The 125,001-nt window shown below is 39.2% G+C and overlaps 1 protein-coding gene across 3 annotated transcripts; it reads right to left on the bottom strand.

Moving 5' to 3' along the window:
• Window positions 1–3,463: 3,463 nt before the first annotated feature.
• LOC119777156 (diacylglycerol kinase beta-like) lies at window positions 3,464–103,849 on the bottom strand. Of its 3 annotated transcripts, XM_038275953.1 has the most exons (8): window positions 103,540–103,849; window positions 64,188–64,651; window positions 54,902–54,978; window positions 31,598–31,618; window positions 31,019–31,169; window positions 11,939–12,001; window positions 6,786–7,049; window positions 3,464–3,632 (listed from the first exon to the last, which is right to left on the bottom strand). In XM_038275953.1, the coding sequence occupies exons 2-8, from the start codon at window positions 64,252–64,254 to the stop codon at window positions 3,487–3,489; spliced, it is 789 nt and encodes a 262-aa protein (XP_038131881.1). In that variant the 5' UTR covers window positions 64,255–64,651; window positions 103,540–103,849; the 3' UTR covers window positions 3,464–3,486. The 3 variants fall into 3 exon arrangements, with proteins under 3 accessions (XP_038131881.1, XP_038131882.1, XP_038131883.1); XM_038275954.1 differs by lacking the exon at window positions 31,598–31,618; XM_038275955.1 differs by lacking the exon at window positions 11,939–12,001 and having other exon boundaries at window positions 3,470–3,632.
• Window positions 103,850–125,001: the final 21,152 nt, after the last annotated feature.

Genomic DNA, 125,001 nt, shown 5'->3' with positions numbered 1-125,001 from the left:
TCCCCCCCACCCATCTTTCCATCCATCCATCCCCCAATCCTCCACCCATCCATCCCATCCACCAATCCTCATCCATCCATCATCCATCCATCATCCATCCATCCATCCGTCCATCCATCCATGCATGCATCCATCCATCCATCATCCATCCATCCATCCATCCATCCATCCATCATCATCCATCCATCCATCCATCATCCATCCATCCATCATCCATCCATCCATCCATCCATCCATCCATCCATCCATCCATCATCCATCCATGCATGCATCCATCCATCCATCCATCATCCATCCATCATGATCCATCCATCCATCCATCCATCCATCCATCCATCCATCCATCCATCCATCCATCCATCCAATCATGATCCATCCATCCATCCATCATGATCCATCCATCATGATCCATCCATCCATCCATCCATCCATCCATCCATCCATCCATCCATCCATCATGATCCATCCATCCATCCATCCATCCATCCATCCATCCATCATGATCCATCCATCCATCCATCCATCCATTATGATCCATCCATCCATCCATCCATCCATCCATCAATCCATCATGATCCATCCATCCATCCATCATCATCATCCATCCATCCATCCATCCATCCATCCATCCATCCATCCATCCATCCGTCCATCCATCCATCCATCCATCCATCCATCATCCATCCATCCATCCATCCATCCATCCATCATGATCCATCCATCCATCCATCCATCCATCATGATCCATCCATCCATCATGATCCATCCATCCATCCATCCATCCATCCATCCATCCATCCATCCATCCATCCATCCATCCATCCATCCATCCATCCACAAAATAATCACATTTTATAAAAATAACAGAATAAAAGAGAAGAATATGATATGAATAAAGGATAATATTATTTCACAAAATACAATCAAAGAAAGCAGGATTTACTCTCAAAACCTTTTTTCACTGAAATATTTTTCTAAGTTTCTTTTCTAAATTGCAATTTTATTTTAAATTCCCATTACCGAATTTACAAAATGAGTTCTTGACTTGTTCATTTCAAAATGTTATATTTTATTTATCTTTCTGTCTCATTTTAAATACGATAAAAACAGAAAAAACTGAAGAAATTGAGCACAGAATTGTACTTAATAGAATCGGTTTGTTATGCAGGCTGCCACTGATCCACCTGCATCAGAGACATGCCAGAGCTTTACTTTTCCCCAACACCTGTTAGAATAAGACCCAGGTTACAATTTTAGGAATAAGAAAAGTCTAAATTTTGCAGGAGCCCAATCAGCTGTAACACAGTATGTCAGTAAGTCAGTATAGCTAAACTTTCCAAAAACTCAGCTCTCAATGCAAAGGAAGAAAGGCCAAAACTATTACTGGAAGACGCACCTGACAAAGTGGACGGTGAAAATAGTTTCCTCATTTTTAAATATTGTGCGGCACATTTCATCAAGCTGTGATCTGCAGAATCCTTCATTGAAAAACATTATTAAGAAGCAAAGACAGTAGAAGAATCCTGACATTTTTCCTGTGGATTTTCAACTGATCTGAGGCATTTTAAGAAGAAATGCAGACCTTTTAAAATCTTATTTAATTGGAAAAAGGATTATTTTTGTTTTGTTCCTTAAACTTGACGCTCAACAGCAGAGTTACCACCCATTTATTTCACATGGATGAAGACATAACATTCTGTCCTTCTTGCTAAGAAAACATGAAAAAACACAGATGTCTTTATTTAATTACACAATCAAACCTTCACAATTCCATCTTCTAATTATTTTTTAGTTATTTTTTTGTGTGACATCTCTAGTTTCAGCCTGACAACTTTGGGCAAACCTCCACTTGACTGTGAAAAATCTTAACTCATTGCTGTTTGTGACCTGAGGCTGTTATTTTATTTTAGTTTTTTTCAGGAAGTCAAAAATAATAATAATATATAATATATATAATATATAATGATGACCTAGTTATTAGGATTTTAAGACCTTATTGTTGGGATCCTCAGGCTTGCCCACCAGAGGGCGCCGAGGATCCTCTTCTGTCTCTTGTTATTTTCTATTAGGGCTGGAGTTACTGTTGGGATCTGGAGATTACCCTCTGTCTCCAGCAGAGTGCGCCGTGGGTCTTCTGGAGCTGGAATCTTCCAGCACACCTGTTATTCATCCACTCATCAGGAGACCTCCCCTTTATAAGCTCCTGCCAGACCTTGCTTCAACGCCGCAGTGTTGATCTTAGTTGGTTAGCAACCTGAGCCTCTGTTACTGATTGAATCTTAGTTGTCTCTAGTGTGAGATCAGATTCTAATCTCTCCTTTGTCTGTGCCTCACAGGAAACCTGTTGCTAGTCTGAAGCTCTGGATGAGCTGCCTCACTGGAAACCTGTCTCTAGCCTGAAGCTATAGGTGAGCCTAACCTGCTAATCTGCCCTGGTGAGCCAACCTGAAAATTCCTATGTGGATTTAACCTGAAGACTTCTATGTGGAGTTTACCTGAAGATTCCTATGTGGAATCAGCCTGAAGAATCCTATGTGGATATTCCCTGTTCTCTGCAGTGAGCTGGAAGCTCAGATCAAGGTCTGCCATGCTAAGCCTGAAGCTAGACGCTTAGCTTCTCATGAACTCTGCTAACCAACAGTCTCCGGTCCCAGTCAAGACTTCAGTGAACCAGTCTCAGAACTTCTTTATGATCTTGTGTTCAGAACTTTGAATAAACATTTGAACTTTTCCCCTGCCTTCTCCGTGTGTGTTCTGCATATGGGCTTGCTCCTTTGATCCATCATGACACTTATTTTGAGATTTTAAGTGCTGGCTAGCTCAAGAGGTAAGTCATATGAGTTGCAGACAGGAGGCCCTGGGTACGAATCCCTGCTGGGAGGAAATTAGCTGCTACTTTGGGTCCTTAGGCAAGACCTTCACCCTAATGCCTGCTTTATGAGTTGCTTTGCAAAAAAGCATCTGCTAAATACATAAACATAAGACCTATGGAGCTATATAGTAAACGTCTTAGCTATTTTTTCCTGCTTGAGTTGGAAAAGAATTTGCAAAGCCGCTGTATTTCCTGCATACCAACAGATTATCATATTTCAAAATAAGGAAATGTAAAACAAATGCCTTTAAATAATGCAACTTTGAACATTATGATGTGCTTGCAAAAGGACATAATATATATACATATATATATATGTGTGTGTTTTTTACTGTTTTTTTTTTTTTTTTTGAGATGTTGTTTTCCAAGTTTTAGGTTTGCAAATGCTTTCTTTTATATTCTGGGTGGTTTCTCAGACCAATAAAAATGCTACTGCTAATGTTAATAACTTCTGCATACACAGAAATTACTCTAAAACTCTACTTTTTGACTGAGGGTGTTTTTAATGTGTTCTATCCATCCCTTATTGGAACAAATTTCACTCCATAGATTTTCTACTTCAGAGGAATTTTAAGCTGAACCCCCCACACTGCATCACACTTCACTCCCCCGTTTCACTTACACTCCAGCTTGTCCTCAGGCGTCCCCCTTTCTAACAGCGATAGGTAGCAGACGATGTCCTTGAGAAAGACCACCTGAGGTGACGTCTGTGGGGAGCCTTTCTGAGGCGACGGGCTTCTCCGCAGGGATCGATGTTTCTCTGTAAGTTGCACAACACAAACCTTCAATGTTACACACAGTACCGATCACTGTCTGCGCTGAGGTACGAGCCCTCTGCCTACTTTAATGAGGCTAAATGAGCAACAGCACCTGCAAAGTACACACTTTTGCATTAGTTTAACAGGTTTGGAGAGCTGTGATCACAGTATAGCATGAGGAGACAACAGAGAGTTGAGGAAAACAAGCTGAGAAAGCACTATTTATAGTATTAGATGGGGGCGGCAATGCCACACAATACGATAAGAGGTCTAAAAGGAAGGAACAAGACTAGCAGCTAATAGATTATACCAACTCAACCAGTCATCAGCCTCTCATTCTACTGACAAAGTTTGCAAAGATTTTTATTTTTGCCTTATGCTTTAAAGCATTATAAACAGTGAAACTAAATCCTGGAAGGTCTTTAAAGCGCCTGTTGATTAAAACCTCTTCGAAAGCAAAGCAAAGCCGAGTTCAATTCAATTCAGTTTATTTCTATAGCGCAAATTCACAACACGTCATCTCAAGTCACTTTACAATTAAACCAGATCATACAGTCAAATTGATTTAAAGTTTTCTAAGGAAAACCAGTTGATTGCATCGACTCATTACTCATTTTTGGCAACAGTGGAAAGGAAAAACTCCCTTTTAACAGTTATAAACCTCCAGCAGAACCAGGCTCAGTGTGAGCGGCCATCTGCTGAGGCCCACTGGGGTTCAAGGGGACAGAAGCAGACATAGAAAAAGAAGCATAGATACAAAAGGCAACTGTCAACCAGCTCCACAGGCGTAGCCTCGTGAGACCATCCTGATCTCGCGAGCTTTCAAGGTTTCTCTCGCTAATCAGTCTGGAGACTCTCCGTTGAAGAAAATTTGGAGCCGTTCACCAAACGAACGTCCAATCAGCGTTGGCTTTGAGGCGGGTTGAGGTGTGACGCAACGAGAAGCGCGACAGTTCAGTCTAAAGAACATGGCGGCTTCAGCCGATGAAACTAGCGTTAGCGTTGCTATCGAGCAAGTTTTATCGGAATTACAGAGTATTTCTTCACTGAAAGAAGAGCAAAACACTGCTCTGGAGGCTTTTCTCAGAAGAAAAGATGTTTTTGCTCTTCTCCCGACTGGTTTCGACAAGAGTTTGATCTATCAATTGGTCTTCGTTGTCGCTCTGTTAGTACGCCATATGCTTGGTTGATCTGATTGGTTTATTTGGCCCGTCTATCACCAACATAGGCCAATCAGCTAACCAGTATTTTCACCCCTTCCCAAAATTACTTCAACGGAAGGTTCCCAGATGGATATGCGGAGCAAATCCATCTGGCGGAGTCAGGTTACCACAGGCGGCCCCGTCCAGGAAACACACAGCCAGGCAGACGAGCTCCGAGCCAGCTCCAATACCAGAGGATGAAGAGAGCACATCCAGCCAGTCACAGTCAGAGAAACAGGACCACACTGAAAAACAGGCCAAGCTCCACTATCTATAACCAACGGTGTGGGTACACTATAATCCCAGGTGTTCAACATCATCCCATCCCAAACATCATTTCAAGCTATTCCAGTCGCTGCAGCCGCAGCAACCACATGTGTAATGAGGAGCTCAGTGAATTCCAGCGTGGGGCTTTGATAACTAGCGCAGTCATTACATTTCTTCTCTGCTTCTCTGTGCTTTCACTGCATATAATTATAGAAGCTGCTGGGAATGACGGCAGCTCAGGTCAGTGTGGTAGTTCCTGACAGAATGGGTTCAAAAGAGGCTGAGCTGCACAGAGAATAGTAGTTTTAGGCTTTCTGTATTCTACTGAGCTGAAAGAAAAAACTTTGGCTTCTGATCGTGAGCTGTTAGTAGCATCATGAATTTAGCCTTTTTGGCTGCTTTTCGTTCTGTTCTGCTCTACTGTTAATTAGAGTGAGCAGTTGCACCTGCGTCCCTCCTTATTAACATCGTTCCTAACATATGTTATCATGTCTATTAATAATGCACCCGTGTCTCTCTGTCAGTCTTTGCCAGATTGTCTCGTGCTTTCCTGTATGAGATGCACTCCAGTGTCATTGTGCACCACCTGCCTTTCTGTGTTCTTCTACTCGAACTCTCATTGGATTCTTTCTGGCTTCAGACTCCGGTCATGTCCTTGATTGTTTTTGCCTGTCTCCAGTTTGCTCAAATCCAGTCGATAAAGTGCCAGCGCTTTATCGATAAAAAGAATGTCACCCGCTCAAAGCCTGTCAGCCGCTGATTACGTTCTTATCTGCCTCCTTAAAGGAATAGTACACCCAAAACATGATTAGCCTTCATTTTCTACTCACCCCCATGCTGAACATCAATCTGGAGTTGATATCTCAAATGCATCTGGAGATCTGGGAGGCTTCTTGCTGTCTGCTGACATTCAAATAATGGAGGTCTATGGTGCCCGAGGCAGAAAGGTCCATAAAAGTCCACAAAAAACGTGTCAATATTCCTCCATACTGCTCGTCCAATGTATTCCAAGTGTCCTGAGTGGGTAGCATCCAGAATTTACTAGAAATTAAGTCATTTAGAATGTTTTTAGAGCATAAACAGTAGTGTATAGGACTTCCTAAAAAGCGCGTTCACGAGTCTACGGAAACCGCGGCAGACCAAACCAGATGGATCATGTTTTGGGTGTACTATTCCTTTAACTCTGCAACTTATATGTTGAGCTTGTCACCCGCCTTCATTCCTGCATTCTTGGTTGTCATTTATAATGCATTCAGTCTTAATATTTAGTCATGGGATCTGGTTCTAACAAGTAGAGAGCTCCATGGAGTGGGTTTCCATGGTCAGCTGATGGGCCAGCTAAGTCGGATGCAGATCCCAATACTTCATCCTGCAATGCTGTACACCATCTTCCAGTTTCTATATACTTGTGCACAAAGTAAGGTCCATTAAAATAAGTAACTATGACAGGGAGAAATTACCTCAACATCTATGGTATGATTCAGAACAGCGACTGCAGTCACGGCTCTTTTATCTCTTCTATTTTTAGACTCTTAATTTCAGCTGAAGTGAGTTGTTTCTGTTTGCTTGTTTTATTTTAATGTAATGTATCAAACATCTGAATTGAGAATGAGTTCTCCCTTTAAGTCCTGTGTGTGAAGATGGTCATTTTACTCAAAGGGGGAAAGATCTTGTAGCCATACTCACCTGAGGAGAGCTTTGGGGACACTGGGGATTTGGTAGAACCAGCATTGGGGTTCAAGGCATTGCTACAAGCCTCTGAAGGTTTGGCCTGCATGCACGGCGATCGATGCCCCCCCCCGGGCGTGTGGGCCGCTGTTCCCGACCGCTGTGAGGAAGAGCGGGATGAGCAAGGGGACGTGGTAGCTCCTGAGCCCGCTGCACTCATCACACCGGAGTGCTCTGGGGTATGTCGGCCCATGGCAGACAGGATGCTCTTTCCGTTCATCCCTGATGGTGTCAGACAGAAGGGAAAACATCACAGAGGTTAGAGAGGAATTTACTTTAAAGGAATAAAAAAAAGAAAAAATAATTTTTCAACTTAACAACAACGGTTATAAAAATGATATTAAGGAAGCATGGGGGAGAAGGAAGCAGAGAAACACTGCGTTAGAACTAGACCAATTACAAAGCATCACTGCCACAGTGCCACTGACTGATTCACAGACCTGATAAAGTGCCTTACAAAAGTATTCATACCCCATTCTCACATCTCATCACATAACTATTAAACACTTCACTCTGTTTCTGAGCCGTTCATAGAGGAAGCACTGATTACTTTTCTATAACTCCTCTCCAATTATTCATCCTCTGCAGTTGCTGTCATTAACTTTACCTCCCAGTTTATTTTTTCACTCTGTTTACTCTTTATAAAGGTATTTCTATTCTAAAAATACCAATGCAATCGGTTTGGTAACTTCATTTAAATGATTTCATATCTTTTTGTGACATTTTATATCGTAGATTTTATCTATAAAAACTGGATTTGCTTTGGCCAAATTCCTTGAAATAATTTATGATGTGGCTTTGCAAAATGTCTCAGACCATAATGTAGAGAATATTATAAAGGGGAAAATTTTGCTGTGACTCCATCCTGAGCTGCTGCCATCAACACCTTTGTTTCTAGATGTTGGAGCTTGGCCTGTTTTTCAGTGTAGTCCTGTTTCTCTGACTGTGACTAACTGGATGTGCTCTCTTCATCCTCTGATATGGGAGCTGGCTCAGAGCTCGTCTGCCTGGCTGTGTGTTTCCTGGACGGGGCCGCCTGTGGAGCTGGTTGACAGTTGCCTTTTGTATCTATGCTTCTTTTTCTATCTCTGCTTCTGTCTCCTTGAACCCCAGTGGGCCTCAGCAGAAGCCGCTCACTCTGAGCCTGGTTCTGCTGGAGGTTTCTTCCTGTTCAAAGGGAGTTTTTCCTCTCCACTGTCGCTACAAGCATGTTTAGTGTGAGGGAACTGGTTTTCCTTAGATAGAAAATTTTTAATAAATTAAACTGAATTGAAAATGAAAAATTATTAGATGTAAAAGTAAAAAAAAAAAATACATTGCATAAATATGCTTTACACCGTGTAATCTGATGATGTAAAACATTTAGCTTTCAGAAGTCAGAATTTAATCTTAGCTGTTCTGTTTTTGGTATAAAACCCTGGAGAGGAGATGGTTTTAAAGTAAAGTGAGGTTCTAAAACATTATCTCAGGTGTTAAATAAATCCCAGAGCTCTCTATCCAGTTCATCTTCTGAGAGTAAAAAGATGATGAACAATTTGGAAACACAAAGAAATGTTTCTCCATTAATACTGACGAGAAGGAGAAGCCAACTGTAGAATAGAATTTAAAATCGTCCTTCTCACATATAAAGCCTTAAATGGCCAAGCTCCATCTGATATCAGAGATCTGATTGTTCCTTATGTTCCTAACAGAGCACTTCGCTCTCAATCTGCAGGTTTACTAGTGGTTCCTAGAATTTCTAAAAGTAGAATGGGAGGCAGATCTTTTAGTTATCAGGCTCCTCTCCTGTGGAACCAACTACCAGTTTTAGTCTGTGTGGCAGACACCCTGTCTACTTTTAAGGCTAGGCTTAAAACTTTCATTTTTGATAAAGCTTATAGTTAGGGTGGCTCAGGTTATCCTGAGCTATCTCTATAGTTATGCTGCTATAGGCTTAGACTTTTGGAGGACATAGGGACCCCCATTTCATCATTCTGCTTCTTTCTCTCTCTGTTCTCCTATTCTGCAGAATCTGTTAGTTCAATCTCTAACCTTCTGCTCTCTCTGCTTTTCCTCAGAGTAGCTTTGCCTCGTCTGTTCCTGTTTGGCTGTGACGTCATCCTGGAAAAAAACATCAGCTGTGCTGCTTCTATCAACACCCTTGTTAATAGATGTTGGAGATCGGCCTGTTTTCCAGTGTGGTCCTGTTTCTCTGACCGTGACTGAGTGGATGTGCTCTCTTCGTCCTCTGGCATGGGAGCTGCCTTGGAGCTCGTCTGCCTGGCTGTGTGTTTCCTGGACGGGGCCGCCTTTTACAGCTGCTTTTTGTATGTCTGCTTCTGTCTCCTTGAACCCCAGTCGGCCTCGGCAGATGGCCGCTCACACTGAGCCTGGTTCTGCTGGAGGTTTCTTCCTGTTAAAAGGGAGTTTTTCCTCTCCACTGTCGCTACAAGCATGCTTAGTGTGGGGGATTGTATTTGAGTCAATGAGTCAATGCAATCAACTGGTTTTCCTTAGATAGAAAACTTTGTATCAATTTGACTGTATGATCTGGTTGAACTGTAAAGTGCCTTGAGATGACATGTGTTGTGAATTTGGCGCTATATAAATAAACTGAATTGAATTGAATTGAACTGTCCTATCGGAACTTTAGAGGAGCTGCAGAACTTCCAGCTCGGGTGGTTAAATCTGTCAACAGTTAGCCAGCAAATCTAGAAAAGTAGGAAAGGTTAAAGAATTCCTATTTGAATGTGAGACAAACAAACAGAGGGAATTGTGTTCAGTTGTTGTTTAAATCAAACAACACCTTTTCTTAATAAAAAATTAAATGAAAAATGAACAGAAATTAATAAGTACATTTTCTGTTTTCTAAGATTTTATTCATTTATTTAATAGTTTTTAAAAATGTTTCATTATTTCAAGATTTTATTTTGTAGCGTTATTTAAAAAAAATGTTTAACCAGAATTTATATTTTAAAGTTTCATACATTTTTCTTCATAAGGTTGGATTTAATGAAAAGCATTCTTTTCATCTTAAGTTTTACAGACTGCATTCGTTTCACTTTAGCCCGATAATAATGTTGTTGCTATCGTCCATCCAGGGCAATATCTTTAATTAACAACACTCCCGGGGAAAAACCTGCCCCCAGAAGTAAAGAATGTCAAAAGAATGCAATTTGTAAAACTCAAACGGAATAAGAGAAATTTTAAATAAAAAAAAGGAAGCAAAATCTGACAATTCAAGAGAGATTATTTAAATAAAATATGAGACAACAGCAAAGTTGCAAAGTTTTCAAAGTTTCGTTTTTGGATGGGATTGTTTATTTACATTTCCATTCATAAAATGTATTCTTTGCTCTTGACAATGCAACAAATTTTGCTCCATACAAACATATAGTTAAAATGCGACAATCTAAATTTTTTGTCCTTATGTTTCTGTGGTGAAGTGAAAGGGAACATGATGCATGGTTTCTGTTCAAAGACACTCACTGACAAATCGGACTTAGATTCACCTATTTAGCATGGAAGAAAATTAAGTCAGTCTCTAATTAAAATCTAAATAAGTCATTTTTTTCTTAAAATCAGTGCGTTTTGTCTTGAATGAAGGAGGTAAGTGAGATACTTTGTAAATAGAACAAGACAATTTACATTTAAAATAAGAAAAAGCAACTGCATTGTCTAATTACCAGTGTTGTATAAAGTACTGAAATCTCAGAGTCCAGTAAAAGTATAAGTACACTGCAAAAACAATCTGAAATTAAGTAAAAGTTTCTTAAATCAAGTGTATTTACCCTTAATTTGAGCAGGTAAATAAGATAGTTTGTCAGTGGAATGAGTATTTTTACACTTAAAATAAGTTAATTAGATAATATGCACTTGAAATAAGACAATGCAATTGGTTTTTCTTATTTCAAATGTAAATTGTCTCGTTCCATTGGCAAAGTCTCTCATTTATCTCCTCAAATCAGGATAAAATGCACTTATTTTAAGAAAAAAATGACTTATTTAGATTTACATTTTTTGCAGTGTACCTCTCCAAAATATGACTTTGGTAAAAGTCCAAGTCACTGACTGAAATGTTACTTGAGTAAAAGTCTTCAAGTATCTGAAATGGCTTGTACTTAAGTTTAAGAATTACTGTAAAAATAGATGTACTCAAGTAATGTAGTGAAAAGTATAAGTAAAAAGTAAGTGCAGTTTTAATTACATTTTGGTAAACTTTGAAGGTTAAATTCACTTAAAATAATATAAACAACCAAATGTAGGATAAATTTAGACTGGCTTTGTGAAACAGGCGAATCCTATTGGTGTTGATGAACGAACCCAGGCAAGACCCAACTTTGTAGTCAGTAGGCGGGGTCAAAACACCTGCGTTTCTCTCACTCGTTTTTTTTTTTTTTTTACTTAGTAACTAAACCAAACATTGAAAATGTATCGGAGTAAAAGTATGCAATTAAGTTTGTAAATGTAGTGAAGTAAAAGTGAAAGTTCTCAAAAAAATTTTTACTCTTGGAAAGTATAAAGTACTCCAAAATATACTTAAGTACAGTAGTGAAGTATTTTTACTTCGTTACTATACAACACTGCTAATTACAAGCACATATTATCTAATTATCTTGTTTTAAGAGTAAAAATACTCATTCAATTGGCAAATCATCTCATTTACCGACTAGAATTAAGAGTAAATACACTTGATTTAGGAAATTTGTACTTATTTCTGAATCGTTTTTTTTTTTTTTTTTTAGTGTAGAAGAAGCTGTGAATGACATACCCTAAAAATCTCTATCCAGTATTGATTCAGTCAAAAACATGGCCTATTTATTTTTCTGTAAAACCTTTCGAAAATTCATCATTTTTATAATTATACACCAATTCGTGGTGCATAAAACTCACATAATTATATCGCATAATTTCCACCTAAACACACTGGAATGTGTGCTGGTAGCGTTAATCGTTTTTTGGGGTATAAACACATTTGCATGGCACTGTACCAAGAGCCCTCTATCACGCACACACATACGCACAACAGGAGCACACAACCACCAAGGAGCATGAGGTCACAGCCAGCAGGACTCTTGTCCCGTTAAGCCAGTGTCACCGTGGCGACACCAGCCAGTGGCCTGCTGTGGTACCTGTAATGGGAGCACAGGCCACTTCAGTCTGAATAGAGATGCCTGCATCAATGGAACGGGCGTCTGTGGTCAGTGATTCATTCAAGGAGACAGAAAAACAGCGACAGAAGTGAAGAACAGCGAAGAAAGAGTTCAGGGGTAACTCATACATATAAAACCTGCTCCTCTGTCTAATAGCGGAGGTTAAAAAAGACCTTTATCATTTGCTTCATAGGAGATACGTATGTCCTTAAGGTGGACAAGAGGGATTAATCACAAACAGCAACATACAAACTATAGGCAGGGGAAAAAACATTTAAACCCTGTTTCAACATTATGAGCTGTAGATAAAAGAATAAACTACTTTAAAATTCATTGTATTTGATCCAGAACAAATTAAGTAGATGAATGTAATGAAGATGGCCACTAGGTGTCAGTATGCACCATGATCGGTGTCTTCGTTTGTATCACTGGACCCCAGCAGACTATGCATAGGAACATAGAGTTGATTTTATTCCTGAAGCGACTGACAGATCAGCCACCATATTCAGACCATTTCCTGGAAAGGGACGATCGCTCTCAAGCTCAAATAGCAGTGCTGAAGGGGGGGTAGGGGGGTTCTGGAACTGAATTATATCCATCGAGATCCTGGACCAGAGACAATTAATTTATGGTGTTTCTCTAAGACCTAAAAAAATACTTAAATCAACAAAACCTTTCTTCAGTTCTCTGTAAACTAGAAGACATGTTTTGTTCCAGCTCTTCTAAAAGAAACATGGAGATGCAGCCATTAAAGAAGCAGGTGTTGCTGCAGACTGAGAGGAAATGTAGATGATAAAAAGTTGGTGAAGATTCTCAGTCATCCAGGTCAGTCATTCCAAAAAAAGTTAAAAAACAATCCACTGGACTTTGTTTCCAACTTTGAAGACGTTTTGGTTCTCATCCAGGAAGCTTTTTCAATTCAGTGTCAGAAATAGCGTTGAGTTCGAGGCGCTTATCGAGTGGTCCAAAGCAAAGCTTTGTTTTGGCTTAGAAAACATGCAAATTGACCCGGACGAGCCGGTCCGCCCCTTAGGAATGGGGGTCGTTTTGTTTCTTTGTTAGCCTGCAATGCCCGATAAATGTTTATGACTCTGAAAGTTGAAATTGTTGGCCTGGCTGAAACAGGCGAGGTGTTTTAGTCTCCTCTATGGGGTCAGGGTTGCAATGATAGCGGGAAGGAATCAACTCAAAAGCTGCATTGGAAAAAAATCGAAATCTAGATAAGTAATGTTTTTTCTAAAATAAATGCTTTTTTTCTTGAATTGAGGAGGTAAATGAGACACTTTGCCAATGAAATAAGACAATTTACATTTGAAATAACAAAAAATGATGTCATTGTCTTATTTCAAGTGCATATTATCTAATTACCTTATTTTAACCCTGTAATTCCAAATGTATCGTATTTGATACATACGGTTTCTGAAATGTTTTGCATCTGACACTTTTTGCATAATTTAATGGTAAAAACTTTGCTCAAAATCCTATTGTAACAATCAGATATACCTGATAACAGAGGGCAGGAGGCTACACAAAAAATAATATTGACTTATCGCATAGCAATAAATTATTAATATCAAAAATGTATTTCTGTTTTTTCTTTTTACATATTTTGTTAAAAGGCCAAATAAGGACTTCAAATAAAAAAAAGTAATTTTCTGTTTTGTTTGATCGGGCTTTAAAGGGTTAAGAGTAAAAATCCTTATTTTATTGGCAAAATAATGTTATTTACCTACTCAAAAAACAGCTAAATACACATAATTTCATACATTTTGAGTTATTTCTAGATAATGTGCAGTGTGCTGATTTTGAAAGCTGAAATCTGAGACCACCCAGTTCCAAAGGGGCGGACCCGCTTATCCAGTTCAATTTGCATGTTTTCTAAGACAAAATAAAAGTGTTTTTGGTTCACTCTATAAAGCTTCGAACTCAACTCTATTCTGACACTTTGAATTGGAAAAGCTTACTGGAAGGGAAGAGAAATGTCTTCAAATTTGTAAACAAAGTAGAGTGGATTGTTTTTTGGATGATAAAAAGTCTTTCCTGCCTTTTGAGGCTGCAGGAACAAAATTATTCAGATTCAGATTTCTTAATGGAAACTCCTCAAATAAAACAGAAAAGATAAGTAACACCTCTCTATTTAAAAAAACATTTTTCTGACTGAGAGTTTCTGATTCAGCTGCCCGTCTGTGAGCTCAGCTGCTCTGCAGGGAGAACCAAACTGGAGGAAACTGGAAACTGTGGAAACAGCGAGCCAGACGGTTTACACGCAGCGCAGAGATGTCTGCTCTGTACGGAAGAGGATTAGGGCCACTGAAAAAAAAAAAAAGTTAACTGATTTTTAAATTTTATTTCAGTTTAACATGGGAAAGTCAGAATTCTGACTTTTTCTCAGAATTCTGACCGAATTCTGACAATAAAAACAATCAGTATTCTGAGAAAAAAGTCAGAATTCTGAGAAAAAAGTCAGAATTCTGAGAAAAAAGTCAGAATTCTCAGATTAAAGTCAGAATTCTAAGATTAAAGTCAGAATTCTGACTTTAATCTCAGAATTCTGACTTTAATCTCAGAATTGATTGAATTCTGACAATAAAAACAGTCAGTATTCTGAGAAAAAAGTCAGAATTCTGAGAAAAAAGTCAGAATTCTCAGATTAAAGTCAGAATTCTAAGATTAAAGTCAGAATTCTGACTTTAATCTCAGAATTCTGACTTTAATCTCAGAATTGATTGAATTCTGACAATAAAAACAGTCAGTATTCTGAGAAAAAAGTCATCATTCTCAGATTAAAGTCAGAATTCTAAGATTAAAGTCAGAATTCTGACTTTAATCTCAGAATTCTGACTTTAATCTCAGAATTGATTGAATTCTGACAATAAAAACAGTCAGTATTCTGAGAAAAAAAGTCAGAATTCTGAGATTAAAGTCAGAATTCTGACTTTTTTCACAGAATTCTGACTTTAATCTCAGAATTGATTGAATTCTGACAATAAAAACAGTCAGAATTCTGAGAAAAAGGTCAGAATTCTCAGATTAAAGTCAGAATTCTAAGATTAAAGTCAGAATTCTGACTTTAATCTCAGAATTGATTGAATTCTGACAATAAAAACAGTCAGTATTCTGAGAAAAAAAGTCAGAATTCTCAGATTAAAGTCAGAATTCTAAGATTAAAGTCAGAATTCTGACTTTAATCTCAGAATTCTGACTTTTTTCTCAGAATTCTGAGATTAAAGTCAGAATTCAGAGAAAGAAGTCAAAAAAAAAAAAAATCAGTTAACTTTTTTTTTTTTTTCAGTGGCCCTAATCCTCTTCCGTAGCTCTGGTTGCTGCAAAGGATCACATTTTGTCGCGTTAAAATAAGCTCTTCCTTTAGTGTACGGCTGTAAAGTGAATGCCAGATAAAGACACTGATCCGTAAGCAAAGGCATAAAAACTACTGACATATAGTTACATCTCAGTATTAAATGCAGCTGTTATCTTAAGGTTTCAGAGAAAACCTGATTATATTAGGTAAAGTTTTATAAAAAAAACTTTAGTGAACAAGCAGCACTGAAGATGAAGGAACATCAGACATGTCAGGGAGAAAGCAAATGACACTATTTAATCATTTAAAATGAACGTATCCAAGAGATCAGTCCAATCCATCATGTAGAGAAGATGGGCCAACTGGAAACATCAAGATATGGGTATTAACGATGGGCAAGGAGAGCGTCAATCAGAGAATCAGCCAAGAAACCAATAGTGACTATGGAGGAGTTTCAGAAATCCACAGCTCAGGTGGGAGAATCTGGCATCAGGACAGCTTCTCCTTCAGTTGCTCCACAGATCTGTAGTTTATGGAGGTGCATCGAACATTTAAACAGCTCAGAACAATAAAAAAAAAAGTATAAGAGTTCCTGTTGAATTTCTGACAGAGACCATAGAAGACACAGCAAACGTGTGGAGGAAGAAGATCTGGTTACAAACATGTTTTTCTATAGCAGGGACAGAGAAGTGGGTCAGAGCTGATGGGAAAGCGGACGGAACTAGATCCGGGTCGATACCACAAATGAACATGTCAGCGGCTTCAGAAGACATTCCTTCTCCCTCCGCTTCAAGACGCACCTTTCTGCTCGTAAACGTTTTTTCGTCATTTCAAATCATGACAAAAAAAATGGAGGTCAGAGCTCGTGTAAGAGCTTGCATGTCTGCATATTAAAGGAATAGTACACCCAAAACATGATTAGCCTTCATTTTCTACTCACCCCCATGCTGAACAACACTCTGGAGGACTTTTTTGATATCTCAAATGCATCTGGATATCTGGGAGGCTTCTTGCTGTCTGCTGACATTCAAATAATGGAGGTCTATGGCGCCCGAGGCAGAAAGGTCCATAAAAGTCCACAAAAAACGTGTCAATATTCCTCCATACTGCTCGTCCAATGTATTCCAAGTGTCCTGAGTGGGTAGCGTCCATAATTTACTCGAAACGAAGTCATTTAGAACGTTTTAGAGCATAAACAGTAGTGTATAGGATTTCCTGAAAGCGAGTTCACGAGTCTACGGAAACCGCGGCAGACCAAACCAGATGAAAGTGCGCATTCAGCTCGGCAAAGAACTCATGCTCTTCCTCAACACTGAAGTCCTCAGACATTTTTCTTTCGTTGTTTCTTTCTTTGCACAGGTAAACAGCACATTTCTTCTTCTACGCTTGCATTATTGTCAGAGCAGATGCTGAATGCGCACTTTCATCTGGTTTGGTCTGCCGCGGTTTCCGTAGACTCGTGAACGCGCTTTTAGGAAATCCTATACACTACTGTTTATGCTCTAAAAACATTCTAAATGACTTCGTTTCGAGTAAATTATGGACGCTACCCACTCAGGACACTTGGAATACATTGGACGAGCAGTATGGAGGAATATTGACACGTTTTTTGTGGACTTTTATGGACCTTTCTGCCTCGGGCGCCATAGACCTCCATTATTTGAATGTCAGCAGACAGCAAGAAGCCTCCCAGATCTCCAGATGCATTTGAGATATCAAAAAAGTACTCCAGAGTGTTGTTCAGCATGGGGGTGAGTAGAAAATGAAGGCTAATCATGTTTTGGGTGTACTATTCCTTTAAGCAAAGCTTGACGGCAATTGCACATCGACAGTTAAACTCCAACTATTCAGCCAAGGTTAGTGGATACTTGTTGAGGACCCAAATGCAGAGCTGAAGAGTTAGAGGAGTTTTCTTGCTAAATTTAATGAAGAAGAAAAAAAATCTAGAAGCAATAATCTACAACCAACGACAAGAAACTCCGGAACCAAAAACTATGAGACACCAGGGAGGAATAAACCTAAGGAACAAAGAATGAGTCCAGTAAACAGTAACAGCAGAGGAGGAGGATATATGCCAAAAAGAACAATGGTGATAATCAACTGATTGGGGGCAGGTGTGGACAGAAGGAACTAGAAGGGAGCAGAGAGTAACAGAGGGTAAACAAGAAATACAACAGTGCTTAAATATAACAAGAAAATAGCTATAATAAGACTAAATTGAAATTAATCTAATGACTTAGAAAACACAGAATGATTTAAATCAAAGTGTAACTGGAAACCCAAAGTGAAAACTTAAACAGAACACAACATTCCATAAAAGGGAAGAATCATGACATCTTCAGTGATTTTAAAACAACAAAGTGCCCCGAAGACGTCTGGAATCAAACTGATATGGAGATTTAGTCTAAAGATAAAGTTTCTTCAGTCGTGTTTTAGATGTTCTGGTTCAGCCCTCCTTAGCGCGACTGGATTATCCAGCAATAGCAAGAGGGTTGAAACTAGGGCTGCAACAACGAATCGATAAAATCGATAAAAATCGACTTTTAAAAGCGTTGGCAACGAATTTCATCATCGATTAGTTGTGTCGCGCGATAATGCGTCATCCGCCGCCGCCGTCATCACTGCCACTTGACTGAAAGAGGAAGAAAAAAAAATTACGGCAGAGCGAGTCAGCGCCGCAGGTGCAGTGTTGCCAACTCTGCGACTTTGTCGCTATATTTAGCTACTTTTCAGACCCCTCCAGCGACTATTTTTTTAAAAAAGCGACTAGCGACAAATCTGGCGACTTTTTACGGCGTCACTGGCGGCTTTTGGAGACTCTTACATGAAAGCATGTATCGTTCCTACTCTTGTCCTGCAGCAGCAGCTGCTGCCGTGGGGCGCCTCCCCCATCCCAACCCTGTTCTCCCGCAGGAGTCCCTCTCAGCGCTGCAGTCAGAGCCGCAGGAAGTTTGCTGGGATTGACGGCGCAAATTGATCACAATAATTAAAATAACCTTTATAAATAAATTAACTTGCAAATTATGAGGGCAAGGCTTTTAAAGTTTAAATCTTCTGGCAAAGATAAAGTAAAGAAGATCCTGCAATTTATGGAAGTAAAGCAGAATAAAATCCAGCAAGATCAGTAATATGTCAATTAATTATCTGCCACATTCCCATGTAAATATCTGTCTTTGGAGGATGTGTTTTTTAGCACCCCTAGTTCTCTCATTTTTATTCCAAATACAATTTATAATTTGAATCACAGGGCTATTTTTATCTCTATGGTTCAGTATTTTCTCAAGTAGCAACTTTAACTGCTATACTTTCCTGTCTTAAAAGGCAGAACTCTTCTAGTCTAAAAAAACTCATTTGTTGAAATGGGGGGCCTATTGTTTGAACCCCTTAGGTGCTTTAAAAAACAAAAATGTCTTTTTTTGCGCTTTATGAAACAAAGTAGCCTATATCTTGTGGATGTACAGCTACATTTCTCATGTAAGTTTGCGTAGTTTTAAAAAAAACATTTATTTTTCATATTGCAACAGTACAGTTAATGAGCAACCTGTACTTGTGTGCTTGTTTGTTCTGTCTAAAATGTTTATTTTGGAATAAAGAGGTTAATATAAAAAATATTTTTTGTCCGATTCATCGATTAATCAAAAAAATTATCGGCCGATTCATCGATTTTTAAAATAATCGTTAGCTGCAGCCCTAGTTGAAACTACAAAACTCTACAGTTTGGAGGAAGTGGTCTAGGTTCAGCTCCTAACAAACTATGGAGCGCTTTGTTTATGGACCGGCCACCTTGATCCACACTCCTGTCTGCGCTCGGGTTTGCATTGAGTTGTAGGCTGTGGTGGAGTTAACAAACCCTTAAAGCTCCATGCCACTTTTAATACATCTTCCAAAAATGTACTCTGCGTGCTTTTTAGAAAAAAATACCTGAAATATAATCCAAAACACAAAGATAAACATGGATATCATATTCTTTTTTTTCTCCATCCATTTATTCCCACAGAAGAAGCTTCCTCTGTGGGAAAAGAATCTAAAACACCTTAATGTAGACCTTTATAAGCCATTTCAATCTAAAAACTCACACGAAGAGAAAAGACAATTAGGAGAAATGAATTGATACAATTACTTTGTTTTTGGTGCTCAGATCTCAGCAGGAAACATAGCGCTGTATTTTGATAGATAAGCATGAACAGGAGTAAAGAAAAGGGCTGTTTCCCCCCCAGGCCTGAAACTGGTGATGAAGTGGAGATAGATGAAGTTGGTCAGTCTGTAGACTGCTGGTTAGTGAGACGGTCTGCTGAGCTTTATGGGGAGATCCATTGGACTGCATGAGCTGATACTAGAGCTGCACTCAGGGACCTGGAAGATGGAAGTCCAGCTTGGATAACACAGGTTGAGAGAACCTGTCCATGATGAGCAAGCATGAAGCGACAGTGGAGAGGAAAAACTCCACATTGGGAAGAACCTCTGGCAGAACCAGGCTCAACATGGCGGTCTACTGCTGGACCGGTTGGAATGAGACAGGGAACGCAGTAAGAGTCCGGGAGGAATGAAACTCTGATGAAGCTTAAGCTACGATGGTGGAGGAGGGGCTGGAGGGGGATTCAAACGGTGTCATCTGAATGAAGTCACAGCGCATCCGCCGCCTGAGCACAGGAGCAGACAAGTGCGGATCGGAAGCCTTTTAAGATGAACATTGGATGCTGATTGGCTTGCATGGAGGCGTGGTTCAAAGCTGATTGGCTGTGTTGCTGGTGGATGTAGGAGAGCAATGAGTTTCTTCAGTTGAACGTTCGCCTATGCTCCATTTTAACAATCGGGAGAAAGAAAAAGTGAAATTGCCAATATTTAAACTGATGCACCCAACGGAAGTAGATTTTACCTATTTTCCCCCCCCCCACGCTGTATTTTCAAGAATAGATTTTTTCTTGATTTTTAAAAATGACCGACACAGACTAAAAAGCTGTGATATCGGTACTAGGAACTTGTCAGACCACTCGCCAGTATACTTAACCTGGATATAAGACCCAAAAAAAACACATGGAGGTTAAACACAAGCTTGCTAAATAATAAAAATGTTATAAAAGAAATAAAAACAGAAATAAAATATTTTCTAGAATTCAATGACAATGGAGAGGTCAACCCTAATATTTTATGGGACACATTGAAGGCACTTATAAGAGGCAAGTTTATATCATTAAGTTCCGCTATGAAGAAAGAGAAGGAAAAAGAACTAAATAAATTGGAAACCAAGTTAAAAGACTTGGAGAACTTGCAAATCAAAAATAAACTTGATTATATTAATGCACAAATCCAAGAGACAAGGAGTAAAATTTTGGATATACATAAAAGAGAGGAAGAAAAAAACTACAAATTCCTAAAACAATCATTTTATGAAGCTGGGCCAAAGGCAACAAAACTACTAGCAAGAAAAGTTGACAAAAAGCAAATGATGCACTCAATTTGCTCCATAACTGACCCACAGACAGGAATAGCAGAAAACAGTTTGGATGGTATTGATAAAGCTTTTCAAACATATTATACAAGATCAAAGTAAAATAGAGGATGTCAAGGCATTCCTCAACTCATTGGACTTGCCAAGAATTGGAAAATGTCAGAAAAAAAGTTTAACTGAACACATCACTGAAAAGGAACTGAAAATGGCAATAAAAAAATAATAAATCACCCGGTACTGACGGTCTTCCAGGCGAATGGTATAAGACATTTGAAGAAGAACTATCCCCTGTATTACTAAAATCATTAAATTGGACATTAGGAAAAACGACAACACCGCCATCATGGTCTGAAGCAATTATAACAGTAATACCAAAAGAAGGAAAAAACTAAAATTTATGCAGTTCATTTAGACCAATCTCGATCCTTAACCAAGATTACAAACTATATGCATCTATCTTATCCAATAGGCTGAACGCGTTTGTCCCTGATCTGGTTGACGGTGACCAAACCGGGTTTGTCTCTGGCCGACAAACTAAGGATAATATCAGACGCTCACTTCACATAATTCATAATATTCAAACAAATAATCATTCAGCAGTAATAGCAAGCTTAGACGCGGAAAAGGCTTTTGATCGTGTGAATTGGGAGTACTTATTTCTAGTTTTGGAACGATTCGGTTTTTCAGATGTCGCAATCAACATTATTAAAACTTTATACTCGTCACCCACAGCTAGAATCAAGATAAACGGCCGCTTGACAGACACAATAAAGCTGGAGAGATCCACTCGACAAGGCTGCCCGCTCTCTCCAACTCTTTTTGCACTTTATATAGAACCTCTCGCCCAGGCAATTAGGGAGAACAATGATATTCATGGCATAGTAATAAATTCAAGAGAACATAAAATAGCACTGTATGCTGATGACATCCTCCTATATCTCGCGAACCCAGAGCAGTCCATTCTGGCCGTCCTAAAGGTACTAGACATATTTGGCAGCTACTCGGGATACAGACTTAATATGGATAAAACACAGATTATGTGTTTTAACTACTACCCATCGGGTGAGCTTAAAGGAAAATTCCGGTTTTTAACACTTTCAGCCCCTTTTCTGTAGTGTCCAGGATGAAATCGAATGATCGACACCAAAATTTTGACGATTGGTCCTGTCTCTGGTATTTGGCTCATGCAGAATCCCCCCCTGGCTGCTTCAGAATGACTTCCATAGTGCATGTCAGATAATGTCCTTAAAACAACCTTAAACGTTCTTTTTTTAAAATATGCTACTCACCGGGTCGTCAGCGCTGTTCAATGACGTTCCAAAAAAAGTTTCGTAAAGAAAAAACGTTCCTGTAGTGTTTTATTTAGCATTTTGTAAATCCCATTGAGTTCTGTTGGAATAGTCAATATCCCTCCGCCACCGGAAACGGAAATGGGGCCTGTTTACGCTTAGTTGTAGTCTTTTCGCAAGGCCCAAGTGTTTCTGCTTCACCCTGTGTACTCCGACGTCGAGGTGCTAACGTCTCTGTTAAACACTTTCAAAAACTCTGAAAATGGAATACGAAAGGTGGATTCTTGAGGAGGACATATTGGACTTTGAGTTTGACGGTAGAGGATACCGTCGCCAACTAGTGGTCTGGAGTGTGCAACGCTTCAGATTCGAACGGGAAGCGGAAGTTTATAAGCTGTTGTGATGTATCGGAAAAAATAGTTCTGGGATTTACAAAATGCTAAATAAAACAAGACAGGAACGGTTTTTCTTCACGAAACTTTTTTTGGAACATCACTGAACAGCGCTGACGACCCGGTGAGTAGCATATTTTAAAAAAAGAACATTTAAGGTTGTTTTAAGGACATTATTGGACATGCACTATGGAAGCCATTCTGAAGCAGCCAGGGGGGGATTCTGCATGAGCCAAATAGCAGAGACAGGACCAATTGTCAAAATTTTGGTGTCGATCATTCGATTTCATCCTGGACACTACAGAAAATGGGCTAAAAGTGTTAAAAACCGGAATTTTCCTTTAAAGATAAAATCCCTACTGACTGGTCTAAGAAAACAATCAAATACTTGGCTATATGGTTGAGATACCTTTTAAACGACCTGTACAAAAAAAACTTTGAAACTGTAAATAGGAGAATTAAACAAGACCTCACGCAGTGGTCGGGATCTATATTTGATTTTAATTCAAGAATTGAGGTAGTTAAGATGTCAGTATTACCTAGGTTATTATACTTATATATTTATTTGCCTATTAGAATCCCTCACTCTCAGTTTTGTGAGTGGGACAAATTGATATCTCGCTTTATTTGGAAGGGAAAAAAACCCAGGATTAGATACAGTACTCTTACAATCAGGAAAGAAAAAGGGGGGTTATCACTCCCAAATCTTTATGATTACTACCTTGCAGCCCAACTCAAAACAGTAGCACAGTGGTGTGACCATACTTACGAGGCTGGATGGAAAGATTTAGAAACCAAGTGTGGAAACATTCCAATACAAGCTCTGATTGGGGATCAGAAACTTGCAGTTGCATGCCGGAAAAAATTAGACCCCCTAGTGTCATTCACCCTTTTGACCTGGTTTGAAGTGGTGAAGAAACTAAACTTGGATAACCAGATACCAATTCTTAAATGAGCTGCCTATGACTCAGATTTCACCCCTAACCAATTAGATTCCAGTTTTAAAAGCTGGTCACAGAAAGGAATAACAGCTTATTGCAGGATACTGGACAAAAATACACTACCAAGCTTCCACACACTTCAACAAAAATATGGTTTAGGAAAAGGGGACTTCTTTAGATACTTGAAACTTAGACAATATTTTTTTTCAAACATATTAAAAGACTCCATCTCAGAAACTAACGAGATAATTCAATTGATTTCACAAGCTTACTCAAAGCCTGACAAGATTACCATCTCCAAACTTTATCAGGGATTGTTGAGATCCAGAGGAGTGTCAACAGATTACATTAGAAAAAGATGGGAGGATGAGTTGAAAACTGAAATATCACAAGAACAATGGGACAATATGTGTGAATCTGCTGCTTCAACCTCTTCCTCAAACTATTGGCGTGAGTTCAGTTTGAAAAATTTGCTGCCTTTCTTTAGGACACCGAAGCAGCAGTTTCATGGAAACCCGAATAATTCTAAATGCTGGAGAGGATGCGGGGATGAAGAGGCAAATCACTGTCATATTTTCTGGTCCTGCATAAAGATCAAGTCTTATTGGAAAGACGTTTTGGAGAAGGTTGAGACAATTTTGGATCTTAAACTTAAACAACCTACCATGTTCTCATTGCTCGGAGCTGTTCCTGAGAGTTTGAATATGAGTGACAAATATCTACTAAAAATCTACTAAAAATCAAGAAACTGATCACTCGAAAATGGCTACAACCTGACCCACCAACAATAAAGAACTGGCTGGAACTGGTGGAGGAAACCCACAAAATGGAAAAGTTAACATTTATGCTGAGACTGCAGTCGGATCTTTATAAAAAGAGACGGAGCAAATGGACTAGATTTCTAGAAAACAATAACTGATCAGGTCACTTGTACTGTCACTTCAAAAGCTGCTCAAAAATCCAAAGATTGAAATGTAAATTTGTTTGCTGTTTTCATCCTGTATCTTTTCATATTTATCAGAATGTAAGTAACTCTTCTTGTCGACAGTGGTTTTCGTTCTGTGTTCTGTATGTGATTGTTAAATGAAACGCATTCAATAAACATAAAGTATATAAAAAAATTAAAAAAAATCAAACATTTAAGTAAAAACTGTACATATGTATGTTAGGACTGAAAAATTTATTTTGTTTACTGGATAATAACGTATTATTAACGTAACATTTAGCAGATGAAAACTGTGATCCAATCTCAATTCGACTGCAGCATGGAGGGCATCACCTTCATTTTTAAGTCATGATTAAAACAGAAATGTAAAGACATAAATACGTTGAAGGTACAAATCTATGTCGGTTGCATTATGAGAAATGTATTCAGTGCAGGGGCCACAGCAGGGGCCAGGATCAGTTCTACGGGCCCTTGTTAAGAGCCGCCCATGATATAAGGTCAGGTATGATGCTCTACCAACAACACTGCAGCCGCTATGGTGACAAAATCTATTCTAAAAGATAGATTTTATGGTCTTGTATCTGAGGTGGATGAAGATGTTTAGAAGATGAATTGGACCAATCGGTTATAGATGCATCTGTTCCTCTCTTACAGCGGCCCCCACTCAGATTCAATGTTCTCAGTTAGAAACTCATTGGGAATTCAGCTGACTCTGTTCCCAAACAGCAGGCATCACTACTGAGAAAACAATACTGCTTATTCAGCTCCAGGAGTACTCTGCCTGGAAACAAAAGTCCCCTAAGCACACAGTGGTACACATCATTATAACTGCTTGTTTTCTAGATGCTTTTTAGATTTGATGCAGATCTGAAATATTTTTTAGATTATTTGACTTATTCCAGCCATACAGATGCTGCTGATCTTCTAGCTGTACCCCAAAATATAGCTCTACCATTTTGATCACTGCTGCACTTTATAAATGGAAATGCATCGAAAATTTGTCTATGTATACAAAATAACAAAGTTTTGTCTAAGTCTACCTTTGGCACACTGTTGCTCTATCTTTCTGCTGCTATAGGGTTAGACTGCTGGAGGACATAGGGACCAATTTTCATCATTCTATCTCTATTCTCCCACTCTGCAGAATCTGTTAGTTCAATCTCTAACGTTCTGCTCTCTCTGCTTTTTCTCATAGTAGCTTCATCTGGTCTGTTCCTGTTTGGCTGTGACTCCATCCTGGAGAGAAATATCAGCTGTGCTGCTGCCATCAACACCTTTGTTTATAGATGTTGGAGCTTGGCCTGTTTTCCAGTGTAGTCCTGTTTCTCTGACTGTGACTAACTGGATGTGCTCTCTTCATCCTCTGACATGGGAGCTGGCTCGGAGCTCGTCTGGCTGTGTGTTTCCTGGACTGGGCCGCCTTTTACATCTGCCTTTCACATCTATGCTTCTTTTTCTACCTCTGCTTCTGTCTCCTTGAACCCCAGTGGGTCTCAGCAGATGGCCGCTCACACTGAGCCTGGTTCTGCTGGAGGTTTATACCTGTTTTTCCTCTCCACTGTCGCTACAAGCATGCTTAGTGTGAGGGATTGCTGAAGAGTCAATGAGTCGATGCTATCGGCTGGTTTTCCACAGAAAACTTTAAACCAATCTAACTGTATGATCTGGTTGAATTCGCTCTGTAAAGTGCATTGAGATTACATGTGTTGTGAATTTCTAAATAAACTGTATTAAAAAGTACCAGAAATTTCCAAAAAAAGGGAGAGGATAGTGCACACCAAAACACTGCAGCCCTCTTCTGTGCAATCACTGATGTGGGAACTTAAATGATGTACAGGAATAAATAATTGAAGAATTACTGAGATTTCTTGTGCGTTCCCCTTTCTGTCACATTAACTTGTAATCAAACAAATACTTATGAGGAAAACCCCCTGATGTGCTTAAATACAAAATACAGCTTTAAACGATTTTATCTTTAGAGAAATTTTACCAAAACAATTTGACCTCATGTGAAAATATAAATAATATCCCATGATTTAAAGTAACATGGTGCATTTTTAGCCGTACCCTCCACGTTTAGCTCACCTGAAGGCTGGTGGCAGCCAGATCTGTTCCCGACCCATTCAGTAAACAGTCTGACTCTCTCAAGTTTCTCAGGTTTTTTTTTTTTTTTTGGAAGAGCATCCCTCATGGTGCATTTATATGCACTACACGATTTATACATTTTTTTCCAATATGTCTTAAATTAAACTAATGGTTGGATCAAACATTACACAGTTTTCAACCCGCTTGGCGCATTATTTACATCCCTTTGGCTCAGTTTCACTAGACTCACCTTGGCCTGATTATTGCCACACCTGCAGAATCACAGAATCCCTCGAAAATAGATGATAGAAGATGCAGTTTATAAAACATCAAAAAGCCACAACTCATGTTAGGATTTGAAGAAATGCAAAAAACAGATGATAAACAAGGTTATAAACATATATCAGTTTGGTTAGGGTTAGAAAGACATTTTTAGGCTTTGGAATACCAGTGAATCTCACTTAGACCCATTATCTAAAAGTAATAAAGTTATTATTAAAGTTTGTCAGATTCTGATATCTGTAAACTGACATTAAATGATCTGATTCTTCTCAGTAGCATTAAAGGGACAGTGTGTAACAAATCTGGCTTCTTTATTAGCAAGCTTTAATAAATATATATTCTTTGAAAGTCTAATCCCATGATATAAGAAACGAGAGCATTCACATAGACTAGAAGTATTAGTTCATAAGTACATAAGTGGTGGTGCACCCAATGAGAGGTTCTGTGTTGTGTCTGCATTTTTGATTAGAAAGCTGGAAAGAGGAGAAACTTGTTAGTTTGATTCGTGTTATTTGTATCTGGAAATGTGTTATCGGAGTCCGAAGAGTTAAATTCAAGCAAAAACAACTGTAGATCGTTCTATCTTCCACTGTGTGTCGCTATGGAGGAACATCAGTGCTTAATGTTGAGTGAAAGGCAAAAGAAAGAATAAAAAAAAACAAAAAAAAAAACACATATAGCTAGGGGGAAAAAAGAATTTTTTACCAGTTAGAGACCATTTATAAGGGAGTGGATTTCAAAACGGACATTGAGGTTGCAGACATTCTGCAGTCTGCGTTCTACAGTAATTCAATATAACAGGGACAGCTAATTTGTCAGCCCACCCAGAATAAGCTCAGATGCAACAGTTATTAGCTGCTGTTAATAGATGTCACTTAGTAGGTCTCACACGCTTAAAGAGAAGACGCAAGTCTCTCATGTGTAATTCATTTTGTGCACCACTAGATGGCGATACATCCTTAACTCTGTCCCTTTAATGACAGTGAAAGCAGTCTGGAAATTTAAAGGAAAAGTCCAAATACAGACTTCTGAAAGAACTTTAAGTAAGAAATTATTACATACTTTTATAATTTCATTTGGTTGACCATGTTGTTAAAGAACACTACTGCCACCTACTGGTTTGTGACGTCACGGTGCGGTATCGGCTGTTGATCAAGTCCCAGTGCTGTATCTGGTGTTTGTCACAACGCGCTATTATCCAAGTCATCTGGAAAACCTTCTTCTTCCAAATGTTGGCTACATATTACGGGTTTTTTCTCTGGCCAGAAGTTCGATGGCAAATCCTCCCTCTTCAAGTTGGCGATCCAACGACCAACCCGTCCGTGGAGGATCAGGAATCAGAAAGGTGGAATAACTCTTTTTTTTCACTTTTACCCGATGTATTCCAGCATCCAGCTGCCATGCACGTGGGCATTGTCAGTTTCACTATAGCTCTGGTGAATTTCAATGGTGAAGTCCTCTGGAAATCTTCAATAATTGTTGTTGATTGCAGATGTGTCTCAGCCTAGTAAAATAGCCCCTCCCGCCAGCGGTCAAAATTATTTTTGCCTGCGAGTTGGTCCAGCTTCCATCAATACCCCAGGCCCTAAATCTGACGGGCCAATCACAACGCAGGGATGCGTTTTGAACTTCTGGATGCAAAGTGGGCGGGGTTTTGAGAGTGTGACGAAAAAGCTGCAGGACGTTGGAGAAAGCACAACAGTAACATGCACTGCAGCAGCAGCAGCAATCAGTGGACCGCTCCACTGAAGGTTAAAAGTTCTCTTTCTGTTGCTGTTGTTCAATATAAGTATGTTTTAATATATTACTACTTTAAAGCGTCACTATATGGTCCATTTACAGATTTAATACGTAATTAAAAATAAATATTTCTCAAGTTGAGAGGACTGCGGCAACCAGTGGAGTTCCAAGGCTAACTGCAGTCAGGGCTAACCGCAGCCCGTCTGCAGCGGCCCTCTCTCGGCATAGTCTGGTGTGAAGGACTGATGGCGATTTTTGACTCAGCTTTGAAGGGATTAGACTTTGTGTTTTCGTTGAAACGTGAGCAGGAAGAGGCTCTACCCTTATCTATTTTTTAGAAGGACGTATTCTCCATTTTACCGACAGGCTGTTTGTTCACACTCCCCCACCAGCTTTCTGTTGCGCTTCCTACGTCACAGTCAGTTGCTCTCATTGGGTACGTTCTGTGAAAATGACATTGAAACTACGCACCATGTTTTCTTCTCATGTTCAGTGGTGCAAACATTTTGGAGTGATTTGCATAGGTGGATTAAACAACAACAATTTTCATTCCCAACCGTTATCTCCAGGGACTTTTCACTTTTGGTCTAATATTACAAAGTAAAACTGATGAGCTCTGTATTAATACGATTGTATGTCTAGCTAAATTTTTCATTCATAAAGGTAGAATTGTTTTTTTTAAAAGAGTTTAAGCTATATATAAAATCATTAAAGATTCTGAAAGGTCCTAAAGCACAAAAAATATATGCTACCCTAAAACGCTTCCCTACAGAAGTAAACAGCTAAAACAGAGACTGAATTCTCCCCTCATGTTATACTTTCTTATTTTCTTTTATTTATATTATTGTTTTTATTTTAAAATTATCTTTATAAATTTCTATTTTGTTTATTTATTGGGTTTTATGTCTTTGATGCTTATGTTAACAGTCCTCTATAGCAAGTCTATGTTATAGATATATTTCAATCTGTGTGAAGAGATGCTCCCCTGGCTAGATTTTCTATGTAACCTGATTTGAAGAAACGAACTCTATGCAGCCAAGTTTGTCTGTAAATTTTGAAGTTTTCGATTAAAAAAAAAAATTTAAAAAAAAAGTTGCTCTCATTGGTCAGAGCGTTGGCCAATAGGCACACACATGGTTTGGAAAATAACGGGTTGTTCTCATCAACAATCTCCCATTTAGTCTGGTTTACCAGGCTAGATGTGTTAGTAGTTCCCACTTTTCTGCACTTGTAAAGCGGGCAGAATGGCGCTAGGCTTACCGCACCGTGACGTCACTGCCGGAAGATGTCAGGAGGGAGGTGTTACTAAATTTGGGCAAAAATGGCCGCTCCCAGACTCTGTATTAGTGGCGAAAATTATTGTTTTTATTTTTCTACTGATTAATGCTAAATTCATTAAATCAAGGCGAATGTATTAGTTTTAGGTATAAATAATTTTATTTATTTATTTATTTTATTTATGTGTTTATTTGAACAGGGACAGTGCACATTAATAAACATTTCTGTAAATGAGCCAGTGTTAGCTAACTAGCTAATTTTCAACTGTAGTCCCTGGGCAAGGTTTAAAATGCCAACATAATAAAAACAACAACATTAAAAATTAGTGCAAACAATAAAATACATAGGTAGTAATCTACATAAAAGTTGGACATTGATCTGTAAAAAACAAAGACGTTATTATAAATATAACATTTAAAAAGCATTGATAAAAGTGCATCAGAGAGGCAGACAGAAGTTATTGATTACAGGTTTGATTCTCCTGTAACCATGCTTTTAACATGTTTTTGAAAGTTCTGTATGTGTCTGCATTGCGTATATGAGTTGGAATGGTGTTCCAGGACTGAGCTGCTCGCACTGAGAAGGCTGACTGACCAAATGAGCTTTTTCTCAGTGGGACTGTAAGGTTATTAGAAGAGACAGATCTGGTGAGTCTGCTACCTTGTGTGAAAAAAGCAGTAAGTGGTGGTGGAGCAAAGCCATGTAAAATTTTAAAGACCAGATTTGCATCATGAAATGTAACAAAATTTTCCCAGTTTAACAGGACATGTTTGTCCAGTATACTACAATGATGAAAACGAAAGGGTTTCCTGTCCAAAACCTTTAGAGCCTGCTTGTAGACAGACTGGATTGGTTTTAATGTTGTTTTACAGCCCTGTGACCAGCTGCTAAGACAGTATGTTAAATGAGGCATAATCATTGCGTTAAAAAACAATTTTGCTGCATCTGTGTTCAGATTATTTCTTATGTATCTGAAGTTTACAAGGTTGAGTTTGACTGTTTGAGTGACTTTCTTTACATGTTTTTTAAATGTGAAACTTGAATCCAGAATGAGTCCAAGATATTTATACTCTGACACTACTGTGATGGACTGGCCTGCAACAAACACATCTGGGTCTGAGCAGTTTGATACTCTTTTTGTATATAATGACTCATTGTTTATTCCGTGCTGACCGGACTTTTCCTTTAACAACTGGAATATGCAGAAACTCTTTGTCTGCAACTTGCCTCAGTCTTATCTTACTGGGGGAAAAACAATAAGCTCTTTGGGAAACAGATAAATTTTCTCTGAAAAACACAACATGCATATCAAGTTTTGGTTTGAAGATATCTCAAAAGGACAAAGCATCGGCGTACCCAGTAAGCTTGTTCCGGCCCGAGGCTGGTCTGGAGAACAGCGTCCCGTCTTGCTCTTAAAGGAGGTGAATAGATGCTGACACAGCTCCTCTGGAATATCATTTTCCAGGTAGGTGGCCATAAAGAGCTGGAAGCCCTCATAGTCAATCGGCTGATGGAGAAAAACAGAAAGGAGGAGATGTTAACAGAATCCTTGAGGTGATTTCATGAAAGAAGCTCACAGCGACACACAGGAGCATGTGGTGTAGGTAACTCTTCAAGTTGGTCGTCCAGTTACTACTTTCAACTCCTTAATGAACTTAAAAGTATAATTTAGGATTATTAGTGTGGCAAAGAAAATGACAGAAAACAGAGATGGCGAAATATGTAATTACAGTTAAAGTGAACAACCCCCCCCCTCGGAACAGATGGACGGTAGCACTGAACAAAAAAAAAAATGTCTTCATGTACAGTGGCCTACTCCCCTGTGACAGAGGCTGCACCATCTGTGACGGAGAAGACAGGGCGATGTCATGTTAGTGGACAGAATGTGCATGCAGTCACCACAGATCATGCAGAGAGTGCTGGGCTGAGGCTTACTTGGTTCAGAACATCTTGCATCTTTATAACAGTGAAGACAGGCAGAAGAAAGGGAAGGGGAGGAGAAGAGGGGTGCAGAACAAGAGAAGGGCGTTAGCTACTTCGTGTGTGGTGACATTTGGAGTGGAGATAAGTGTGGTGCTGACCGTGCCGAAAAGGGCATCACACATTACACTTAGAGACAGCGCACTTATGTGTCACTTCATTTTCTTTGGAATGAGGGGTTACTCAAACGAACAACAAGAAAAAGCTTCTGTATTTCAATTAAAGGTGTAAAGTTATGGAACAACTTAAATGAAGATTTAAAACAAAGCAATAGTTTAATACAATTCAAAAGAAAATATAAGGAGGTCATTTTCAATAGAGATAGACATATGAGTGAGAGAAAGCAAAAATGTGTGTATTAAAGATAACTTGGTGTAAGGGTTTAGAAAGACAAACCAGCATAAAAAGGGAAATGTTTAGGTAAATACTTTCACTTGACTTTGATTTTTTTAATAACAGTAGGACTGGAAGTTTTTCAAGTGTTTAGGGGGTAGGAGTTAATAAGTTTTCACTTCTTCCTACCCCATTTTGAGCATGATATGTTAACTGAAACAAATATCTGTATTTTTCTCTTCTTTTTTATGCGCTTCTTGTTACTGTGCACTATTTTATTTTTATATTTGTATCATGTTCGAATAAATTTCAATCAATAAAAATTTCAATCAATAATGACAACTTTTTAGGGAAACAAACATGGCTAATTCTTTCCTCTGTTTAGTTTTTGGAGACTGTGACAACTGAAAACGTATAGAAACATTTAGAGATATTGCAGGAAAAACAAGTGTAGGAAAATAGGGAGCGATGATAATCAAGCAAAGGAGGATATGGCAGCTTATATAATGAAGCTTATGCCTGGTGAGGATGTAGCTGAGGGAGAAGGAGAGCAATCAGGCTGACCAGCTAACATGATCAGAGCTGAAAAGAGAAATCAAACTAAAGGAACCGTTTGAAAACAGGTGTAATTTCAAATGTACCAAGAAAAGAACACAAAAAAGGACCATGGAGGAGCATACAAATGGTCAGATAAGGCAATGGAGATATGATGGCACATTTTCTTTTACATTACATCAATAACCATGTAATAACATAGCAAGTTACACTACATTACCAAGTAACAAGAAAAACTTTCTGGAGAATTTTTGGTAAGTGATGTGCTTCAAATTTCAGGAAGACGAGCTAAAGTGTGACCTCTTAAATTTCAAACAGCTATTACCAGGGAACTGATTCATTTCACCGATAGCAATTAATTAATGTTATCTAGAAAAATGCAGTTTTTTACTTGGCATATAACAGAAAACCTACACTAGAAAAAATCAAAATCTAGCCGAGTCATTTTTTTCTTAAAATAAGTGCATTTGCTCTTGGATTAAGGTAGTAAAAGAGACATCTTGCCAATCGAACAAGGCAATTTACAGTTAGAATAAGAAAACAGAATAGCATTGTTTAATTTCAAGTGCACATTATCTAATTATCTTATTTATCAGAGTAAAAATATTAATTTCATTGGCAAACTATCTCATTTACCTACTCAAATTAAGGGGAAATACACGTAATTCAAGACATTTTTACTTATTTCTAGATCTTTTTTCCAGTGTAGAAGACGGCAGGCCAATCTTCTTTACTAAACTCTTATTTATATGTAACTTGAGTTCAGTTTTATAATGCTTTAGTTACTTGATCACAAGTTACAATTTACTTTGTAATACAAATTGTTATATAGTAACCTAATGGCAGGGGTGTCAAAAGTTCACACATTTGTTACTTAAGAAGTATAGATACTGCAGTTTAAAAACACTCTGATAAAGTATCAAAGTATGAACTCTTTACTCAAGTAAAAGTGAAAAAGTATGTTCTCCAAAAACTACTTAAAGTATAAAAGTATAAAGTAACCTTTAAAAAAAAAAAACACCCAGATGCCACTATATGAATTGAAAGCTCAATTTTTCGACAATTTTTAAAAATTCTCTGAGATAGGGCCAAGGATGAGAGAGGTCTTGTTGGTCTCCGTCTCCCGATACGCTCTCGCCTGTGTCCGACCTTTCAGACATTTCAGCATCTTTTTCTGAATCCCACATTGTAGCATGGCATAGACAATTCACGTTAGCAGTTTGAAGAACACCTGCTTGCTTCTGATGATTTCCTTTAGCTAACCAATGAGTGTTTGCGTTCTATGACTCATCCAATCACACTAGTTTTCACTAGATGTGGGTGGAGCCAATGATCTGCATTGGATGGAGCACATGACGGGAAATAAAGATTTAGAAACATTAAACCGAAGCCAAGAGTAACGACTAACGTTTGTTTTAGAAATGTAAGGAAAAGAAAGTACAGATACTGGTGTGAAAATGCAACGAGTAGAAGTCAGAAGAAGGAGGAAAAATAAGTAATGAAGTATAGATACCTAAAAAGTGTACTTAAGTACAGTAACAAAGTATTTGTACTTAGTTACTTGACACCTCTGCCTAATGGTAATTACCCACCAAAACTCTCCACTGTTACATAGTAACATACAATTGTAATAATTACATACAGTTAATTACTTTGAAATTATATATACGGTGGCCCTGAAGTGCAAACTGCAGCTATCTAAAAGCGCAACTACATTAAGTAAAACAAAACTACATAAAACAAAGCGCTTTGCTTTATGTAGTTGCGATTTCCTTAATGTAGTTGCGCTTTTAGATTTGTAGCTGCAGTTTGCACTTCAGGGCCACCGTATATATACCTTAATTTTGGGGTAATTACCAAATAAATGTTTTCTTGTTACCAAGAAATATAGTGTGACTTGTTATGTTATAAACATGTTATTACATAGTTATGTGTAGAAAGCGTTGCCAATATAATGATAACGGGCACAGAAAAACAACAAAAATGAAAAATAGGAAACAAATCAGAATTTTATGGTCTGAAACCATTAGAACTCTAATCAGAATCAGAATCAAATTATTGCCAAGTAGGTTTGCACTTACAAGGAATTTGACTTAGTGTTGTTGGTGCAGACAAAAAATAAAATAAATAAAAAAAAAAAAAAAAAAAAAATAAAATAAAAAAAAATAAAATAATTAGTGTGTTAAAGAAGGCTGTGCACCATAAGACTTGAGGTTGGATCAAACTGAGGCATACCATATTACTCAGTGGAGCTATGCAATGTGCCTTCACTGGTAAAGACGGTCATTATGACGGTCTAATGACGGTCATAAAGACGACTTTCATATGCTGCTACCATGACGATGATCTAATTCTAGTTCCCGCAGTCTTCTTGTTAATAAAATTCCTAAAACTAAAGATTCCCCCTAAGCAACACACCTTATTAAAGTAGAGGTTACAAATGTTAGGTCTACAACTCCTGAATATAGCCCCGCCCCCCCCCCCCCCCCCCCCCCCCCCCCCAAAACACCAGACGTCATATAAATGTTTATTTTTTGGCTAAATCTGGTCCGTCCATCATAGTCTAGATATAGTCCAAAAAATAAATGTTTAAAATTGGGCTGTGTTTGGTCGGTCTTATTTTTGTCCATCTTTAGTCCAATAATAGACCATTTGAAAATAAGTTGCAAGCCCAGTTTTTAGCGTCCTTTCAGGCTGAAACAAAGTTTCTTCCCCACTGCCATTAGACTGCTGAATGTTGTGTAAAATGGGTTATTTTATTTATAAAAAACAAAAAACACAAAATTAATGTTAGAACTGTAAATATAGTCAGTTGTTTATATTGCTATTTTTTTATGCATTTGTTAATGTTTTCAAGGCTGCACTTTAAAAAATGAAATTGTCTAGAGCTGTTTTAAACAAAATGTCTTTTTCTTTACACTCATGTATACAAAATGACAAAAAAATCTGTCTAAGTCTAAAGGCTGATTTATACTTCGAAACTAGGTCGTCTGCGTAGGTGTCACAGTGAACAAAAAGACGTCCCCTCCCCCACCACCGCAGACAGGAGGCTGGCTTGTTTTGTTTTTACGACCGAAATTGCGGAAAACGACTCGTGAAGTTGGACCCGCTAGAAGAGCGAGGTGTGCGAGAACGCTGGGACCCTTTTTCTACCTGGATCCTCGCTCTTTTTCGCCCTCATGTCCTTCTGTTGTCGGACAAAACTCGCCCCCACTCCCTCACCTCCTCGGCCATATCTAGACCCACAGCGTGTAGCACAGACCACGCTTCAATACTTAGCAGAAATCAAAAATGTCTGCATCAAGCTCACTGCGACACACTGCTGCAAGACGATAACCAGCCCTTAGGTCTAAGTCTAGTAATGGTGTGTAGTTAGTTTCTATTAGGGGTGGAACGGTTCACAAAATCCATGGTTCGGTTCGGTTCACGGTTTCGTGGTCATGGTTTTCGGTTCGGTATATGTTTATTGTTACACCGAAAAATAAAAAAAATTATAAAAATTAATGAAAAACTTTTTTAAATGAAATTAATTTAAAAAATCCAAAAAAAATTAATGAATTGTAATTATTTTCAATGATTCGCGGAAACTCTGGATCATTTCCGCATTTTTTGCTGCTTTGAATTTAATCATCTGGCGCATGCCCTCTACGATCTCCAAGGGACTCAGAGCAGAGCGGACGAGAGCCACAGCGGAGGCTGTAGGCTTTGCTTTGAGCAGCCGGTCTGGAGCGCAGCGGAGCGGAGCGCTGACGGAGTATGTGGGATTTCAGGGTTAGCATGACATGTTGGTCATGTTGCTGTTAGCATAAACAAAACGTGTTGCACAATGCTTGCACACTGTTGCACTTTTATCCACAGCTTTCTTTCCGCCGTCATCGTAGGTCACTCTAAATGCAAAGCGGTCCCATACAGCAGACCTATAAAGTGCTGCTGGCGCGTCTTCCAACTCCTGTTCTTTCCCACTCGCCATACCCACACAATTCTCCACAACAACTGATTTTTTTCTGCTACACCCGGCTACGCTGCTTCGCTTCTTCTTCTTCTTGTTTACTACTGGTGGTTGGCTTTGGTCGCAGTACCGCCACCATCTGCTCTGGAGTGTAAACGCTTCGCCTATGAGAAAAAGGAGCAGCGCATGAACCGAACGCAACACACGCGAACCGAACCGAGACAGTCGAACCGAACGGTTCAGACGGTTTTCATAAACCGTTCCATCCCTAATTTCTATCCCTCGCCGATCCTTGTTTTCCCCTGATCTTTAGTTATTTAGTATTTTGGACGTTGTTAGGGTAATTAGCATTGATGATGTGTGAGTTTATTAAACCCCAATATTACTTGCCTGTTGCATGTCAGAACTGATGTTTTCCCCAATAGTTTATCTAATTAGGACAGTTCCTCTGTCCGGATATACAGTTATAATCTTCATTCTGTTTGTGGCAAAGATTTAGGAATGGAATGAAAGCGGTTTCCTTCAGCTCAGAACAAAGTGTAATATTGTGATAAGGCTGGAGCCATGGATGCAGTGTTGTGGTCAAGAGCACCTAACCCGAGACCAAGACAAGGCCAAGACCAAGACCAGAGTGTGTGGAGACCGAGACAAGACCAAGACTTTTAGGGTCCGAGACCAAGTCAAGACCAAGACCAGCGCCAGTATGTGACAATAAAATGTGAAACATGATCAAAATCACAAACATTGATCTAAAAGACCCACATTCACATAAAAACACCTAGATATTTAACACACAGAACTGGACTAAACATTAACATCTTTATTTAGTACTTCTGTGTAGTAATCACAGAATTTCAAACAATTAATCAAAGTCGATCAAAATTGTATTTTCTCTGCCGTTCATGAACAGTACATACATTTATGTTGTTTTTAAATGTGCTATTTAAAGAAAATGTGCAAAATTCTGTAAAATGTGTAAAACTGAAAAAAAGCCAATAATTTCTCTTGTTTCTCTCTCATATACAGATTAAAGCTATATTATATAACTTTTCTTAAATAAATCTATATCTGTCACCAAGTTGTGAAATATGTTATGAGACAGATAATTTGTTGAAAAAAATAGATTGATCTCCTTCACTGCATTTACCAATCAGACAGGTTATTGCTTGGATTTGAATCCAAGCATCCAATAAAAAGAAGGATCTTAAACAAACTAATAATATTCTGATGAATAGCGTTATTTCCACAGTTGTGGTCTTCACCGGTCTTGAAATAAAATGCCGAGTCCTCACACTGCAAAAACGTTCTGAAAATTAGTAAAAATGTCTTTAAACAAGTGTATTTACCTTAAATCTGAGTAGGAAAATAAGATGATCTGCCAATGGAATGAGCATTTTTACCCTTAAAATAAGACAAATTTGATATTATGCGCTTGAAGTAAGAGACTATAGTCTTTTTTTCTTATTTTAAATGTAAATTGTCTTATTCCACTGGCAAAGAGTCTTAGTTACCTGCTCAATTCAAGAAGAAATGCACTTGTTTTAAGAAAAATGTACTTACTTAGATTTACATTTTTTGCAGTGCAGCGCCCGAGACCGAGACAAGACCGAGACCAGATGCGGTCAAGTCTCCATCAAAAAATGGTCTTGAGACCAAGACCGATCTCCAGTACTACAACACTGCATGGATGTCTCCTCATCTGCAAACATGTATGATATAATAATGTGATGATGTGGCAGACTGGAGTTGTATAAAATGCTTCTTTAACTGTTAATCGGGGCCACTTCCCGAGAAGTGAGCCCGGTTGGTAAGAACCTGTTGTCATGTTTCATAGTTATTTAATATATCTCTTTTCAGGAAAATTAACTGGAGAGAGGAAAGAGCTTTCCTTTAACAGTGTGGAACAGTGGCAGATCTAGGGGGCGGCTACTTGGGCTGCAGCCCCGGATGTTTCCCCTAGAGCCCCGGATCTCGCTTCTGAGCTGATCTGAGTAAAATATGCAGTACTGGATTTCACCAGATGGTGGCAGCAAAGACAGGAAAGCAGCCCGTAGCATTCCAGTGCAGAAGAAGAAGTTCTCACCAATGGCTGTTGCTAAACAGACTGATGTTCCAGGGATGTGAAACTCTGACTGACTTCCAGACGTTGTTTGTCCCGGTGGTGTATGAAATTCTGTTCCCCTTATTTCGGGAATCGCATTGAAGCCAGAGAGGCGGACATGGCGGATGGGACCATTTTCACAACGCGTCTGATCGATTTCTCGCTAAAATCAGCTATAATCATGTCACGGTTACAACATCCAGTTTATTATTAAACACCAAGTTATTTTAAACACCAAGAAAATCGTCTTTTTCCAACTTCTGTCACTTAAACCTGACAGTAATAAAAGTCAGTCACCAAACACAGTTTTCCAACAAGTAGTGAGTATTTATCATTTTTCATTGCTGATATCAGAGGATGGAAACTGGCTGATAGCAAAAAAAAAAATATTCCTGAAAAGATGAGAGTGTAGACTTTCTGATTTATCCCGTTCTAATGTAAAATATGACAGATTACTGGATTAAGGACATTCCCAGTATACTACATGATATCACACAAACAATTTTTGAGAATCTGGAAACAGATGCTTTTTACTTCCCAAAGATATGGGAGGAGGAGAGACTTGATGTTTCAGCTGCCTGAAATAATCTGTTCCTCCTCCATAACATGGGAAGAAATTAATTTACCTGCACATTTTTAACTGTGTTTATTCCTCTTCATCAACAACAAATCCTCTGGATTTAGTGACATTTGATCATTATTTGCCAAAGTTATGAGGGGTGAATCTTATATTTTAGCCCCCTGATAGAATTCGTTCCCCCATTGATTATCTTTATGAAATATATTTTCTGTTTAAATGTTTATCTAACAATTCATAAATATTCCACAAAAAAAAAAGTTCAAACCAAAACCACTGGACATTGTTTTCCAAGTTTGAAGATGTTTCTCAATTCCAAATGTCTGGAGCAATGCTATTGCAGACATTTGGAATTGATAATTAAAATACATGAAATAAAGATAATCCAACAACTATTTTGGATTTAAAAATATAAAATAATAAATGTTTTAAACATAATATATGAACAATAATGACAGTTTCACTGGATTTGTTTATTTTTTTCCCATGTTATGGGGAAACGGATTCTATCAGGCGGCTAAAATATATGATTTCCCTCTGATAACTTTGGCAAATAATGATCAAATGTGACCAAATCCACAGAGTTTGCTGTTGATGAAGAGAGGGATAAACACAGTTAAAGACTTGCAGGTGAATTCATTTCTTCCCATGTAATGGAGGGGGAATTGTTATGTGTGATAGCATGTAGTATAGTAGAAATTTCTTCAATCCAGTAATCTGTCATATTTTACATTAGAACGGGATTTAGAAGAAAGTCTACTCTCTCATCTTCACCCTCGGGGCTAAGCCCCTGATCTCCTAGGATCCTAGATCCTCCCCTGGTGTGGAATCTGTTAAATTATCTGGTAAATAAAGTAATTTCAACTTTTTTTTTTCATTCTTTGATTTTGCAACAAAAAAATGTATGTCTACAGAAGACTCAGTTATGTAATGCAGGTAGTTTTTCCTTGTAGATCAGCTGTAACTGACACTCGTCATAGAAAAGGACAGAGTGGAGATGATCCTCCTCCCTCGGCCCAAAACTGCTAACCTGACCCCATGAGCTGCAGAGATCTGCCATCCATTATTCATATCACTTCTTTCTCCTTATTTGGTCAAGCAAACCAGGAGGCAGTAATATGCCATGCATCATGTAGAAGCACTGTGGGTTTAAGCTCAGAGACACACGGCACAGTGAGCACACACACTTTTACATAAAACTGCTTCAGGTTTCTCAGAGCGTGTGTATGTACCCTGATATGACTGTAAAAAATGAAAGTCCCTCTGGAAACTGTGTTTATATCCCAGTCTAACTAACGCATATTATCCGTATGAGTGGACTTTCGCACATGGTTGCCAGTCTGTAAATATTTCCCAAGGGTAGTTGTGACACATTTACACGGTTCATCTAATCTGTCTCATTTTGGCGCAGATGCAGAAACCTTTTTGCTGTAGGAACTTAAACTGTGGCATTTAGAAAGCTTTAGCCACAACAAGGTATTTTCATTTAGTTTTATCACACCTAGATTTTTAAGCTAAAACAAAATACCTGTCAGCAGTTTCCAAATGAAGGTGTCATTTATGACAGGGGTTAAATACATAACCTCAGGTGAAAAAGTAATCGTCTCCTAAACTTAGTAAGCATTAGAAACTACTGTCACTGTGTCACTTTTTGCAGTGTAGTTTATTTTGAAATGATTCTTAGCATAAATAGATTATTTGGATCAAAACAAAAATTCTAAAAATAAATGAAATCATTATTTGCAAATAAAATTAGCTTTTTGATGTGGAAAAAAATTTTGGTGTGTTTTTCTTTTTTTTTTTTACAGCACTCTATAGATCTGTGTGTGTGTGTGTGTGTGTGTGTACCTGTCTAGCCCTAAGAGTGAGGACTATTTTTCCAAATCTACATTCAAATTGAGGACCAACTGTTGCAAAGTGAGGACATTTTGCAGGGGCTCACATGTTATTTTGATAATGGTAAAGTTTAGGGTTAATTTTAGGGTTAGGGAAAAGAAAGGGTTGAAAATGACTGAAAATCAATGAAAGTCAATGGGAGTCAACACATGGTCCTCACTACAATCACAGAACGACTATGTGTGTGTGTGTGTGTGTGTGTGTGTATTATATGGCAGTAGTAGGATGGGCATCGTCATGGCGCCAGGTGGTGGTTGGGTCTTGGAGAGTCGGCCCCTATGGCGCCAAATCTGCAGTCAGGCTGTTAGTCATGACTGGAAATACTGAGAAAGCTCTTTAGTTCAGGTGATAAAGAGATCAGAAAGAAAAAAAGCAGCGGCACTATGTGAGACCTACTTACTACTGGACACTAAACAGTTTTTTAGATATGCATTACATACTGTAGATATTAAGCCTAATTTGAAAGAGGTGAATGTTCAGGTGTCATTCTATCCAGTTTAGTCCAAAACAGCTTTCAGTCTTATCCAGCTCAACATCAAAGCTCTTTAAAAGCTAAGCTGGGAGGGATTTCCAGCTTTTATTTCTTTCTGAAAAAATTTATTAAACTACTATTTTATTATTTTGCTCAGCTGTTGGAAAAAGTGAGAATCTCTAACAGTTAAAATTGGGCGTGAAAACCAAACAAACCTATATATATTTGATATTTATATTTTCATATTTATATTTCAAACTAGGCTAAATCTGTGATAAAATCAATTTACCAATAAATGTGAGAGTATAAGAAATATGTCTACTAGCATTTTAGTTTGAAACAGGACATGTGACCTTTGATGAATACATCTGAGACCCATTGACATAATGTTTGGCTCTTTAAGGTATTATTTTTTTCCTTTTTCTATGTATGTTGATGGAGATTCTCAGTCATTCCAAGTTTAAAAACAATCCACTGGAGTTTTTCCAAGTTTGAAGACGTTTCTCTTCCCATCCAAGAAGCTTTTTCAATTCAAAATGTCAGAATTAGCATTGAGTTCCAGACTTTATAGAGTGGACCAACAACAAAGTCTTGTTTTGGTTTAGGAAACATGCATATTGAACCTCGGGACAAGACATCTACAGTACACCTTATGGACAAACGACATTCTTTTGAGGGCAAGAATGTTCACATTTTGGACATAGAAGACAGATGGTTTGAGAGGGGCGTGAAGGAAGCCATCTATGTGAAAAAAGAAAAACCAACCTTAAAGGTGAGGGGGGCAGATTTTAGCTTTCAAAAACCTACAATGCAGTGATTGAGTTGATCCCTTCTCACTATCATTGCAACCCACACCCCTTTATAGGGGACCATAAGACCTCACCTATTCAGCCAGGCCAACAATTTCCTTTAACGACCCCCCTTTCAGAGACATAGACAGGTTTTGGGTATTACAGGCTAACAAAGAAACCAGACGAGCCCAATTTTAAGGTGCGGACCTGTTTGTCAATTTCAATTTGCATGTTTTCTAAGCCAAAACCAGGATTTGTTTTGGTCCACTCTATAAAGCCTCAAACTCAACACTATTTCTGACATTCTGAATTGAAAAGCTTCCTGGATGGGAAGCAAAACGTCTTCAAAGTTGGAAACCAAGTTCAGTGGATTGTTTTTCAACTTTTTTAGAACTTCTTTCATGTAAACCGCAGCAGAGGTTTCAAAATTAATAATATTTATTACTCCAGTAGAAATATAAATCCTGCTGTTTAAAAACACTTTTGTAGAAGTTAAAGTATCAACCTAAGCTTTTTACTTCTGTCCTAAATGGTATGGAGGTTGGTTGAGGACTCAAATGCAGAGACCAGGAGGCAGAGGTGAATCTTGTAGATTTATTGAATAACTGAGGCAAAATCCAAAAATACAAAGAAACAAAAAATACAGAAAGCATCAGGGAAAACTCACGTGGGAAGCCAGAGACAAGGGAACAACTAAACAACAACAAGGAAGCAGCCCTGATGACTGCAGAGGTGGAGTATATAAGGGGAAAAGAACAAAGAATGGACTAATGAGCTGAATATGGAGCAGGTGTGGGTGGAACTAACTAGAAGGAAGCAAAGGGGAAAGGAAACAAGCACAAGGGGGCAGCAGAGAGTAACTAAAGTCTGCTTGAATATAAACCAAAGATCAACAAAACTGAATAACTGAAAACTAAAAACTCAGAGTCCCATGACTCCATGACAGAGTCCCATGACAACTCCAGTAAAAGTGTAAAAGTACCATTTTTAAAACTACTTAAAGTAGAAAGTTAAAAGTAATGTCGGAAAAAATTTGAACGACAGAAACTTTAAACCTCATATTGGTTACTACGCTACCCTATTCAAGGAAAGTTTTTCGTATTTTCTTATTCTTTTATAATTACTTTAATGGCAACAGTGACAAATAAAAAAATACATCATTATGAAAAACTAACAATCTAATTAATTTTGGTAAGTGGTGAAAAACAAGCTGGTGACCCCAGACACAAAGAAATGAATTGTCTGGAGGAACATTATTTTGGTGGTTTTTATAATTTTTTAAAAATACCAACAGGCTAAACTAACTAAACTAACGAGTCTATTTTCAAAATGTAAGGAGTGGAAAGTGGACATAATTGTAAAAAAAATATAAGGAATAGAAGTAAAAAGTTGTCTAAAAAATAATTACTCCAGTAAAGTATAGATAGCCAGAATTTCTACTTAAAGGAGAAGTTCACTTTTTAACACTTTAAGCCCATTTTCTGTAGTGTCCAGGATGAAATCGAATGATCGACACCAAAATTTTGACAATTGGTCCTGTCTCTGCTTTTTGGCTCATGCAGAATCCCCCCCTGGCTGCTTCAGAATGGCTTCCATAGTGCATGTCCGATAATGTCCTTAAAACAACCTTAAACGTTCTTTTTTTAAAATATGCTACTCACCGTGTCGTCAGCGCTGTTCAATGACGTTCCAAAAAAAGTTTCGTAAAGAAAAAACGTTCCTGTAGTGTTTTATTCAGCATTTTGTAAATCCCATTGAGTTCTGTTGGAATAGTCAATATCCCTCCGCCACCGGAAACAGGGCCTGTTTACACAGTTGTAGTCTTTTCGCTTCACTCTGTGTACTCCGACGTCGAGGTGCTAACGTCTCTGTTAAACACTTTAAAAAACTCTGAAAATGGAATACGAAAGGTGGATTCTTGATTCTCGACGTCGGAGTACACAGAGTGAAGCGAAAAGACTACAACTGTGTAAACAGGCCCCATTTCCGTTTCCGGTGGCAGGGGAATATTGACTATTCCAACAGAACTCAATGGGATTTACAAAATGCTAAATAAAACACTACATGAACGTTTTTTCTTTACGAAACTTTTTTTGGAACGTCATTGAACAGCGCTGACGACCCGGTGAGTAGCATATTTAAAAAAAAGAACGTTTAAGGTTGTTTTAAGGACATTATCGGACATGCACTATGGAAGCCATTCTGAAGCAGCCAGGGGTGGATTCTAAATGAGCCAAAAAGCAGAGACAGGACCAATTGTCAAAATTTTGGTGTCGATCATTCGATTTCATCCTGGACACTACAGAAAATGGGCTTAAAGTGTTGCTGATGAAGGTTCTCAGTCATCCAGGTCATAGTCATTCCGTAAAAATTCAAAAAATATCCACTGGACTTGGTTTTCAAGATTTGAAGATGTTTCGCCACCTCTCCAGGAAGCTTTCTCAATTCAAATGTCTGGATCCGCAGTGAGTTTGAGTCTTATATAGACAACGCCTTGTATCGCTTGCAAACATGCAATAGAAACCGATGAATGGGTCGTTAGTTCCATCGTTAGCCTGTAATATCTGAAACTGTCTATGATTCTAGGGGTCGGTCGTTAAAGGGGGGATTGTCATTAAGGGGGGGATTGTCTCCTGTAATACCTGAAACCTGTCTATGATTGTTAAGGGTTGGTCGTTAAGGAGGTATTGTTCACCGGCTGGAGCGGGTAAGTCCCTCGTTCCTCTGTGATGGGGCGGGGGGTTTGGTGATATCTGGAAGGGATCATGTCTATGATTGAATTGTATGTTTTTGGAAGCTGGAATCTCAGTCCACCACCTCTGTTTAAAGTTGTTTTTTCTCTCTTAACATAGATGGCTTCCTTCACGCCCCTCTCAAACCACCTATTTTCTTTATCCAGAATATGGACATTCTGGTCCTCAAAAGAATGTCCTTTGTCCACAAGGTGTAGGTGTACTGCGGAGTCTTGTCCAGAGGTGGCCGCTCTTCTGTGTTGGGCCATGCGTCTGTGGAGAGGTTGTTTGGTTTTTCCAATATGAAGATCAGAGCATTCCTCACTGCACTGAACAGCATATACCACTCCGCTCATATTTGGTCTGGGGGTTTTATCTTTCGGATGCACTAGCCTCTGTTTAAGGGTTTGGTTTGGCTTGAAATGTACTGGGATCTTGTGTTTGGAGAAAATCCTCTTGAGCTTTTCAGACACTCCAGCAACATAAGGGATTGTGATGTTTTTGCGTTTAATTTTAACATCGCTGTCTTCTGTTGCGTGTCTTTTGGATTTCCTTGCTGATTTGATAAAAGCCCAGTTTGGATATCCACAGTTTCGGAGAGCATCTTTGATGTGTTTCTGTTCTTTTTGCTTCCCATCTGTTTTAGTAGGGACATGTTCTGCCCGGTGTTGTAAGGTTCTGATGACTGAGAGTTTGTGTTCCAGTGGGTGGTGTGAGTCAAAAAGAAGATACTGGTCTGTGTGAGTAGGTTTCCTATAAACTTCAATGTTTAGGCTTCCATCTCCTTCCATGCTCACCAGGCAGTCCAGAAAGGGTAGTTTGTTGTCCTTGGCATCCTCTCTGGTGAATTTGATGCTGCGGTCAACAGCGTTGATGTGTTTGGTGAAAGCTTCCACTTCCTCTAGCTGGATTTTGACGAAAGTGTCATCCACGTATCTAAACCAGTGGCTTGGTGGTATTCCATTGAAAGTGTCTAAAGCTCTCTTTTCCATTTCTTCCATGTAAAGATTTGCTACAATTGGTGATACTGGAGATCCCATTGCGCAGCCATGTTTCTGTCTGTAAAAATTACCTCTGAATTTGAAATAGGTTGTGGGAAGACAAAGGCCCAGTAGTGTGCAGATCTGGTCCGGAGTGAAATTAGTCCTGTTGTTTAAATCACTATCTTGTTCAAGACGTGTCCTGACTGTTTCCACTGCCTCTGTTATAGGTATGCATGTGAAAAGTGAAGTAACATCAAACGATACCAGGGTTTCTCCTGGAGCCATCCTTAAATGTTTGGCTTTGTTGGCAAAGTCTTTGGAGTTTTCTATGTGATGTGGTGTGTTCCCCACCAAGGGAGCTAAGATATTAGTAAGCTGTTTAGCAATGTTGTATGTTACTGAGTTAATGCTGCTGACAATGGGCCTGAGTGGTGTCCCTTCTTTGTGAATTTTTGGAAGTCCATATAAGCATGGAATTTCCTCCCCTGGATATAATCTGAAATAGGCTGTGCTGTTAATTACCTTGTCTTTTTCAAGTTGTTTGAGATAGTCTATTATTTTCTTTTTGTAGCCGCTGGTTGGATCTCTTTTCAAGGATTCATACGTTTCAGTGTCCTTCAGTAGAGTGATAATTTTGTCTTGGTAGTCTGAGGTGTTGAGGACTACGGTGCATCTTCCTTTGTCTGCTGGTAATATGGTGATGCTTTGGTCCTGGCTCAGGGATGTTATGGCTTTCATTTCCTGGGGTGTGAGGTTGGAAGGAGGTGGTTTGGCGCTGGACAGGGTGGCTGTTACCTTCATTCTGAGTTGCTCTGCCTCCGTTTCAGCCAGGTTGTTGTTCCTGATGGCCGATTCAGTGGTCGTGATCAGTTCCACAATCCCCCCTTTAACGACCGACCCCTAGAATCATAGACAGTTTCAGATATTACAGGCTAACGATGGAACTAACAACCCATTCATCGGTTTCTATTGCATGTTTCCAAGCGATACAAGGCGTTGTCTATATAAGACTCAAACTCACTGCGGATCCAGACATTTGAATTGAGAAAGCTTCCTGGAGAGGTGGCGAAACGTCTTCAAATCTTGAAAACCAAGTCCAGTGGATATTTTTTGAATTTTTACGGAAAGGCTTAAAGTGTTAAAAAGTGAACTTCTCCTTTAAGTAAGGAAACAAAGTATTTGTGCTTTGTTACTTGACATCTTTCGTGCTTAAAGGCATCAATATCTTTACATCATTAAAGAAATGTATTTTCCTTTACATTTTCCTTTGAGATTTTTGTTTTTGACATTAATAGAAACAATGAATTTAGACAACATACATTCATCAAAATATTTTGATGACTAGACCTTTAGGAAACATAAGTCATTGTAGTTTTGTTGTTTGGTTTAAAGTTAAATTACAGCAACCACTTCCAAAAATAAATAAATAAATAAAATGCTTCCCTTTTCTAACTTTAATTGTTAAAAGAAAGACATGCTTTACATTTTATGAGTAGGCCTAAACTCTCTAGCAGAACCAGAAATCAGGATCAGAGCATATATCAGATGTTTTCAATCAGCTCTGGATGTTGTGACTGACTAACAATAAATATCTTCTTCATCTAAATGTTAAATTGAGCATTTTAACTGCTATAAATACCCCACCCTCTGCAATCCGTTCTTTCTTTTTTTAACAGCTGTTCCACCAGAAGGAGCAGCGCCTAGCACAAGCTGCCTTGCAGCAAGAAGGTTGTGGGTTCGAATCCCAGTCTGGGATCTTCCTGCATGTCTTTTTGCATGTTCTCCCTGAGCATGCATGGATTCTCTCTGGGTACTCCGGCTTCCTCCCACAGTCCAAAAACATGACTGTTAGATTAATGGGCTCTATGCACAGCTCTACTACTTCCTGAATTTAAGGTAGCTCCTTTGTTTCCTGTCTTTCATTACTGGACGAACTGATTAATCCAGGTGTGTCTGGCCAGTTACTTAGGTCATACACACTTGGATTAATCAGTGCATCCAATCATGAAAGACAGGAAGCAAAGGAGCCGCCTGAAGTTCAGGAAGTGGTGGAGTTGTGCATAGAGCCTATTGGCTTCTCTAAATTCTCCTTACGTGTGAATGGTTGTTTGTCCTGTTTGTCTCTGTGTTGCCCTGGCGGCCTGTCCAGGGTGGACCCCGCCTCTCGCCCATAGACAGCTGGAGATAAACACCAGCACCCCTCGCGACCCCACTCGGGATAAAGCGTGTCAGAAAATGTAAGGATGTTCCACCAGAAACTAGCATTTCCTCTCTTCACAACTGAATCTAGACTTTCAAAGTAAGAGCAGAACCCTGTAAACATTACAGTGGACTGCTTCTTTATTAGATGTGCTCCATATAAAACCTTCGGGGGTTCATAGTAATAAAAAGCTCTCCACTGGTTTCTTTAACTTGTCTTTTTAGACATTGTTTATATTAGCAGCTGTTTGAGAAGCAAACAACTATCAATGCAAATTCTCTGTTGATATGTTTTTTTTTTTTTTTTTTTTTTTTTACAGTTTAATTGAAACACATAAAGTAAACTTAAATGGACAGAAACATTTCTTTATAGAATAAAGATAAAGGTTTTTTTTTTTAAACCTTGTTTTATATTACTAAGAAATCCTGACTGAGTTTATCATAATTAATGCATGAGAGCGCTGGGGGATGTTATTAGCTCGGATGTTATCCTTGTTCAGTTTCCTTTTTTTGCACAAAGAACTGCATAGACTAACTGTGGACGGTTTGCAAAAAACATGATCGGCTCTAATGTTGGTGTTCATATTTTGCTGCCTTAATGCTCCCTTTGATTATAATGGATGCATATTTACTGCAGCACTTGCACAGATGGGTAGGAGCAGCAGAAGCTCCCTCCTCTCAGGAAACCACTTCCAGCTAATCATTAGCAAACAATTCGACCTGTTTCATGTAAACGTGGACGGGGCTGGAGGATGAATCTACAAACAAGAAGGTCTAGAATTTATTCTTTGAACTGATTGAGAGATTTATTTTCTATCTGCATTTTGGTTATAAAACATAAAGAACCATTTTTTCCTGAACATGCTGCCTTTATAAAAAAAAATAGTAAAAAAATGTTCTTTCAGCATAAAATGTCACCATGGAGTTTTGGGGAAAAGTTCACTACTGATCAATATGTTATTCAACAGAACAAAAAAAAAAATCACCATATGTTTGGATCCACATCTCACGTTCGACTCCCACATACGTCACCTCTGCAAGGTCTCTTTCCTCCACCTCAGAAACATCTGCAAACTCCGCCCCTCCCTTTCCCAACCTGACGCAGAAAAGTTAATCCATGCCTTTATCTCCTCCAGATTGGACTACTGTAATGCCCTCCTCGTCGGGGTCCCTGGCAAAAGTCTACAAAAGCTGCAGCACATCCAGAACTGTGCTGCCCGGGTCCTGACGAGGAGGTGCAAACACGAACACATCACTCCAGTCCTCAGGTCCCTTCATTGGCTGCCCATCCAACACAGAATACATTACAAACTTTGCCTCCTCAATCACCAGTGCATACACGGAACTGCCCCTGCTTACCTCAAGGAACTCCTCACACATCACACCGCCTCCAGAACCCTCCGCTCCACCACCTCCACCCACCGACTGCACCAGCCAAGAGTCAAGCTCTGCATAATGGGAGATAGGGCCTTCCAGGCAGTTGCCCCACAACTCTGGAATGGCCTCCCAGAGTCCCTTAGGGTCCCACAGAGTGTGGAGGCGTTCAAGAAAGGCCTCAAGACATTTTTTATTTAAAATGGCCTTTGAATATTAGTTAGTATTTTATCTGTGTGGTTTTATGGTTATTTTACTGTTTTGTTTTTACTACGTATGTTATTTTATTGTAATGTCTCATTTTAACTATGTATGCTGTTTTTATTGTACGGTTTTGTTTTAACTATGAATTTTGTAGCACTTTGAGATTTTTTTAAATGTAAAGTGCAATACAAATAAAATGTATTATTATTATTATTATTATTATTATTATTATTATTATTATTATTATTATTATTATGTTCTTGTGCATCTTAAACTAGTTTAACTCAAAATGCAAAAAGAAAAACTGGAGCTTTACCAAATTATATTCCAGCTTCTGTCAAAAAGAAGAAAGTCTGGGAGATCCTTAACAGAAGAAACCAGAGGAGATGCATCCTAAGCAGCACAGTTCAGGGAGGAGCTGTTCCCTTCACTGTACAGTAGCAGCCATTCAAAATGGCTCTTTCCAGTCAAACAGCAGCTGAATGGCAGCCCACTTCCCTGCGACTCTCACCAAAATCCCCTCCAACTTCCAGCCACTGGATTGACCCCATCCTTCCCCTGGGCATGCATATATTTTTAATCTGACTCAACCCTTTACCTGAATTACAGGGTCTGACCAATAGATGACGCTTCTCTTTAGATCTTAATGTCCACAAATCATGACAGAATATTTTAGTACAAAGATATTTGAAAAGGAATTGTAGGGGACCAGTCAAGGACCCATCAAGGAAAATGGGGGCATTCTGAATGGTTACTACTGTAACACTGAAGCTTCAGATTTGTTTGTGATTTTCTTGTGGCTTTGATGGTTTTGTAAAGATATGATTCCAAAGGGCAAAGTTAAAGCAAACACTGGGTCTGAGAAACAACCTCTTTCAGTAGATAACATCACTCTTTAAAACCAACCTGCTTCTTCCTCTGATCTAAATGCATCTAAAAAAAAAAGAAGAATAACAGAGCGGGTTGACAAAATCAGATCAGTTCTACGAGTGGTAGAATTTCTAAAGGTAGAATGGGAGGCAGATCTTTTAGTTATCAGGCTCCTCTCCTGTGGAACCAACTACCAGTTTTAGTCCGTGAGGCAGACACCCTGTCTACTTTTAAGGCTAGGCTTAAAACTTTCCTTTTTGATAAAGCTTCTAGTTAGAGTGGCTCAGGTTATCCTGAGCTATCTCTATAGTTTTGCTGCTATAGGCTTAGACTGCTGGAGGACATAGGGACCCCTTTTTCATCATTCTACTTCATTCTATCTCTATTCTCCCACTCTGCAGAATCTGTTAGTTCAATCTCTAACGTTCTGCTCTCACTGCTTTTTCTCATAGTAGCTTCATCTGGTCTGTTCCTGTTTGGCTGTGACTCCATCCTGGAGAGAAATATCAGCTGTGCTGCTGCCATCAACACCTTTGATTCTTGGAGATCGCCCCGTTTTTCAGTGTAGTCCTGTTTCTCTGACTGTGACTAACTGGATGTGCTCTCTTTATCCTCTGACATGGGAGCTGGCTCGGAGCTCGTCTGCCTGGCTGTGTGTTTCCTGGATGGGGCCGCCTTTTACAGCTGCTTTTTGTATCTCTGCTTCTTTTTCTATGTCTGCTTCTGTCTCCTTGAACCCCAGTGGGCCTCAGCAGATGGCCGCTCACACTGAGCCTGGTTCTGCTGTAGGTTTCTTCCTGTTCAAAGGGAGTTTTTCCTCTCCACTGTCGCTACAAGCATACTAAGTGCATACTTAGGGATTGACTTCGAGTCAATGAGTCGATGCAAACAACTGGTTTTCCTTAGAAAAAATGTAAAGAGCCTTTAGATGACGTGTTGTGAATTGGCGCTATATAAATAAACTGAATTGAATTGAAGTCAGTTTTATTTGAAACCATCTTCACCACAACACAATGTTTTATCTCTTGTTTGTTTATTCTAGTTGTGACCCAGCTAAATGTAATAACAATAAAGCAGACCAGACGACTTTCTGCCCTTTTCACCATCGTGCTCATTTCAGATCTGCTCTGTTGAAAAAAATTGAAATCTAGATAAGTCATTTTTTCTTAAAATAAGTGTATTTTCTTGGATTGAGGAGGTAAAAGAGAAATCTTGCCAATGGAACAGGACAATTTACACTTAAAGTAAGAAAACACAATTGCATTGTCTTATTTCAAGTGCATTTTATCTAATTATCATATTTCAATTCAATTCAATTCAGTTCATTTATATAGCGCCAAATTCACAACACATGTCATCTCAAGGCACTTTACAGTTCAACCAGATCATACAGTCAAATTGATACAAAGTTTTCTATCTAAGGAAAACCAGTTGATTGCATTGACTCAAATACAATCCCCCACACTAAGCATGCTTGTAGCGACAGTGGAGAGGAAAAACTCCCTTTTAACAGGAAGAAACCTCCAGCAGAACCAGGCTCAGTGTGAGCGGCCATCTGCCGAGGCCGACTGGGGTTCAAGGAGACAGAAGCAGAGATACAAAAAGCAGCTGTAAAAGGCGGCCCCGTCCAGGAAACACACAGCCAGGCAGACGAGCTCCAAGGCAGCTCCCATGCCAGAGGACGAAGAGAGCACATCCACTCAGTCACGGTCAGAGAAACAGGACCACACTGGAAAACAGGCCGATCTCCAACATCTATTAACAAGGGTGTTGATAGAAGCAGCACAGCTGATGTTTTTTTCCAGGATGACGTCACAGCCAAACAGGAACAGACGAGGCAAAGCTACTCTGAGGAAAAGCAGAGAGAGCAGAAGGTTAGAGATTGAACTAACAGATTCTGCAGAATAGGAGAACAGAGAGAGAATGAAGCAGAATGATGAAATGGGGGGTCCCTATGTCCTCCAAAAGTCTAAGCCTATAGCAGCATAACTATAGAGATAGCTCAGGATAACCTGAGCCACCCTAACTATAAGCTTTATCAAAAATGAAAGTTTTAAGCCTAGCCTTAAAAGTAGACAGGGTGTCTGCCTCACGGACTAAAACTGGTAGTTGGTTCCACAGGAGAGGAGCCTGATAACTAAAAGATCTGCCTCCCATTCTACTTTTAGAAATTCTAGGAACCACTAGTAAACCTGCAGATTGAGAGCGAAGTGCTCTGTTAGGAACATAAGGAACAATCAGATCTCTGATATAAGATGGAGCTTGGCCATTTAAGGCTTTATATGTGAGAAGGAGGATTTTAAATTCTATTCTTGATTTAACAGGAAGCCAATGAAGAGAAGCCAGGATAGGCGAGATATGATCTCTCTTTTTAATTTTCATTAGAACTCTGGCTGCAGCATTTTGGATCAGCTGAAGGCTTTTAACTACAGTTTGTGGACTTCCTGATAGTAAAGAATTACAATAGTCCAGCCTTGAAGTAACAAATGCATGGACTAGTTTCTCAGCATCACCCCTGGACAGGATATTTCTAATTTTTGCAATGTTCCTCAGATGAAAGAAGGAAATTCTAGAAACCTCTTTGATATGGGATTTAAATGACAGGTCCTGATCAAAAATAACACCAAGATTTTTTACTTTATTATCTGAAATCAGTTTAATCCCATCCAAATGAAGTGACTGGCTAATCAGTTTCTTTTTCAGAGACTCTGGTCCAAAGACTATAACTTCTGTTTTGTCTGCATTCAGAAGCAGAAAATTAAGAGTCATCCAGGTTTTTATGTCTTCAAGACATGCCTGTAATCTATGTAATGGGTTAGCTTCATCTGGATTTATAGACAGATATAGCTGGGTATCATCAGCATAACAGTGGAAATTAATCCCATGCTGTCTAATAATTCTACCAATTGGGAGCATGTATAAAGTAAAGAGAATTGGTCCTAGCACTGATCCCTGTGGTACTCCACAGGTAACCTTTGAGCGTGTTGAAGATCTATCATTAACATGAACAAACTGAATTCGATCAGATAGATAAGATTTAAACCAGTCTAGTGCTGTTCCTTTAATTCCAACAAAATATTCAAGCCTTTCTAAAAGAATATTATGGTCAACTGTATCAAATGCAGCACTAAGATCCAACAGGACGAGCACAGATACAAGTCCATTATCTGAGGCCATGAGAATATCATTAGTGACTTTCACCAGAGCTGTTTCAGTGCTATGATGAGCTCTAAAGCCAGACTGAAACTCTTCAAAAAGTTCATTATGGTGGAAGTGATCGCAAACTTGTTTGGCAACTACTTTCTCAAGAATTTTGGATAAGAAAGGAAGATTGGATATAGGTCTATAATTGACCAAGTCATCTGGGTCAAGAGACGGTTTCTTAAGCAGAGGTTTAATTACAGCAATCTTAAAAGCTTTAGGTACATATCCCTGTAACAGAGATAGATTAATCACATCTAAAATGGAGGAGGAGATCAAAGGGAATACCTCCTTAAATAACCTGGTTGGAACTGGATCTAACATACAAGTTGAAGGCTTAGATGAAGACAATAATTTTGCTAATTCAGAGAGTTCAACTGGATCAAAGCAGTCTAAACCCGGTTCAGATTCCATGACTACCTCAGGTACAATCGCGGATAGAGGAGTGCTTATGATCTTATTTTTAATAAGATCAATCTTATTTATAAAGAATCCCATAAAATCATTGCTGCTAAGAGCAGGTGGAATGGACGGTTCAACAGAGCTATGGCTCTGGGTGAGTTTGGCAACTGTATTAAAAAGAAATCTAGGATTATTCTTATTCTCCTCTATTAATGAGGAGAAGTATGCTGCTCTTGCTTTACAAAGGGTCCTCTTATACAACAGTAAACCATTTTTCCAGACTAGGAAGGACTCTCGCAGGCCTGTGGAGCGATATTTTCTCTTTTTTTAACCCATTGGCAAACTATCTCATTTACCTACTCAAAATAAGGGTAAATACACCTAATTTTAGAAATATTTACTTATTTCTAGATCGTTTTTCCAGGTTCCTATAATTGCGTTTCACTGATTCTGAGTCGCTGCTATAAACATGCAGCATAACTGGCACTGGTTGATGATTGTGATTTACTTGTTTCAAAGGGTTTCTCTTCAGCTGAGTTTGAATCTATCCGTCATGATAAAATGAAATGTTTGTGTCAGCAAAAGAAAGAAAAGAGAACCGCTGTGAATTAGAGGCGCACCTGTTCTGGATTGTATTTGGAGAGAACGCCCCCACCGTGAAACTCCTCCAGAACATCCTTCAGCTTCTTTGTGGAGTCTGAGGATAAAAGCAGAGACAATCAGATTATTATTTTTCCTTTGCTGCGCTCTATACAGCAGAGAACCGCTTATCTTAATCAGAGTGGTCTTTGAATAAAATCAGTAAAGATGCATCACTTTAATAGGTCCCCTGATAAACACTCCTCTGCTGCAAAAACATCAGATGAGACAAATTGCTGAGTCACCCTGGCAGTTAGACAGAGGGGACATTGTGTCCCTCTCGCTTATATGCTAATCCTACAAACGCTTCGTCTTTTCAGAACATTAAACAAAACGACCTCCTCCAATGATTAAGGGTGGAAGCCGAGCACCGGCAGACATGTGGGCCACTGGTTTCCACAGCACACCTTCCAAAGCCGCTCCTTTCAGTCATATGATGCTCTCATACTGACATAGAGGCCCCCTTTGTCTGAGTTCTTTTTAATCTTGTGATATTTCCCTGTGCCTGGAGGTTAAAAAGAGAGATAAATGCATGGTTGGTGCTGAGGATCCTGAGGGTGTGAGGTATTCCTGTTTGCACCTACATGATTGTCATTTTACATTGTAACTAAGGCTGAAATAATTAATTGGGTTAATTGTGATTAATTAATCATTGAAATAATCATCAACTAATTTAGTGATTGATTAATCCTTAACTGGAGCATAGAGACTGTAAGACAAGTATTTAGCTGACAGAGTGACCCAATTAGAGCAGGAATTATATAAAAAATAAAAAATAAATGAATCTGTCAATATGCTCTATGTGGGGGAGTGTTGGCCTAGTGATTAGATCAGTGCACTTGTGCTCAAAGATCCCGACAGCCTGAGCTCTGGGTCTTTGAGCAAGACCCTTAATCCTCACACTGCTCCCCGGGTGCCGCAAAATGGCAGCCCACTGCTCCCCAAAGGGGTTAGATGCAGAAAGTCAATTTCTCCATTGTGAGATCAATAAAGTTCTATATTTTCAATTTGTATCCAGAACTTCTCAAGGTGAAACGGTTTAGTTTCACCTGGTTTAAATTCATTAAAAAAATCTTCTTTAGGGAACCTTTGGCTATCAGATAATTAATAGAAAAAAATAATCGACAGATGAATCGATTCACAAAATAATTGTCGGTTGTAGTCCTGATTGTATCCACGATTCTCACCCATGTCTTTCGGCGTGTTGGGCCCTTTGATTTTTGGCTCTTTGGATCCATCTTTAGGATAAATTGTCAGGGAGCTGCTGTGGCTGTTTTTTTTCCCTTGAGCTGCTGCAGAGTTTTGGTCAGCGGCTGACCTGCAAATCATGGGTGCTTAAGAGCAGCAGGATGCCAACTATTCCCCGCCGGATTGTGATTTTGATTGGTAATTCTGAAACATCCTGTGCTGCTTGAGCCTCTGCACATCAAAGTAATTTTCATCGTGTTTTTTCAGTAACCCTGTATAAGGATCCTACTATAAAAAAAAAAAAAAAAAGAGGAAGCTGTCATATGTGGATGTACTGTATATACTGTATATATCCCATGCACCTTTTTCTTCCTTTGGCACATTCTTCTCCTTTGACTATTTGAGCTGATGTAACGAGAAAGTTTCTCCACACCAATGAAGTCAATCAATCAATCAATAAATGTTCAGAGCCTTTAAGCAAAGAGCTTTCTGCCTAATAGACTGTACAGAGGTCCACAATTTGTCCACCCAGCAGCTGCCGTTGACTAACAGCTTCCACTGGAAGGACAGAGTTCTCAGCCACAGCCTTGGACCCCAGTTATCTCTACCTAAGCTTAGGAATCTCACTCTTAAAGGAAGCCCGCTGCCTGCTGCAATCATTCCCAGGTCACGTTACGTTTTAACTCTATGCGCTGTGTTTTCAGAGGACAAGAACTCCAGAGTCACTATGTTTGGAATCTACCCACATCTGCCCTTCATGCTGTTGGTTAATAAAACTGTCCGGAAAAGGAAAAGTCCGGTCACATTCAGAATACAAACTTCTGAAAGCACTTTAAGAATAAAATTATGACATACTTTTCAAAACATTATAAGAGTTTTAATTTTAGAGTCATTTTCTTTGAATGTGCTTTACTGGAGGCATCCATTTTGTCAAAGAACACTACTGCCACCTACTGGTTTGTGACGTCACGGTGCGGTATCGGCTGTTCATCAAGTCCCAGTGCTGTATCTGGTGTTTGTCACAACGCGCTATTATTCAAGTCATCTTGAAAACATTCTTCTTCCAAATGTTGGCTACATATTACGGGTTTTTTCTCTGGCCAGAAGTTCGATGGCAAATCCTCCCTTTTCAAGTTGGCGATCCAACGACCAACCCGTCCGTGGAGGATCAGGAATCAGAAAGGTGGAATAACTCTTTATTTTCCACTTTTACCCGATGTATTCCAGCATCCAGCTGCCATGCATGTGGGCATTGTCAGTTTCACTATAGCTCTGGTGAATTTCAATGGTGAAGTCCTCTGGAAATCTTCAATAATTGTTGTTGATTGCAGATGTCTCTAGTAGTTCCCATTGATTTAGCTTGGAAAGCGGGGAGAATGGCGCTAGGCTTACCGCACCGTGACGTCACTGCTGGAAGATGGCGGGAGGGAGGGGTTACTATATATATTACATTTCCTTAGACTTAAATCCTTTCCTGTCACATATATCAGTTACGTAACTAAGGCTATCCCTAGTGGCCTTTCTCTCCTGATCCGAAGTCATTGTCAGTACCATGAAGCACTTAGAATAAAAACCCCTCTAATGATTAATGGTTATGATCTAACAGACTCAAAATGCAACAGCAAACATATACGTCATTGTTTTTTACGAAAAGAGAATGATAAAACCACGAGGAAATGCATTTTGGGATAACATCTTTATGGTAACTGACTGGAAGAAGGCCTGGCTATACTGTATATCTAATAAGATAAAAGAGATTCACATTAAAATTTTACACACTATATATTCGACAAATTTATATTTTTCTAAATTCTCAGATATTGAAAGTAAATGCAGTTTTTGTAACATGGTACCAGAAACCTTATCTCATTTATTGGATCATTGTACTCAATCTACCACTTTCTGGACTCTTCTTGAACAATATATAATGTGTAAACTCAAAACAAATATTGTAATTGACTATAAAAATGTAATATTTTATTTTGTCCATGGTGACATGAATGCTGCTTTTATTACAAATCTATTCATTTTGTATGGTAAATTTCATACACACAAATGCAAACATTCCAAAACATCCCCCAAATTCAAATGTTTCTTGCTTGAATTTAAATAATACATGATAACCCTTACATTAATTAATTCTAAACAAAGCACCACATCCCCAGATATTTTTGAAAGACTTTTCAAAGAATAGCTTTTCATTATTTTCTTTATTTATTTTTGTTATTAGAGCACCTGTCTAATGTTCTATGTAACCATATGTCTGTATGTTTGTACAAAATGTTCAATAAAGTTCTAAAAAAAAAAAAAAAGGTGTTACTATATTTGGGGAAAAATGGCCGCTCCCAGACTCAGTGATCGCGACGCAAATTATTTTTATTTTTTTACTCATTAACTCTAAATTCATTAAATCACCACGAACATATTAATTTTAGGTATAAATAATGATCCAATGATTATTCCTTGTAGACCGGACTTTTCCTTTAAACTTGATTTTTTTTGTCTTGTGGGACAAAATCTCTATTAGAAGCATAAAAAAAATGCATAACAAAACTGTGTAGCACACAATTTATGTTTTATTGCATAAGAAATTCAAATCCTCGCCTTTCTTAACGTACACAATTTTTACATGTTGGGTGACAAAATATAGAAAAGCTAAAGGTTTTTAAAAAAATTGCTTTTTCCAGAAAAAAAAAAAATATATTTGCATGACAATGTAATTCTTAAGAGGAACGGTTGCGTGACTTCTTGTCATCCATCTGCACCACATTGTCAGATGCCGTTTTGACTAACAAATGTTGCAGACAGCATAGATGGAAAAAGCCACAGGACTCATCCAACAGCCTGGTGTTCCGAGGCGCCCCAATATCAAATACATGGATGTAATCAGAACCTGAAATGCCTTAAACCATATGTCAACACAGGTTTAGTACTCACATCAATGCAGAAAATCTAGGATTACTGCGGCGACTACACATATTTTTCTTTTATTAGCATGCTGGTTTTTAGGGGTGAGCCTAACTTTAACATTAGACAGAAAGCAGAAATCATGTGATGCGTGTGATAGAAGTCGTGCTGAATAGATAAAAAACTATTGTGTTCTCCATCATAAATACTCTTTGTCCTGATCTCTTTACAGTGTGACACTAAATGAGACAGACATGTCTTCATTACGCCAACATGTGTTTGATTATGGACATTAGAACATGTGATGAAATTCTTCATCAATGTAAATAAAATAAAAAAAAGGAATTGTCTTAAATTATGTATTGTCCTTACAGTCTTAAAAGCAAGGTAATAGATGCCATAATAATTAGTACTGGGTAAAAAAAAAAAAAATAACACAGCATGCTATCAGAAACCACGTTTCTTTAATTGATTTTATAAAAAAAATATTGAAAATAATGCATCCATCCCGTTTTAAAGCAACAATGTGTAACTTATAGCAACCAGGGGGCACCTGACCTGTAAATTTCAGGCTTTAGTACGCGCTACAGTGCAGGTAAAATCATCTGTCTTGCTCCTTGTTTTGCAATCTGATAGCAACTCGCTTTGGACCGACACATTGAGAAATCATAGGCTGTGTCCGAATGTCCGATTACGCCATTTTGAAAGAGTGTCTGAATGTCAATTGGATGAAACAGTAGTGGACTTGAAATTTCCCCACAATGCACCTTGAAAAGTAGTGATCATCCATGGTCACTAGACAAGCAGATTGCTTTGCCAGAGCTCTCATGCAAAGCATCATGGGATTTGTTGTAACGGCAGAGACAAATAACAATGATGGCGTATGCACCATGCGAGAAGGCAGCGTTACGTAACCAACGGGTAGCAAAAAATAGTGATCGTCTGATCATCTATCAATCAATATATCTACTGTTAAAGAAAAATGATTATTTTTAGTTTTTAATACAGTTAATCTTATGGCATGTGTAAAAGGTATGTTGAAAACTCTCATTTTGACCATATTTCTTAATTTTGAACAAGGTTGTGTTAATGATTTAAAACTAAACTATTGATGGGTAAGTATTCAAAGCACAGGAGGCCATAAAATGAGTATCTCCTGGGGGGCGAATATCATTTGAGCCTCGAGGAGAGAGGTCTGCTTGGTTTACAGAAGACCAAAAGTCTTCCAGAATAAAACATCTGGGGTGGTGTGAAACTGAATACAATGTAGAATGTTAAAACACTAACCTTTAGTTTTTAAGACATTTTTCTAAGAATTAATAGCATGTTTTTTAAATGAAAATTGTATTATCTAATATTAGAATTAACTAGTTTAGTAGATGATGAATGTATTTGAAAATTGTACTATCTGTGACAATATCAGAATCAAATGGAAATTGTTTGAATGAAAATGTTTTGTTTAGTATTAGAAAATTGCTCAGGATCTATGCTTAATGGGGTAATTGAATATGTTAGCTTGTATACTTTGGATTGAATATTATGTTTCATATGTGAGAAAAAGGAATTGTATCGCATGTTCTGTTGATTCTATGTGTTATTTTTGGTTTAAGGCAGGATTCAATCTTTTGGGGTGAAATGGTGCAGAAGAGCAAAATTGAGTTTGTGAAGATAACCTTTCCTTGAACCAAAATACTGAATTTAAGTTTGTTCTTGAGAATGTATGGCAGGAAGAGGACCCGCATTCCACACCGATTCTGTGAAACCTTATCTCATGTTAGCCAGATGACCTTAGAATTCCTGGAGGCCCGGCAGTAAATTAGGTAAAGTTCTAAGTTTTTCTGAGTGTCCAAGGTAGCTTCCAATTGGTCAAGCGGAGGCCCTTATACTAAAGGGAAGGACTTATCTACATTATAAAATATGTGCACAGGGGCAAAAATTCTGATAGCTGCCACTATTTTGCTCTTTTGCACCAGCTCTCTCCAAAGACGCGTCTTTGGCTTTCTTTTCTATTTTCTTTACCTCAGGTAATTGAATGTATGTTTCTGTTGTTCTGCAGTTTTGTTGGATTAAATTCTGTGATTCTGTGACGTCCACACGCCTTGCTGGTTTTCCTTTGGGCCACACGTAGCTCCCCGAGAGGCCCGGGTACCATAGGAAGATAGAAGCCAAACTTTTTCCAAAGTTAACTATTTTAGAATATTTTCTTCCTTAACACTACCAATCGGCACGGATTGTAGTTGTGACGTAAGTTGAAGAAGTGCAGCAGAGACGAAGCTTTTTTCATTTAGGAAAGGAATAGAGAGGAAATAATGCTGACAAAGGATGAAATAAGGAATTCTCTGTGGAGGTTTTTAGGTGTTGGTTTTAAAGAGCCGTTTTAGTTTAGTCTGTAGTTTAGACTACAAAGATGTCCTCCCTTACCTCCAGCAACCCCCTTACCTCTAGCACCGGTGCTCTCTAACGACGATCTAACAGGAAGTGCCGCTGAATCCAATCATCATCCAGATGCAGCTGAACCAAAATGGAATACATTTTCAGTGCTCCAGGTGCTTTTCAAAAACTTCATGGTCTCCCCAAGGCGTTTCAAAAGTTGTACATAGACGACAATTTAGCGGCAGGTTTGATGTCGCTCCAGTCTGACCATTAGATGTCGCTGAAACTTACGCTCTGTAGCTTTAATTAATATAATATATAAATAATATGTAGTATCTGACCTCTCAAGTTCTGTTATCAAGATCTTAGGTGCAGCTGCCTTAACTAGATACAGTACTTGATTGAGCGGTTACTGAGTCACTGGCTCAGTGGGGGAGAGTTGGCCTAGTGGTTAGAGCAGGGCGCTTGTGCTCTGAAAACGTGTCATCCCCTTGCTCCCCAAGGGGATAGGTCAAACGCAGAGTTGAATTTCTCCAGTGTGAGATTAATAAAGTTCAATTAAATAATGTTTTGGGTCAAGTAACTATAATAAGTTACTTTTTTTTAGGAACATGGCCAACACTGATCAAGCATGAATCAAGCCTAAACAGTGACTCACTCGTTTCTGACGCCACACACTGAATAATGTTTTAGATATCTGCCTAACAAAGATGTTACCTGGCAAAGCAGAGATGGTTTGTGGGAGGATGAGCGCTGGATGTGGTCTTGGCTGTGAAGCCACATCCAGCCCTCATGGCCACATTGTCACATAATGGTAGCGCTAACACCACTAATGATTGAATATCATATGTACTCTAATATCCTCATTAAACATGAAGAGAGATGTTTTTAGATAAACATTTCTATTCTATTCTATGAACTCCTTTCACCTATAGAGATCCAACAACTGTGGATTGTCAATTGGTAACTGAACTGCAAAAAATTTAAATCTAAGTAAGTACATTTTTCCTAAAACAAGTGCATTTCTTCTTGAATTGAGCAGGTAAGTAAGACTCTTTGCCAATGGAATAAGACAGTTTCCATTTAAAATAAGAAAAAACAACTATATTCTCTTACTTCAAGTGCATATCTACTTCATCTTATTTTAAGGGTAAAAATGCTCATTCCATTGGCAGATCATCTTATTTTCCTACTCAACTTTACACTTGTTTAAAGGCACTTTTACTAATTTTCAGAACGTTTTTGCAGTGTACTGATCTACTGGATTCTCTCTAGGTGACAGAGAATGATTTGGATATATGGGGAACTGCAGCTCTATGGGGAAAAAAATGCCTTATTCAATATGAAGAATGAACAGGAACCAGTTTAACCTAGTTTAAATAAATCCCCTTGTAAGAACCAAGTTACACAGAATACCACTGAGTGCACAACATGCGTTGACATTTGAAGGTGTGAAGGTGTGATGTGATCATACAGTATGGTAGATATTTCAGACAATATGGCCCCTCAGGGCTGACTGCGTCATGCAACATAGCCTGATCTATCACCATAATTTTAGAGTACATTTGGGATGTGCTGCAGTTAGAAAGAATAATAGATTCATTAGCAAAATCTATATTATCCTCTCAGATCAATAAGAATGATAAAACCTCTGAGAATCTTTTCTAACACCTTGTTGAATTTGTACACTGCAAAAAATGGAAATCTATACGAGTAATTTTTGCTTAAATTAGGTAAATTTTTTCCTGAATTGTGGAGATACGTGAGACACCTTGCCAATGGAACAAGACAATTTACATTTAAAATAAGAAATAAACAATTGCTTTGTCTTATTTCAAGTGAATATTATCTAATTATCTTATTTTAGGAGTAGAAATGCTAATTTCAGTGGCAAATCATCTTATTTACCTACTAAAATTAAAGGTAAATACACTTATTTTAAGAAATTTAGTACTTATTTCTAGATGTTTTTTTGCAGTGTGTTTGCAGTGTACCACAAAGAATTGAAATAGTTCTGAATGCCACAGAGGGTCGAAGACATTACAGGCAAAACATAACTAGGAAAACTCCTGGTTAGTTTATGTCATATTTTAATCTGGGATTAAAGTTAATATTTGTAAATTCAGGAGAACTTACACTGCAAAAAATTGAAATCTATATGAGCCATTTTCGCTTAAATTAAGTGCATTTTCTCTTGAATTGAGGAGGTAATTGAGATACTTTGCCAATGGAACAAGACATTTTACATTTAAAATAAGAAAAAAACAATTGCTTTGTCTTATTTCGAGTGCATATTATCTAATTATCTTGTTTTAGGAGTAGAAATACTCATTTCACTGGCAAATCATTTTATTTATCTTCTAAAATTAAGGGTAAATACACTCAATTTTAGAAAGTTTTTACTTAATTCTTGATGGTTTTTGCAGTGTAATTTGTTATTTTCTTTCATTACACACTGCAAAAAATGTAAATCTAAATAAGTCATTTTTTCTTAAAATAAATGCATTTTCTCTAGAGCTGAAGAGCAAAGTGAGACAATTGACATTTAAAATAAGAAAGAACAACTGCATTGTCTTATTTCAAGTGCATTTTATCTAGATACCTTATTTTAAGAGTAAAAATACTCATCCCATTGGCAAATCATCCCATTTACCTACTAAAATTAAGGGTAAATACTCTTGATTTAAAAATTTTTTACTTATTTCTAGATAATTTTTGCAATGCATATGAAAGATTATTTGCTTTACGGTGGAAAGGTTCATATTTAATGTATCAACCCAAGTGTCGACTGTGACTTACATTCGCTGTACTGCTGCAGCTGGTTGAACTCTGCCGGGCTCAGACACACCCAGCTCATGTCTCCCATGCTTCCTCAGAACAGCTGCTGATCCGTCTCTACATCAAGTGCATCCCGTGCATGGATGGGGTGGACTGGGTGATGGTCTTCATGCAGAGTAGGGTAAAAAAAAGCAAATGAATGGTTGTCTGATATAGCTGCTGCCTCTTTCCAACAGGCACCTTGGGGAGCACACAGGGGGTCATGGGGGTGATGCTGAAGGTCAATCCTTCAGGTTGGCATTGATTACCAAAGTGTGGAGAAAAAAAAGAAAAAAAAAACATATGTTGGCTTCAGGTTCCTTGTGGATGAGCTCCTGTATCACTGCTCCAGGGGCAATAAAGTCCGGTCAGACGGAGGTCCGCAGATTCATCTGTGTAATTACTCCTCATCACTCAGAGGCTGAACGTTTCTCAGCAGGTCAGACCTGGAGCAGAGGGGGGAAAACAATCCTTAATAAAGGTTTTCTTTCACATTTTACGAGCTGAAATGAGAAAGAGAGAAATACTGTAAGACTGTAAAAAGTGTATGCACGTTCAAAAGAAGGAAAAAAAGATTCAAGACAGAATAAAAGCCTGATGGATCAAACAAGAAAGTATTATCTATATTAGGGATGCACGATATAATCGGCCCCCTATCGGTATCGGCCTTAAAACTGAATATCTGACATCGGCCACCCCACCGATATTTAACCCGATATTTGATCAGCTTCTGAGTTTCTAAAGTCTAAAAAAAAAAAAATACTACTTCTTCTTCTTCCTCAAAAATTTATTTTTTACAGACTTAATAACTTCTAAAGACGAGGGAAAAAATATTGCTACATTAAAATATCCCAATATCTTCATATGCTGATATATTGCCATTTAAAAACACCACATCAATCTCTTTTACTAATGAAATATTGCTATATGTCATCGTTATGCTACGAAATCCCCCGAAAATTCACGAAATGTTGCCATATTTTTATATGTTGTTATATTGACGCGGTATCGATCTATTTTACTAACAAAATCTCACAAGAATTTGCAAAATATCACTAGAGTTTGTAACAGAACGATGAAATTTCACCAGATTTTGAAAGTAAAATAGATCGATACCGCGTTTTTAAAAATCTATTTGATATCAGCGTATGAAAATATATTTGAGTATATTATTTTTCAAAGTGTCAGAAATGGATAACAAAACTGCTATTTTCAATGACTACTTATTTTTGTCCAGCTTTAACATCGGTATCGATATCGGTTATCGGCTACATGAGTTTTAAAATATCGGCATATCGGATATCGGCCAAAATCCCAATATCGTGCATCCCTAATTTATATATAACGCAATATTCTGGCATATTTATTATGTACACATGAGATGGGCAATCATGTCAGTAGGTAAAATCTAATGTCAATTAATGCATGCACCGCAAAAAATCTAAATCTAGACTAGTCATTTTTTTCTTAAAATAAGAAAACACAATTGCATTGTCTTAGTTCAAATGCATATTAACTAATTATCTTATTTTAAGAGAAAAATTACTCATTCCATTGGCAAACGATCTCATTTAACTTCTCAAATTAAGGGTGAATACACTTAATTTAGGAAATTTTTACTTATTTCTAGATTTTTTTTCAGTGTGAACACTGACTCACACTGACTCACACACTGCAAAAATGTTCTAAAAATGAGTAAAAATGTCTTAGATTAAGTATTTAACCTTCATATGAGCAGGTGAATAAGATAATCTGCCAATGGTATTAGCATTTTTACTCTTAAAGTAAGTATAAAATTTGATAATTAGATATTATGCACTTGAAATAAGAGACTGCAGATTTTTTTTCTAATTTTAAATGGAAATTGCATCACTCCATTGACAATGTGTCATTTAACCTCTCAAATCAAGAAAAAAATGCCATTATCTTAAGAAAATAAACTTCGTTAGATTAAATTTTTTGCAGTGCAGTCCTGGAACTAGAGACAGCCGTATTTCTGTGCTGACTGATTTCATGTTTTGTTTTCTCACAGCTACTGAGATCCGTATCTTTGTGGTAACTTGGAATCTTTCTGATAAATCTTTGTTCTATTTTCGTCGCTTCTTATCTCATTTTCATTCTAAACCATCTCTTTGTGGTTGTTTGTTGTTTTGCATCCCACTTTGCATCTCTTTGATGCCCTCTGCCTGCCTGTCATGGGTGTTCATTGAGAGCTCTTTGGTGTCTCATTACAGCCGCTTTGCACCTCCTAGATGATAATTATAATACCTGGGGCTGTGACTCCTCCGGCACTGGACATGCTGTGATGTGTCAATAAGGATAAAGACTAATTCTCCTGCTCTCACAATAGCCATGCATGTTGGCATTTTTAAAAATGTGTGTTATGTAAATATAAATCTCAAAAGAAGAGATGTATAATGAACAGCAAAAAATGTCAATGCCAAACGACCCCCATTCTAAAGGGGGGGGGACCAGTGAGTCCGTTTCTATTTGCATGTTTTCTAAGCCAAAACAAGGCTTTGTTGGGCTGCTGGATAAAGCCTGGAACTCAACACTATTTCTGTTATTTTTAATTGAAAAAGCTTCCTAGATGGGTCTTGAAAATTGGAAACAAAGTCCAATGGATTGGTTTTTACTTTTTTGAAGTCACATCTACAAAGTAAGGCCAAAAGGTTCATATCCTGGTGTAAACTAGAGACTGACACGGGAGTGGATTTTCACTCCCACTCCCACAGAAAAAAGTAGTGTCCCGTCCCGATCCCGGGGCAGAGTAGAAATCTAAATCCTGTCCCGTCCCACTCCTGGTGAAATTACTCCCACTCCCATCCCGCTCCCATTCAGAATGACTCCCGTTCCTGCACCACTCCCATTCTTAGTCCCTCCATTGTTGTTTTTGAGCACGGGTGAAAAACTCAGAGCGGAAGCACTGTTGGTTTTTGGGTCGTGTAGTCTTTTTGACTCACATTATAGTGTAGGCTTCAAAGAAAAAAACTACAAAATGGCGGCGCCAGTACTGGATTTTTTTTCTATATTTTATTTTATTTTTTGGCATCGATCCTAGTTTTTTTTTAGTCCCCATCACGTGATCAGTACTAATACTGACTCTTATCCCACGAAAAAATGTCAGTCTCTAGTGTAAACACAGAACTTTGCTTTATAATATTAAAGAAAAAGCAGGGTTTGGTTGAGGTTTGGAGGACCCAAATGCAGAGGCAGAGAGGCGGAGGAGATTTCTTGGAATTTAATGGGGCAAAAACAGTAAACAAAGGCAGGAATGCAAAAATCCAACTAATAATCAAAAACAAACCAGAACTATGGAGACATCTGGGGAAACCAAACACGAGGAGCCGGGGAGAGACGAGGTAGGTGGACAACAGCATGGGAGGACAGCAAAGACAAGGAACCAGCAGAGGGAGAGCATATATAGCGGACAGAGACAAAGGGAGGGTTAACGGGCTGACAAGGAGCAGGTGTGAGAGGAGACAACGAGGGAGCCAAGGGGAAAGGAACACACACAAGAGGGCAACAGAAAAAACTGAGAACTAACTAGAACTAATCTAGAAATTACAACAAAACTGGAATTAAACCAATAAAACTAGAAAACAAGGAGCAAAGTAAAGAACAACAGAACCTAGACAATGACAAAGCCTAAACAAAAAAAGAAAATAAACTCTCATCATAAAGTCACACCATGAAATGTTCTATTTTCCTCTATTTGTAAAGAGGATCTATCAATGTGAAGATAAAAAAAATGCTTCCCTCAGAGTTCTGACTGATCATTGGTAGAATGATAAATATAACGGATTTATGGATGACATCACTACACAGGGATGGGTTCCAGGTTCTTCCAGCTGTACAATAAATTAATCAACTGAGGTTTATGTGTGGGTGTTCCCATTTTGGCATCAAACTGAGGAGTGTTTGTATCAAAGTGAGGACATTTTGCTTTTTTTTTCAACAGTTAGGTTTATTAAAGTGTGAATTAGTTTTAGGTTAGGGTTAAGTGTGCACTAGTAATGACTATGTATAGAGTTATGTCAGGATGGGGGCATAGAAAGGATTGAAAATAGATGGACGTTACTGGGAGTTCTCACTACTTTCCCCAAGATGGGACTGTGTGTGCATGTTGGCAGTCTGCCCGGGGTGCGTTTCACCAATTCACTGTCGGATAAATGACAGATTAAACCACACTGCAAAAAAAGTAGATCTAAATAAGTCATTTACTCTTAAAATAAATGCATTTTTTCTTGAATTGAGTGGGTAAGTGAGACACTTTGCTAATGGAACAAGATAATATACATTTAAAATAAGAAAAAATAAGGAATTTGTCTCATTTTGAGTCCAGATTATCTAATCATCTTGTTTTAAGAGAAAACATCCTCCTTCAATTGGCAGATCATCTTATTTTCCTACTCAAATTGAAGTTAATTACACTTAATTTAAGACATTTTTACTTGTTTTATAGCAAACAAAAAGTTAGAATTGAAGTTTTATACAGCTTTACAGAGAGAAATGTGCATTTAAGTATAGTGAGACGAACACATTAGATACATATTTTCCATCTTCTGTCTTGTCCACGATTTTCTCCTTAAACATGTGAAACACTGAGAAAAATATAAGCGTTCCAATGGAATAATAATGGCCACACACCAAACAGATTGTTTGGTGCCATACAGGAGCGATAATGCACTGCAAAAAAAATGAAATCTAAATGAGTCATTTTTTCTTGAATTAAGGATTTAAGTGAGACACTTTGCCAATGGAACAAGACAATTTACACTTACAATAAGAAAAAAACGATTGCATTGTCTTATTTCAAGTGCATTTTATCTAGATACCTTATTTTAAGAGTAAAAATACTGCTTCCATTGGCAAATCATCTTCTTTACCTGCTCAAATTAAGGGTAAATACCCTCAAACTAAGACATTTTTACTCATTTTGAGATCATTTTTGCAGTGTGAGAAGTTAATAGTGAGGATTCATCATTATTTTTCTTCATTCTTCCTGTGTTCCTGCTGCAGCTAGAAGTCAGAATGTCTGCAGACTGATAGAAGGAACTGACGTCTAAAACTGCCAGCCTCTAGTGCTTTACTCTACATGGCTCTGCTCCCTGACCCGTTTTGGCCTGGTGCATTTGCTCTTAAGTGAAAATAGGAGCAGTTTTAACTGATGCCAAAATATGAGCGGTTCTAAAACGGAAGGAGATACAAGCATGGGTGACTAACTCACATCCTCCTGGGGGATAACAACGCGCTATTTTTAGAAATAAGTCTCAGCTGGGATAAACGTGGTTGGAAAATTTTTATTTCTAACTTCTTTTAGCTCAGATGACATGAAACGCACATTTGGGATTCCAGGAAGAGACTAAATGAAATATGCGAGTTTAGTTTGTCTGGAAGGAATCTGCCCCTTACAGGCCAGCAGTCATTTCAGTGTCCAACACTGTAAGCAATAGAAATAATGGGATAATGCACTAAACAGTCAATAGCTCCACTGTCTTTAAACAGATTACTAATAGATTTTACAATCAACAGATGCTCAGATGAGGGCTAATCAGCTTTATTGGATTCCCAGAGCAGTTTTAAAAGGAAAAGCGAGTCGTGATAGACTGAATTCATCTATGCTTCTTTAAAGCTCTGTTCTGAAAACGTAATCGCTTTATAACCCCCCCCCCCCCCCCCCAAAAAAAGAGTAGATTTCTACATTCTTCCCCCCAAATATTGTCAAAATTTCTCATCTATATCTTGCAAACCTAAATTTCATATGTTACCTTGTTCAAACACTGGGAAAACGATCTAGACATAAGTAAAAAGTTCTTAAATTAAGTGTATTTACCCTTAATTTGAGTATGAAAATAAGATGATTTGCCAATGGGTTGAGTATTTTTACTCTTAAAAGTAGATATTTACCGGTAGATAAAATGCACTTGAAGTAAGACAATGCAATTGTGTTTTCTTATTATAAGTGTAAATTGTATGGAAGAGGATTAGGGCCACTGAAAATAAAATAAAAAGTAAACTGATTTTAAAAATTTTATTTCATTTTAACATGGGAAAAAAGTCAGAATTCTGACTTTTTTCTCAGAATTCTGAGATTAAAGTCGGAATTCTGAGAAAAAAGTCAGAATTCTGACTTTTTTTCTCAGAATTCTGACCTTAATCTCAGAATTCTGACTTTTTTCTCAGAATTCTGACAATACAAAAAGTCAGAATTCTGACTTTAATCTCAGAATTTTGAGAAAAAAGTCAGAATTCTGAGATTAAAGTCAGAATTCTGACTTTTTTCCCATACTATACTGAAATAAAATAAAAAAAAATCAGTTAACTTTTTTTTTTCCAGTGGCCCTAATCCTCTTCCGTAAAATTGTCTTGTTCAACTTGCTAAATGTCTCTTTTACCACAATTTCACTTATTTTAAGAAAAAAATGACTTATCTAGATTTTGATTTTTTCCAGTAAAAAAAATCAAAACTGACTTTTGATTTTCAAAAGTCAGAATTCTTACTTTTTTCTCAGAATTCTGAGATTAAAGTCAGAATTCTGACTTTTTTCTCAGAATTCTGACTTTAATCTCAGAATTCTGACTTTAATCTCAGAATTCTGACTGAATTCTGACAATACAAAAAATCAGAATTCTGAGAAAAAAGTCAGAATTCTGAGAAAAAAGTCAGAATTCTGAGATTAAAGTCAGAATTCTGACTTTTTTCTCAGAATTCTGACTTTAATCTCAGAATTCTGACTTTAATCTCAGAATTCTGACTGAATTCTGACAATACAAAAAATCAGAATTCTGAGAAAAAAGTCAGAATTCTGAGAAAAAAGTCAGAATTCTGAGATTAAAGTCAGAATTCTGACTTTTTTCCCATACTATACTGAAAAAAAAAAAAAAAAAAAATCAGTTCACTTTTTGTTTTTTCCAGTGGCCCTAATCCTCTTCCGTAAAATTGTCTTGTTCAACTTGCTAAATGTCTCTTTTACCTTCTAAATTCAAGAACAAATTCACTTATTTTAGGAAAAAAATGACTTATCTATATTTAGATTTTTTTCCAGTGAAGAACAGAAGAAGTTGAATTCCACCCAGTTAGTTTACATAATTGAAAAGCATGATGATATATCCTCTGATTAGAGACGAATCCCTGAGTCAGTTTAAGTTTTAGAGAGGAACCATTGTCTGAGTCTCATTCAGACTCGTTATTTACATTAAATGCTGAATAATTTCACCTGGTTTGGAACAAATCATTGAGTGTTTCTCTGTGTGGGCCAACAGGGTTCATCATTTAAACTGAATAAATACATCATCTAAATATTCCTAAGGTCCCCTTCGTCCATCTTTTCCTGTAGGACTTAATGACTTCTCATTAGGGGGCTTAATTAATCCCAGGACAGGTAGGTGGGGAATTAGTTGCCTGGTGATTAGATCTAAGAGTATGATTAGACTGCACAGATGTAATTATATCTTCTTTGTGTGTTTGGTGTTGCCCAGTTGGATTTTACTGGCAGGTTGTTCTGTTGAGGTAGAGATAGGGTATTTATTATTTTTATTTTTTTTCCCCCCATTTTTCTCATCATCCTTGGTTGGATCTATTTTGTACTGCCTGCATTTCTACTGACTTTACTTTACTTTCAATCATTTTCCTCTATTTAGTATAACTGAGTTTAGCACTGATGGCAAGAAAAAGGATTTCTCTGGTTTTAGCTTCCGTCCCTAAATCCTGCAGACTGTTTTATAAATGGGTTGGATGTTTCTGCTTTCAGAGGACGATTGTAAGAGTGTCATCAGGGGCGGATATAGGAAATTTGAGGCCCTAGGCAAAGACAGGCAGGGGGCCCTCTGAATTGAGAAGCCAACACATAGAACAGCCCCATTCTACAGATAGAGAAATGTTAATAGAATAGACATCCATTATCTGTTCTAGGTTTTGTCCCTCTCTTCTTGTCCCTTTTCTTCTTGTTTTCCTCTCTATGTTTTGTACTCAGCTGAGTTTTCATGCTGTCTCTAAAGGAATGAAAGATTTTTTCCAAGCACTAAGCTCACTTAGCTGATTGCTCCTTCCTGTGTTTCCAAAAAGGCCAAAGTAAATAACCCAGTCCTTCTTTTCACTGCAACTGTAGGTTCAATGCTTCTATATAAAATGTATGACATTATTGAAATGGATAAATTTTTTTTTCAGTATAACGTGGGGAAAAAAGTAGCAATACTCCAATTCTTTTTAGAGATACATTCAGAACCAGAATCAGACATACTTTAATGATCCCAGAGGGAAATTACAGACAATACTAATTTGGCATGGCATTGATACTAAATACTACTGTTGTTTACATATTTTGTTGCTATTTCTTAAAGTAGCTGAAATAACCTAAAACGTTGTTGTAGTGTGCTATATTTGGGTTATTGTTAGGGATGCACGATATTGGGATTTTGGCCGATATCCGATATGCCGATATTTTAAAACTCATGTAGCCGATAACCGATATCGATACCGATGTTAAAGCTGGACAAAAATAAGTAGTCATTGAAAATAGCAGTTTTGTTATCCATTTCTGACACTTTGAAAAATAATATACTCAAATATATTTTCATATGCTGATATCAAATTGATTTTTAAAAACGCGGTATCGATCTATTTCACTTTCAAAATCTGGTGAAATTTCATCGTTCTGTGACAAACTCTTGTGATATTTTGCAAATTCTTGTGAGATTTTGTTAGTAAAATAGATCGATACCGCGTCAATATATCAACATATAAAAATATGGGAACATTTGGTGAATTTTCGGGGGATTTCGTAGCATAACGATGACATATAGCAATATTTCATTAGTAAAAGAGATTGATATGGTGTTTTTAAATGGCAATATATCAGCATATGAAGATATTGGGATATTTTAATGGATCAATATTTTTTCCCTCATCTTTAGAAGTTTTTAAGTCTGTAAAAAATAAGTTTTTGAGGAAGAAGAAGAAGAAGTAGTATTTTATTTTATTTTTTATACTTTAAAAACTCAGAAGCTGATCAAATATCGGGTTAAATATCGGTGGGGTGGCCGATGTCCGATATTCAGTTTTCAAGGCCGATACCGATAGGGGGCCGATTATATCGTGCATCCCTAGCTATTGTTTTATATTTATTTGTAATAATAGAATCCCAGAGTCTGCTGACAAAGCACAGCTTTTTTTATGTTAAAAGCATAGAGGACGATCTTTTATTTTTGGGTGGATCATCAACTAAATAAGTGGTCCTCCTAATTGTCAGTCATTCTGGTGACATGTTTATGTAAGGCCATCCTATACGTGCTCGTCCCGTTAGCTATCTTTTTCTGCGCACTTTCAGGCGTATCTCTGTGGTGAGCTACAGTATCAGTCATTGAAGCTCACCTTTCTCACCGCTGTTCCTTGAAAATGGCCGAGGGCCGTAAGAGAAAAACTGTCTAGGAAGTGTATAGGAAGAAAAGAAAGGCCTCGGAAGAGACAGATATATCCCAGAATGCTTTATGGGATATTTATTTATTTATTATGGGATCTGCTATCACAGCAGCCTGCTTTCGCTACCAGACAACAGCGACCGCAGTGGAGGAGGAGTTATGTGACCAACGGGGAGCAAAAAGCAGTGATCATCTGTTAACTGAGTTCACTATAAAGTCCATTATATAGTCCCCGCTGTATGTGGATACAGTAAGCTTGTATGAGCTATTAGAGCAGCACATTTTAAACAGGGCGTGCACGAGGAGAAATGGGCTCATGCATTTTTATTAAAGTGGTCTTTTAAAAAATTGATGAATTTGTTTTTAATGCCTTTAATTCTTTGACATTTTTTATTCCAATGGTATGGAAAATGGTATCAAGTATCGAATAAGTTGTGTGATATCTATATATAGTTTCAAATTTGAGTTTTGTGACAACCCAAAGCGGGAGAAGTCAAGAACAATTAATGGATAAACTAAGGCAGCCTGGTGTATGTCAGTGTAGATGATGGTCTGATGATGTGAGGAGCCTCAAAGTCTTGTTCCTGCATGTAATAATCAGCAAATCTCACCAAATTTATAAATAATTGAACATCATATATATATATATATATATATATATATATATATATATATATATATATATATATATATATATATATATATATATATATAATTTTTTTTTTTTTAAGTTTGCCATAATGTCGTTTAATATTCAGTGCCTCAGTCTGCTGGGATAGAAATAATCCAACAGGGCATATTTATTATTAGTCTCAATGTTTATTATAATCAGAGAACATTAATAAAAGCTGAAGAGGCACCTGTTTGCTGTTTGACCCGATTTATTCATAAATACAAAATGTTTAGCTTTTTAAATATTTTCATGGTGGGATCACAGTTTGGAATCTGCAGAGTCTCTCCTGCTTCTCTTCCTTATAAGCAGAGATGGCAAAAGTACTCACTTTCCGTACTTGAGTAAAAGTACAGATACTTGTGTTAAAAAATACTCTGGTAAAAGTGGAAGTACTGATTAGACTTCTTTACTCAAGTAAAAGTAACAAAGTACAGGCTTGTAAATTTACTTAAAGTATAAAAGTAAAAGTAGAAACCACTTTTTTCATGCCGTTGCCTACATTTTAAATGGATGTCTGCCAATAGGACTAGATCTCCGTTGTGTTCATTTTCAATCATCTCGTCGTCCATGCTACTATGCTAACGCCACCGCCACCAAGCTGCAATGATTTGCCGCCAATGAATACCGCCGAATCTGTCGATTCATCTTGTAGTGGTGCGCAGTGGCGGTTCTAGACCAAATGTACTAGGGGGGCCAGGAGGGGGCCAGCGTGTTTTCACGGGGGCACAGAGGAGCATGAAATCAAAAACAGGATAGCTGCATGAAGTGAGACTTCTATTCAATTAAGTTTCATTAAAATTCTAAATGTCTTTTTAGGTGAATATACATTCAGAATTTTGGAATTGTACATATTTATGCCTTAATTTAAGTTGAAATTACAGTTTTCTATAAAATCTGAATTAGAGTTTAAGAAAAACTGTAAAAAATTTGAGTATGTTATTGATTTGTTTTGGAAAAAAACATTTAGCAGATGAAAACAGGGATCATATCTCAATACCACTGAAGCCATCACCTTATTTTTTTTTAAATAGTTAATAAAATACAATTTGTAAAGGAAAAAAATGAAATAGATGTAAAGGACATTTTGAGTAACCATGCTTGTTGCAGGGCAGATCATCTTTAGAAATTCTTTGAGTATTATGTTTTCAGTACAGGGGCCATAACAGGGGCCAGGACATTATCTACAGGGGCCCTGGCCCCTGTTGGCCCCTGTCTAGAACCGCCCATGGTGGTGCGTCAAATGCAACGTAGATTCCCATCCAGTTAGATTGAATTTGGTATTGATGACGTGAAAAATAATAACGGTAACTCCATTGAAATGATTCAAAACTAAAGTAACGAGCCAATTTTTTAAAATGTAAGGAGTAGAAAGTACAGATATTTGTGTAAAAATGTAAGGAGTAGAAGTAAAAAGTCGCCATAAAAATAAGTAATAAAGTAAAGTAAAAATATCAGAAAAATCTACTTGAGTACAGTAACGAAGTATTTGTACTTCGTTTACTTCCCATCTCTGCTTATAAGTTCTTTTGGTTCCATGTTGCAGATAAAAGTGAATTTAAAATTATTTAAATAGTTTTTTTACATCCTTCAAATAAAGCACAATAATACTCCTATTTTTCTTCCATGTTTATAGATCATCACAGCAGATGTAGTAAGTTTGCACTCATTATTCTACTCATTTATTAGCAGTTTCCATGGTTACTGCCACGATTTCAGGCTGCTGGTTTTTGCACATGCTTTCTTCTGTGGATAGAAATCCTGGAAACGGAGCGCAAAGCATTCACCTTCTCTATTGGATCTTAATGCAGCGCATCTTCAGGAATGGCTGCTTTCCTATTAGCAGATCAGCCAGATGTGAGATCATCATTCTAAATATCAGGCAAATCAGATAATCATAGCAGGTTATAAAAATTACTGTCCTTGAACCTGCCTCAAAGATGCATGACCCAAGATTCCTTTTTCCTTCTTTCATGTTATCGGCTGGTAACACACAGTTTATACCCATCATTTAACACCTTTGTTTCTGAAACAATACAGCAGATAGTATGGATAGTTTGCAGCCTTTCCAGAGGCTAAAGAGGTCATAACCAGAAACTGCATTTCCTCCACAGCTTTAGCTCCTTAAACTCAGCGTTCAAACTTCTTAAAAAGTGGAGACACTTTCTCACAGACTTTTAAAACACCCGTCATGGTGTGAGTCTGCTGACGTTGGTTCTAGTTGTGAATTATTTGCATCTGCATGCTCTGTGGGACCGGCGTGTAAAAAAGGTGAAACTAGGCTAAAGTTTCACCAAAAAAACGCTGCTTTCTCTTTCTGGTAAGCCATTAACATGTTTTTATAATAATAGTTGAGTGGAAACTGAGAGAGAAAGATGCAGAGAGAAAAAAAAAATTGGTCTAAAAAATTATTACGCAATCAGCGCACCCAAGTTCCTCTAAGTGAAGCCAGTACAGGTGTAGCTATTCTTAGACACAGCTTAACTCGTTTCCCATGACGTGTAGCCTGGGGGGAATTACTATTAGGTAATACTAGGCAGTTGCCTAGGGCCCCAAGTTCCATTGGATCAGTCCATTTGCTGCACATGTTCAGAAAGGTCCAAACGGACAGCAGCAAACCATTTGAAAACAAACGATACAAAGAGCAGTGTTGCCAACTTAGCGCTTTAGTCGCTATATTTAGCCACTTTTCAGACCCCTCTAGCACTTTGATTTCTAAAAAGCTCCTAGCGCCAAATCTAGAGACTTTTTTCTGCTACTGGAGACTTTGGAGACAACATCTAAAAGCAGCGAACTCTCCTCTCCAGAGCGAGTAGATTGGTAACCCCGCCTCCTGCTCTCCTCTATCTTGTCTGCTGTCATGATTCATGCAGCTATTATTTCATCCAAATGAAAAATGGAGAACAGATAAGCAGATCATGGCTTGTCTACAGTGAAAAGAAGGATTATTTACTTTTATCGTCGCATTAAAAGTCAGCTGAGTACAAAACATTAAAAAAGGGACAAGATGAGAAGGACAAAACCTAAAACAAATAATACATGTCTATTCTATTAAAATTTCTCTATCTGTATAATGGGTCTGTTTTATGTTTTGTCTTCTCAGTTCAGAGGCCCCCTGCCTATGTTTGCCTATGGCCCCTAATTTCCTAAATCCACCCCTGCATGTAGCTTTAACGTCATAACTAAGTAACCTAACAGCCACAACATTAAATGTTTGAGCCCCTCAGACTAAAAGGAGAGGAGATGCAGTTAGCTGAGTAGAAATGCTTCTATTATTTATCCCCCTTCATCAGTAATTATTAGCATGTGGAGTCATGATGAGCTGCAGTGATGTAATTGCCTAGGAGATATCTCCATCCCTGCTAATCATAGAAACGTGCTGGATTATTAATATCAGAGTTTCTATCTGTCAATGCTCTGTTCCTCCAGGGATTATTTTAGCACAGAAACATAAGATGTTACCTCCAGTTACGTCTTTGACTGTGAGTCAGGCTTTAAAAGTGTCCTACTTCTCTCCTTCATCAGCTGCCTTCTCAGCTGCAGGGCTACATGCAGAAAGGCGCTAATGGGCTGCACGTGTTCAGTGATGTACTCAGGCAAAGAGAACAAAAGGGAAGGTCTGTGTGTACACTGTGCAAGTGCATGACAGTCAAGCATGTGGGGCCACCCCTTTTGAGTGGACAGGGATTCTGTTTTGCTCACAAGGTTGCCCCGGCAACTGTGACGTCACTGGAGCTCACCACAACGAGAAGCAAAGTGAAACAGAGAGGTTACTACTATGCACTGACAAAGATTTTTTTTTCTGCTTGTGCATGGAGCACATTGATTCTCAAACAAGGAAGTGGTTAGTTTGTTTTTCTTCAACCAATATGTTTCTCAGTAATTATAACTGATCAGTGGAGAAAATTCGATTTTAAGGATTCCCCCCAATAAATGTTTTAAGAACATAGAACGTGAGAAAAGAGGGGAAATCTAAAGATGATCACAACTCACACAAAAATGATGTTGCTTCATGTTTTCACTCTCATTGGGTTTTTGCGTTAATACTTTGATAAAAAAAAGTGTCTTAATTCAACAGCTGATATATCCCCCCCTACAATATCAGGTTTTTAAGTGTATATGTGAAGTGCTCCCTTTGGATTTCAGCATGTTAGAGTAGAATCCAGATAAAATGAATAGGAAACTAGTTCTAAGAAGCAGATCTGTCGAGGCTTGATCTGCAGTCACTTTAACCTCCTAATGGCTCATGGGACTTTTTTTTTATTAGGTGTCATGTGGGACTGCAAGGCATAAAACAAACTAATCTACTGTACTAGTGCTGGTTGGAAAGGCAAAATCTGAAATCCAAGGAGCTCCAAGAAGATCCAGAAGGGAAAACTTGCAGATCATGTACAGATGCAAGGAAAACTTCTGGAGCAAAGGCTTTAATAAAAAGGATTCATAGTGCTACATAAAAAGCAACCTTTCGCTCTCAGATGAAGAGAAATGTTATCATGTTTCAAAACAAGCCTAGTGGCCACCAAGGCAAAGAGTAAAGAGGGTTCTAGATCACTATTGCTGTAGATGGTTGAGAACTTAGCTGCATGCACTGCAAAAACGATCTAGAAATAAGTTAAAATTTCTTAAATTAAGGGTATTCACCCTTAATTTGAGTAGGTAATTGAGATATTTGCCAATGGAATGAGTAATTTTACTCTTAAAATAAGATAATTAGATAATATACACTTGAAATAAGACAATGCAACTGTTTTTTTCTTATTTTAAGTGTAAATTGTCTTGTTCCATTGGCAAAATGTCTCTTTTACCTCTTCAATCCAAGAACAAATGCACTTATTTTAAGAAAAAATGACTTATCTAGATTTAGATTTTTTGCAGTGTGGTGGGACAGTTTGTTAGCCTGACGTAGTCCTACTCAATTCTAGTCAGAATGAGTCTGATGCTGCTCCATAGAGCTGTGATTATGGGGCGTGTTTCGAACGAACCAGGAAAAAAAATGCCTCTGCACTCAATTGGATAGACCTACAACCAATAAGAGCAACGGAGTGCGTGACATATGTTAAGCGACGCATAGTTGTTGTCAACAAAAATCAAAGCGTGCAGTTGCACGCCTAGAATAAGAAGATGAGACTTGATCGCGTTTCTCTATTACTTTTAAAATTATTTTGCTGTCGATATCTTCTAGAACAGACCTAATAGCAGAACCTACTCACCTCAACTCTCCAGCGGCAGCCATTGTTGTTGTCACCCATGCGCGCTTTGGTGACGTGGTTGATTACGTTACTGTTGATCATCTGTCCATCATCGTATAAAGCCCGCCCTGATAATTTGATTGGCCCGCCAGATATTGTGCGAGAATACTCGCGCTACTATTGAGCAATGCCAGACCGAACTTCCCGACCTCAAACGTTGTGGGCGGGACTAAGTTCGGAATGGCACCCAGGCTAACAGTTTGTAGCCCTGTTGTATGAAGGTTATGTTGTTGCAAAACTATTTGTGCATTGTAAGAGTGAATTTGAAGTAGTTTGAAGTACACAAATTCTGTTCTACAAGCTGCACAGTAAAAACCTCTTACATTCTCAGTTTTGCTTCAAATGGTCCTGAACTATTGTTGCAAAACTATGTGTGCATTTTAACTTTGGTGTTTTGTAACTGTAGAATTTTTTAAATCTGTAACAATTACAAAGAAGTTACACCTCTTCAAATTCTTGAGTACAAGTACACAAACTGTGTTCTGTGAGTTGTACATCAAAAATGTCTTCCATTCAGTTTTGCTACAGTTGATCTAAAATATAGTGCAAAACAAGTTCAAACATGTGTATTAATATCTAAAAAAAACAACAAAATTATATATTTTTTCCCTTAACACAAATACAAATCAGTGAATACAATTGTACGAATGAACTGCTATTTATGCCTTAATTTTTAAACTTTTTACACAAATGTCACAACGCTAAAAATTATTTGTGACTTGTGGGTAGTACCCTTGATCGGACAGCAGGGGGCGCTGCCTGCTTGGTCAACCTGTACCAACCTGAAATACATATATGGCCTACTACCAAGGACCCAGTCCAGGTATGCCTTCGAAGGACGCAGCTGTCACTCAGCTCGCCAGTGCCCATATACAAAAGCAGTCGATGCGGGGTCTACTCTTTATACTATGTCTATGTCAACGTAAGCTTTGTTCCCCCGACAATAATCTCCGGGAGAAAACGAGAACGTTAGGAATCCAGTTTGTGTGGGTTGTGTTTTTGTTTTGTTTTCCCTCCACCACCAGGTGGCGCCTGGTTCATCGTTGGCCTTCTCACACACCTGCGGATGGTTGCCTCATTACCAGAGCGCTTTTAAGCTGCTGACTGCCGCTACCTCGACGCCAGAGTGTTTGCCAGTTTTGGGTACTCTAGCCAAGCTGAGTTTTGCTGAATCAAATTGAGTTTTTGTCAACCTGAGTTTTAACATTGTTGTTTTTTGTCTTTGCCTCTCGGCAGGAAGTCATCCTGCAAACTGGATGTTTTGGACCTTCTCCTCCTGGAAGGATCGTCTGAGTTTCAAACTGAGCTGGGGATTCAAACTGGAGGTTTGGATCTACTTTTCCCTAAGGGATTGTTTGAGCTACACTCTGAGCAGGGGATTCATCTCCACAAGAAACAGTTCAAGTACCATTGGAAATGGAAGTGGCAGTCAGCTCCTCAAGGAAACACCTCCACCTGGGTAAACCCTGTCCGCCCTCCAACGAGCAACTCATTTACTGGAACAACCCACACCGACTGGATTCAGAGAAAGACACCTTTTCTGGAAACGTGAGTCCTGTTGCCTTTATTACCTTTTGCAAATCAAAGCTCAATTTTCACACTGAGCCTGAACTAACCACAGGAACTTCCCCTTCACTTTTCAGTCCCGGTTCACCAGTGTTCAGAGCAGCACTGGACCCATCTCTACCAGTTCTCAATAAACCTGTTAAACCTTCCCTTGGTCTCTCTGTTTGGTTTCCTGCATGTGGGTCAGATCTTTGGATAAAATCCAAAGATCAAAATATATAAGATAAAAAATGACAGAGAAAAATGTGCACATCCCTATATATACGTGGGCTGAATGGAAGACATTTTTGATGTGCAACTCACAGAACACAATTTGGTTCTTGTACTCAAGAATTTGAAGAGGGGTAACTTTTTTTGTAATTGTGACAGATTAAAAGAAAATCTACAGTTACAAAACACCAGAGATGGCAAAAGTACTCACTTTCCGTACTTGAGTAAAAGTACAGATACTTGTGTTAAAAAATACTCTGGTAAAAGTGGGAGTACTGATTAAACTTCTTTACTCAAGTAAAAGTAACAAAGTACAGGCTTGTAAATTTACTTAAAGTATAAAAGTAAAAGTAGAAACCACTTTTTTCATGCCGTTGCCTACATTTTAAATGGATGTCTGCCAATAGGACTAGATCTCCGTTGTGTTCATTTTCAATCATCTCGTCGTCCATGCTACTATGCTAACGCCACCGCCACCAAGCTGCAATGATTTGCCGCCAATGAATACCGCCGAATCTGTCGATCTTGTAGTGGTGCGTCAAATGCAACGTAGATTCCCATCCAATTAGATTGAATTTGGTATTGATGACGTGAAAAGTAATAACGGTAACTCCATTGAAATGATTCAAAACTAAAGTAACGAGCCAATTTTTTAAAATGTAAGGAGTAGAAAGTACAGATATTTGTGTAAAAAGGATGGAATGGAGTAGAAGTAAAAAGTCGCCATAAAAATAAGTAGTAAAGTAAAGTAAAAATATCAGAAAAATCTACTTGAGTACAGTAACGAAGGATTTCCTGAAAGCGCGTTCACGAGTCTATGGAAACCGCGGCAGACCAAACCAGATGAAAGTGCGCATTCAGCGTCTGCTCTGCCAATAATGCAAGCGTAGAAGAAGAAATGTGCCGTTTACCTGTGCAAAGAAAGAAACAACGAAAGAAAAATGTCTGAGGACTTCATTGTTGAGGAAGAGCGTGAGTTCTTTGCCGAGCTGAATGCGCTGGTTTGGTCTGCCGGCTTCCGTAGCGTCGGGATCGCGCACGTGCGTGCTTTCAGGAAATCCTATACACTACTGTTTATGCTCTAAAAACATTCTAAATGACTTTGTTTCGAGTAAATTCTGGATGCTAGCCACTCAGGACACTTGGAATACATTGGATGAGCAGTATGGAGGAATATTGACACGTTTTTGTGGACTTTTATGGACCTTTCTGCCTCGGGCACCATAGACCTCCATTATTTGAATGTCAGCAGACAGCAAGAAGCCTCCCAGATCTCCAGATGCATTTGAGATATCAAAAAAGTACTCCAGAGTGTTGTTCAGCATGGGGGTGAGTAGAAAATGAAGGCTAATCATGTTTTGGGTGTACTATTCCTTTAAAGCTCAATTCAGATTTTTTTGTGAAATCCGATTTTCATTCACATTTCTTCACAAAAGTAAGTTAAGATCATTTGAGGCGTTATAGTTTTACCTTCACTGTATAGCCTTTTTACTGCTTTAGAGCGAAATTTAAAAAACAGTTCAGATGTTGAGAGGAGAGTGGCAACCAGCAGATCTCCGAGGCTAACCGCAACCATGGCTAATGTAAGTGCGTCTGCAGCAGCCCTCTCCCTAGACATAGTTTTTATTTGATTGTTTTCTTTGGCAAAGTGTTTTTTGATGAGTGTTTTCCTGACCGTGTTAGTCATTATTACCTTACTAAGTGAAAAAGAGTCCGAATGTATTATTATCTGGAGCAGGCATGCCCAATGTCAGTCCTCAGGGGCGGCTGCAGCTTTTAGAGGTTTCTCTGCTTTAGCACAGCTGATTCTGATGATTGCAGATTAAAGCCTGTTAATCAGCTATCAATGGAAATCAGCTGTTCTATAGCAGGGAAACCTCTAAAAGCTGCAGAACATTCGACCCACTCGAGTTTGCCTACCGACGGAACCACACGGCATCTGATGTTCAAATTGGAACAGCTGCTAGACTTTCTCACCAACAGACCTCAGTCAGTCCGGGTCGGACAGAACACCTCTGATGTCACCAGTCCAAGCACAGGGTCCCCTCAGGGCTGCGTCCTGAGCCCCCTGCTGTTCACCCTGATGACGCATGACTGCGTCCCTCGTGAAGTTTGCAGACGACACTGATGTCGTCTGCAAACGTCTCTGATGTGGTGGGCCTCATCAGAGACGACAACGACCTAGACTACAGAGAGGAGGTGGAGCAGCTGGTGGAGCAGAGATAACAGCCTGATCCTGAACGTGGAGAAGACCAAGGAGATCATGGTGGACTTCAGGAAGAACCTAACCACGCTCCACTGCTCATCAACAGCTCAGCTGTAGAGGTGGTCAACAGCACCACATTCCTCACAGACACCCTCACCTGGACTGGAAACACCACCTCACTGGTCCAAAGGGCCCAGAAGCACTTGGACTTCCTGCGGAGGATGAGGAGAACCCACCTGCCCCCGCCCATCCTCACCACCTTCTACAGAAGCACCACAGAGAGAACTCCTAAGTTTTAATTTCCTACGGAGACAGTTCAACCAGATCATACAGTCAGATTGGGTCAAAGTTTTCAGTCTAGGTTAAAGGAGCTGATTGAATCAAATCATTGACTCTACGGCAATCCCTCACACCAAGCATGCATATAGTCACAGTGGAGAGGAAACACTCATTTGTTAAAGGAAGGAACCTGCAACAGAACCAGGCTCAGTGTGAGTGGCCATCTGCCAAGGCCAACGGGGGTTCAAAGAGAGAGAAGAGACACACAAAACCAACATAAAAAAGTCAAGGGTAAGTTTCCTTTTGCCCGCCTTTAATTTACTTCCATCATCCTCCTGCAATGACACAGAGAGCACCATAGGGGGCATGTCCCCACTTTGGGAATCAATGGTTCAGAAAAGAACCCCTAAAAGAATGAACTACGGCAATGGCTGCAACATAAACATATTTGGAGCTTTTGTGAAGTATTGCAGAAAACATCTGCTGACTTTAAAGCCCAGCAGGACCTCAGGAAAGGAAAAAAGCTGCAGATATCTGCAGCAGGAAGCTGGACGACTGTGCAACCAAATGATTAAATGGATGCATGCCGCAGCTTTTCTTTCAACCGTCAGTCACTTACATCATAGGAGTAATTTTCAAGATTCAAGCAATTCTAAATATAGAAATGCTGCTTTATCTGAGGCTAAGTTGCAGAACAGTTTGAATACCTTTCAGACCGTGGCCTGATGTAATTCTGTGTTACTTGGATTTCTTTGAAACAGTTTTATAAAGCTTTTTTTTTTTTTTTGCAGAAATGTCTTTCTAAGGCTGTTAACTTGTTCCTCAGACCTGTAAAAATAGGAAAGCTCCGCCGTAGATTCCATTTAATCAAACACCCTGAGGCTGCAATTTTGCCTCAGAAACTTTAATGCATGTAAATGTTTACAACTGCGAAGCACACATCCCCAACATATAACAGCTGCTCCTAAGCCATTACACGGTGCCTCCCGGCTGTGATACAATAACACCAGGACAAGAAAGGATCAGAAAACGTCTCAACAAACATTAAAACCAAAGAGAACAGTTCCTGCACACGTTGATGAAGCTTCCATTCAAGCAGAAAGGCCAATCTTCACACTCCTCTTCCTCTACAGTGTTATAGGTGTTGTTTGGATGGTGTGTGACACCTTAAGTCCGTCACACACATCTATCTGTCTGGGCTTGACATTTAATTGCAATTTTACAGACACAACCTCCAAGCAGCAGAGACATTAGATTTTTTTTTGTTACATTAGCTTCAACAACAGTAAGAGACAGACTTTCTCACTCCAGCTCCGTAGGTGGCAGTAATACTCTTAAAGTGGATTTGCTATTAAACGGAAGAGAAGAGAGTTGCAGCTGGTACGTAGATTCAGGAGATCAGGTAAGAATGGAGATCAGGACAAATAACAATGGTGTCTAAGAGAGCAATCACTGTCGTTTGTCTCATCCACTTCCCAAAAGCAGACAGTAGCTACGTTTACATGCGCAAAATTTCCCCGATCCGATCCAAACCTTGGTTGATCGGAAATTCAAAATCTCCGTTTACATGGACACTAAATGAAATGATCCGATCATGACGTGTGTATACATGTACCAAGCGTTGGATCAGATTAAATCTTTTAAGCATGCGCAGAACTTCCTGCCAAACTTGGCAGTTCTGTCTGCGTTTGGTTTTTGCGAGGCCTGACAAACGTTGCGCTCGGAGCTAGCGGAAAGAAAAACGGAGAGAGGAGGAAAAAAGCGCTTGGCAGCGAAATGTCCGAGAGAAAATGTAGAGAATGAGCGATTGAACCGGCGTGGAAGAGCGAGTGGGCTGTGGAGAGAGAAAAGAGGAAGAGGAGGAGGATAAATTCCTGCTTCCTGCAGCTTTAAATGAACTTGAGTGTATAAGTCGGCGTTCCTAGACTCCTCCCACCAAGAGCGAGAGCGACCGGTGGTTTCCTGTTGTTGACAAGGCGGAAAAACGTCACGCTGACGTCGCACACATGCGCAGTGAAGATTATTTTACTCTTAAGATCCGAATGGGTGTTTACATGGACGCCAATCAGAATGGTGATCGGCAAAAACCACCTCTCTCTTTCGGAATTAAATTTATATCCGATCGGACCGAATCGGATTAGAATCTTCATTCTGACATGTTTACATGAAACATTTTTGATCTGATCAGGCCTTCAATCCGATTATTTGTGTCCATGTAAACGTAGCTACAGTCGAGTAAAGGGTGCCTTCTTCGTCTGACATTCCGCAAAAAAACAAAATATCACAAATATAAACAAACATAAGCTACTGAATGTTAGAGCCACCGGTATTTTTGTTTGCGTAATTCCCACCTTCAGAGCTGTAGTCACTGATCTCTGTGAAGCCACCGGCCGCCATATTGGTACTCCCTTGTTAGACCGGTCGCAATGTAAACAATATGTGCGCTACAGCATCGAACAATGATGATGTTCTCATTTTCAGGGGGACTTAAGACAATTATATTAATATAAATTAATCACTTTGACACACACTGGCTGTTTCACAGGATCAGTAGATTACTGTAACTTATAGTAAAAAGATAGGCACATCTTACATGTCTGGTAATGCATGCAATATATATATTTCCCAATCAACACACACCCCCTCCAGCTGCTCTGGAGGGATCCCAAGGCGACACCAGGCTGTTAGGACTCCTGTCTGTGTGGTTTGTGTTTTATGTGTTTGTCTTCATTCCTCCACCAGGCGGCACCTGGTCCTGGTTCGCCTCCTCACACATCTGCAAAGGGTTACCTCATTTACGGAGTGCTCTTAAGCTGCTGACTGCCACTACCTCGACACCAGAGTGTTTGCCAGTTTAGGTACTCTAGCCAAGCTGAGTTTTGCTGAGTCAAACTGAGTTTTTGTCAACCTGAGTTTTAATCTTGTTGTTTTGTCTTTTGCCTCTCGGCAGGAAGTCATCCTGCAAACTGGATGTTTGGACTTTCTCTCCCTGGAAGGATCGTCTGAGCTTCAAACTGAGCTGGGGATTCAAACAGGAGGTTTGGATCTACTTTCCCCCAAGGAATCGTTTGAGCTTCACACTGAGCAAAGGATTCATCTCCACAACAGCCCGTTCAAGTACCGCAGGAAATCTAAGTGCCAGTCAGCTTTCTCCGTTCATCTACAAACAACCGCATTCTGGGTAAACACTGTCCGCCCTCCATCGAATGAGACAAACACTGAAACACCCCCACACTGACTGGAGTCAAAGACTCAACCACTTTACTGGAAACGTGAGTCTGCAATCTATTTCTCCTCTTCAAGTTCGAGAATCAAGTTTCCCACTGAGCCTGAACTAACCGCATTGTCTTCCCCTCACTTTCCAGTTCCGGTTGAGCAGTGTTCACAGCAACACTGGATTCTTCACAATCTCCTCAACAAACCGGTTTAAACTTTCCTCTGGTCTCTCTGTATTGGTTTCCTGCTTTTGGGGGAGATATTAGTTCAATCATGACACAGGCCAGCTCAGAGACATAGGCTCTGTTCGAAAACCTAGGACGCATCCTTAGAAGACCGGATTCGAAGGCCAATTACGTCATAGCGCGGCGCCGAGGTCTGGTCGGATTCCAAGAGTCCTCGTTATGCGGCCTTAAAATGCGTCCTTCTTTTTGCCCGTTTTGAAGGACGGGTCTGATGTATCCTCGGTATTCTTGGATATCCCAGGATTCATTGCGAGACCAAGCAAGCTGTGATCAGAGGAAAGGTTACTTGGCGCCGAACAGTGGTGAAAATTGGAAGTTCAGTTTAATCTAATCCAGTCTGTGAATAGTTCCGTCTGAAATGAATGAAAATAGTTGTTTTAATTGTTATAGAGTCAGATATGTGGTGATAATGTTTGATTTATCTAAAGGTTTTTATCTGTTACTGTGTAAATGGGTTTGGCTGGAATTTAAGGACAGATTCTAATATATTTGCAGGGTGGGGACTATAAATCTGATAGGATTTTTATCTTTTTATTGCTATTTTGCACAATATGCTTAACTTTGTATTTTTTGTTGTTGAATATTAGAGATTTTGCAGATATATTTTTTGTAAATACATTGTTTAGATTTACTTATATCTTTCTACCCCTTTTATAGAATAGAACAGAAAATCCCTTTATTGTCCCACAATGGGCAAATTTACAGCAGCAGAAAGATTATTGAAAATGGTCACACAAATGTGGACCTTAGAAAAATGTCTAAGAATAACATAATAAGGAAGCGTTAAAATATAAACAATACAATTCATTAAAGTGTTTTAACAATATAAAACTGGAGAATAAATAACCAATATGCAGCTATGGACATTTTTACAGTCATGGATATTTGAAAATAGCAGCAACATCAGAGATGTGCAGAATGACAGCAGCAGGTTATTTAACTGACTAAGGTTTCTATCATTATATTTGATTTTATTTGTTCCTGCTCCCGGCTGTTGGAACATTTATTCCACTCTGGATTCTTGTGAGTGTAGTCTTTGTTCACTTCACAATAAAAAAGAAATAAATAAACAGTTTTGAAAACTTCTGTATTAATTCTTTTCCTGCTTTGTGTGTCAACGTTCACGGTTGCTAAGCAACAGAGCATACGGCGGTAAAACCCGCCAAAGGGTAGACCTGGTCGAATTTACAGACATAACTCTTCCGGTCTCCTTATTTTCAAGGACTTCGAAGGATCCAGTCTAGGTAGACCGCGTCCTTGGAGGACCCATCCTAGGTTTTCGAACAGAGCCATAGTCCCTGCAGCGAGTCCTGGGTATTCCACAACGCCTCCTCCCAATGGGAGATGCCTGGAACACCTCCAAAGGGAGGCGACCAGGAGGCATCCGGAAATTATGCCCGAGGTGGAGGAGCAATGGCTCTACTCCAAGCTCTTCCTGGATAACTGAGCTCCTCAACCGATCTCGAGGGGTGCGCCCAGCCGTCCTGCAAAGAAAACTCATCTCGGCTGCCTGTATTCGTGATCTTGTCCTTTCGGTCATCACCCAGATCTCATGACCATAGGTGAGGGTGGGAACGTAGATCGATCGGTGAATCGAGAGCTTTGCCCCCCGACTCAGCTCCCTCTTCACCACGACAGTCTGATACAGAGACCGCATTACCGCTGAAGCTGCACAGATTCGTCTATTGATCTCACGCTCCATTTGTCCTGCACTCGTGAACAAGACCCCGAGATACTCGAACGCCTCCACTTGAGACAAGGAATTCCGTAAATCAGGATTTAACAGTAAAAATATAACCTGCTTCTTCAAAAACATCATGATGGAAAATGTTCGGCTTTAAGTTTGTGATACTAAGAATGAGGATGTTTGTGTTATTCTGCAGGATGATGATCTCAGGATTGCCTTCAAAAACAAAACATAATTGCAAGGGCTCCAGCTCTGAAGCCCAGAGCGTGCAGACGAGCTTTACGTTTCAGACGGAGTTAAAACTGCTCTGCCAGCAGAAAATGAATCAGGATCTTACTCACCTTTGATTAGGCGATGGAGATCAATTCCATGAGTGTTTTCAGTGAAGCTGTTAGTTGTTTTTCTTTGAATATGCCAAACACATCTACAGTGAGTGTTTGACAGAATTTCAAACGGTTCACTACAAAAATGTGAGTCAATCTAAAGAACCTCTGCAGCCTGACCTGAAAAAAATTGATGTCATCTAGGCAGGATTGTGGGTTTAAATCAACCTGCCGCCATGGCACCTGCTGTGTCTGTGAGCCTCTGTAACCTGAGGGCCTGTAACTTCCACCTCACCCATAAAAGAGCTGATAACGATCGCTTGTAAGGATTTCAGAAGACACACACTCACATACTTAATAAATTATCCCTGCTTATCCCTTTTGTCCCTTTATCCACTTAGCTCCTTTTTTTTGCTCTGTGAATGCTTTCTTTACCTACCGAGGGGTGTTCTCTCCTTGTAACTTGATGAAGGACATTAATCATCCTGTATTCTTGCACTAGCTATTTGCCTGCAGCAGGTTTATGTTGGGGTTTTTACAATGTGAAAGAGATGCAAGGAAAATTGACACCAAACTGAGCAGAAACTGCCCGACTCAAACTGTGAGATTGATCTGTAATTAACTCTGCTGCAGCCGAAACTCAAAGGCTTTCCGTCCTCCGAGCCGCTGAGGATGTAGCCTCTCAAATACCAAGAGTATTTAAGGAAGGTCTGGGTGTCATGGCAACTGGGTGGATTGTATGTAAAATGCAGGGGGGGGGGGGATAAAGGCCAGAATCGACACCACAACTGGTTGTCCTGTTGAAACCCAGGTAAATGTAGGCCTCACTAAACATAAACCTTTTCATAAAAATAGCTATAAAATGCTCAAATACAAAATAAACAAGTAAATAAATAAATAGGAAATGAATAGGTCTCAAAATAGTTAAAAAACATTAATAATAATAATTACAGATATTATAAATGTCGTATTTCATTTTATATTTTATTTTGTTGAAACTGTATAAAAGAGATATGTTTTGTCAGCAGCTAAATAGCTAAATCTGAGAAAAAGGTCTTACTCTGAAGGGTCACGTTGATTTGTAGCCCATGTGACAAGCTTCAGCCAATTGGGTCGCTATGCTCTCTGGCGCTAGCAGAGAAAGCGAGGAAGAAGAAGAGAGAGAACGAAGAAGCTAACGGAGTTTTGCTGGTAAAGAGAGACAATAAGAGAAAATTGACCGTTGAAAAGACGACCTGCTGTCTGGAATATTTTTCACATTTTTTCGAGGAGGAGCTTTCAAAATATTTGTTTTCCTGACTGCATTCGGGAGTGTTTTATGTTACAGAACTGGACTTGGTGAGTTAAAAAGTGTATTTTATTTTCTTTGAAGGATTTTATTTGTAAGACAATATTATTTCATTGAAATGGGAAGCTAAAGTAGTGCATTTATGTTGTTTTATGTGGAAAAAACCTTGGACTTAACAAATGGACTGGTGTGGGTGAAGCATTTTCCCCCACACACACAATGTTCAGCGGCCAAATTGATGTACACTCACCGGCCACTTTATTAGGTACCCCATGCTAGTAACGGGTTGGACCCCCTTTTGCCTTCAGAACTGCCTCGATTCTTGGTGGCATAGATTCAACAAGGTGCTGGAAGCATTCCTCAGGGAGGTTGGTCCATATTGACATGATGGCATCACACAGTTGCCGCAGATTTGTCGGCTGCACATCCATGATGCGAATCTCACGTTCCACCACATCCCAAAGATGCTCTATTGGATTGATATGTGGTGACTGTGGAGGCCATTTGAGTACAGTGAACTCATTGTCATGTTCAAGAAACCAGTCTGAGATGATTCCAGCTTTATGACATGGCGCATTATCCTGCTGAAAGCAGCCATCAGAAGTTGGGTACATTGTGGTCATAAAGGGATGGACATGGTCAGCAACAATACTCAGGTAGGCTGTGGTGTTGCAACGATGCTCAATTGGTACCAAGGGGCCCAAAGAGTGCCAAGAAAATATTCCCCACACCATGACACCACCACCACCAGCCTGAACCGTTGATACAAGGCAGGATGGATCCATGCTTTCATGTTGTAGACGCCAAATTCTGACCCTACCATCCGAATGTCGCAGCAGAAATCGAGACTCATCAGACCAGGCAACGTTTTCCCAATCTTCTATTGTCCAATTTCGATGAGCTTGTGCAAATTGTAGCCTCAGTTTCCTGTTCTTAGCTGAAAAGAGTGGCACCCGGTGTGACCTTCTGCTGCTGTAGCCCATCTGCCTCAAAGTTCGACGTACTGTGCGTTCAGAGATGCTCTTCTGCCCACCTTGGTTGTAAAGGGTGGTTATTTGAGTCACTGTTGCCCTTCTATCAGCTCGAAACGGTAGATCAGCAGTTTCTGAAATACTCAGACCAGCCCTTCTGGCACCAACAATCATGCCACGTTCAAAGTCACTCAAATCACCTTTCTTCCCCATACTGATGCTCGCTTTGAACTGCAGGAGATTGTCTTGACCATGTCTACATGCCTAAATGCACTGAGTTGCCGCCATGTGATTGGCTGCTTAGAAATTAAGTGTTAACGAGCAGTTGGACAGTGCCTAATAAAGTGGCCGGTGAGAGTATATATTACTTTATTCAGTAGAAAGCAAAGTTAAAAAGAACTTTTGTTAAGCTTTGTTGGGTATTAAACCAGGCTTTTAAGTTTCTGCCGGAGATTGGACTGGGAAAATCAATTGCTGAGTTGGATTCCACTAGTGAGAAACAAGATGGCGAGCTGTAACCCAGAAGCCCTGTAACTGCCATCTAGCAGGACATACGCCCCCTGCTGGACATTTAAAATCATCCAAACTGATATGACCTGCCCATTTTTTCCTGCTATAAAGCAGTGGATTCAGAGAAACAGAGTTAACCCTTCAGGATCAACAGAGAGAAAGGACATTAATTAAAGCACAAGTTATCCAATCTTTTGTTGGATTGTTTCTGTTGCGTTTTATTGATTTACTTTCTGGACCATTTGCAGTATTCATTGTGAGTGTGTGGAATGTAAATTGTCTGTTGGGTTAAAATAGAAACAAGAACTAGTTAAAACAGGAAATTAAAACCGCTTAACTTCCTAAAAAGAACTCTAAATAACTAAAATTGATTAAAAAAAGAGATTAAATTCGACAAACTATAAGTAAAATAGTTAATCGTATCAATCATAAACATAAATAGAACTATAACCTAGGTTTAAATAAATAGTGCCCTTTAATACCTAAAATGAGGTGTAAATGTGAAACAGGGTCAAACCGATTATTCTGAAAGAAACAGGGGAACTATTTTGATTGAATTTTGTGTCATTGTATGTCTTTTGTTTGTAATACTGTTCTTTTCTAATAAAAAGCTGGCAGTTTAATCATATTTTCTGGTCTGTGGTCAATAATACACTTACACATTTCTCTACTTTCATAGCCAAACCCAGCACTGGTATTATTATCTGTTTTATCAACTGTAAACTCATCGTGAGTGTTACACTCTATTTAAAGAAGGACAGTTTGAAGACAGGTTTATACGCTTCTTCTTCTACAACTAAGATTCTTAACGTATTTGTTTATAAAAGAGGATTGTGAAGGAGATACTCCCGTTATAGAGCTACAATCCAAAGACAACAGCCAGAATAATGAAGGCTACAGCACGGCGGTCTTTTATACTGCTATGTTCAAAGATAGTCAAATTACAAAACTGGAGTATTTTTTAAAAACTTAATAGAACAAAGTCTGTCAGAAAGGTTTTAGTGGAGCGGACAGCATTTCTGGTTAAGCTGTAGGACTGTTTTTTTCTCTATATGCAACTAAACTCCTAACAATTAATTGCAAACCTCAAATTATAGAAGAAAGAAGTCTGAAATTCCAAAGAAAGAATCTGAACATCTATAAAAAATAAGGGAGAAGGATGGTCTGGTGAAAACTTGTACTTCGAAATTTAAGTTTGTTTATATGTTAGCCCAAAAGCCACTCTAATCATTGGGTAAAGCATGTTGGGGGATAGCATCATCATTTGTCTTTTTTATCTAGAATAGGTACACTGGGGTTTAATTAGGACAAAGTTATACATGAAAAAATTCAGTTTTGATTTCAAACTTTTTAGATATCTGCTATAAAATTAAACTGTGAAGAGAACTTTTCTTCAAGTGAATCTAAACCAACAAATAACAACCAAATGAGAGGAAAATTAAGGCTTTAGAACAGCAATATAGGAGTGTAGAACCCAATGAGGGTCTTGGACAAGATGCTTTTGTCAGGAATCCAGTTTGTGTGGTCTGTTTTTGTGTTTCCTTTCCTCCTCCACCAGGTGGTGACCCGTCCTCATTGGGTCTCCCTGCACACCTGCAGCTCATTGCCTCATTACCTGTGGAGTGTTCTTAAGCTGCTGACTGCCACTACCTCGTCGCCAGAGTGTTTGCCAATACAGGGAAGTCATCCTGCAAACTGGATTTGTTTGGTCTTTCTCTCTCTGGAAGGTTCAACTGAGCTTCTAACTGAGCTGGGGTTCCAAACAGGAAGTTTGGATCCACTTTCCCCAAGAGGTCGTTTGAGCTTCACACCAAGCAAATGTTTCATCTGCACCGCAGCACGTTCAAGTACCGCAGGAAATCTGAGTGGCAGTCAGCTTCTCCATTCACTTGGATCAACTTTCCCCAAGAGGTCTTTTGAGCTTCACACCAAGCAAAGGTTTCTTCCGCACTTCAGCCCGTTCAAGTACTGCAGGAAATCTGAGTGGCAGAAAGCTTCTCCATTCACCAAGGAACAACCGCAGTCTGAGTAACCCCTTTGACTCTGCTCCTTTATTTCATATTCCTTCTCAGATATTGACTTGTTTTGGGGAGTATTTAAAACTGGGTTTGATGGGATGTTTGCGTGATTACATTTGACCGTAAGCTGCTGGATACCGACCCTTTTTCTTTACACCTCTCCTAGAGTAGTAGCCATTCAAAATTTCCCAACTTTCCTTGATGGGCCCTTGGCTGGTCCGCTAAGTGTCTTTTTAAACATCAATCTTTGTACTAGGGATGCACAATATAATCCCCCTATCGGTATCGGCCTTAAAACTGAATATCGGACATCGGCCACCCCACCGATACTTAACCCGATATTTGATCAGCTTCTGAGTTTCTAAAGTAAAAAAAAAAAAAAAAATACTACTTCTTCCTCAAAAACTTCTTTTTTACAGACTTAAAATAAAATATTGATACATTAAAATATCACAATATTGTCATGATGCGTGGTTGGTTTGCTAGCCCAAGGATGCAGAACTCCACAGAAACAGAGGCAGGATCAGTCCAATATTTATTAAAGAACACAGGGAACCTGCCCTGGAAGGCAGAGAGGACAGAAAACAGGTTAAACTCAGGGATCAAAAACTAAACTGAAAACTCACGGGTTCGCTGGTTCAGACAGGCAGAGTAGCACAGGTAACGGACATGGCAAGGCATGGCAAAACATGGCAAGCATGGCTAAGACATGCTACATGGCTAGGGAACACATGGCTTGAGAGCTAAGGCTGAACATGGCTGTGGGTAACACATGCTACGATCCGGCTCAGAGGGAAGCTGTCACACAGCTTATATTGGGAGAGGTTTAATGAGCAGAGCTGATGGGAAACAGCTGTGCGCTGAAAACCAGCTCCCAGGAGAGGATCAACGGCGCCCTCTGGAGGGCAAACCTCTGGATCCAACAGAAATAGAAGACCAACAGAATGGGATCCACACCGCCCTCTGGAGGGCAAACCTTGGATCCCAACAAATATCTTCCTATGCTGATATATTGCCATTTAAAAACACCATATCAATCTCTTTTACTAATGAAATATTGCTATATGTCATCGTTATGCTACGAAATCCCCCGAAAATTCACGAAATTTTGCCATATTTTCATATGTTGATATATTGACGCGGTATCGATCTATTTTACTAACAAAATCTCACAAGAATTTGCAAAATATCACGAGAGTTTGTAACAGAACGATGAAATTTCATGAGATTTTGAAAGTAAAATAGATCGATACCGCGTTTTTAAAAATCTATTTGATATCAGCATATGAAAATATATTTGAGTATATTATTTTTCGAAGTGTCAGAAGTGGATAACAAAACTGCTATTTTCAATGACTACTTATTTTTGTCCAGCTTTAACATCGGTATCGATATCGGTTATTGGCTACATGAGTTCTAAAATACCGGCATATCGGATATCGGCCAAAATCCCAATATCGTGCATCCCTACTTTGTACTAAAATATTCTTTCTGTCAGGATTTTTGGACATTAAGATCTAAAGAGAAGCACCTTCTCCTGGTCAGACCCTGTAATTCAGAGAAAGGGTGGAGTCAGAGCAAAAAAAAATATGCAAAAGGGGCCAATCCAGTGGCTGGAATTAGGTTGTATTCCGCTGGTGTTTGAATTGGAAGGGCCATTTTGAGTGGCTGCTACTATATTTCCTCTCCACCTTCTTACCATCTGCAGTCATTTCTTGCGTTGGTGTTTAGATGATTATTTTGGTCAGCAGTGACACCTGTTTTTCTCTGCAGCTGCCAATAACTTTTATTCTTCTGTTACAAATGCACACCACACCTACAGAGTATAGAGTGGATAATAAAAGGGGAGAAATCTGATCTGTGGCTGAAGTTTAAGGAGGCTTTCAAAATGGACAATACTGCTGGACCTTTGGTTCTGAGTATGCCCTGTAAGAGTCTGTTCTCAAAGCCAGTTGTGAGAGATGACTACTCAAACTGAGTCACGTCCTGCTGAAGAGGAACTCTGTTTTCTGCTGTCACTGCATGCACCCTCAGTGTGAGGGATTGCAGCAAAGTAAACAACTCAATGCAATCGAATATCTACCATGGATGCATGCTTTATAAGCAGGAGGGATTACTGGACGGTCAGGCGCTTGATTGGTTTTACCAGAAGGAAATATTTTTGATCAATCTGCCAGTAAAACAAAACGTTTTTATAATCAATATGGTATAACAATGAATCTAAAATCTGTTTGGACATAACATATTTGTGTGAATAATTTAAATTGGTCCAATTTAATTTGATTTTATCTGGTAAAATTTAAGAAAGCATTTTAAATTGGCTCATTTTTTCCGTTAAAAAATTTGTATTTTAACAGATATGTTCAGACCTTGGAGAGCAGCTGAATTTATACTCATATTCTGGCTTGAGGGAACTTTTGTTTGTCATTATTTTTACTAATTTCTTTCATGTCTGATTTTAAATTGAATTTCTTCAATCTGTTTTATCTATTTTTTTAATCTTAATCTATTTTTAATGAATATTTTTTTCTTGTGCCATATATCTAACAATTTACAATTAAAGGACTTGTTTCCAGAATGTTTCCAGAACTTAATATTAAAGAAAATCAGTATTTAAATCCATCACTTTCATAAAACAGAGAAATAATTCTGCTGATGTTATATTTCTAAGGTTTTCTTAAAAACACATTTATTATTTTGTGTAACAGGGACACAGGTGGAGAAGGATTCCCTGCAGGATGCATCGCGGCAAAGAAGGAAATCAAGCAAGAATAACAAAAACATGTTTTTTCCTCATATTTCTGTTAGTAGAGGAAAACGTTTTTGAGGACTTATTTTTATGTGTATTTTTAATTGCTTATTGATACTAAACATTATTGAGATTAAATTATTTTTTTATACAGCTAACCAAGAGAGTTTTATATCTTTGATAGAATCAGATTTAACATTGATACTGAAGAACCAGGGAGGTGGTTTCTCACCGTAAGATAAACTGTCATCTGAAATCTGAAAATAAATCAAAATCTACCAGATTATAAACGTATTAGAACCTTTTCTTTATCTAAATTGGTCAGGATTTAGAACTAGAATCATATAGATTTGCTTGCAGGCTTCTTTGGTTTCCGTATGTTGCTCCAAAGACCAACAAATGTAGATTATGTTTGCTCAATAAAAATGGGATATAAAAGAGAATTTCTGCATTAAAAATGAGGAGTAACTACAAGGCTGATTCATAAAGGTTGAATATGCATAAACCAGTTTTTTATCTGGCACATTTGCTGTCAGTTGCGTAGATTCAGAGCGTTTTAACCCCACAAGTCATCAAGCACCATTAAATCAGCATTACAGCAGAAAGAAAGCTTTGTCTGTGCTCAGGACAGGAGGTGGATGTGATTGAGGTCAACAGAAACTGCATGTTAAACAATGCAACCATGTTAAAAAACAGGAGCAACTCCATCTTCTCAGACAATCCTTCTAATGTTCATTTGTTTGGAGATAAATGTACTAATGGTTTTGTACATCTTCTGTCACTTTGCTGCAGAATGAATCCTTCCAAGAACAGACTGAAGTATACTTCAGAGAAGCAAAATGATCAAGCCACATGTACACGATGATGTTTTCTACGCCACATCTCTTTCCAAGAATAGCAGGCATATTTTTGGCTCCATGTGGTGCGATGCAGAGCTTCGGGTTTCCAATTATTGATAGCCAGAAGGATAAGCTCCAGTTTTCTGGAGCATGGGGGAAGCTGATGGAGCTAATGGATGGATGTGCTCGGAGAGGAAGCCTGGGCAGGAGAGCCGTTGGCTGGATATGGCCTTAGGCTGACCCCAGGAAGCCACCGCTCAGGTGTATTTTCCTCTCCAAACCCGCCCTCAGAAGTAACGGCTGTTGTATTTTCATTTCTGAGAGGATCCTCAGCAATGCAGGTTTGCTGTTGAAAGCACCCTTATAGGTTAATTAACAAAGTTAAAACCTGATGCAATAAAAAAGACCACCAACCATTGACCAGTTTATCTTCTATTTTAAATGTTAATATTTCAATAATCTGTTTTATTTTCCTGTATTTTAAACATGTAAAGCACTTTGCATTGTCTTTGTACTGAATTGTGCTATACAAATAAATTTGCCTTGCCTTGCCTTGCCTTAAATCATAACCAAATGTGTAAAGAAATGGGCACCAGCCAAAAAGACTAAGATTAAGAGCTTTTGAACCTATAAAAAGCTGGATAATGAACTTTCTGGTAAAATTATTGGATCAGTCTAAATGGATGCGCTCTGTTCTAACCCTCATAACACCAGACGTCATTCAGATGTTGGTTTTTAGGCTAAATCTGGTCAGTCCTTCACAGTCTTAATTTAGTTAAGAAAAAGGTCTTGCAAAGTGTGCTGTGTATAAAAGACGTTGAAAACCCAGTATTAATTAAAGTAACGAATTAAAGTAACGAATTAAAGTAACGAAAATTCATCTTTCACTTTTCAACCATGTCATTTTAATGTCTTTTCAGCCAATTTTTGCTCAGTGGGAAATAGTCACCAACCAAAAATTGTGCTTTATAATGAAATCCTCAACATAAAAATACTCTTTTAGTCATCTTTAGTATAAAGTTAAGTTTATAACAAACCTTCCCCGATGGAAGCACATGCAGAATAATCTCCTGGTATACAGAGAATTCATGCAGAGAATTCATCCTTCCATCCATTTTCTATCACGATTATCCCAAGCGGGGCCGCGAGGGGTGCTGGTATTTATCTCCAGCTGTCTACAGGTGAGAGGCGGGGGTCACGCTTGACAGGTCACCAGTCCATTGCGGGGCAACACAGAGACAAACAGGACAAACAACCATTCACACTCACATCTAAGTATAATTTAGAGAAGCCAGTTAACCTAACAGTCATGTTTTGGACTGTGGGAGGAAGCCGGAGTACCCGGAGAGAACCCACGCATGCTCAGAGAGAACATGCAAACTCCATGCTGAAAGACCCTGGGATGGGAATCAGACCTGGGACCTTCTTGCTGCAAGGCAGCAGCGCTACCTACTGCTCCACTGAGCAGCCTGCCAAAAACACGCTTGTCTAAAATGTTTCTTTTTATCAAAAAATAGGGCTAAAAAAAAATATATCTTTGGTCATTCAGAGCTCCACCGCATCCCATATGTCACTGATTCTCATGGATGTTTTACTGTGAATTTAAATTTCATCTGGCCTCTTCGGACTGAAACAGAAGTTATCTGCTGGACAAGCTGGTTTAAAATGGAACGTTCATAAGACTTAAGCATGTCCCAACCCTCTCAGCATCTGTCTAAACAAATCAAAGTTATGCCACAGATTAGATTATATTTGATCTATAACTTGCGATAGATCCCTAGCAGCCTTAGTGGGATAACTGAGAAGGTTTTAAGTTTCAATTCAGTTCAGTACCACCTTACAATAGGACTCCTTTTAGAGACAGCTAATGAATAGTTTATAGATATGTTGTTGATAAATCTATACATTTTTTATAACTCATTCATGTTCATTATGCATTCAACATTCTATACATGCCAAAAATATGTTTGAAATATATGTTTTTGGTTTCATGTAGATTAAATACATGGCTGAAGAGCTCATTGTTTTGCAAAAAATTACCGTATTCAACTTTTTTTCAAAATGTTGCCCTATTGACCTATAATATCTTTACATGTTTTTTAAATATGTGTTTCCATTCCATCTCGCTGTGAAGCCATAGTCTTGCATTTACCATACAGCTCATGTGTTCTTACAAGGTATTGACTCTGGGGGGATTGAACACATAATTATGCCAGTATACCTTTATTTGTAAAAGGATTTTTAAAAGCATCCATCATATTTTCCTTCCCTGTTACTATTATGCACCAGTTACTGGTGGTGTATTACATTTAATCCTTTTATAATAGACGGAAGCTGCAGGTACTTTTGGAGGGCGGTTTTCATTGCATTTTGCGTAAAAAAATACAATATAATTTGCAACAAAGATTTAAACATCTTTTCATGTGATGACTAAACTTTGCTTTGAATGATGATTGATTGTGTCTGCAGTTTGTTTACATTGACATCTGACTTTCTACCGACATATCTGAGTCAAAGTTGAAGCTTATTAGCTTTTGTAATGTTTGTAGTTCTCTTAGGTTCATTACAATGTCAACTGGGATCAAGAGTTTACAGAAAATCAGAAACTTTCTCACAAGGTAATATGCATGGGTGACTATCTTTACTCATAACCTGAGCATTAAATTAATCTGGATCAAAAATCAGGGACTTTCTGGGCTTTTAACAGCATCCTTTAAAAAAGAAACTTTATGTGGTAGGAAAAGTGTTTGTTTTTGGTTGTATTGAAATCTATGTATTTTGTAAAACTATACTTGAAGCATTTTTAATTACATTGCACAGGTCACATGATCAAAAACCAGATGTTACTTCTTTAAAGCAGAAATGTGTGACTTTTGATCCAAGTATGAGCTTAATTTCAGATTAATATGTGATTCGTCTGGTCAATAAACTGTTCTTTGTGTGAATAGATGCTCCATATGGGCTGCCCTTCTCAAAAACCTCACTTCTGTAAGTTGAGAGGGTTGGATTTGTTGCAGAAAGAGTCAGGTGACCCAGAGGGTTGTTTTATGGTTTTCTGAGTTCCCCTTCAAAGGCTTTAAAGGGGACGATGCTGCTTACCCGATCAGACCTATTTTTTGTTCTGTGATGTAGGATTCATTCTAGAAGTGTGAATGTGGCCTTGAGTAACTCCTTGACTTCTCAGTCTGTTACACTACAGAGCAAACAGGTACATTGTGACATGACCGCAGCCCAGGTAGCTGATCTAATTACTCACTTCATTCACCTGCCATTCCCTCCCTGCATTCTAATTATTACTCATCTCATCCACCTGTTTGTGCTGCTTTATACACGGTTTAGCCTAGCTATTGGGGCCAGAGCATTTTTTGTGTTAGTTATTCATGTTTGTTTTTTTTTTTGAGTTTTTGTTTATTCCCTTGTTCATGTCCTGACTCCCGGGGGCCAGTGTGTAGAGAGGATGTTTGTGTCTTCTGATCGTCCTGGCTTTTCTCCTCTGAGACCTCAGGGTTTTGGCTCAGCTTGTGGGGGAGGCAAGTTTTAATTCCTGTGATCCTGGCTCCTGGATGAAGCCAGTTTAAAGTTCTGCAATGCTCCTGTTACCATGTCTTGTCTCTATTCCTCTCAACCACTGCGCCCATCTGTCTCTATCTGAGTGTGTCTGTCTGAGCTTGCTGCTGGACTCATTGGAAAGCTGAACCTGCCTGTACACTCTGAGGATTCCTGGAACCCTGGATCTGTCTGTTCGTGTTTGGATCGGAACCCCTGACCGGGCTTTGGACTCCTGGATCTCAGAATGGATCCAGTTCTGAACTGTTTAGGTGGATCGGTGACCTGCCTGCTCACTGTGGTTGCTGCATTGGGGACACTCTGAACGGCTCAGCGCCACAAACCTTTGATGAGAGGATGGACTGAACTGTTAAACCGGGTAAGTGACCCACACAGATTATTGTGGTCACTTACCTGTGTTTCTCCCACATCCAGAGTGCCAGTGATGAGCGACTTTCCTCCTTTCCCCTGTAGTCGCTGCAGGTCCACAGATCCGCCGCAGCCCGTGTTCCGTTTCTGTTCTGTCTCTGTTTTATTTGTTTTTTGTGATTAAACGTTTTGAAACTTACCACTGTCTGACTCGCCTGAATACTGGGTCCATCTGTCCCGTATTATGACACATTGTTTGACTTTGCGACAGTGTATTGTTGCCAGTTGCTTTCAGGGGTTTCAAAGCTGGAAATTACTGCGAAGTCTAGCACCCCTAAAGGTTACACAGTGTTCTTTTAATGAGAAACTACAATTGTGAAATTGTGTTTTGACCTAAAAGATCATGAACTAAGTCAAAGGTGACCTTTAATTGGCTAGTGATGGTTCTGGACCTGCTAGGTCAGTCTTCTGAGCTCAGAATCATTAACTTGTTTGAAGAGATTTCCAACATACAGTTACTGCACAATGCTCAAATTAAGACTTTTTACCAAGTATGTCCTTGGAAAATAAACTGCCTAATCTCCAACTACAATAAAACACTTTTGATCTAGTAGTTTTGGTAGTTTTTCCTATGTTTTAAAACTTAAAAACATAATTATTGATGCACAAATGGCTTTATCAACGTACTAACTATGATTAAAAGGGTTTTTGAATATCCGAATATTTGGCTGTATTATGGACGATCAACAACAGAAAAGTTTAAATCTGCAGCGTTTAAAGCTGCTGACTTGAAAGTTAGCAAACATTCGAATGTCTTTTCTATTGCAGCTTGTGCCTTTATTGCTAATATGGAGTTAAAGAAGAGAAGGTGTCGTATAACCAGGTTCATCCTCTGCCCAGGTCACCACAGAAATGAGAAGGGGACAGTAAGAGTGTGTTCACTGTTCACCCATACAGAAAGATTTCTTCCCCCTTAATCCTCAATCTGAATGATGTTTCGCCATCAGAAGGGCTCCGCCAGCATCTTTGCAGACCTTTGCTGAACCAGCAGCCGTGGTTCTCTCACCAACAAGACCAACAGCAGGTGCAAGAACATAGTTTGACGCAGCAGAGACGGGTACACGCATGCTTTCCTGGTACCAAGAAAGTGAGCAGCATTTTCAGAGGCAGCTAAATAATCCTCGTAGAATGCTCGACTCACATCCTCTCTCCTGTTCACTCGATTCGTTCAGCTCTGCCCTCTTCAGATCACAGGTCGTGTTCCCACTCAGAAGGGTGAGACGATGAGCACTGCGTAGTCATGATCCTGTGAGTGGACACTGTCCAGGAAAACAGTAACCGTGGCGATCTAGTGATTGCTTTATGAGATGTAATTAGTTGTGTGACGGAGGATTAGTCTGCCGTCTAAATTAGGCGGCCTGGAATGAACGGCTGTAAGGATGTGTAGCATCAGCTCAGAAACGGGCATTAGAATAATCTGATGCATGCAAGATATAAAGCCTTCCTGTTAGCCGAAAATATCACTACAGAACTGATCATGTAGGTTGCATGAGCAATAACTAGTTTGAATCTTCTCTCAAAAATGGATCTACTGTCACTGAGGGAAGTTTGGATGATGAGGATATCTTCTAAAATGTTTTATCTGGTAGAATATAGCCTGACCCTTGGACTGAAAGTCAGCTGCTCTCACCAGCTGATCAGACTACAGTATTGATCCCATATGTTGCTGAAATGCTGTGAAGCTCAGCATTAGCTCCATTACTTCAGTAGAGCAGCAGAAATACCAATCCAAGTAGCATAAATGAGACTGAATGAAAAAATTACTTCAAAGCAGTTAAAATAACAGAGAACACTGAAACAGCAGGAGACACGCAGACCTAAAGAGAAAGCACAACATCTTGCTCTTCGACACAGAGCATAGAGAATGGAAGTGAAATGGGAGAAGGAGTCATCATAGGGAAGTGTTTTCTTACCTGTGGGCAGTGCTGATCTAGCCCAGACCATCGGCTGCTTACACAAACCGCCAGTGAGTCACAGTGATGTGGCTGCTTAGGACGGGCGTCTGGTTCCCAGTGAGGAGCCACGGAGACGTCCTCTGTGTGAACGCTCAGCTGCATGCAGTAACACGGCAGCACAACCGCTGGATCCTCAGCAGGGACAGCAGCTCCATCCCTCCCATCTCCACTGAATTAATTAAACCTGCTTTTTTTCCCTCCCTCCTTCACTTCCCTCTCTTTCTCTCAGATTCTCATGAGCGTGGTTAATGCTCGGCATGAGTGTGTGTGTTTGTGTGTGAGCCTGCTGCTGCTTTCTCACCAGCAGTTTCCTCTCTTGCTCTCTTCGCTCTCCCTTAGTGATCAACAAGCTTTTCTCTGCTTCCCTCTATCGGGTTAAATCTTTTTTGCTCCTCTTTTTTTTCCATTACACCACAACCAATGACTAAAGGTTCATCTATAGCAGGCATGCCCAAAGTCCTGCAGGTATTAGAGGTTCTCTGCTTTAGCACAGCTGATGATGGTTGATCAAAAGCCTGTTAATCAACTATCAATGTAAATCAGCTGTGCTGAAGCAGGGAAACCTCTGAAACCTGCAGGACAGCGGCACTCGAGGACCGAATTTGGGGATGCCTGATCTATAGCAATAGAGTTTGATTTTAATAAAAAAGAATCAAAGTGGAGAAATACTAACTTTGAAGACATGTACTGGACTTTATTTCAGGTTTCAGTATCATGGGGCTCACTATTTGCAATTGGAAGTCGGAATCTTTGTGATTTTATACCCAAATCAATTGAAACAAAAATTCAAGTATGAGTTTCAGCTTGAATAGACCTTTTGAACCCAGTGAAGAACTATGGTTTATTGAAAAATGTTGATTTCCTCTTCCATAACATCACTTTGACCATGGATTAAAGATACTTGAAGTCTGAGTGGAGGCAGATAGTACATCGTGACCAGGAAAAAGCAATCCAATTTTCTCTTGATGAAATCCTTGAATATGTGTTGATAGAAGCTGACTATCATCCCTGGCCAATAGAGCTCCAAGACATGCCTGCCTACAGGGGCAGTTTTAGGAAATGTTGGGCCCTAGGCAAAGACAGGCAGGGGGCCCTCTGTATTTAGAAGACAACACAGAAAACAGCCCCATTCTACAGATATAGAAATGTTAATAGAATAGACATCCATTATATGTTCTAGGTTGTGTCCCTCTCTTCTTGTCTCTTTTCTTCTTGTTTTCCTCTCTATGTTTTGTACTCAGCTGACTTTTCATGCTGTCTCTAAAGGAATGAAAGATTTTTTCCAAGCACTAAGCTCACTTAGCTGATTGCTCCTTCCTGTGTTTCCAAAAAGGCCAAAGTAAATAACCCAGTCCTTCTTTTCACTGTAGACAAGCCATGATCTGCTTATCTGTTCTCCATTTTTCATTTGGATGAAATAATAGCTGCATGAATCATGACAGCAGACAAGATAGAGGAGAGCAGGAGGCGGGGTTACCAATCTACTCGCTCTGGAGAGCAGAGTTCGCTGCTTTTAGATGTTGTCGCCAAAGTCAAAGGCACTCAGTCCTGTTTTGAAATAAAGGTGCTAGAGGGGTCTGAAAAGTTGCTAAATATAGCGACAAAAGCACTAAGTAGGCAACGCTGCTCTTTGCATTTTTTGTTTTCAAATGGTTTGCTGCTGTCTGTTTCCACCTTTCTGAACATGTGCAACAAATGGACTGATCCAATATGGTGGACACTGAAGGGGTGGGCTGAGACACATTTAACATTATAAGCGTTCTGATGGTATTTTAGTGAAAGGGTTTTTATCAAAAAAAATAATTAATGTGCACAAATAAGGAATAGTTGTATTAACCATACATGTAAACAGAGTTTTATGGGGCCCTCAGGAACTTGGGGCCCTAGGCAACTGCCTAGTATTGCCTAATGATAAATTAGATAGATATTTAGTGAAAACCCAGAGGTTCCGATTTAACCTCTTACACCCTCAGGGGGTATAAATAAATTTCTGCCTGACAAAAACTCACAACAGTAAATAACTTATAGCCTCACAGCTATTAGATTTAAGAAGAAACTTTTGGTACGTCTGTAAAGGTAAGATGTCATAGAATGGTTTTCTGGTGTCAGCACCATTGTAGCTTTGACCCTGCCTGAAATATTAGGGACAAAATACAAAATATTTTACATTTTTTGAGCCAAAATTTTCTTTGAAATAGACATTGCAAAACACTACCAAAATATTATTTATAGCACAAAAAAGTAGTACAGACTTTTAAATCTAAATGTTATGTAAAAATATACCAAATTTGGACTCAATCAGATGAATCATATTTATTTTAGAATGGTATTAGTGAGAAATTTCTTAGGCGGAGAGGCCATTCTGGCACATTTATCCAAAAATGTCACCAAACTGTGCCAAATGTGTTTTTTACATCAATACTGGGGGTTTGTTAAAATTACGAGGTCACGTAGCAGCTGGACCCACCGGTGGGTCCGTAGGGTTCTAGGGGTTAAACAGCCTTCTGTCCATGTCAACACTATGGACTGTCCAGAAAGATCTTATGCAGGACCAACATAGTATCAACCCTAACTTAAGAAATATTGACACTTTTTTCCCCTTGGCTTTTTATTATCATTACACTGTCACAAGTACAGAGCATCGAAATTAACTCTGCATTTAACCCATCCCCTTGAGGAGCAGTGGGCTGCCATCTGTGGGAGTGGGGCTTGAACTCAGAACCAGTGCAATGCCGATGCCTTAACCACTAGGCCACCCATAATGACGAGTTGGAGGTTCCCCTTTTGTCATTTACTGATATACAGGCTGCATGACAGTCTGTGGACACTGTGTCATGTACCACAGACCAGACCTCTGACAAACAATTTCACCCAGAAACTTTCTCTGGGTAGCTTTGGGAGTGTATGTGGAAACCTGCAACAATCTGTATCAGGGTTCCCACAGCATAAGCCAAGTTAAATAAAGCCTTTTCAAGACTTTTTAATGCCTCTTCAAATGAAAAGTTGAGACTATCTTCACAAAAAACAAAAGAAAAATCTGGTTGTGACAAATTTATTTTAATTTAAGTAATGGTTATTTTAACAAAACCATTACTTCCTTGCCCAGTAGAAAAGTTTCAAACATTGAAAAATGTTTCATATTGGAAGAAAGCTAAAAACACATAAATAACAGATAGATTTTTAACAACTACTGAACTGAATTCAGGAATTCTGTGTTGTTCCCTACTCAAAGTCCAGAAAAGCTCTGCTTTTATTGTTGGCATACCGCAAAACATTACCCAGAGGGCGCTGTTGTAGATTTTAGAGATGACTGTGGAGGCATTGCAGAGACAAGGGTGGAACAGAATAGAGAAACACCTGCTTCTTCCTGGTAACTTGATTTTGACGCTTTGTTTTTCGCTCTTAACATGTGTGACTCCACCGTCTTTATTCCAATTGTTCAGAGCTTGAATGACTTCTTGCACAACATCCCTCGTGTCTCATATACATTCCCTGATACTGGTTTTAGCTACACCGAAAACACTTGGCTGAATAAGCAATTTTCGTTAAATGTACACTTCCCATGTTGTCCAGATAAAGTGTTAGTGGTGCATCTCCCCAAGGTCCGGCCGCAGCATAGATTGTTTTGGTTTCGCTATCTGGGCAGAACCAATACCAGTATTTGTGCAGGTTTAAGGGTCAAGGTTAGGGTGAAGGATGGGTTAGTATTAGTTTTTCAGTTGGTAGTTTACATAAAATTTTCATGAGTTCCTACCACAACCTCTAATGCAACATGTGTGCCATTAAATGAAAAGAATAGTAGCCTTGTCAAGAACCCGTTCAAAGGGCTTGACCAAACCACAGTATTTGACAACTTGGGAGTGAGACTGCCTTAGCAGGATTGGTGACCAAAGACGGTCCTGTGCAAGACCAAACCCACTCAGCCAGAAAGACCAGCTTAGTGGCTAGAACTTAGGACAAGAAGATAGACCATAAAAGTAACCCAGTTACCTCAAACTCAACCCAAACAGTATACTCTACAAAGACAAAGGTTGTTGGCTATGACTAGAACCCCAAAATACATATCGGCTGGGCCGGATTTTAGCAGGGGCCCCGAAGGATGTTTTATATTTTTGTGAATGGATAGTGTCAGAATTTACCGTATTTTCACGACTATAAGGCGCACATAAACGTCTTTTTTCCCCCCTCAAAATGTGCGGTGCGCCCTTTGGTGCGGGGCGCCCTATGTGTGTTGTAACTGCGACTTTTGAGACCCCTCATTGAGAAGATGATGAAAGAGTGGCTGAGGGAGGTGAATGTACATCATCAACATCGCTGTTAATCTGTGACTCCATGCGTGCCCATCTCACAGCCGATGTGAAAAACATGGTGAAACAAATGAATGCTGTGCTCGCTGTTATTCAACCGCTCGACATCGGTGTGAACCGGACGCAGCAGAAGCAGCGAGTTTACATGCAAAGTCAATGGTTGACGTGCGTATAAGCGCAGCCAAAGGTCCCGCAGCGCATTTTGAGCAGCAGGCGCAGCGCGTCGGGAGCGTTTAAGCATCTGACGCGCTTGACGCGCTGCTGCTGCTCGAGATGGAAAAATTGAAGTTTTGCTGCTGGACGCGCCGCATCAACCAATCAGAGAAGCTGATCTGGGAGCTGACAGAGAGACAGACACAGCGCTCTGATGACATATGATAAGGCAAATGAAAAGGGCTGGATGGATGAGGAGATGATGAAAGAGTGGCTGAGGGAGGTGAATGTGAGGAGAACAGGTGTTTTTTTCCACGCATCACCATCGCTGTTAATCTGTGACTCCATGCGTGCCCATCTCACAGCCGAAAAACATGGTGAATCAAATGAACGCTGTGCTCACCGTTATCCCGGGAACTTTTTGACATGAGGGTTAAAACTATGTTAAAAGAACTTTGGGGCTGTAAAATAATTTGAAAACAAACTTGGTCTTTTTTAAAGTTTATCTGCTAAATTAAAGTAAAAATTTAAATGATTGTAGATACAAAACAAAGATTGTGCATGTCTGCATTATAAGACAGGCTCAAAGTTTCAAATTTTTCAGGGTTTAGTATTGTTTTCTTATTTGGTTTGCGTAAATGTAGGTCGTGTTTGTGGTTCGAAATCCTACAAAGAAGTTGAATGCAAAAGTGTCATTAATAAATGGAAATCTGTATTTTGTTCTTCATATTTTTCAAGATGTTCTCTGTAAAAACCTTGGTCTAGAAGATGAAAATTGTTCATTTGCACCCACCTCTGCTTTTATTGAGAACCGGGGGCTGTAGAAAATCCTTCAGAGGGCAGCACTTTGGACTTACCTGGGTCAGGATATTTTCTGAAAACTACAGTATGCCTGATCTTTTTTTCCCAGAAGATATTGTTTATATCCATGGTTTGTCTGACTGGCAGAGAAGCACTTTTTTGACATTTATTTCCTCCACTATTTACCAAGAACTTTAAAACCAAAGAAAAAGTTTGAGTTTTGATATATTCCACTTGTACTTGTAAATGCTGGGGATATTTGTATAAATATTGTTTTACTCGCTTTGCTTTGTAAAAGTATATTTGAGCATTGCACTTTCCTGCACTCAATCTGTTTTATAGTTTGTGTTCACTATTCAGTGATTTTATTTTGTAATGCAAGCATCATATTCTAGTTTCAACCCCAACATGTGGTTTAGTCTTTCTAGAAAAGAGTTCAGAGTTGTTTGTAGTTTGTGACAACTGGCATATTAAAGTTGTAAGTTGTCAAAACTTACTGTTCGGTCATTTTCTGCTCATCCTCTAAAACAAAACAAACACATACAAAAAAAAAATAATAATATATATATATATATATTTTTTTACTCTAGCCCAGGGGCCCCCATCCTGACTCCAGCCCAGGGCCCCCCATCCTCCTAAATCCGGCCCTGCATATCGGCCAGGAGCAAAGATATGTACCCTGGTCTTATGGCCAGTTTGAAAAGGATTCCTACTGTTACTTCATACAGTAAAGTTGTTTTTATGTTTTCTCATGCTGTTAATGGCAGTACCATTCTCAACCCCACACTACTTAAATATTTATGTCTCTGTTTCCCCACCTTCTAGTCAGAGTTGGGAAAACAAATAATTATTCTTTGCGAGGTCCCAATAAAGGGACGTGAGAGATACTGAAGTGAACCAACAGGACTCGAGCATCTGCAAGTACCTCTAATGTAAGAAAGATAACTGAAGCAATACCTTCCCTTGTGTTCCTGGTGTTATTGGAGCTGATTGATCGTGTGTGATATCTGAAATAATTTCAAAAGCTTCCTGAAAAGCATGAAAGCAGAATGAGATCCAGAAACATTTATTGACGCAGAAGTGTACATCAGTCTCTGATATGCTTTCCTTTTATCTTTGTGCATTTTCCTCTGCAGTTATAGCCTTAATGTAACCTTCCTGTGTGCCTGCCTCACACCCACACTCAGTACATCCTGCACTGTGGGTCACACAACTCAGAGAATGTCACAGCAGACCCGTCAGCTGGTTGCTGCTCACGCATCTCTCCTGCTGCTGTCTCAGCTCCTCCAATTGATTTTCGCTCCTCCATTAATTTTCTTAAACACTGACACATCTGTTTCATACCTAATTTCTTGGAAGCCAGATAACTTCCTGATGTTATATCTTTGTGTTAAAAGCTGGTCTCCTAGGAGACCAACACAGCCCTACTGACAGTCCTTCTTGTTTCTGTCTTCCTGCAGGTTCTGGCACACTTTTATGAGCCAAAGATCGAGAACTCCACAGTAGAACAATTAAAGCCATGCTATAAATCAGAGGCAGCAGTAAAAAACAACAAAAAAACTAACAAAAAAAAACAACACACTGCCTTAAGATCCATCTTAGATACTGAGATCCACGGGAAATTAGGATCCTGTTTACCAGAAGCTTTGTGGTCAGGAATAAGTAGCAAGGCAAGGCAAGGCAAGACAAATTTATTTTATAGCACAATTCAGTACAACGACAATGCAAAGTGCTTTACATGATTAAAATATAGGAAAATAAAACAGAATTAAAGCAAGTAGGAAAAAAAAAATTAATAAAATAAAAAATGCAGAAAGAAAAAAGAATATTAAAAATAGTTGGACTAAAAAAAATAAAAAAGTTGAACTAATGATGTTTCAGCTGAACTGTTTAATTAGAAAAGTCAAAGGCAATCCTAGTAAGTAGACATACAATTATTTTTATTTTTTTTATAACTGGGAGAAAGTAGGGGGAATTAGTGTTTGATAAGTTTTAGGCAGTAAATATTAGTTTGATGTGGTTCTAATTGGGACATCCTCTATCATTCACATCCCATTTCTTGTCCTTTCTACAAATAACTTTCTTAAATTATTCCATAAAAAAACAATTTTTACAAAGTTCACTACTGTCTTAAAAAAACACAGATGGAAGAAAAGTGAACAAACAAATTCTAAGAATAGCTATCTTTGGTCATGATCTGCCCTGATAGCTCACCTTAATTACTTCTGCCTTTCACCTGCTTAACTCTGTCCAGCTCCTAATCATGACTCATCTCATCCACCTGCCGTTTTATCTCATATTGGGCTCAGTTCCAGCTGTCATGGCCAGTTTATTGTTTGCGTTCTGTTAGTGTCCTGTTTGTCAGTTTGAGTTATTTCCAAGGTTCATATCCCCCTTTCCAGTAGGAGATTATGTTTCAGCCCAGGTCTTCAGGCTAGTTTAATCCTAACAGAAACATTGAGTTGATTTATTCCCAAACCCGAATCTCACCGTTCCTGAGTGGACTGATCTGTTAAGCCAGGTAAGTGACTCACTCGAATAATCATCTTCTGTCGAGATGATCGTGGTCGCTTACCTGTGTTTCTCCCTAAACCACAGTGTCAGTGATTTGGCCCCGCCCCCATCCTGCGGCCACTGCGAGCCACAGGTCCACATCTTTTAAACACTTTTTAAAATGCTTTAAAATCTTTGTAGTAGTATTTTAAAAATAACAAATAAACAAAGGCACAATTAATGCATTTTTTAGGGGAAATCGAATATATTTAACAAAAAGATTGACATAATTTATTTGTAGCAAATTTATCACTTATTTATGGTAACAACTGCTCTCATTTAGTGGCATCATAGAATAAAAATCCATTAATGCTGTAAGTTCCTTGTAATTAGAAGAGACAGCAGAGACTTGACCAACACAAATATGTTAAAGTAAGCACTTTGTAACATGATGTGGAGAAATATCTAAATATAGACAGAGGGATGAAAATTTGTGTTACAGAAACACTTTTTTATTGGAATATTTAGAGTTTGAGATGAAGCAGAGGAATTAAACAAAGTTCATTTCCTGTTATTATTATTTAGTTCTTAGCAATGAGAAAAATAGACAGAACCTTAGACAGCAATGCATCATGATATGTTTGATTCACAATGTTTAGGGATGAACAGCCCACAGCAGTGGTTTTTACACTATTGCAGCTTCTGAAAATGTAACGCATTTCTGATCTCCAGTGGCAACTGTTATCTGAAGGCAAATTAGTGCAATCCTATTATAGTTTACTGATAACAAACTTTATCGAAATCTAAACGAAACTTGGATGCATACAGCTTTTCAACAGTGAATGAGCAGCTTACAGCAGATACATGAACATTTCCATTTATGAAGTGCAGCACTGATCAGAAAAATATGGAGCAAAATGCAGTAGAAACAACTGCCGTTCCTGCCTTAAATGCTGCAAAGCCTCTTCCCAAAGGGCAGCAGGGAGAAAGTCCATAGTGGGGATGTGACGGGTCATTGATGATGTCACAGGCTCGGAACACACACAGCTGGGATGAAATGTCTTCTATGGAGGGAAGAGGAACCCCGATGATCTTCTCTGCTGTTCTCACCTTCTTCCAGTCTGAGGCGCTGCAGCCTCCACACCACACAGTGAGACAGCTGGTCAGAACGCTCTCTATGGTGCTTCTGTAGAAGGTTGTTAGGATTGGTGGGGGCAGGTGGGCTCTCCTCACTGCAGGAAGTACAATCACCTTTGTGTCCTTTTGACCAGTGAGGTGCTGTTTACATTCCAGGTGAGGGTGTCTGTGATGTGAACCCCCAAGTAATTTGGTGCTGCTGACCACCTATGAGGCTGAGCTGTTGATGAGCAGTGGAATCGGTTAGGCCAGTTCTTCCTGAAGTCGAGAATTATCTCCTTCATCTTCTCCACGTTCAGGATCAGGCTGTGATCTCTGCACCAGTCTACCAGCTGCTCCACCTCCTCTCTGTAGTCCTGCTTATTTTCGTCTCTGATGAGGCCCATTACTGAGGTGATTGTGATTGGTGGTGATCCTGGTGGCGCAGTCGTGTGTCATCAGAGTGAAAAGCAGGGGGCTTAGTACGTAGCCTTGAGGGGAGCCTGTGCTCAGGGTGCTGTGGGATGATGGTGTTGAAAGCTGAACTGAAGTCCAGGAACAGAACCAGCATGTGGGTGTTCTTCTCCTCCAGGTGTGCCAGGCTCAGGTGGAGAGCAGCAGAGATGGTGTCCTCAGTGAAGTGGTTCCATCGGTAGGCAAACTGGAACGGGTCGGATGTTGGGGAGTGACTGGAGACGACGTGTTCTTTTACCAGCCCTTTAAAGCACTTCATCATGATGGGAGTCAGTGTGGCAGGCCAATAGTCATTAAATGAGGTGATTTGAGGCTTCTTTGGGACTGGAATGATGTAGACAGACTTAAAGCATGCTGGCACTATGGTATGGTCCAGCAAAGTATTAAAAATGTATGTGAGGACACCAGCCAGCTGACCTACACACGCCTTGAGCTCCCGCCCAGGTATGTTATCGGGGCCAGGGGCCTTCCTTATGTTAACTCTCCTTAGAGTCTCCTTAGAGCCCACACATCAGCTGCGTCAAGGCAGATTGCCTCCCCTCCTGGATGGAGAACAGCTTTCACTGCTTGAGTGCTGTTTAGTGCTGGCACTAGGAAGAAGTCAGAGATTTTCTGGCTGTGATTCTGCTTCAAAGAACTTATGGCATGGTTCAAGTTGGCTCTCGCTGTCCTCAGTGCCTCTCTGTCACCAGAATTGAAGGCTGAGTTCCGCGCTTTTAACAATTTTTGAACCTCCCCAGTCTTCTAGGGTCGTTAGTTGGGCTAGGTGATGGTGTTCTTTGTGATGCTGATGTGATCAATGCATTAGTTGATGTAGGCTGACACAGTCATGGCAAGATTTGAACATGTTCCAGTCAGAACATTCAAAACAGTCCTGGAATGCCACAGTGGCACAGAGAACAGTCTTCAGATTAGCCTGATTAAAATCCCCACCAATGATGAAAACACCCTCTGTGTGTGCAGATTGAAGCTCAGAGATAGTCTGAGAGAGAACACTCATGTCCTCTTTTGAATTAGCACTGGGGGGCACATAATCAGCATTGATGCTAACAACAGTGAACTCTGTAGGCAGATAGAACAGTCTGCAGTTAACAGTCAAAAACTCAGTGTCTGAAGAGCAGAACCTGGCGACCAATGTAGCATTTTTACACCAGTTGTTGTTTATGTAAACACACACACCCCTCCTCTGGTCTTACCGCTGAGTTCGGAGTTCCTATCGGGGCAGAATAGTGTGTGCATCTTTCAGGCTGACGGCATTGTCCGGTATGGATGACTTGAGCAGTCAGGATAATAATACAGCAGTTACCTATCTCATTCTTTGAAGACAGTTCCAGCTGTAGATGATCCATTTTGTTGTAAAGTGAGCAGACATTGGAGAGCAGGATTGAAGGGAGCAGTGGTCTGTAGGGATTTTCCCTTAACTTCGCTGTTTGCCCGCCCCTGCACCCATGCTTACGTAGTCTTGCAAACAATTTTTACTTGCTGCCGCTACTCTTTGGGCTTCTGCCCGATGTACTCAGAAGCTTATTAAGCGGTCAAGAGGCCAACTGGGGTTCAAAGAGACAGAAGCAGAGATACAAAAGGGAACTGTAAAAGGCGGCCTGTCCAGGAAACACAGCCAGGCAGACAAGTTCCGAGCAAGCTCCCATGTCAGAGGATGAAGAGAGCACATCCAGGCCGAACCCCAACATCTATAAACAAAGTGTTGATGGCAGCAGGACAGCTGATATTTCTCTCCAGGATGGAGTCACAGCCAAACAGGAACAGACCAGATGAAGCTACTATCAGAGGTCCCAAGTAATGAAGTATTTGTACTTCGTTACTGTATTTAAGTACACTTTCTAGGTATCTATACTTTACTCCAAGACTTTTTTTTCTTCCTACTTCTGACTTCTACTCATTGCACATTTTCACACAGGTATCTGTACTTTCTATTCCTTACATTTTTTGAAAACAAATGTTACTTGTCACTCTTGGCTTCGGTTTAATGTTTATAAATATTAATTTCACGTCAGAAAACACTCAGAACGTACTGAGTGTTGTCTATTAAATTGAGTATCGTATTTTTTCTTACAAGTTTATTTTTATTTTCTCATTAGTATTGCTTTTGTGATTATCATTATTATTATCATTACTTTAGTATACTTAAGACTTTTTTTGAGTTAGAAGTAATTGCTTAGTTTTGTTTTATTTTTGCTTTCTGTGGGCAGACCCTGTAGCTTTAAAAGCAGGCCTCTGTTCCACAGGGAGGCAGTCTGTGGCTGGACTCCTGAGAAGCCACACTGAAGGCGATGGAATGTGACTTTGAAGGTACTGCTGTTTCTGATCTCAACCTGCCTTGGATGTCCTTGTAAATATTCAGCACCAACCATCTATGTTCAGCAGAAGAAAAAGCTGAATAAAAATCACTGAAATTATCTCCTGACTTGCCAGTCAGTTTTGTTTGACCAAGTCATAATAGAACCCTGTTACGGTGCTCCATCCAATGAGTCATAGAACGCAAACACTCATTGGTAAGCTAAAGGAAATCATCAGAAGCAAGCAGGTGTTCTTCAAACTGCAATCGCAAATTGTCTATGCCATGCTACAATGTCCGATTCAGAAAAAGATGCTGAAATGTCTGAAAGGTCGGAAACAAACATCATCTCGGGAGACGGAGACCAAGAAGACCTCCCTCATCCGTGGCCCCTCCAAGAATTTTTCAAAATAGTCGAAACATTGAGCTTTCAATCCATATTTATATATTTTTAAGGTTACTTTATACTTTAAGTCGTTTTTGGAACACATACTTTTTGACTTTTGTTGAGTAAAGAGGTCAAGTTGATACTTCAACTTTTACCAGAGGGTTTTTAAACTGCAGTATCTATACTTCTACTTAAGTAACAAATGTGTGAACTTTTGACACCACTGGCTAATATGAAAAAAAGCAGAGAGAGCATAGTGTTAGAGATTGAATTAACAGATTCTGCAGAGTGGGAGAATAGAGATAGAATGAAGCAGAATGATGAAATGGGGGTCCCTATGTCCTCCAGCAGTCTAAGCCTATAGCAGCATAACTATAGAGATAGCTCAGGATAACCTGAGCCACTCTAACTAGAAGCTTTATCAAAAAGGAAAGTTTTAAGCCTAGCCTTAAAAGTAGACAGGGTGTCTGCCTCACGGACTAAAACTGGTAGTTGGTTCCACAGGAGAGGAGCCTGATAACTAAAAGATCTGCCTCCCATTCTACTTTTAGGAACCACTAGTAAGCCTGCAGATTGAGAGCGAAGTGCTCTGTTAGGAACATAAGGAACAATCAGATCTCTGATATTAGATGGAGCTTGGCCATTTAAGGCTTTATATGTGAGAAGGAGGATTTTAAATTCTATTCTGGATTTAAGAGGGCGGCCATAGGTTGCTTTTTCTATTTGATTTTCCAGGTATGAAACCTATAACCGAAAACGGGATACTGTGGACTCATAGAGGGAAGACATGGCAATGACATGGTGACAGGGGTAATCAGAGCAGAAAGAGGGAACTTATCATTACTTCTTATGTATATCTATGGTCATAAGGTACTTGAATTCATGACGGCACCTCCAGCAGAACAGAAACACGAAACTGAAGATGTTGTTTGATTTACCTCTGTAGATCCCTTCAATTCAAATCAATTGAGTTCATTTATATAGCGGAAATTCACAACACATGTCATCTCAAGGCACTTTCCAGTTCACCAGATCATACAGTCAGATTGATTCAAAGTTTTCTATCTAGTGAAAACCAGCTGATTGCATCGACTCATTGACTCTTCAGCAATCCCTCACACCAAGCATGCTTGTAGAGACAGTGGAGAGGAAAACTCCCTTTTAACCAGCAAAACCAGGCTCAGAGCCATCTGCTGAGACTGATTTGAGTTCAAGGAGAAAGAATTAAACATAGAAAAAGGCAACTGTCAACAAACTCCAGCCCTGTCCAAAATACACAGACAAACTCAGAGCAAGCTTCCATGTCAGGATGAAGAGAGCACAGTTAGTCACAGTCAGAGAAACAGGACTACACTGAAAAACAGGCCAAGCTCCAACATCTATAAACAAAAATGTTGATGGTAGCACCACAGCTGATATTTCTCTCCAGGCATCACAGCCAAACAGGAACAGACCAGATGAAGCTACTATGAGAAAAGTCCTTTTACAGGGAAGATTGTCAGCCCTGCTGGCGGCTGTTTCATCCGTGCAGTATAAGTTTCCTTTTCGATATAGTAGAGTGGACCATTTGCACAAGCAGGTGGAACGATGAAGGGTCCACACATGTCATCACAAAGGGCCGGATTTATCAAGATCCAATTTTGCGTGCAGTAATTTGCGCTCGCAAACTGGAATTTTGCCCGATGGGCTGAACCATGGTTTGCGGGTGATTTAACAAGAGCGATTGCGTAACTGGTGGCAGGTGCAAAACTGTTGGAGACGCCCTATTTAAATTATGGTTTTACGCGTTTGGTGGTTTGCGGCATGGCGAGTTTGGACAGCAGAAAGCGCAAAAGGAAATTCGACCCCATGGAAATGGAGGTGTTGGTGGATGAAGCCAACAAACATTTAAGTGAGCTACAGCAAAGAAGTGTGCCTGTCACACAGAGGAACGCTATATGGGAACAAATCTGTAATAAAGTAAACGCTGTTGGTGAAACCTTGCGAACAGTGGATGAAGTAAAAAGAAGATACCAGGATATTAGAAGGCGAACCAAAGAAAAAACTGGCATACAGTATAACAAAACATCTGCGAACAAAGCAGGAGGGGGCACAGTAGATGAGATGCCTCTGACCAGCATTGAGGAACAAGTACAGCTGACGCTCTGTGAGGAGCAAATCACTGGAATTGCAGCTTCAAAATGTCAATGCTGGATAAACGATATGTTTTGATGATCGTTTCCTCGTTCATTCCAAAAATATTCACACGGAGTAAAAAAATGCGTTCTCTGCGTCTCCTTGCTTCATTTCAATGTCTCCTTCTTGCGACAATAACCGCTGCCATGTGTGCGCAATTACGCATACAGACCATTTGCACCTTCTTTTGAAACGTGTTAAATATAGAGTCAGATACCGTTAGCAAAATTGCTTTCAGGTTTAATAAATCACTTTGCGAGCGCTAAATTAATATATTTACATGTTCTCCTCCCACAAGACGCACTTTTGCGTGTAAACGCCCCATATTGCATATTCATTGCAGAAAAAGTACTAAATGGATAGGAGGCGCTATTTAGCACGTTTTAAAGACCAAATCCTTTTAGCACGCTGTTGATAGATCAGTTTGTACATTTTTTAGCGTGCGCAGTGAAATAGCTCACGTTTTAATACACGCAAGCCTTTGATAGATCCGGCCCAAAGTGTAAACTGAAAAAAAAAACACTGATGGGATACAAGGAGGGCCTCGTGTAGCTACTCCTTATGAAAGCTCTACAGGAAGAAAGTTAATCTTGTCTGCTCTGTTGCTGCATGTTTAGCTGTTTGTCAGGAATAAACATGAGTAATTTTTATCTTGGAAATAAAAGTGGCAAGAGTCATTCACCTCGCCATCTGTCCTGCCCCCTCAGTCAAGCAACATTCATCTGCTTCTACACCTCCTCCACAGCGTGTGAACCAAGGAGCCAAGAGAAATCAGTCAGGGATGCTGTCCAGAACTATTGGTAACATTTCTCTGTGGAGTAAACAGCTGGGAAATGGCTGACGATTTAGTTACTACAGAGGATTCTGTTTTTTTTTTTTTTCTTTTTCTAATGTCTAGCTTTGACTAAAGGCATTTATTCCTTTCTGTTGTAGTCATTTTTGAAAAGGCAAACACTCAGAGGATATTTCAAAGGGCCATGAAAGCTTTCAGCTCTTGGGAGTTTAGCTGAATAATTGCCGTAAAGTTCATCTTCAGAGCTTCGACAAAATTAAACCCTTATTCAAACAGCGAGTGCGGATCAATGCACAGATCTATGAGCTTCCAAATAAACCAATTGTTAAAGTTTTAAAGAAAACTCTAGTCAAGATTTGTGCCTAGACAATGTAAGAGTCAAAGTTAGCGTGAAGGGCTGTCGTTGACTTTAAAATGTCTTTGTTTGAATATACTCAGATCTCATATAACAAAAGTGGCAAAGAGAGACCACGACCCTGCCTGTTTGCACCATGGCAGGAAAAATATGTCTAATTAAATTAGTTAGCAAATGTTACCAAAGAAGGTTGTTAGTAATAATCTTTATTCATCATTGGATTTGATAAACCCTAAAACACCTAGCCAGCTACATATAATAGATTAATCCAGGAAAAATTGACTCCCAGAACTCTAATCTGGTACCTTGATGTTTCAGTATATGGAGCTAAAAAATGCAATATATTATTTGTTTAAATTATCATTCAGCCATACTACTGTATTACTTGTATTGTGACGGTTTTACAAGGTTAATTATTTTAGTTTTTTTTTTTTTTTTAGTAACTGGGTGTTTGTCACTTTTTTAGTGGTGTCAGTCAGTTATCCCTCCTGACAAGTAGGATAATTGTAGATATATATATAGTTTTTTTTAAACCAGTCACACAAGGACCACCATATACTCTTGTGTGTAGACGCAAACTCTTCACAAATAGACAACAAAAAATTAGGCTTAACTGACCTTGTATTTCAAAATTAAAAATAAATATATAGCCATCAAAAAATAATCACAAAATTCTTCCACACAAAATAAATGTCAATTTTTTCCCAACGGATTAGGGCTCCAATATAAATTGCCCCACAGCAAGAGAGGTCAGATGAGAAACAAATCTTGCTTAGAGGCAGGAACTGGATCAGGTTTTCTGTTGTTGGTTTCAGGAGGATCTTTAACTGTGACGTCACCGGCTTCCAGGTAATTGTGATGACACTTCGGCACAGCAGGAGCACAGAATGAAGTTTGTTTGTTTGGTTTTCTCCTTTTTGTTAATGATCAGTGGTATACAGAACAAAGGCAAAATACTGAAAGCACGAGGGATTAAACGGCCTCGGACTGACTTTGTTACTGGTCGACAGAACGGAATATGCAGACGTAGTAGCAGCAGTTGTTTCTGTTACGCTGTCTGCTGAGAAACTGACATTTTCAAACTGGAGCTAGGAGTCAGATTGAACAGCGGACCAATCAGGTAAGTGCATGTGTTCAATGGGCGTAAAGAAAAGCGTGTCTTGAGCTGTAAAGAAGAAGGAGTATGTATGACCTGTGTCAGAGCCTGGTCTGCATTGCCGTGAGCAATTTAGACTTGTTTCATGTAAGGGTTGGACTCTGCCAAGGTTGCCCTTTGTCATTGATTCTGTTCATAACTTTTATGGACAAAATTTCTAGGTGCAGCCAAGGTGCTGAGGGGATCTTTTTTGGTGGCCTTAGGATCACGTCTCTGTTATTTTCACATGAAGTGGTTCTATTGGCCGCAACAGGGCGTGATCTACAGCTGTGACTGGAGATGTTCCCAGCCAAGTGTGAAGCGGCCAGGATGATTATCAGTGCCTCTAAATCTGAGACCATGGTATTGAGCTGGAACAGGGTATAGGGCATTCTTCAGGTTGGGGAGGATGTACTGCCCCTAGTGGAGGAGTTTAGGTATCGTTTGGGTCTTGATCACGAATGAGGGGAATATGGAGCGGGAGATCAATAGGCGTATTGGTGCGGCATCTGCTGTGAAGCGGATGCTGTACCAGTCTGTTGTGGTGAAGAGAGAGCTGAGCCAAAAGGCAAAGCTATCGATTTACCGGTCAATCTACATTCCTACCCACAGCTTTGGGTCATGACCGAAAGAACAAGATCCCGGATACAAGGGGCTGAAATGAGTTTTCTCTGTAGTGTGTCTGGGCTCTTCCTTAGAGATAGGGTGAGAAGCTCAGTCATCTGGGGAGGCCTCCGAGTAGAGAGGAGCCAGCTGAGGTTGCTCAGGCATCTGGTTAGCGTGCCTCCTGGACGTCCCCCTGGTGAGGTGTTCTGGGCATGTTCCACCAGGGGGAGACAAGAGGGACTATGTATGTCGTCTGGCCTGGGAAGCTTTGGGGTTACAACGGAGGAGCTGACCTCAGTGACTGGAGAGAGGGACGTTTGGGCCTCCCTACTGAAGGAAGCAGAAGAAGATTGATGAATGGAGCTTACAGTTTAGTTCACAGAGATGAACATACACTAGCTCATGTTCACTGGGAAAAATGAAATGCTAATAAATCATTTTGTTTTTAAATAAGTACATTTTTTCTTGAATTGAGGAGGTAAGTGAGACACCTTGTCAATGGAACAAGACAATTGCATTGTCTTATTTAAATTGCATATTATCTAATTATCTTATTTTAAGAGTAAAAGTACTAATTTCATTTGCAAATAATCTTATTTACCTGCTCAAATAAGGACAAATACACTTAATTTAAGAAATTTACTCATTTCTAGATTTAGGTTTTTTATATTGTTCATTGTTCACTGCAACCAGAACTGTATGATGGCGAATGTTGGCCTAGTGGTTAGTAAGTACCCGGTTCGATCCCCACAACCTGCACTCTGGGTCCCTGGCCAAGACCCTTAACCTCACACTGCTGCCCGGACGCCACACAATGGCAGCCCACTGTTCCCCAAGTGGATGGGTTGAATGCAGAGGTGAATTTCTCCAATGTGAGATCAATACAGTTCAGTTATTATTAACTACTTGAAGGCTTGGTTGAACGCTTAGCCTCAGATTCTGCAGTTTCAAATTGCAGCAGGACAGCAATCTGAGGCACACACAGCATTAAATGAAAAAACCTGAAGCCTTCACCCATGGCCGCAGCAAAAACAAAATGTCTTAAAAATACTTTTAAAAATTTCTTTTGGAATATTTTGGGAAATGATTTTGACTTTTTTTATTTTACTATTTTGTATTTGAATGTTTATTCAATTATCTTGACGCCTGATCAAGATGTTATATTGTCATGGCAACGTCAAGCAAGCTAGTGGTCGCAGAGAGGTATCCCGCACGTGGCAGCAGACTAGGACATTTACATAGTCTAATGACAGAAACGAGGAGGAAATATGGCACAGAAATGCATTACGGATTGGTCACCTAATAACTGTAGCTTAAAGTAAGGACATGGTGCCGCCGGACATTTTCATATGTATTCCTTCAGGTTAACGCAACTGCTCAATAATGTTTAAATAGTATAATAATATAATTATTAATTTGCAGTTTTTTGGAGCTAATAGAGTCACGTTTGACATAAACTGTTTTCTTTGCCCTTACAGCTGCCAGGTGAATGAGGCTCATTGCAGTTGATGAATAACACCTGCGAGGAGGTGAAGCAGGGGTGGTACGCCCGGCCTGCAGCCAGCAACAGGGAAGCCCTCTGGTGGAGAATTAAAAAACTGGAACTGAGCAGAACACAGACCTACGAAAGATGATTTGGGTCGCTGAAAAAATAAAAAAAGTTAAGAGATTTTAAAATGTTATTTCAGTTTAATATTGAAAAAAAGTAAAAATTCTGAAAAAAGTCAGACTCTGGTTGGGTGGCCTGTGCTCGACATGTTGGCCCCGTCCCCGGGGGGCTTGTACTGGGGGTCGTCCGGTCCGGGGTGGGGGGCCGGGTTTCCAAAGCAGGAACTAGATGGGTTAGTGTGGCATTAACACCGCTCCCCTCCCGTGGCATCATCTGCAAACTTCACAATGTAATTGGTGGTTAACCTGGGGACACATTCATATGTCATCAGTGTGAACAGCAGGGGGCTCAGGAAGCAACCCTGAGGGGAGCCTGTGCTCAGACTGATGACATCAGAGGTGTTCTGTCCGAACCGGACTGACTGAGGTCTGTTGGTGAGGAAGTCTAGCAGCCAATAGCAGAGGGGTGTATTGAAGCCCAGCTATTCCAGTTTGCCCATCAGATGCTGTGGGATGATGGTGCTGAAAGCTGAATGAAGTCCAGGAACAGCATCCGCACGTGGGCGTTCTTCTCCTCCAGGTGTGCCAGGCTCAGGTGGAGAGCAGCAGAGATGGCGTCCTCAGTGGAGCGGTTCCATCGGTAGGCGAACTGGAACGGGTGGAATGTTGGCGGCAGACTGGAGACGATGTGTTCTTTAACCAGCCTTTGGAAGCACTTCATCATGATGGGAGTCAGAGCGACAGGCCGCTAATCATTGAGTGAGGCGACCTGAGGGTTCTTTGGGACCGGAATAATGGAGGCAGACTTGAAGCATGCTGACACTATGGATCGGTCCAGCAAGGTGTTAAAGATGTCTGTGAGGAAACCAGCCAGCTGATCTGCACACTCCTTGTACACCCGCCAAGGTATGTCATCAGGCCAGGTGTGTGGACGGTGGGGGGTGTTGTAGTCCGTGATCATCAGAATGCCTTTACACATCCTCCTGGTGTTGCTGGTATAATGGAAAAGATCGTGGATCTTCTGGCTGTGGTTCTGCTTCGCTGATCTGATGGCATGTGAGGAAAACTAGCTGCAGTTCAGCAGACAGGATGAATGAATGGTGGCCGGCGCGCGTGGATGACGTCATACACGCTGTCCTTTGTTTTTAAAAGATATAAATATAAAAAATACAACCGTGGATGTCTGGGGGACAGTGATTTCCCTACATGTTCTGAATGCTGGCGTACCATAAATAATAAATTATGAACAGTTTAGTTTGTGCCTTCAAGTCGTTGCCCATAGGAAGACGTTACTTGGATATAACCTAACGGAATATCTTCAGAACGGCTCCAAATGACACTAAACTCATATGGGTGAGTAGAACATGATGTAATAACATAAAATCAAGGGGCCACTGTAACAAAAAGTGTTCCCCTTTAAGGCTTTTATTTAGTGTTTGGCTGAAAAAATGAGGTGAGGAAGAGGTTTAGGGGTGTGTTGGGAAGTTTTGAGCTTTCATTTTTAGGGGACGGATTCAGCTAAGGTGATGGGCTGAGATGGTGCTGTGGAGGGCATATGGGGGTCCAGTTGGAGGGCAGATACATCTGTTGGGACTACTCACCGCTTTATTGGGTTCCGCGGAGTGGTCACTCTATTCCGAGGTAATGATGGATGTGACTTCACTACCATTTTTGGCTGTCTTTATTTGATCATTCTGTTTTTATTCCCATTCCAAGTACTAATGTTTCAATTTCTGCCATTCCAAGGCCTAAGCAGAATGATGTTTATCATCAGGGAGACTCTTTATCTGTTTTTTTATTCACTGAGACATTCTTAATATTATAAGCATTCTGATGGCATTTTAGCAAAAGGATTTTTATTAAAAACATAATTAATGTGCACAAATAAGGAATAGTTGTATCAACCATACATGTAAACAGAGTTTCATGGGGCCTTATTAGCGTTTAATTTTTTTTTTCCAGTGAACATGAGCTAGTGTATTTTCATCTCTGTGAAGCTTGTCAAAGTCATGCGTGATGAAGGAGGCATTTTGTGCTGATTGGGACTTGTCCTTCTCTGTGGTGTGATCAAAATAAGTAGGTTAGCTAGAGAATCCTTGAAAATGTACTTTTGTCCAGCTGTCTGTTGCTTTGGCTAAAAGATACAAAGGTTAAAAGTAAGTATAATATAAGGAAGCAGGAAGTGAGGAAGAGATGTGCCTGAGTAGGCCGAGGCAGAAGTAGGGTGATTTTAAACCACTAGGTGTCTCAACAAAGACATGAGTGTACGCAGCTTTCCAACCAGATTGTTGCAGCAGTTATTTTCTAATCTGATACATTCTTTTATAGTTAATTTGGACAGGATACCTATCAAGCAAAACATGAAAAGCCCTTAAAAGTATCTATGATAGTTTGATATTTCAGGTCACAAATCGTTACATTTTAAAATGGCTTTATCCACTATTTAAGAATGGTGAGTCAGCTAATTAAAAACACTTTATATTAAAGTACGCTTTATGGCCTGACATGTGCAGGTTTTCTACAGACTGTCCATTCTGAGGCCATGCTGCCTGAAATAACGGCAAAGAGTAGCTCAGAGATTTCTGTCACTCTGCTCTGAGGCAGATGGTCCTGACATACACCCACAAACAGCACTTCCTGTGAGCCTGAGTGTGAACAACAGATGCACTGGTGTTAAGATCGTTAAACAGCTAAAGTTGCTTCAGCTCTGCAGCTGCCTT

The sequence above is a fragment of the Cyprinodon tularosa genome, unplaced genomic scaffold (genome assembly GCF_016077235.1).
Source record: "Cyprinodon tularosa strain WSP-4 unplaced genomic scaffold, ASM1607723v1 ctg982, whole genome shotgun sequence".
NCBI classification, from domain to species: Eukaryota; Metazoa; Chordata; class Actinopteri; order Cyprinodontiformes; family Cyprinodontidae; genus Cyprinodon; species Cyprinodon tularosa.
Note: the sequence above shows the minus strand (reverse complement) of the source record. Positions and strands in the feature narration are given on the sequence as shown.

Excerpts from the sequence above, each read along its gene's own strand:
- LOC119777156 (XM_038275953.1), bottom strand. The coding sequence starts at position 64,254 with ATGGGAGACATGAGCTGGGTGTGTCTGAGCCCGGCAGAGTTCAACCAG. Across the intron at positions 31,170-31,597 it reads TGCAAGATGTTCTGAACCAA|CCGATTGACTATGAGGGCTT; the intron begins GTAAGCCTCAGC and ends TTTCTCCATCAG. Across the intron at positions 3,633-6,785 it reads GTCCCCAAAGCTCTCCTCAG|AGAAACATCGATCCCTGCGG; the intron begins GTGAGTATGGCT and ends TGCAACTTACAG.